The 144,179-nt window shown below is 40.6% G+C and overlaps 5 protein-coding genes across 13 annotated transcripts; 2 read left to right on the top strand and 3 right to left on the bottom strand.

Annotated features, from left to right (window-relative positions):
- The first annotated feature begins 16,133 nt into the window (after nt 1–16,133).
- Nucleotides 16,134–45,301, top strand: LOC139479879 (receptor-type tyrosine-protein phosphatase epsilon-like). 6 transcript variants are annotated; one of them, XM_071262794.1, is made up of 28 exons: nt 16,134–16,199; nt 22,776–22,913; nt 24,455–24,664; nt 25,262–25,471; nt 25,743–25,877; nt 26,348–26,494; nt 26,809–26,955; nt 28,955–29,101; nt 29,410–29,556; nt 30,288–30,425; nt 31,684–31,786; nt 32,072–32,169; nt 33,333–33,658; nt 33,980–34,067; nt 35,026–35,102; nt 36,111–36,147; nt 36,738–36,835; nt 37,889–38,014; nt 38,394–38,539; nt 39,973–40,108; nt 40,461–40,604; nt 40,865–40,898; nt 41,967–42,031; nt 42,529–42,654; nt 42,758–42,883; nt 43,152–43,294; nt 43,410–43,545; nt 44,047–45,301. In XM_071262794.1, exons 1-28 carry the CDS (start codon nt 16,136–16,138, stop codon nt 44,116–44,118), a joined length of 3,564 nt encoding a protein of 1,187 aa, XP_071118895.1. In that variant the 5' UTR covers nt 16,134–16,135; the 3' UTR covers nt 44,119–45,301. The 6 variants fall into 6 exon arrangements, with proteins under 6 accessions (XP_071118895.1, XP_071118897.1, XP_071118894.1 ...); XM_071262796.1 differs by having other exon boundaries at nt 25,256–25,471; nt 32,072–32,151; XM_071262793.1 differs by having other exon boundaries at nt 25,256–25,471.
- Nucleotides 45,302–53,756: 8,455 nt separating this feature from the next.
- On the bottom strand, nt 53,757–59,387 carry LOC139479514 (uncharacterized). Its single transcript, XM_071262359.1, has 5 exons — nt 59,327–59,387; nt 56,810–57,121; nt 54,827–54,925; nt 54,421–54,540; nt 53,757–53,974 (listed from the first exon to the last, which is right to left on the bottom strand). The coding sequence occupies exons 1-5, from the start codon at nt 59,385–59,387 to the stop codon at nt 53,757–53,759; spliced, it is 810 nt and encodes a 269-aa protein (XP_071118460.1).
- Nucleotides 59,388–69,979: 10,592 nt separating this feature from the next.
- LOC139478684 (receptor-type tyrosine-protein phosphatase epsilon-like) lies at nt 69,980–98,398 on the bottom strand. Of its 4 annotated transcripts, none has more exons than XM_071261257.1 (27): nt 98,320–98,398; nt 92,722–92,856; nt 91,767–91,973; nt 90,604–90,831; nt 88,686–88,820; nt 88,386–88,532; nt 88,042–88,182; nt 87,610–87,759; nt 87,021–87,155; nt 86,278–86,380; nt 85,733–85,797; nt 84,048–84,289; nt 81,127–81,214; nt 79,254–79,330; nt 79,108–79,144; nt 77,093–77,190; nt 76,693–76,818; nt 76,355–76,500; nt 76,028–76,163; nt 75,496–75,639; nt 75,348–75,381; nt 75,153–75,217; nt 74,214–74,339; nt 74,004–74,129; nt 73,219–73,358; nt 72,722–72,857; nt 69,980–71,752 (listed from the first exon to the last, which is right to left on the bottom strand). In XM_071261257.1, exons 1-27 carry the CDS (start codon nt 98,375–98,377, stop codon nt 71,681–71,683), a joined length of 3,297 nt encoding a protein of 1,098 aa, XP_071117358.1. In that variant the 5' UTR covers nt 98,378–98,398; the 3' UTR covers nt 69,980–71,680. The 4 variants fall into 4 exon arrangements, with proteins under 4 accessions (XP_071117358.1, XP_071117360.1, XP_071117359.1 ...); XM_071261259.1 differs by having other exon boundaries at nt 72,722–72,845; XM_071261258.1 differs by having other exon boundaries at nt 85,733–85,794.
- Nucleotides 98,399–113,329: 14,931 nt separating this feature from the next.
- On the bottom strand, nt 113,330–126,264 carry LOC139479513 (protein draper-like). The gene is made up of 13 exons (XM_071262358.1): nt 126,258–126,264; nt 125,832–125,966; nt 124,864–125,064; nt 119,391–119,618; nt 118,529–118,663; nt 118,229–118,375; nt 117,882–118,022; nt 117,460–117,609; nt 117,052–117,198; nt 116,697–116,837; nt 114,468–114,605; nt 114,179–114,266; nt 113,330–114,053 (listed from the first exon to the last, which is right to left on the bottom strand). The coding sequence occupies exons 1-13, from the start codon at nt 126,262–126,264 to the stop codon at nt 113,867–113,869; spliced, it is 1,845 nt and encodes a 614-aa protein (XP_071118459.1). The 3' UTR covers nt 113,330–113,866.
- Nucleotides 126,265–127,018: 754 nt separating this feature from the next.
- Nucleotides 127,019–127,963, top strand: LOC139478691 (uncharacterized). Its single transcript, XM_071261271.1, has one exon. It carries the CDS (start codon nt 127,019–127,021, stop codon nt 127,961–127,963), a length of 945 nt encoding a protein of 314 aa, XP_071117372.1.
- The last annotated feature ends 16,216 nt before the right edge of the window (nt 127,964–144,179 follow it).

The raw sequence follows: 144,179 nt of genomic DNA, 5'->3' as shown, positions 1-144,179 counted from the left end.
GTGATCTGAAGGCCGCGTGATACCGGGATTTTGCAAAGTGTTTGCAGTTTAATGCCGGACTCACCGATTCCAGCTATATGACGGCGGTCTGTAAATAATCGAGTCTCGACCAGACAATCCAGTGATTGACATCATGCGCATCGATCAACCTAACTGAGATACGATGACATGCATCAACCTGACCTGAAAACCCGAATCCCATTAGTCGCCTCTTACGACAAGCAGAGTCGCCTTCCACGGAAAGCATTGTTTGCAGAAGATCTATTCTACCCCGGTAAATATTAAAGAGTCCATCTGTATGTAGATGTAGGTATTTAATTCAGGTAAATATTAAAGGGTGACTACGCCCCTCTGCCTGCTTCACGTTGCGGGTAGTTCTGGGTAATTAATTGGGTAAATATTAAAGAGTCCATCTGCCTTCTACATTTGTATGTAGATATTATACGCCGCACTCACCAATTCCAGCTAAAATGAGGCGGTCTGTAAATAATCGAGTCTGGACCAGACAACCGCGTGATTGGCATCATGAGCATCGATCCTGCAGTTGGGAGCGAAGACATGTATCAACCAAGTCAGCGAGCCTGACAACCCGACCCCATTAGTCGCCTCTTACGACAAGCAGAGTCGCCTTTCAGGGCAAGCATGGGTTGCTGAAGACCTTACTACCAAGGATCTTTACGGGGCGAAAATACTTATAGGTTCCATAATAAATGTCATCGTGGAATAGATACTCTGGGTAATCGTTGACGACTCGTGTAAGGCCTGGTGGTTAAGACAGTCAACTACTACGTTTATAACAAACACGCTTACAACGAACTGGCGAATAAAACGAACAACATGTACATTTCATTGCATCCTTAGTTTTCTGATTAAAGATACGTTTGATGATGATGTAGATGTATGGCATATATACTCTACCTCCCTCACGACCACCAGTGTCTGTCTGCACATTCTGCATGCTAGAAGTCATCTGAAGTCTTCAACAACCGATGCGTGCCGTAAAAGGCGAATATGCTTGTCGTAAGAGGCGACTAACAGGATCGGATGGTCAGCTCGCTGACTTAGTTGATGCATGTCATTGTATCCCAATTACGTGGATCGATGCTCATGATGTCAATCACTGGATTGTCTGGTCCAGAGTGCAGCGTTAAACAACAAATTAGGAACGAACATATGTATTTTCAAAAAGACGTAGCGCTTTTGAGATGCTTTTTTTTGTAATTTAGCTTCTGTGAAGCTCTCAATATATTGTAGCAGTTTAGGGGTTTTAGATGGACAGAAAGGCAGTCAGTGGCCTGTTTATCAATTGGGTATATTGATCTCTCATCTACACCACAATAACCAATTAACTTTCCACGATTAAATAATTGATAAATGACAACAATTATTTACAATCAATCAACATTCATTATTACTTAAAATGATATGAACATCCTTGAACCTGTATTCTACGTGTTCTATATACACTCAAGAAGTACAATGCACAGATTAAGTTCCCCAATTGAAGATTTTATGGGCGCTTCAATCTCGACTTCACTATTTCTTTAACAGTTTATTAACGAATAATATTAATACTTAAATCTAAAATTATTCTCGGATTTCCCGAGAGAATGCACCCGGAAGCTAGTTAGTTTATATGTACACATTGTAAGATAAAAACTTACATTAGTTGCGAACCGGCAAATTCTCAGTTTCTGCAATATATACAATGTGCACTTTGTGATAAAAGCATGAAAGGTGGCACAGTTGTAGGTAATAGAGTGAGTGAGTGTGAGTGAGTTGGGTTTAACACCGCTTTTAACAATATTCCAGTTATATCACGGCGTGTCAGCTTAATGTGGGAGGAATGCAGGTCTCAGACGTTTACCACTTCGGTGAAACCCATGAGCATGGGTATGTTGCTGACAAACCTAGGAACATAATCGGGGCGGACCGGGACTCGAACCCACAAAATAAGGTTTCTTGGGTGCCCAAAGGACGCAACTCTGCACAGCAAATTGCGTCGCCTTAGACGACTGGGCCACCCTTGCCTCCGGTTGCTAATAACATTCCAAATAAACCAACAACTAAACATCCTAACCATCCCTAAAAAAACCCGCAATACCTCACGCAAACAGAAGGCTTGGCAGTTTGCAAACAATTTCGTGGTCCTCTGACCAAAACTCTCATCAGACTTTCAGCGAAATGGTAAAAGGACATATTCCATCACTTCACCACCAAATATTAATTTATTCACATTTAATTTACCACATATCACCACAACACACATTGCCGGCCGGCAACAGTCATTCTCATCATACATTCCTACCCTTGATTTGTGTTATTTTACACAGTGCATAGTGTCCGCAACTGGGACAAGGTTACTCAAAACACTACTGAAGTTACATGAATGAAACTTTGCAAACTTATCTAAGAGATACTATCAAGACTGAGTTCAAGAGTTGGTGCCATAACTATTTCTCCCCCCCCCCCCCCCCTCCCAATTTGTGTGAATTAATTTTAAATTTAATCATTTTTTTCTGATGACATAAAGCAACCCTAGTGCCAATCTCTCTTCTTTGTACTTCTCTTATTCTAGTGTAAACATCACAGATATTCACTTCCATATGAACAAACAAAATTCTAATGTGCCATCCGTGATAAAACCCACGAGCACGGGTATCGTACTGACGAACCTTGAAATATAATCAGGCCGAACCGGGATTCGAACCCACCACCATAGGTTTCCGGGGTGGTCCAGGGACGCAACTATTCGCAGCGAATTACCACGCCTTAAACTGGGTCACCCCTGCCCCCTCCTGCTCGTGTATAATCCAGGAATTGAAACACAAGATATCATCCAGTATATTGGTTTCACCTTTTGTCCTTGCCCAAAGTCCAGTTTTGAACTTTGTAAAAAGAACATGTACAATCTTCAAAAAAAGAAACGCACAGGTAGATTTTTAGAAAAATGATTGATCCTAATAAAGACGATATATTTAATCTTATATCATAGATACAGATGTGACATTTTGGAGCTCGATAGTCACATGTTGTCGTTGTACAAAGGCTTTGAAAACTGTTCATTGTCATGTCACATAAGGCCACAAGGTTGCGCTGAACTCAGTATCTCGTGTGACCGCCCCGGGCAGCAATCACGGCTCTGTATCTCCTCGGCACTGACTGGATAAGTATACGAATTCTGCCCTGCGGAATTCTGCTTGTAACGCGTTGTCCAGTTGTGGGGGTGTCTGCAGCGTGTTCTGGCGTTTGACGTACACGTCGATCGAGTTCATCCCAGAGGTGTTCGATTTGGTTGAGATCTGGAGGTCTACGGTGACACGAGCTTTGTCCTGTTGAAACAGCTCCCTCTGGCGATCAATGTTTGAAAGAAGGTGAGGGTGAAGAATTTGATTCATGTAGCGATGTGCTGTCAAATTTCCCTGAAGCACAACAACGTCAGAACTCGAAGTGTAGCAAATGGCCCCCCTTACAATGACACTACCGCCACCGAAATTGTCGAATTCACGTCCACAATGTGGGGCAAAACGCTCATTTCAACGACGATAAACACGTTGTCTTCCATCTCGCCGGTGAAGAAGAAATCGTGATTCATCGCTAAACAACGCTCGTCTCAAGTTTCACAAATTCCGAGGCTGTAAGGTATTGCACCAACGCAAGCGTCTCTGTCGATGGATATTTTGCAAAACAGGGTTGGTTCCTGACAGTCCGGTCCGATATCCTCCTCAAACCAGGGATGCGTCCTGCAGTATCCGTAGCTGTGGCATTGCGATGATTAGGTGGAACAGTCAAATGCAGCGATCCTGTGCCGGGGTGGTAACTCTTGGTCGGCCGGTTCTCGGACGGTCTGCAGTGTAATTGAACTGTGTGTATCGGTCACAAAGGCGGCAAATGGTGCTGTGGTGGACGTTGAAGTAGCATGCAACAGAAGACTGCGATTCCCCTCTTTGGATACGTCCTATGACGATGTTCCGATCGGCAGCGCTGAGTCTCGGGATTTTCGAACTTGAAAAATGTTGACAATTGAATGACAAATTATTGGCTTATGCTTGCCTTTTTATAGCCACTACCACGAGTTACGAATGCCATATCTTGCACGTGCATTTTGCTTTACTGTTTTCCTCCAGGACATTTTCGAACAAGTGTGAAAACAATGCCGTTGAAGACATTGCAAATCCACAATGGCTGCGTTTTGACGCACCGTTTGTCGAATATCAGGCCACCAACATTTTCCAATAACATATCTCCAATTTATATACCGGATTTTTTGTGTAGTCAGGTTCAGTGAACTACGTACTACCTGTGCGTTTCTCTTTTTGAAGAGTGTATATATGATATCTGCGTGGATCGATGACTGGATTGTCTCGTCTAGAGTCGATTATTAACAGACCCCCGTTATATAGCTGGAATATGGGTGTGTGCAGCGTTAAACAACAAAATCATATACCAAAATGCAGCAGAATATCTGCAATTCAAAATTGAATATCATTATTAGTTTCAACAAAATGTGCAACTGTAAGGGCGATATCGTCTCTGGATGTTTTGGTCCATCACTCGATTGTCTGGTTTGTTTACAAGCCGCCGGAGCATGCAAGGAGGACTGTTGTGCGGCGCCAGGCAACAACACACACATACTTTTTTAAACAAATTAGGAGAGTGTTGGTTGCTACAGGTAGTGCAGGACAGACCCGTAAAGATCCGGGGTAGAACCCCATGCTTGCCGTAAAAGTCGACTATGCTTGTCGTAAGAGGAAACAAACGGGATCGGGTGGTCAGGCTCGCTGACTTGGTTGATGCATGTCATCGTATCCCAATCCCGTGGATAGATGCACATGATGTCAATCACTGGATTGTCTGGTCCAGACTCGATTTTTTTTTTTTACAGACCGCCGTAATATAGCTGGAATATTGCTGAGTGCGGCGTGAAATAAACAAAACAAACAAAAAAAACATCACTCGATACCTCTTTTTATTTCACTAATCATATGCTATTTTCGAATATCCCCTGGTTTTGTTTGGAGAGTATGCACCAGTTATATTATGAAATACTGTTCAAAGCGGCGTTAAACCCGAAACATTCACTTTTTCCAAATGAAGTCAGTGAAGGAATATGCTTAAAACACAATTTACTGATTGTAACTTGAAGAGTACTATTTTCCAATTTTGAGAACTTCTACTGTGGAGTGGCTCTTATGATGACGCCTTTAAGGTAGAATATGACCTTTTTTCTTTAAAACACCCTGTTTGTTGAAAGACCCCATGTTCCATGACCGAGTTATCGCTGTGCTACTTCATATTGTGCAGCGAGGAACACCAGGAAAACTACATTTTTCCTTGTGAAAGTTGAATAAAAAATGAATAATCTTATTTGCCCCCCCCCCCCCCCCCCCCCCCCCCGTCCATAAAAGTTAACTACGGCCTTGTGAGGCGAGGTGAAATGGGGTTGAACGTCGCGTTCAAAGTTACAGCACTTATATCGCGAAGTGTGTGTGTGTGTGTGTGTGTGTGTGTGTGTGTGTGTCTGCTTGTGTTAGTCCGGACTCATGCCGATTTTATAGTGCTAGCCCACTGAGATACCATGCCGCAGTTAATCATCATACCATCTTTTAACGCCTTCAGGTATGACGCGGCCGGGGATCGAACATCCGCCCTACTATCCGGGCAGACGCTCCATCCACTAGACCACGGAGGCGGTCTCATATATAGGAATATACCATTTAATACAATAACCACTGTCTTACATACGCGTCTTGATGGCTTATTTTCATCAAAGGAAAGCACACTGTATAGCACAGAATAAACAATGTGATGTCTACTGGTAGTCTCTTGCAGCCGTAAGTACATAAGGTGAAAACGTCCATCAAATTCTAAGTAATTCCAACCTGCTATCCATTACCATACCGATCCTGTGTTATATGTCATTGTGTTCCACCTTCTTGATCCACTTGGGGCTCCGTCCAGTCATCCCTCGCTTTCATGTTGTCGCCGACATGTAGCTCATATAATTTTGTGTGTGCGTGTGAGTTGTAAAACGTAACGCCACACTCTAAGATAGCGGCCTGGACATATTCGAGTCTGGACCAGACAATCAAGTGATGGACATTGCGAGCAACGATCCACGCCATCGGGTTATGAAGACAAGCAATCAACTATTGTTGTTGTTGTTGTTGTTTTGCTGTTTACACAGCAATATTCTAGCTATGTGACGGGGGTCTGTAAGTAATCGTGTCTGGACCAGACAATCCAGTGAGTCATATCATGAGCATCGATCCACGCAATTGGGATCGATGACATGCATCAACCAAGTCAGCGAGCCTGACCATCTGATCCCGTTGGTCGCCTCATACGACAAGCTTAGTCGCCTTTTACTAGGTCACCGAACCTGACCACCCGATCCTTGTGGTGGCCTGTTACGACCAGCATAGGTTGCTGCAGACCTATTCTAACCCCAAGGGGCGTGTCGTTACGTGTGGGCCTTCGAATACAAAACACTATCTAAGGGTCAGGTTCATAAAGGAATAACGACAATTATGTTTTGTCCTTTACCTTGAATTACCAAAGTGCTATACATGTTTATGTTGGTTTAACTTTTCACTTTATTGATAATACAGTTTCAACCTTTTCTTGGAATGCCTGCTACCATCTTCATAAGATGATTTTTTTTTACTTTCAACATAATAACATAATATAAATTTATTTCTCGCCTTTCCATTGACATCTTCCTCTGGGTGATAAGTCCTCAAGAGGATACCTGTTCCAGGAAGTACATCACATATATCTATATTCCCCTTATATTCCGTAGCAGGGAATGATGGCATTATTACCACTGCAGATGTTCAGGATAATATTCACACTAAAGTAAACACTGTTGGGAACATTATTAAAGTTAAAAAAATATTTTCCTCATCGAAAGTAATGTGTTATATATATGCACTCATTGGTAGCCATCAGTAAACAGAGTAGGCTGCACACAGTGACACACGGAAGAAGGAAACATCTGACTATCCTTGTTTCCCTACAGGGTGTGCGTCCAACGAAGTGGACGAATTGAGTTGGCCTCTGCTTTGTGAGCTCACTTTATGATGAACGTTATTCACGTCATAGACGTTTTCTTCTTTTGTAAAACCTACTTTGTGATGAGGGGTTGCATGATCGGTGCTGGTAAAGCCAGAATCAAGGCGACTCTGAGAATCGAAACCGTGATTCTGGTTCCATGGAACCCGGGCCACCCGTGTCCCTTCAGCAAAGTATTGTCAAACAAATTGGAAATTTTTGACAGAACGAACGTGCTCTTGTGTGTAAATAGTTCATTTTGTGCTTGTTTTTGAAAATGATATATAAATATAGTGTAAGGAAGAGACAGAGTCAAGACTCTGAGGTTCGAACCTGTGACTCTGGTTTAGCCACGGACCTGGGCCACACTTGCCCCTTCAGCAATAATAAATTGGTAGTTTTTGAAAGAACGAACGTGCTTTTGTGTGTAAATAGTTCATTTTGTTCTAGTTTTTGAAAATGATATATAGATACAGTGTAAAGAAGAAAATGTATGGATATCAACTTCTTTAGTGTGAGGAACAAAACGTTTCGGGGTAGCCCGTGAAGATCCGGGTTAAAATTGGTCTCCAGTGACCCATGCTTGTCGTAAGAGGTGACTAACGGGTTCTGGTGGTCAGGCTCGCTGACTTGGTTGATGCATGCGCATGTCATCGTATCCCAATTGCGTGGAACGATGCTCATGATGTAACTATTTTCGGGCGTCAAATGGGACCCTACTACAGTTACCTCTTCGCTTGGTCAGTTTAACCATGACTTTGCAGCTCTCCTTGTCAGCATCGGCTTATCTCAGTCAAAGAGTGATTGGTCTAACGGCGCTGACTCCGGATTGTCTCCGTCAGCATTTATACTCGCATAATAAAGAAACGCAACACCAGCTTTCTACTCACATTGATTTTACTTACTCTCAGTCCATCTATCAATACAGGACAGCATCAGACCGGCCAGGCTCGTCACTAAATGGGGAGAACCTAAAACGATCGTGGTTCGACTCGATCGACTGCAAACCGCGCTCTCCTTTTTTTATAATTGACAGATTCATTTTTACGTGTTCGGGCCTGGCGTGTCTGTCACATGTCCTCATAGATCATTTTAATTGGTAAAGAACAATATCAGACCATGAACTCGTGTTTGTGGCGTGATCAGCAAACTACCGGAACCTACTAACCGATTGAAGATGTCTATTGATTTATTGGTGACAACACCACCGAAGCTATCCCGAAATATCCTGTCACTATCATCGTCCTATTGATATCCTGCTTGTTTGCGCCAACACTTTGGCTTTCTGTCTCCATCGTTTTTGAAGCTAACCATCAATTAAAGTTTGACTTTGTTATACTTTTCTAAGGTTTTGGGGGTGCATTTATAACAATACTTGCCGTAAAAGGCGACTGTGCTTGTCGTAAAAGGCGACTAACGGGATCGGGTGGTCTGGCTCGCAGACTTGGTTGATGCATGTCATCGTATCTCAGTTGCTTGGATCGATGCGCATGATGTCAATGACTGGATTGCCTGGTACAGACTCGATTATTTACAGATCACCGTCATATAGCTTGATTACTAATGGGTGCGGCGTTAAACAACAAACAAACAACCCAACCTTATAACAGTACAAATCACTGGATTGCCTGGTCCAGACTCGATTATTTACAGCCCGCCGCCATAAAGGTGGAATGTTGCTGAGTGTTAAACAACAAATAAACAGATATTTCGGAGTCAATACTTACTCCTTAAACAGGTGAAGGAGTGAGCATATACTCCAAAACGTAGTGTTCCTCATAATAAAGAAGTTGACATCCATAAATTCTCTTCCTTATATGTATCACTTCAAAAAATGGACCCGTGAAGATTCGGGATAGAATTGGTCTTCAGCAACCCATGCTTGCCGTTAAAGGTAAAGACTAAGGGGATCGGGTTGTCTGGCTCGCACACTTTGTTGATGCATGTCATCGATCCCAATTGCGTGGATCGATGCTCATGATATTAATCACTGGATTGTCTGGTCCAGACTCGATTATTTACAGACCGCCGACATATAGCTGGAATATTGCTGAGTGCGGCGTTAAACAACAAACCACCCAACAATTACCCACCCTATCTTCTTAGACCCGAGTGTGTCAGGCATGTACTCTTCTTGTTGTGGGAGACCCGAGTGTGTCAGGCATGTACTCTTCTTGTTGTGGGAGACCCGAGTGTTTTAGGCATGTACTCTTCTTGTTGTGGGAGACCCGAGCGTGTCAGGCATGTACACTTCTTGTTGTGGGAGACCCGAGTGTGTCAGGCATGTACTCTTCTTGTTGTGGGAGACCCGAGTGTTTTAGGCATGTACTCTTCTTGTTGTGGGAGACCCGAGTGTGTCAGGAATGTACACTTCTGGTTGTGGGAGACCCGAGTGTGTCAGGAATGTACACTTCTGGTTGTGGGAGACCCAAGTGTGTCAGGCATGTACTCTTCTTGTTGTGGGAGACCCGAGTGTGTCAGGCATGTACTCTTCTTGGTGTGGGAGACCCGAGTGTGTCAGGCATGTACTCTTCTTGTTGTGGGAGACCCGAGTGTGTCAGGCATGTACTCGTCTTGTTGTGGGAGACCCGAGTGTGTCAGGAATGTACTCGTCCTGTTGTGGCAGACCCGAGTGTGTCAGGCATGTACTCTTCTTGTTGCGGGAAACCCGAGTGTGTCAGGCATATACACTTCTTGTTGTGAGAGACCCGAGTGTGACAGGCATGTACTCTTCTTGTTGTGGGAGACCCGAGTGTGTCAGGCATGTACTCCTCTTGTTGTGGGAGACCCGAGTGTGCCAGGCATGTACTCTTCTTGTTGTGGGAGACCCGAGTCTGTCAGCCATGTACTCTTCTTGTTGTGGGAGACCCGAGTGTGTCAGGCATGTACTCTTCTTGTTGTGGGAGACCCGAGTGTGTCAGGCATGTACTCTTCTTGTTGTGGGAGACCCGAGTGTGTCAGGCATGTACTCTTCTTGTTGTGAGAGACCCGAGTGTGACAGGCATGTACTCTTCTTGTTGTGGGAGACCCGAGTGTGTCAGGCATGTACTCCTCTTGTTGTGGGAGACCCGAGTGTGCCAGGCATGTACTCTTCTTGTTGTGGGAGACCCGAGTCTGTCAGCCATGTACTCTTCTTGTTGTGGGAGACCCGAGTGTGTCAGGCATGTACTCTTCTTGTTGTGGGAGACCCGAGTGTGTCAGGCATGTACTCTTCTTGTTGTGGGAGACCCGAGTGTGTCAGGCATGTACTCTTCTTGTTGTGGGAGACCCGAGTGTGTCAGGCATGTACACTTCTGGTTGTGGGAGACCCGAGTGTGTCAGGCATGTACTCTTCTTGTTGTGGGAGACCCGAGTGTGTCAGGCATGTACTCTTCTTGTTGTGGGAGACCCGAGTGTGTCAGGCATGTACTCTTCTTGTTGTGGGAGACCCGAGTGTGTCAGGCATGTACTCTTCGTGTTGTGGGAGACCCGAGTGTGTCAGGAATGTACACTTCTGGTTGTGGGAGACCCGAGTGTGTCAGACATGTACTCTTCTTGTTTTGGGAGACCCGAGTGTGTCAGGCATGTACTCTTCTTGTTGTGGGAGACCCGAGTGTGTCAGGCATGTACTCTTCTTGTTGTGGGAGACCCGAGTGTGTCAGGCATGTACTCTGCTTGTTGTGGGAGACCCGAGTGTGCCAGGCATGTACTCTTCTTGTTGTGGGAGACCCGAGTCTGTCAGCCATGTACTCTTCTTGTTGTGGGAGACCCGAGTGTGTCAGGCATGTACTCTTCTTGTTGTGGGAGACCCGAGTGTGTCAGGCATGTACTCTTCTTGTTGTGGGAGACCCGAGTGTGTCAGGCATGTACTCTTCTTGTTGTGGGAGACCCGAGTGTGTCAGGAATGTACACTTCTGGTTGTGGGAGACCCGAGTGTGTCAGGCATGTACTCTTCTTGTTGTGGGAGACCCGAGTGTGTCAGGCATGTACTCTTCTTGTTGTGGGAGACCCGAGTCTGTCAGCCATGTACTCTTCTTGTTGTGGGAGACCCGAGTGTGTCAGGCATGTACTCTTCTTGTTGTGGGAGACCCGAGTGTGTCAGGCATGTACTCTTCTTGTTGTGGGAGACCCGAGTGTGTCAGGCATGTACTCTTCTTGTTGTGGGAGACCCGAGTGTGTCAGGCATGTACTCTTCGTGTTGTGGGAGACCCGAGTGTGTCAGGAATGTACACTTCTGGTTGTGGGAGACCCGAGTGTGTCAGACATGTACTCTTCTTGTTTTGGGAGACCCGAGTGTGTCAGGCATGTACTCTTCTTCTTGTGGGAGACCCGAGTGTGTCAGGCATGTACTCTGCTTGTTGTGGGAGACCCGAGTGTGTCAGGCATGTACTCTTCTTGTTGTGGGAGACCCGAGTGTGTCAGGCATGTGCTCTTCTTGTTGTGAGAGACTCGAGTGTGTCAGGCATGTACTCGTCTTGTTGTGGGAGACCCGAGTGTGTCAGGCATGTACTCTTCTTGTTGCGGGAAACCCGAGTGTGTCAGGCATATACACTTCTTGTTGTGAGAGACCCGAGTGTGTCAGGCATGTACTCTGCTTGTTGTGGGAGACTCGAGGGTGTCAGGCATGTACTCTTCTTGTTGTGGGAGACCCGAGTGTGTCAGGCATGTACTCTTCTTGTTGTGGGAGACCCGAGTGTGTCAGGCATGTACTCTTCTTGTTGTGGGAGACCCGAGTGTGTCAGGCATGTACTCTTCTTGTTGTGGGAGACCCAAGTGTGTCAGGCATGTACACTTCTTGTTGTGGGAGACCTGAGTGTGTCAGGCATGTACTCGTCTTGTTGTGGGAGACCCGAGTGTGTCAGGCATGTACTCTTCTTGTTGTGGGAGACCCGAGTGTGTCAGGCATGTACTCTTCTTGTTGTTGGAGACCCGAGTGTGTCAGGCATGTACTCTTCTTGTTGTGGGAGACCCGAGTGTGTCAGGCATGTACTCTTCTTGTTGTGGGAGACCCGAGTGTGTCAGGCATGTACTCTTCTTGTTGTGGGAGACCCAAGTGTGTCAGGCATGTACACTTCTTGTTGTGGGAGACCTGAGTGTGTCAGGCATGTACTCGTCTTGTTGTGGGAGACCCGAGTGTGTCAGGCATGTACTCTTCTTGTTGTGGGAGACCCGAGTGTGTCAGGCATGTACTCTTCTTGTTGTTGGAGACCTGAGTGTGTCAGGCATGTACTCGTCTTGTTGTGGGAGACCCGAGTGTGTCAGACATGTACTCTTCTTGTTGTGGGAGACCCGAGTGTGTCAGGCATGTACTCTTCTTGTTGTGGGAGACCCGAGTGTGTCAGGCATGTACTCTTCTTGTTGTTGGAGACCTGAGTGTGTCAGGCATGTACTCGTCTTGTTGTGGGAGACCCGAGTGTGTCAGACATGTACTCTTCTTGTTGTGGGAGACCCGAGTGTGTCAGGCATGTGCTCTTCTTGTTGTGGGAGACCCGAGTGTGTCAGACATGTACTCTTCTTGTTGTGGGAGACCCGAGTGTGTCAGGCATGTACTCTTCTTGTTGTGGGAGACCCGAGTGTGTCAGGCATGTACTCTTCTTGTTGTGGGAGACCTGAGTGTATTAGGCATGTACTCTTCTTGTTGTGGGGGACCCGAGTGTGTCAGGCATGTACTTCAATGATTAATTACAAATCAGCATATCTGTTGTGTCAGTGTGAATCTGTGACGTAAAACTTTTTAATGGACATTGAACGTGACGAGGAAGCGCTATATATAGTGTATGCCTTTGGTTTATCACATGAAACAGGGAACTATTACGCTGGGGTGTTTTTTTGTGCGGACTCAACAACACTTACACCCTGATTTAATGAATCCTCCGTCGACTGTGTCCCTCTGTTTGTTTGTTTGTTGTTTAACGCCGCTCTCACAGTATTCCAGCTATATTACCTCAGTCTGTACATAATCGAGTCTGGACCAGGCAATCATGTGATTGGCATCATAAGCATCGATTCACGTTAGCCGCCTCTTACGACAAGCATATTCGCCTTTTACTGCAAGAATGGGCTGCTGAAAACCTACCCCGGACCTTCAAGGGATATATTGTGTCACTGAACGTTTTTATCACAGATGATGGCCAGATGGCAAATTGCAAACTGTTTAACTATCTAAGTTTGTTTGTTTGTTGTTTAACGCCGCACTCAGCAATATTCCAGCTATATGACGGCGGTCTGTAAATTATCGAGTCTGGACCAGACAACCCAGTGATTGACATCATGAGCATTGATCTACGCAATTGGGATCGATGACACGCATCAACCAAGTCAGCGAGCATGACCACCCGATCCCGTTAGTCGCCTCTTACGACAAGCAAAGTCGCTCGTGTCTTCACATGTCGTTTAACTATTTAAATACCTCGGTGTAACTCGGTGTAACTATATAAATACCTCGGTGTAACTCGGTGTAACTATATACATACCTCGGTGTAACTCGGTGTAACTATATAAATACCTCGGTGTAACTATATAAATACCTCGGTGTAACTCGGTGTAACTATATAAATACCTCGGTGTAATGTTCTTAGTGGTTTTACAGGTATGTCAATCAATATCTGCAACACGACATAGATGTGACCAGTACATCATTTACACGTCGGCCCGTGAAGATCCGGGAAAGAATAGGTCTTCAGCAACCCATGCTTGCCGTAAAAGGCGACTAGGCTTGTCGTAGGAGGCGACTAACGGGATCGGGTGGTCAGGCTCGCTGACTTGGTTGATGCACGTCATCGTATCCAAATTGCGTGGACCGATGCGCATGATATCAGTCACTGGCTTGTCTGGTCCAGACTCGATTATTTAAAGACCGCCGTAATATAGCTGGAATATCGCTGAGTGCGGCGTTAAACAACAAACGAAAAAGGCATTTAAAAGCTCACTGTATGCTGGAGCGTTTGGGGCTTGGTGGAGTTCGTGACACACTCCAATCAAAGCACACAAGACAATGCACTTATGATTATCAGTCGTGCTTTAGCGTATGGTTACCCTGACCTATTTGATTGCATTGTTTGCACCTGATGCAGACAGGTAACGCCTATGTGCACAAGCAGATCAGCCGATAGCATGGCTGTACGAACTTGGCTACAACCGCTTTCGCCTCATCTCAATCTGTGCCAGCGGCCCCTCTGTGGTATATACAACCATGTATACATTTATAAGCAGCTTCAGACCCGTGAAGATCCGGGGTAGAATAGGTCTTCAGCAACCCATGCTTGCCGTAAAAGGCGACTATGCTTGTCGTAAAAGGCGACTAACGGGACCGGGTGGTCACACTCGCTGACTTGGTTGATGCATGTCATCGATCGATGTTCATGATGTAAATCACTGGATTGTCTGGTCCAGACTCGATTATTTTACAGACCGCCGTCATATAGCTTGAATATTGCTGAGTGCGGCCTAAAACAACACACCAAACCAATCCAAAACTATAAGCAACTTCAATGTATTTCCACATTTGTCTTCAATAAAAGCTTGGAGTGGTGTGTTAAAATGGTTTAATACCAAGGGTCATGATCTTCATAGTCATCAATGTATGCTCAACAATTTTAGGGCGGTGGGGTAGCCTAGTGATTAAAGCGTTCGCTCTTTACGCCGAAGGCCGGGTTCGATTCCTCACATGGTACAATGTGTGAAGCCCATGTCTGGGGAATGGAATATTGCTAATAGCGGCGTAGAACTACTGACTAAATACAAGCCTTCCAGATCTCTCCGTTCTCAGAATAACCACCTGTTACAAGTCCCGGAAACCTGTCTCAAAACCTTTGGTCAGAGAACTTTCCAGTTCGGCGCTTCCTCGTTATGGAACAAACTACCATCTGATCTTAAGCTGTCCTTTAAGGCCCATCTGAAAACATACCTTTTCAGACAACACTATACAATCTAGCTCTACTCACCTTTCATCAACATTATTTGCTAAAACTATGTAGCGCCATCGGCATTAACTTGTGAATGGATTTGGCTGGTTTGGTTTGTTGTTTAACACCGCACCCAGCAATATTCCAGCTATATATGACAGCGGTTTGTAAATAATCGAGTCTGGACCAGACAATCCAGTCATTGACATCATGAGCCTCTGTCCACGCAAGTGGGATCGATTAACATGCGAGCCTGGCCTCCCGATCCCGTTAGTCGCCTCTTACGACAAGCATAGTCGCCTTTTGGTGAAAGGAACCTTGCGTAGCATAAATGAACTTATTATTAGAACCATACTCACTCACTCAACAATCTGTGTGTATCTCAAATAAGGAAGTGTCACTATACACGCCTTCTTGTTCTGGGTGAGTGAGCGCCTGTGGCCTGTATCCGTCTATCGTTAAGGCTGAGTCAAGGATGTGTTTATGAATACAGTTGAAACTGTCAAAGGAAAGTTTACTTTTCTCGCAATAGCACCCACGTTACATTGGTGAACGTGTGAAACATACATTCAAGGGGCTTTCAAATACTACTTCGGGTAGATCTGTATATGCTTCTTTGAAACAGGTAGACACATAGGGGACCGACCATTTGATATTCATGGGGGTGGGGTGGGGTGGGGTGGGGTGGGGTGGCATGGGGTGGCATGGGGTGGTGTTTATGCTTCAAACTATTAACTGTTAAATACAGTTTCAAAGACTTGTAGCTTATAATTTTATTTTATATATTATCAACACTTCACACACACCGCCCACCCATCCACCCCTCAGAATTTCAAATGATCCGTCCCTAGAGCAAAGTGGTAGTCAACATTTTCGTCTCAATTATGTATTTGATAAGCGTGAAATTTCCCCGTCACAGCAGGCAATGAATCAACACCTACTATATTTACTAACCCAGGCATGAAGCATGTGTTCACATCGACATACGGGTGGAAGTTTTATCAACCAGGCAGATATGCTATGTTATAAAGGGTAGCATGCATTGCTGCTTGTTGGTAGGAGGCCCTGAGTTGAATATAATGTATAGGGCGTGGTTGTAACTTTACTCAGTCCGTGCTGTTTCTTGCTGAGTTTTTGTTCTACATCCGAGAAGGATATTACTTCCTGGTTGGCAGGCAGCCTCGGTACAGTAATGCAGTATGGCGAACGTACGAGGAGGTGTTCTCGTCGCTCTGTCGCTGTTTGTTGTAGCTGCTGCGGCAGGTATGTCACTTTTGTTTTCATTAATATCGATCGATCGATCGATCGAGAGAGAGAGAGAGAGAGAGAGAGAGAGAGAGAGATTCTTTATTTCCTCTAGATGTCATTCCGAAGATTACATTGAAAATATATTCAATTACGCGCAGTTAACACAATACAAAAAGGCATAACATATTTACATTTACACACAGTTTATCAAATTCAGATACCTAAATGAAGACAGATATTCACTAGACGATATATATTAAAAGATGCCTTAGTTTGTACAGATACATGGCGAATTGTAGTATAATAGTTTTCCAGGTGTGTTGATCCAGATTGTGAGTAAATGTTGTTTTAGCCCCAAATAAGACTGATAACATATCTGTTTCGTCTTGCGTTTCAAAATCAACATATTTTTGAACGTCAAGTACGTCAATGAGAGAAGAGAAAAACGCATTTCTTTCTGATATTAGCGCTTCACAATGTAAAATAATGTAGCTGTCATAGTCGAAAGCATGCCTATTACAGAGCATGCACTCTTTCGAAAGTTTACTGCGTGATGAGACTTTCACACTGACTTGTAAAGTTAGTCGATATTCCGGGTACAGAAAAGCTAAATGTCAAAGTACATGGTATGTTAATTTCGTATGAATTCTCTTATAACGGGACATGCTTGCGTTATTTGATACATTTGTGAGCCATGATTGTTCTTCGTATTTGCATATAGTTTCATTAACAAGATTTCCCATTGCAATTTTGGAGGGAAAGTACCGTACTGAGTATATGTACGACGGTAGGGTCCCAGATTGTATTTATCAAGTGTTGATTTAAGTTCTCCACATATTGTCTATGAATTGACATGGCTTGCAATGGACGCGCAAAAAATATCTTTTCCAAAGTTATTACATTTAAGATTGCCTAAACGACAAGAAATAAAAGTTTGCATTTATCAATATATGCAGTAATTGTCCAAAGTCCAAGGTTCGAAATAGTAGATTCTGAAGGAAATCTTTTATCAAGACCCTGTACAATGCGTGCAAAATATATTTGTGTGCCTTCCAACAGAGCGGCATGTTGACCCTTGATGTCATAGAGTAATTCACATCCATAAAGGCTGGTTTTGAGTATCATTCTGAGCCATATTTTCACGCTTGAAATTGGATGAAGATCATAACTATTTAATCCTAAAGATCTAAGGGAGTTAATATTTTGTCTTGCTTTCTAACAGTAATTTTCAATTCTTGTTTTACAGGACAGATTGTATGTTAGAAGTGTTCCACCATACACCGTAGAATCAGTTGTAGTAATGTGTGCATTACCAAGTTTACAATGACAGTTATACCACTTGCGTTTTGCTTTGGTGAACACAATTATTCTGCTTTTTGATGGATTATATGTTAGGCGCCACCTTGAGGCATATATGCATGTACAATATTCAGGGATGTTTGTAAGCCTCTCGGTAATGCGCTAATAAATGTAGTATCGTCGGCAAGCAAGACTGCAGGAATATCCATACCATATGAACGAATGCCACATTGTGCTTGTGTAATTGTCTGATTGTTCACCTTGGTAGGAAATATAAGCTTAACTATGTGTATAACAATGATGTAGTAATTTCCATGTATTACCTGTAATGCCCAGTTTATGTAGTTTGTAAAATAATCCATCGTGCCATATCCTATCGAATGCTTTTTCATTATCTAAGAAATCTGCAGAGTCCCTTTGTATGTAATACTGAATGCCTTCGATCAAAGTAAATCCTGACATAATAGCTCCATGTTCTTTTCTAAAACCAAACTGTAGCATATCAGGAGTCTGGGATAAGCCTACATAGTTTGTCTTCTATTCGTTTGAGAAGTATTTTTTCAAAGAGCTTACACCGACATAATGTGAGAGTAATACCTCTATAATTTCGAGGATCAGATTTTTCATTCTTCCCCTTATATATTGGTATGACCATACCAAGTCTATAATCATAGGGTACATAGTGTAGTTTCATCATATGATTAAAAAGTATACGTGAGGAATAAATAAGATGTTCTCCTGCATAGATAATATGTTCATATGTAATCTTATCCGGACCTTATCTTATGACGGCCTCTCCTATCTCTTAACATGTACATTCTTTTTCCAATTCCTCGTCAGGCTTCTCTCGTACATGTTTAAATATCTGTACCTTACTAGTTATATCTTCTTTAAAAACATCATCAAATCCTTCGGAATGGTAGGGTTTGGCTAAATCTGAAAAATATTTACCCCATAATCTGCAAATAGCTGAGGGTGTAGAACCACATTCATCCTTATAGTTAAGTATAGGTATCTCGGCCACCCGCCCTCGTTGTTTTCTAACAGTTTTATAAAAAGAGTTTATATCAAGTTCAGCTGACCTCTCAATTTGCCTTAGGGTATTCTTTTTGTTGGACCTTTTCGATTTTCGATAGAGGCGCCTGGAGTGTCTCTTTTCAGTTTTATAAGAGATGCGCGAATCGTGAGTTTTCGTCCCTGGGTCTACCTGTTGTTCTTTTTAAAACAGTTTGTATTTTCCACGTTCGGCATTCTCAAATTGATCTCTGCCAAATAGATCATCTCATGTGATAACTAGTGTTGATTCCCGTACCACCAGCTTACAGATCGGCTGACCAGTGGTAAAATATATTGCCTGTATCGTATATTAGGGAGCATATATCCCTGACAAAGCGAGGCGGTGAGGTAGCTTAGTGGTTAAAGCGTTCACTCGTCATGCCGAAAACCCGGGTTCGATTCCCCACATGGGTACAATATGTGAATTTCTGGTGTGCCTCGCCGTGATATTGCTGAAATATTGCTAACGGCGGCGTAAAACCATACTCACTCACTCACTCCTGACAAAGCCAGTTAGTGTGGTCTTATGTCACGTTATGCAATAGTCCAGTCATATATGGGCTGTGAGTGTCCATCAGCTTCAAACAGTGTTCCCTGGAAGAAAAAGAGTGTAGCAAGTTTAGATACTGTTAAGGACTTCTTTTTGAGAGAAGCAGGCTTATACTATTGAAGTCACTGATATTTATTATAAAGTCAGTGAGAAGTGTTTATAGATCTTGCGACTTGAAATAGATTCACGAAATATTGCGATGATTAATTTATGAAGATAGCTGCATGTCTGCTAATGCTCAAAACGCCTTTAGGGAATATATCTTCCAACACTGACAACATAGACACAATTTTTTTATGGATAACAACTTCTTTAATACTGTAAATTAAAGTATTAAAGAAGTTGTTATCCATAAAAAAATTGTGTCTATCTTGTCATCCGTCAACTTCTAAGTAATGCCTATCAAACAATTTAACAATGACAACCATTACAAAGTGTGCTTATTTATACAAATATAGTTTTTTTAGCGATAAACATCATCATTGCAATTAAGTTTTGATCACGTGGTTTCAATCAGGGTAAGAATCGACAGCCAGATGACCACGAGAGATTATATTTAACAAAGACCCTGGTCAATTGCGCCTTAACACATCATCTGCACGTTTTCTTTCAGTGTCTGCTGGTAATGCACGCAGGCTGCAGACACTGCTAAATTAAGCCTAAATGGAGTCACCTAACTGCTAAAGATTACCCGGATTGTAACCAAACTCAATGATATTTATCGCTAGAGAAATGGATATTTCTAGAAAACCACACCTTTGCATTTTTTTTCATTACTGTATGTAATATTCCTTATGTGCGCAATGGCTTGTTTTCTCTTTATAATATTAGCACACATGCAGCTATCTTCGTTTATTAATGCTCACGATATTTCGTGATTCTATTTCAAGTGACGACGACTATTTTACCGTCCTGAACAGTATATCAGTTCTACAATGGATGTGGTGTGTGGTGCTTTATGTGCTGCTTTATGTGAGAGGAAATTCTGTGATTCGGGTGTTTGACGTCCCTTTGTGTTTAACGTTAACCATCTGAAGCCCCATGGATGTGGGGGGCACGCCCAATGTCCCTAACTCCGCAAAGCGGAGCCTATGACGACATTTAACTACGTTGCTAGTTTACAAACCCGGTAGTTCAGATGGATAAATGACTGGGTGTTGACACCGCATTCAGTGTTCTTATCTAAAGCCATGCAAAAATATGAAAATGATGCACAAAGCTGTATGACAAGAGGGATGATTGCGATTTTTTCATAGTGACTTTCCTCTTCATGTCGAGCAGTAGACCATCAGACTCAGCGTCAAGCTTTCACCATCAAATGTTAAGTCGTTCCAGACATTCACATACATTTACTTAAAATGACACGTAGCGTTTCACTTTGATGAGGGATATTATCCAATACTATGACCTTTACTGGGAGTTTTCATGCGTCCTTTCTCACTGGCACTTACTGAAGTGGATTTGGCAGTCAGACTTTGTGACGATGTCGATATTGCTCATGATACCTATCACTGGATTGTCTGGTCATTGTTTACAGGAAGCCTACGTATGGCAGGCGCATTTGTTGGTGCTGGGTTTAGCAACAAACACTGTCTTGTAATGGGTCCTTCCGGTAGAGGGCATGCTTTCCCTTTTCGTGAACATCTTGTGTCATCACTGTTTTTCAGTGGTCCATTCAGATAAAGGTTTCAAGCCTATTTTGCCTTTTACACCTCATGGAGTCTGTTTCAGCAGGTAATCGAAACACTAAGACGATATTTCTCTGGCCTTGACATTTTGAATAGACTATACTTTTGACGTCCGCAAATCATATAGTAGCTGTCAGCATATCAACATACGCATAGTAGCTGTCAGCACGTCAACATACACATAGTAGCTGTTAAAATGCCAACATACACATAGTAGCTGTCAGCATGTCAACATACACACAGTAGCTTTCAGCATGTCAACATACACACAATAAAGCTCTCAGCAGGTCAACATACACATCGTAGCTCTCAGAATGCCAACATACACATAGTAGCTGTCAGCATGTCAACATACACACAGTAGCTTGTTAGCATATCAACATACACATAAAAGCTGTCAGCATATCAACATACACACAGCAGCTATCAACATATGAACATACGCATAGTAGCTGTCAGCATATCAACATACACATAGTAGCTGTCAGCACGTCAACATATACATAATAACTGTCAGCATATCAACATACATACAGAAGCTGTCAGCATATCAACATACACATAGTAGCTGTCAGCATGTCAACATACACATAGTAGCTGTTAAAATGCCAACATACACATAGTAGCTGTCAGCATATCAACATACACATAAAAGCTGTCAGCATATCAACATACACATAGCAGCTATCAACATATGAACATACACATAGTAGCTGTCAGCATATCAACATACACATAGTAGCTGTCAGCATGTCAACATACACATAGTAGCTGGCAGCATGTCAACATACACATTGTAGCTGTCAGCATATCAACATCGACATGATAGCTGTCAGTATGTCAGCATACACAGAGTAGCTGTCAGCATGTCAAGATACACACAATAGCTGTCAGCATGTCAACATACACATAGTAGCTGTCAGCATGTCAACATACACATATTAGCTGTCAGCATGTCAACATACACGTACTAGCTGTCAGCGTGTCAACATGCACATACTAGCTTTCAGCATGTCAACATACACATAATAGCTGTCAGCATGTCAACATACTCAGAGTAGCTGTCAGCATGTCAACATACACATAGTAGCTGTCAGCATGTCAACATACACATAGTAGGTGTCAGCATGTCAACATGCACATTGTAGCTGACATCATGTAAACATACACGCAGTAGCTGTCAGCATATCAACATACATATAGTAGCTGTCAGCATGTTTACATACACATAGTAGCTGTCATTATATCAACATCCACATACTAGCTGTCAGTATATCAACATACACATAGTAGCTGTCAGCATGTCAACATACACATAGTAGGTGTCAGCATGTCAACATGCACATAGTAGCTGTCAGCGTGTCAACATATACATAGTAGCTGTCAGCGTGTCAACATATACATAGTAGCTGTCAGCATGTCAACATGCACATAGTAGCTGTCAGCATGTCAACATGCACATTGTAGCTGTCAGCATGTCAACATACACATAGTAGCTGTCAGCATGTCAACATACACATAGTAGCTGTCAGCATGTCAACATGCACACTGTAGCTGTCAGCATGTCAACATGCACATTGTAGCTGTCAGCGTGTCAACATGCACATAGTAGTTGTCAGCATGTCAACATGCACATTGTAGCTGTCAGGGTGTCAACGTACAGACAGTAGTTGTGGAAGATCCGGTCAGTGACCCTAAAAGCAGCTCTCGTCAAGCCATTCAATAAATGTAAGGGGTACTTTGAAGAAAAGGACGTGATATGTAATACTGCTGTATGGCATGCTTTTCCGATGACCTGCAGAGTATATAGGCACTATGCTCCATGCTTTACTTATGATAGGCGATATGACAAACACGCATATATGAGTTTTGCATGAACCTGGAACCAGCATACTTTGGGAATTTCTTTTACAGACATTAGCGATGTCGATCAGACCATTGCAGTTTTTTTCTGATAATCCTTCGTTGAATATATCTAATATAATATTTTCTATATAGCAGCCACGTGTTCATGGGCCACCTACGGCTTCCGGTGTGCATACCATTGCAACTGTCCTCCAGCTGAGTGTCATGATGTCAATGGATGTAATAGTACGGATTGTTACCCGGGATGGTCAGGGCCAACCTGCCAGAAAAGTAAGTCCTATTTTCTGGTGCTGGTGCTGGTGCTGGAGCTGGTGCTGGTGCTGGAGCTGGTGCTGGTGCTGGTGCTGGTGCTGGTGCTGGTGCTGGTGCCGGTGCCGGTGCCGGTGCCGGAGCTGGAGCTGGTGCTGGAGCTGGAGCTGGAGCTGGTGCATGTGCTGGTGCATGTGCTGGTGCATGTGCTGGTGCCGGTGCTGGTGCTGGTGCTGGTGCTGGTGCCGGTGCTGGTGCTGGTTCTGCCGCAGGTGCTGGCGCAGGGGTGATGGCGCTGGTGCTGGTGCTGGTGCTGGTGCTGGTGCTGGAGGGGCAGGCTCGATTGTGTCTCAAAAGTTGTGAAATCACGACACCAAGGGCTGGAGCTGTTGAGCGCGTTTTGTCACTCTGAATCTTTATGTAAGATCTAAACATGAAACAGATCAAGCGGTCGCACTGACCTCCTTTATTTCTAGTTCAGGTGGGTCAGTTGGGTAGATTAGTGGAAGGAATGGGCTGTTTGATGGTTATTGAACGATATGAGAACAGTTGCACAGTTGACATGGCTAACACGAGCGTGGCTTTGCATCCTTCAGCACCCACCTTAATATAATGATCTGGCTTGGTGAGACTTTCTGGGCGGTCGGGTAGCCTAGTGGTTAAAGCGTTTGCTCCTCGCGCCGAAGACCCGGATTCGATTCCCGACATGGGTACAATGTGTGAAGCCCATTTCTGATGTCCCTAGCTGTGATATTGCTGGAATATTGCTAAAAGTGGCGTACAATCAAACTCACTCACTCGTGTGACTTCTATCTGTTTCCAAACATGAAAAAAGTTCTGTCAAGAAACCATTTTGACTCGAACGATGACGTCATAGCAGCTGTGGACAACGTTTGGTCACCCAAGAGAAAGACTACTACGAAACTGGGATACAATGCCTCCAACGTCGAAGGGGATCATGTTGAAACACATTTCAATTTAATGTAGTTTGGTCAATTCTTTCTATGCAAGTCCCAGAACATATCAGTCACCACCGCAGAACGAATAGCAGTATTTGAAAAAATAAGTTAACCACATTTTAAATTTTGAAACTAAATGATAACTGTATTGATAACAATGCAACATATGCATGTACCTGTTTTTCTTAAACCTATATTAAATTTTACCCAGCACTAAATCAGGCGGTTGCATTTAGTATGACCCGTGAAAATCTAGGTTAGAATAGGTCTTCAGCAACCCATGCTTGCAGTAAAAGGCGATTATGCTCGTGGTAAGAGGTGACTAACGGGATCGGGTGGTCAGGGTCGCTGACATAGTTGATGCATGTCATCGTAAACCAATGGCGTAGATCGATGCTCATGATGTCAATCACTTGATTGTCTGGTCCAGACTTGATTATTTACAGACCGTCGTTATATAGCTTGAATATTGCTGAGTGCGGCGTTAAACAACAAAGAAACAAACACGTATTCAGTGGATTGATCAGGGATCAGGGAATGCTTATAATATCCGATATGTTGTCATAATGGTTGGACAGTATCTACAAGATATGGCTTTCACAGGTAACCTTCTCCTGAATCTCACCAGCGATGCGTTCAAATCAAGTGAAACAGGCACGGACGTAGAGAAGGCTACAGATGGGAACACCTCAACTGATGCATCTTCTGTGTGCCTCGAAACGAGGAACACCGATGGCAATTTTACATGGTGGCGAGCCGACCTTGGTAACGACACATTAGTGAACGAAGTCACCATCTACTTCAGAACTGACTGTAAGTTGAAGTCACAGGATATTGCGTTTGGGGAACCAACGATCTATCAGACGTCAAGGAAGGTCGCTTGGCCGTAGCAATATTCAAATTACTAGAGTCATTTCGAAATTCAAAGATTATATTCTACTTTATCGAACTTTGATTTATCAATGCTATGAACATAATTTTATGTACTGCACATATTTATACGGTAGAAGAAGTTTAAAACAGATGCGCCAATACATATTGAAACGTTAATTTTAACAACAACACATGTGTTTCACGCCGCAGTAATATCAAACAGCTACATTGGGGTTGCTGGCTGGCTGACTGTACAATCGTACCCATCGACCTAGATCGTCACGACTATTATTGTCGTAAGAGGCTACCAACGGGATCGGGTGGTCAGGCTCGCTGACTTGGTTGAAGCATGTCATCGATCCCAATTGCTTGGATCGATGCTCATGATGTCAATTAATGGATTTTCTGTTCCAGACTCGATTATTTACAGACCGCCGCCATATAGCTGGAATCGCTACAAACCACATTAAGTCGACCCACTTACCCTTTGGGATATGTTCCGTTATTTAACTGAGATTAATTTTCTTCAAGATACAGTTGGCCGATCTGAAATCCAGGTTTATCTGACAAATAGCTCAGACATTATACCAAGTGGTCACACCTGCAACAACGTCAATGGCAATGCTAATGGAACAGTGACAAGTGTTACATGTGCCACACACGGGCGCTTCCTCCTCTTGTACTCCTCTTTTCAAGGCACAAACTCGACAACACCAAGGATGGTCTTGTGTGAAGTGGAAGTTAACGGTAAATATCAAATGGTTACTAGTGAATAATAGAATTAATACAAGTAATAATAACTTATGGCCTTATTATTTCAAATACATTATCGGTCAAAACAGCTAGAGTAAAATATGTCTGTTTAGGATTTCAATAAGGCCGAAAGTTTAGTCCCGTTTATTGCGATTATAGCAGTATAGAAATAAACAGGAAACGGGACTGTAAATGTGGTCCTGTATTTAAGGAATCCAGATAAATCAGGGTCCGGTTTTGACAGATTCCACTGTTCGTGTTTCAGTATGTGGGCCCGGCACCTATGGTAACGAGTGCAGTGAGTACTGCCACTGTGATAGTGAGGCGTGCAACTACATCGAGGGGGTCTGTCCTTCAAGTGTCTGCCAGCCAGGGTGGCATGGAATGCATTGCAATCAAAGTAACGTGTCCATGCGTATACTCTTAGGACTATTATTGTTATGGCTTCGTCGAGTATATCTTCCTCTGTATTGGTGTATTTGTATATTGCTACCTCGAGGAGTATCAGTGATGGACCACGAAGCCAGGACGCCGTTGGACAAAACAACCTTAGCGCTACGACTGTCGTAAACCTATGTTAAGGTATAGGAGATACGATCACCTTATCGCTAAGATCGCTTTGTACAACGGCACCCAGGTCTCCAGAAAAGATGATGAGTGATTTAATTAATATCAATGAACGGATGTGATGATGCTACGGAGAATGATGAGCTTTTATTTTGGTGCAATGCCTTGTGAGAATATATATTCCATTTTCTTTTCTGACATGTAAATATCAGATACCAGTTATATATATATATGTCTGATTTTAGGTAGCAATTCTGATTTTTGCCACTGTAATTAACTGAACATGCGTTTATGACGTTTCAGTTTGCGATAATGGAACGTACGGATTTAACTGCTCCGGACAATGTGGAGAACGAAACTGCTCATATGGCAACTCTTCTTGTGACCACGAAACAGGGGAGTGTGATGGGGGCTGCAACGCAGGGTGGGGTGGAACAGACTGTACACAGGGTATGGTCATGTATCATTCATGATTCAAGAAGCATGTATGCATTTACAGTTCTGTTACGATTCTGTACACCGAGCGTTGTAAAATATGTTTTTCTGGTAAAAATATATATAGTGTGCACGTAGCTGAAAGATTTAATATTTGGCTACATGCAACCCGTGAAGATCCGGGTTAGAATAAGTCTTCAGCAACCCGTGATTGCTGTGAAAGGCGACTGAAGGAATAGGGTGATCAGGCTCGCTGACGAAGTTGGTGCAAATGGTTGTGTACGTGACAATTGTCCGTACAAGGTGTGACTTATTCTTGGTGTTCGCAGGTTGTGATGCAGGCCAAGAATATGGTGCAGGTTGCAGCAGAAATTGCAGTGACCGGATGTGCGAGAAAGACAGCAACTGTTCCGTGTTGACGGGGCAGTGTGAGGGCGGATGTCAGGAAGGGTGGATGGGAGAGGACTGCTATGAACGTGAGTAGGATTAGTACATGCAGGTGTGGACCTGTTTGATGGGACTCGTCTTTGCGAGGCAAGGGCGTTAAATGACTATAAATGTCTAGTTTCCGGCCTTTCGAACTTGTCTGAAACTCTTGAGTTACATTTTGGCTGGACTAATGAGTCTATGCATAGTCCAATCACAATTGTGTAACGAACAAGACATCCGGTTCTTAGACAACATGGATTTCAACATGCACATTTCGGTCGTCCGCAGGATTTGCAAAGCATGTGTGCCATCGACATATATTTTGTAAATTGTTTCATGTTTTTAATCAAGGTGCTCAAGTGATATGATGCACTTCACGATGTAAGACCTGTTTTATTACAATATAGATCTTGATTATTGATCAGATCGCCTTGACCGGGCGCCGCCATTTTGTTTGAAGCATATGTCGGAACGGTGTAGTCTCCCTATACATATGGTGGAACGGTGTAGTCTCCTTATACATATGGCGGAACGGTGTTGTCTCCTTATACATATGGTGGAACGGTGTAGTCTCCCTATACATATGGTGGAACGGTGTTCTCGCCCCTATACATATGGGGGAACGGTGTTCTCGCCCCTATACATATGGTGGAACAGTGTTGTCTCCCTATACATATGGTGGAACGGTGTAGTCTCCCTATACATATGGTGGAACGGTGTTCTCGCCCCTATACATATGGTGGAACGGTGTTCTCGCCCCTATACATGCGGTGGAACGATGTAGTCTCCCTATACATATGGTGGAACGGTGTATTCTCCCTATACATATGATGGTACGGTGTAGTCTCCCTATACATATGATGGAACGATGTAGTCTCCCTATACATATGGTGGAACGGTGTAGTCTCCCTATACATATGGTGGAACGGTGTAGTCTCCCTATACATATGGTGGAACGGTGTTCTCGCCCCTATACATATGGTGGAACGGTGTAGTCTCCCTATACATATGGTGGAACGGTGTAGTCTCCCTATACATATGGTGGAACGGTGAACTCGCCCCTGTACACTACCGCCACCGAAATTGTCGAATTCACGTACACAATGCGGGGCAAAACGCTCATTTCGACGACGATACACACGTTGTCTTCGATCTCGCCGGTGAAGAAGAAAGTGTGATTCATCGCTAAACCAAATTCGTCTCCAGTGTCTCAAATTCCAAGGCTGTAATGTATGGCACAAACGCAAGCGTCGCTGTCGATGGAACTGTTGCAAAAACAGTGACGATGACTTGTCTTCTGGGTAGGATTCCAACCTCGCGAAGATGGTTCCTGACTGTCTGGTCCGATATCCTCCTCAAACCAGGGATGCGTATTGCAGGCTCCGTTGCTGTGGCATTGCGATGACGTAGGTGGAATAGTTGAATATAGCGATCCTGTGCAGGGGTGATAAGTCTAAGTCGGCCGGTTCTCTGACGGTCTGCAGTGGAATTGAATTGTGTGTATCGGTCTCAAAAGCGACAAATGGTGCTGTGGTTGACGTTGAAGTGGCGTGCACCAGAAGACTTCGATTCCCTTATTTGGATACGTCCTATGGCAATATTCCGATCAGTAGCGCAGAGGCTCTGAATTTTCGAACTTGAAAAATGCTGACAATTGAATGACAAATTATTGGCTTATGCTTGCCTTTTTTAGCCACTACCACGAGTTACGAAAGCCATAACTTGCACGTTTATTTTGCTTAACTTGTTTCCTCCATGACATTTTACAACAAGTGTGAAAACAATGCCGTTTACGACATTGCAAAACGACAAATGCTGCATTTTGACGCACCGTTTATCGAATATCAGACCACCACCATTTCAAATAACATATCTCCAATTTATATACCTGATATTTTGTTTTTGTGTAGTCAGGTTCAATGAACTGCATACTACCTGTGCGTTTCTTTTTTTGAAGAATGTATATATATATATCTGATTTTAGGTGGCAATTCTGAATTTTTGCCACTGTAATTGGCTGATAATCATGTGTTTATGACGTTTCAGATTGCGATAATGGAACGTACGGAATCAACTGCTCCGGACAATGTGGGGAACGAAACTGCTCAAATGACAACTTCACTTGTGACCACGAAACAGGGGAGTGTGTTGGGGGCTGCAACGCAGGGTGGGGCGGAACAGACTGTACACAGGGTATGTTTCATTCAGGATTCAAGACGCATGTATGCATTTATAGTTCTGTTACAATTACGGCACCGAGCGTAATAAAAGTGATATTTTTCTTTTCGAAAATATATACATATATACATGGAGCTGAAAGATTTAATATTTGGCTACATGCAACCCGTGAGGCCGGGTTGGAATAGGTCTTCAGCAACCATGTTTGCTGTGAAAGGCGACTGAAGGAATAGGGTGATCAGGCTCGCTGACGTGGTTGATGCAAATGGTTGTGTACGTGACAATTGTCCGTACAAGGTGTGACTTATTCTTGGTGTTCGCAGGTTGTGATGCAGGCCAAGAATATGGTGCAGGTTGCAGCAGAAATTGCAGTGACCGGATGTGCGAGAAAGACAGCAACTGTTCCGTGTTGACGGGGCAGTGTGAGGGCGGATGTCAGCAAGGGTGGATGGGAGAGGACTGCTATGAACGTGAGTAGGATTAGTACATACAGGTGTGGACCTGTTTGATGGGACTCGTCTTTGCGAGGCAAGGGCGTTAAATGACTATAAAAGTCTAGTTTCCATCCTTGCCGAACTGGGCTGGAGCTCTGGAGTTACATTTTGGTTGGACTAATGAGCCTATGCATAATCCAATCACAATCGTGTAACGAACTAGACATCCGGTTCTTAGACAACATGGATTTCAACATGCAGATTTCGGTCGTCTGCAGGATTTGCAAAGCATGTGTACCGTCGACAGATATTTTGTAAATTGTTTCATGTTTTTAATCAATGTGCTCAAGTGATATGGGAATCTAATTGATCAAAAGTACCTATATAGAAAGGATATAACTCTTAATAGCCACTGGTGGCGCTACGAACGATTCCAGAAATTCCAGCGTAGGAAGGTAAGGGTGGAAACTGTAATTTCCCTCGGGAAGATGGAAGGGAAAGTGCTATACTTCCAATTACTGCAATATACTTCCCAGTGACTGCAATAACGGGTCTTTGATAATTTCTGTTGTCATGTCCATGCATGTCGTAAAAGGCGACTGACGGGATCGGGTTGTCAGGCTCGCTGACTTGGTTGATGCATGTCATCGATACCAATTGCGGAGATCGATGCTCATGGTGTCAATCACTGGATTGTCTGGTCTTTGATAAATCTAACTTCTTTTGAACGCATGTCATGACTTCACAAGTCTTGGATCTGATTCCAGGATGTGGGTTCAAGACGTATGGTGTAAACTGTTCAGGAAGTTGTGGAGAATGTCGCGATAAAACCACGTGTGATCACATCAATGGGACATGCAGGGCAGGGTGTGGTGTTGGATGGACCGGGAAGCTCTGTGATGAAAGTGAGTACCGTGTCCTCAATCTATGTTTATGATATAGTCGGATTCGTACAATGGCCTCTGCCTTTAGAAGATATATCTTATGATTATATATATACTCTTAAAAACCTAGGGGTACTCAGCAATAACTTAAAAAATCCATAATTGTAAGATATGTTAGTTTTAAGTAATAATTGGATGATAATAATGATCAAAGTGGGAATACAACCCCTTGTGAAGCATGACAGTAGATGTTAGGACCGCCAACACTCTTAAAGACGATAGGGGTAAGATGGGAAAGTTCCAAGGTGACGTTTTCGGATTGTGCGTAATACCGCCACGAGTTGGGAAACATTCATTCACCCGAAGAGGCATACTCCGTACTGCGCTTTGAGGGAGTCTGTCCCACGCGTCTTGCAGCACCTGGCCAAGTTCAACCAATGTGGGCGGTGGACTATGACGTTGGCGTAACACGTCTCCCTAACATGTCCCTGAGAAAGGTCTAAGCTCGCTGTTAGCCATGAAATGTAGTGCTGCTGGAGGTGTTGCCGGTGAGCAATGGCGATTTGTCAAGGGTCTTTAAAGTGCTTTTTGGACGTTGCTGATTTTTAACGACTAATACAATTATATCTTGTTTGATAGGCATTACTTAGAGGTTGACGGATAACAAGATAGACACAATTTTTATGGATAACAACTTCTTTAATCCTGTGAAAAGCGACGTTTCGGTATAGATCTTTATATCGTTGTCAAGCAAGACTGATTGAGGGACATAGTGCAGAATATATATAGTAGGTGGAGGATTAATAGTAGAGGATTAACAGTAACAACAAAAGCATACATGAGTGGGATAACATAGGTAGGTGTGACAACAAAGGGATGATGCTGTCACAACACGATGGACAGAAAACACATAGCTAGAAGCCAATGGGGGCATGAAGCCAATAAACAGGTGATTATTAATTGATGAGTTCATAGTAGGCGGGTGGGATGAAATAGCCTTGATCTCTGTTGATTGATGGCTTGTGGCGGCGAATGTGGACTGCTTCTGTTAGTTTTCTTTTCGTGAAATCATGGAGGTTGTCGGCGAGGATTTGGACGTTGTCCCAGTTGATGATGTGATTGGGGCAGTTGATGATATGGTCCGAGATGGCTGATTTGCTGTCGGATTTGATGGTGGAGGTTTTATGCTCTTTGATTCTGGTGTTGATTGGGCGGGATGTTTCACCTACGTAAGACGCCTGTATGTAAGTGTACTACCTTACAATGGTTTCTGCTGCAGATTCATCACAGACCATGCCAACCACCACCATCATCGCCGCAGCAGCAGGGGGAGGATGCGGCGTTGTCGTGATTGTATTGATTACAATTGTACTGTGCATAAGGTTGGTGATTGTATTGATTACAATAGTACTGTGCATAAGGCGGGTGATTGTATTGGTTACAATAGTACTGTGCACAAGGCGGGTGTTTGTATTGGTTACAATAGTAGCATGCAAAAGATGGGTGATTGTATTGATTACACTAGTACTGTGCAAAAGGCGATTCTATTCATTACAATAAAAGTATGCATAATATCGTTGGAACAGGGAGTTGGAAAGATACAAAGATCAATTTAGGTACACAACAAGACACAAGTCTCTATAACGTCAGATATGTTTGTATTTCAGAAGGCGCAGAAACAGGAAAACTTCTCAACTAGCTGCAAATGGATATTCTACAGTTTCCTCACAAGAGAAAGCGCTCCAGGGTACTACACGTGTCTTGGGTTTGTTGCTTGCCCTGGAATGATATTTGTATCCAACGACACTTATTGTTAACACTTAAATTTGTCACAACATAGGCACAAAGTAGACACAATTTACGGATAACTTCTTTAAGTTACTGTAAAGGAGATGTCAAACAATACAACATAGGGACGTTATAAAACTGTGTGAACCTACCTAAAACGTTATCACGACATAGCAGTGACGTTATGAATCTATGTGAGTCTTCCGGCAACGTTGTTACAATATGATAGGGACGTTATGAATCTGTGTGTCTTCCGGCAACATTGTTACTATATAATAGGGACGTTATGAATATGTGTGAGCCTTCCGACAACGTTGTTACAATATAACAGGGACGTTATGAATCTGTGTGAGTCTTCCGGCAACATTGTTACAATATAATAGGGACGTTATGAATATGTGTGAGCCTTCCGGCAACATTGTTACAATATAATAGGGACGTTATGAATATGTATGAGTCTTCCGGCAACATTGTTACAATATAATAGGGACGTTATGAATCTGTGTGAGTCTTCTGGCAACGTTGTAACAATATAACAGGGCCGTTATGAATCTATAGGAGCCTTCCGGCAACATTGTCACGACATAGCAGGTACGTTATGAATCTGTGAAAGCCTTCCGGCAACATTGTTCCAATATAATAGGGACGTTATGAGCCTATGTGAGTCTTCCGGCAACGTTGTACAATCAAGCAGTGACGTTATAAGTCTATGTCAGCTAACGTGCTCGTAATGCACGCATTGAAATACACACGTTATGATAAAAACGGTTGGACACAGGAATGTGGGAAGTAACTTCTTATCAGGGGAAGTGGATTAGCCTAGTGGTTAAAGCGTCCGCGCGTCACTCCGAATACCCGGGTTCGAATCCCCACATGGGTACCATCTGTGAAGCCCATTTCTGGTGTCCCCCGTCGTGATTTTGCTGAAACATTTCTAAAAGCGGCATAAAACCGTACCCACTCACTCACTTCCCCTTTACAGTGCCAACTGGTTAATCAGGATGTCATTTTTCACATTAAAACATGTGATTTAACAAATGTCTAGAATAAGCAAGCATGGGTATGCTTCAGGTTCAGATAAATACGGATATTCCGGACTAACGAGGTTGAACTGTATATAATTCAATTCTCATTCTGTAGATGCACCTCCAGTTGTGTACAGCAATGTGACATTCACGGGCGAAGGGGTGGATTTAGATGACAATGTCAAGGAGGAGGAGCAAGGCGATGCTGCTGATAAGCGAGTTGATGAGGTTGACGAAGTTGTTGAGGTGGATGAAGTAGAAGCTGAGGTAGAGGGTGTTGATGGGGACGTGGACCACCAAGAGATGGAAGAGCCAGGTGGGGACAGCACCTACTACAACCTGGAGAGTCCCCCTCTCAACACTGAGGTGGGGGTGGACAAGCTTGGGGACAGGATCAAGGAGATGCAGGCCACTAAGTATGGATTCCAGAAGGAATTCCGGGTGTGTATATATGTGCCTTAAGCTCCACAAGAGAGAAACTAATGCAATACTAACAGAAGCGTCTGTTGGGCGATAAATTAGCACAGCTATGATTATTTGTAAAGTCAAAAGTCCTGCGTGTTCGTCTTCCTTTTATGTTTCCCTACAATTAATACACACGTCAGTATATTAGCTCCATCATATAAAACTGCAATCCAACGAAATCAAAATTCACTGATCTCTGAATGTTTGACTGAACATCGTTCCACACGAAAATGGCGTTAATTCCATGTTCATGACAAAGTTGTTGAGGACCTGTTACTTTCTGGTTCTTCTTGGTAGGTGTTGTTCGTCGGCTTCACGAGGCCATACGGAGTTTCACAGCAAGATGGACACCAAGGGAAGAACAGGTTCCAAGGGTACTACCCATGTAAGTGATAAATATCTTTAGTGATTCACTCATTACATTTCCTTCACTATGTTACGTTTTATCTGTTAGAATCTGTTTCAGCGGATATTTCAGGATGGCTCTTCTCTGGTGTTGACGTTTTGAACCTATAATCAACAACAAAAGTTCCTGTGACACCAATATTTTAGTGTATTTTTCAATATTGTAGTAAATGTATGGAATCAAGTCACAAAAACGCAACTGCTACAGTAAAGTATGCATTCTTTGCAAAAGTTGACTTTTATGCAAGCCCCATGCATTTCACTACCCAGAATGGGTATGAAAAAATGTGCGTTGTTTAGCATCGTGCTGGCAACAACCACTCAGAAAAATAACAAAATGACGCAATTATTCAACATTACGAAATGCCACGCCTGTCCGAAAATGACGGTGTTCACATGCTATGGAAGTACCTGTTGTATTTCATGTGGCTATATCCCGGTCCACACATGGCGGTGTTCACATGCTATGGTAGTACCTGCTGTATTTTATGTGGTTATATCCAGGTCCACACATGGCGGTGTTCAGATGCCATGGAAGTACCTGTTGTATTTCATGTGGTTATAGCCAGGTCCACACAAGACGGTGTTCACATGCTATGGAAGTACCTGTTGTATTTCACGTGGTTATATCCAGGTCCACACAAGACGGTGTTCACATGCTATGGAAGTACCTGTTGTATTTCATGTGGTTATAGCCAGGTCCACACAAGACGGTGTTCACATGCTATGGAAGTACCTGTTGTATTTCATGTGGTTATATCCAGGTCCACACAAGACGGTGTTCACATGCTATGGAAGTACCTGTTGTATTTCATGTGGTTATATCCAGGTCCACACATGGCGGTGTTCACATGCTATTTGTTGCAACCTGTTGTATTTCATGTGGTTATATCCAGGTCCATAGATGTAGGTGTATTGAAGTACCCTCTGTATTTCAGATGATTATAACCGAGTCCTGCTGTCCAAGTCTTCGGATGATCCGCACTCTCACTACATCAATGCCAGCTATATCGATGTAAGCAGTATTAATCCACTCTGGCGCTCACCGCAGTTGTCTATAATAGTATGTCACATACATGTAAACCAATAACATGTGTTGTGTGTGTGAGAAGAGAAGCAGTATTCAATGAATAATGTTATAAGGGTAACGCTATTTTTTCATGGCATTATCATTTGCCGAAGCCCGAGGTCTTGCATTAACAGCCCGACGAAGGAGGGCAGTTGAAAAGACCGGGGGCTTCTGCAATGATAATGCCCTAAAAAATAGCGTCACCGTTATTATAGCTAAAATGGATGGAATGTTTTATGAAAGAAAAAGAAACAACAATATCGGGTTTGAAACATTTACTACAATCAACACGAATGTCACTGACCCACTTTTGATCGTGACGTCACTTATCCTATCCTAACATATGGGCGTGATAATGGCCCGTCGTCAAGCAATATGAGGGCATTATCAAGTGCCCGCTCATTTCTGATAACATGCGGGTGGTTTAACGATAATTCTATCCAATTTAGCTATAATATATAATAAACAACAAAAAGAGAAGATTAGATGGTCATGCTCGGGGACTGACAGTGATATAACCTAGTCGATTGTATGTCATCTTGTCCCAATATCATTCACTGATGTTCGACCCCTGAAGATCCGGAGTAGAATAGGTCATCAACAACCCATGTTTGCCGTAAGAGGTGACAATGCTTGGCGTAAGAAGTGACTAACGGGATCGGGTGGTCAGGCTCACTGACTTGGCTGTAGCATGTCATCGTATCTCAATTGCATGGATCGATGCTCGTGATATCAATCACTGGATTATCTGGTCCAGGCTAGATTATATACAGACCGCCGTCATATAGGTGGAATATTGCTGTTCGCGCTTTTGATCAGGCGAGTACTTACTATATCTGAAATATTTCTAACTGTTACGACATTCACTCACTGTTAATGATATAAGTTCCATTGTATAAGGATGAATGAACTTACCGCATTGTGTACTGTGTATTGACAACTGTTTCTCCGCAGGGATTCACGCAGAAGAAGGCGTATATTGCAGCACAAGGTGAGCAACTGTAAATTATATATTGGAAATGTATGTGGATACTGTATAGGCATTTACAAGTCCGATGCCACGCTGGGATAGTTATTATGGATAACAATTTCTTTATTATACATACACCTATCCATAACATGTTAGTCACGTGTACTAAGTGTAACTGAGTGTTTAACGTAAATTACAGAAAACTACAGTAAACTACGTTTATAACGAACACGCTTATTACGAACTGACCGATCTAACAAATTTATTTTATAGTTCCGGCCGTCTGTTGTATATATGCTGTACATATGCTTATAACGAACTACGGTTATAACGGACTAAGAATTTAACTGTGCGTTTATAACAAATATGCTTATAACTAACTGGCCGATAAAACAAACTCTTGTTGGCCCCGTGCGTTTGCTGTATATATGCTTATAACGAACTACGTTTATAAAGAACTAAAATTAGCGGTCCCTTTGAGTTCTTTATAACCGTAGTTTACTGTACTTTGTTTCTTGAATACGAGACACGTTATAGTTTTCCTTTTCGTAACTTAGTGATAAGGGATTCAGTATATTCAGTATATCATAAATTTGTTGTCGTGTTCGCAGCCCCAAACACGCTGACTGTTTGTGATTTCTGGAGGATGATCTGGGAGATTAACTGCTCAAGGATTGTGATGCTGACAAATCTGGTTGAAACCTGCAAAGTAATTATTTGCAGCACAATAAGTATGATTGTTCACAATAATTCTTGTATGAATCCGGAGAGACGGACAGGAGTCCCTTCGGTGATAGTATCCATTCAGAATGTTTCATTACACCATCTAAAATTCGAGAACCCAATGTGACTATCAGCAATGAGTGAGTATGGTTTATGACGCTCTTAGCGCGGCACACCAGAAATTGGCTTCACACATTGTACCCATGTGGGAAATCGAACCCGAGTGTTCGGCGGAACCAGCGAACGCTTTAACCACTCGGCTACCGCACCGCCCCTATCAACAACTAACGAACGTCTCTGAGGTGGCCACAGACTATATGAACTTGCAGATACACATTGTTGTTGTTTAACGCTTCACTCGGCAATATTCCGGCTATATGACGGCAGTCTGTAACTAATCGAGTCTGGACACTTCATTGACTGACATCATGAACATCGGTCTACCCAACTGGGATGCGATGACGTGTTTCAACCGAGTCTGACCAGCCAATCCCGTTAGTCGCCTCATTCGACAAGCAATGGTTGCTGAAGATCAATTTTAACCCGGATCTTCACGGTGCAGATACAGATAGCCATGCTAGATATGTTAAATCATGTACCTTCAATGTTACATTTGTCATTACAGGAAGGAAGTATATTATTCATGACATGTCGTGTGTTTCATGTAAAGGCGTGATGGGAGTGGCTATGTGGTTGAAAGCTTCCGCTCGTTATGCCAAAGGTCCGATTCCGTTTCCCCCCATGTATAATATGGGAAGCCTATTTTTGTCCCCAGCTGTGATATTTTAGGAATACTGCGTTCGGCACTGCTCACTGACTGTTAAATGAATACCGTTATATTTGTTAAACGAGTCCCTTTGACAAAGGCAAAACTGTAGGTCATTCATAAAATATAAATATTCCATAATGAACCATATGATGTATAATTGAATCATCCAACATAACAGGTGTGTTACATAATCTATTCATTTTAACAATGCTTAATACTGGCATGAAGCTCCATCACCTATTGTGATATCCATGTCTTGGCATATTTCAGGTGAAATGCGAACCCTACTGGTTGGACAAGGGTGACCTTGATGTAGGCCTCTTCACCATATCTGTCACGAAGATCTGTCACAGATCACACTGGATCATCAGGGACCTCGAAGCAAAATCTAAAGAGGTGATTTGTAAATTTAATTGTTTCATTTGATAAATAACCTACAATTTGGTTCCTAATTTGAGCCAAATGGATGTGTTTTGTGTCTCTTGTTAATTGCCAGTTGGAGGTATGTTTCTGTAAATGAAACAAAATCAGTGTATTCACTGGCAATAACATATGTAAGTCAACTCGAACATTGGCTTTCTTGAGGAGAATATGTCTCTAGAACCTAATGCGTTTCGTTATTGCATGTCATCGTACCTCGACGGCGTTGAAAGTTGGACATTACCATCTGGTCTGCCCGATCCATACTTGAACATTTACAGGTCTTCATGATATAGCTTGAATATTGCTGTCAGCCTCATATGAAAATTAATTTACTCACTTACCTAAATTCCAGACAGGAAACAGTCGTCACTTCCAACAGTTTCACTTCATTACCTGGCCGGACCATGGCACACCCGACAGTACGGCTCTCATGGAATTCCTGTGGCGGATCAGGGCAACACCTAATCCACAAGGCAGTCCTCTTCTTGTTCACTGCAGGTAGGACACCAATCTCATTAAAATCAGACCTCTGTTCTCGCTACCGCTAAACAAAGATCTGAGGACATCCCATTAGGGGTCACGTCAGAACGACCTTTCATCCGACCAATCAGAGCATCGCTTACCAGATTATGATAGTGACAGTCGGAATGTGATTTCTAATCATGCAACCTCGAAAACTTTAACTCCGAACGATAGTTACGAGTTTAACGACTGAATCCATACAATCTAGATCATATTAGCCATGCAAGAACGTTCTTTTGTTCAGGTTTCAAATTTGTAATCGAGAATTTGTCAAAATATGTTTCGAAGCGTAAACGCCAATTTAAAATTAGAGCCGTAAAGCACGAGAAAGCTGCCTTCTGATTGGTCATTCCATTGGTCGGTCAAAGTTCGCACAAGGTCGGTCTGACGTGACCCGTAATTGGATGTCCTCAGATCTTTGTTTAGCTGAAGCGAGAACTCAGATCTGATTTTAATGAGATTTGGTAGGACACCCAATCCACACGACAGTCCTCTGCTAGGGTAGCCTAATGGTTAAAGCGTTCGATCGTCAAGCCGAAGACCCGGGTTCTATTCCCCAAATGGGTACAATGTATGAAGCACATTTCTGGTGTCCATCGCCGTGATATTGCTGGAATATTTCTAAAAGCGGCGTAAAACCATACTCACTCACCCGCTTGCTCACAGCAGGTTTGACAGTCAATCCACAAGACAGTCCTCTTCATGAAGGGCAAAAGTCTATCTACCCGTGCACTGCAGATCAATAACAGGACTGATGTACCATCAGTCACAATGCATATATTTTTAGTTTAACAGATTATATTTTACTTCTGATAATGTACACCAATTAACTCCATCCATTTCACATAAAAAAATGGTATTTTGATATATTTTCTAAATTCCAAAAGGAGTATAATTTTTGGATATTCGTGCTTTACCATGTACTCCCGGAGCTACTCTTGAAGCAAGGTCGATTATACATTCAGTAGCCAGTATGTTCAATAGTGTGATGCATGCTTTTGATACAGTGGTACGACATGTCCTTTAAGACCCATGAAGATCCGAAGTAGAACAGTTCTTCAGCAATCCATGCTTGCAATAACAGGCTACTATGCTTGTCGTAAGAGGTGACTAACGGGAGCGGCAGGTCAGGCTCGTTGACTTGGTTGATGCATGTTATCGTATCCCAACAGTGTGGATCGATGCGCATGATGTCAATCAGTGGATGTTATGTCCAGACTCGATTATTTACTGACCCCCGTAATATAGCTGGGATATCGCCGAGTGCGGCGTTAAACAACAAACAAACAAACAATCCAAACTAATGCCTAAAACCAAACAAAGCTACAATAATTGTAAAGCTATAATAATTGTATTCAGTGACGGTAGTCGTGATGGATATGTTTTACTGTGTGTATATTGCTGTCTAGTGCTGGTATCGGGCGGACAGGGACGTACATCGCTGTGGACTACCTGCTGGACCAGGCTCTGGCTGACCGGAAGCTGGATGTGTTCGGGTTTGTGACACAGATGAGAGATCAAAGAAAGGGGATGGTGCAGACAAAGGTAGGCGGCAGGTCATCTTCCCTGTTCGTGTTTCGGGTCAGACCAGGTCCCCAGGTCCTCATTCCATTGTAGGAGTCAAGCTGTAAGGATCTTGTGGACGTCTCTGTCGCTTTGCTGTCTGTGTGACACAGTGTCATCATACTATCAACCACTGATTTGTTTGGCCCAGACTCGATAATTTACAGACCGTCATTAAATAACAGCAGTATATCTGATTGCAACGTTAAATGAAAACAAACAACATGGTGTGTTGCGAACAATTCTCAAAGATTGTGTTGATATTCATAAATTCATATATGCATATTTTAAACTCTCATTTCCTAAATACTATACTATTGTTGGTGTTCATCAGGAGCAGTATGCATTTATATACACAACGCTTCATCAAGCTCTGACATTCGGTAACACGGCCATGGACGTGTCTGAATTCAGCCACAAGAGGTCCACGAACAAGACATTTCCTATGGGATCCATGGATATCAGAGTCTTCTTGGAGGTACTAATGTTACATTGTCCATAAGGACAATGCACCCTTTTCGAAAGCTTAAAAAATATGTTATTAACTTTCTTTTCTGTAATAATTACTGAACGGAAGTAAAAGGAAAATTACCTTGGCATGAACAACAAAATAAGGTTGCTTTCACCTGCTAATGTATCCATTTTGGATGAAGGTTGGTTTCATTTAATAAGTTTTTAAGCATTGATACAACTCGTGTTTTAATGCATTTACTCAAAGAACGTGTTGTGTACTTTCAGCGAGCAAACCAGGAAATCAAGATCGCATCATCGGGTAAATAAATATCCATCTTATTACGATAAGAGTCCACCAGTGTGGTATTACTCTGCTTTTAACATTATCCCAGCAATGTCGCGGCGAGGGTGATCAGCAATGGAACTCACACATACCCATGTGGGGAATGGAACCCCAGACTACGGTATGACGTGCTTACGCCACGACCGGCCCGAATATGTTTGGTTTTTTGATGGCGATGACGAGGACACCTGTTGTCGACACTGGTATTCCATTCTTATAATTTCTATCGCCATTTTGTCCTTTAAGGCGAGTTGAATCTGATTCGGCAGATAATTCAGACTGAAAATTCTATGGCGTTAACGCTTTGAATAGCGAATGACGGGTGTTACCGTTGGGGAATGTCATGTTTACCCTTTTCGCGAACACATGGTGTCATCACACACACACGCACACACACACACACGCACACGCACACGCACACGCGCACACACACACTCACACATACAGACACCTCCCTTCAATCTGAGCGTGGTTGTGGTATACACATCTGCACACAAACTTGCTCTGAAGAAATGGACGTGAAAACTGGCAGGGACATCATCCTGTCTTGGATTTGTGTTAGGTGAGGTGTATTTGTCAGGGCGAGTTGAGGTGTATTTGTCGGGGCGGGTTATGGTGTATTTGTCAGGGCGAGTTGAGGTGTATTTGTCAGGGCGAGTGGAGGTGTATTTGTCAGGGCGAGTGGAGGTGTATTTGTCAGGGCGAGTGGAAGTGTATTTGTCAGGGCGAGTTGAGGTGTATTTGTCAGGACGAGTGGAGGTGTATTTGTCAGGGCGAGTGGAGGTGTATTTGTCAGGACGAGTGGAGGTGTATTTGTCAGGACGAGTGCAGGTGTATTTGTCAGGGCGAGTGGAGGTGTATTTGTCAGGACGAGTGGAGGTGTATTTGTCAGGGCGAGTGGAGGTGTATTTGTCAGTGCGAGTGGAGGTGTATTTGTCAGGACGAGTGGAGGTGTATTTGTCAGGGCGAATGGAGGTGTATTTGTCAGGGTGGTATATTAACCAATATTGTTTAACGAAACTAATCTCTGTCGTTTGCATCCAGCCCAGGAGACTAAAGGCAGGATATTGTTAGATGGGAAGAAGGACATCTGGGCCGTCTCGTCACCGGTTAGTACAGTTGTTGCAGCAGACATATGCTACGGTGTGTTTCAATGAACGTTCTAGATACGATTTTACAGCTTGAAAATCTGAGTGTATTACTGACATACATATTCAATACAACTCATGTTTACATGTGTCACCTCATGTGCTGGTAACACACAGGGTCTATAAATATATAATGTGATTGTCAATCAATAATTGTATCAGCGTATCACATAGTTCTTCAGCAACCCATGCTTATTGTAAAAAGTGACTATGCTTGTCGTAAAAGGCCACTAACGGGATCGGGTGGTCAGGGTCGCTGATTTGGTTGATGCATGTTATCGATGCTCATAATATCAATCACTGGATTATCTGATCCAGACTCGATTATTTACAGACCGCCGTCATATAGCTGGAATATTGCTGAGTGCGGCGTTAAACAAGAAAAACCAACCCCAAATAAATGTTAATAAACAGAGTAAAGTCTTGTGTATAAGTAGCTAATGTTTATATTCCTGTAGTCACGGCTGTGTGTGAGAGGCTATGTCATCACGGAGGTTCCATCGACAATAACGTCTCCTCAATTCTGGAGGCTCACGGAGGACAAGGGGTCGACAAATGTCATAACAATGCTACTGAATTTCAAGGTAATAGTGGACACAAAATGTCAATGAATAAAAAAATGTAAAATAATGTCAACTTTGGATATGAACTATTTGCATAACAAACTCATATTGGTATATGTTACAGAATGTGGAACATTTTCTTCCTAACCCTGGGAACAACCTTGACCTCAGCTCAGTCAATGTCAACTGCATAGGAGAGACCAACGTCAATCCTGACATCACCCTGAGGAACTTCAAGATTCAGACTAGGGTGAGGGGTAGTCGGGTATCCTAGTTGTTAAAGCCTTCGCTCGTCACGCCGAAGACCCGGGTTCGATTCCCGACATGGGTACAATGTGTGAAGCCAATTTCTGGTGTCCCACGCCGTGATATTGCTGGAATATTGCTAAAAGCGGCGTAAAACCATACTCACTCACTCAGACTGAGAAGTAGTTCGGGACTTGTTTGTAGACAATAATAAACTTGAATGACAAATGTATCAACATGAAGGATTGTATATTGAATATTCTCTCATACAGGGTTCTTCAACACCGACGTCAGTGGACGTGTACCTCATACACCAATTGTCTGCAGTCTCCCATTCCTCTCTTCTTGAACTCATTGAAGCTATTGACCTTTCTGCAACGGGAGATAATTTACTTCCGGTCACGGTTGTCTTCAGGTGCGCGGTGACTTAAAATTTAGCAAACCCGAGGAAATGTACATAATAAAATTATCGCATTATATGACCATTCAAAAGATCTTTTTAACCACCTTAAAGTGTGTCTGTATTGTAGCGAGGCAACACGGCGGCAAGCTATTCTTTTCTGCATCCTCAACAACATCATTCAAGGGGTGAAGCATGACAGCACTGTAGAGATCTACAACAACATCAGATACATGACTCACCTCCTCCAAGACAACGTCACAGTGGTATGTAGATACTTATATTACTGACCCGTATGCGGCATACCCACCTGGAGAAACACTGCTTTGGCAGCATCAGGGAAGAGGGCACTATCGTGACTATTGATCATGAGGTAGTGAGTTGGGTTTTGCAGCAATATCATGGCGATGAAATACCATAACGGGCTTCACATGTTGTACCCATGTGAACAATCAAACCCGGGCCTGAGGCGAGACGAGCGAACACTTTAGCCACAAGGCTACCCTACAAGCCTCTTCTTTATCATTGAAGAGGCACATTTCCTTTAAGATTGTATGTCATAAACTAAGACGCTAAGGGGCAGTGCAACGAAAACAGTGTGTTCATGATCGTGATGTTAAATTGCACTGTCACCGTATTGAACGGTGATTTTATCATGAATACCCACCAATGGTAAACAAGGCATGATGTCCTTTGTTAAGCATCAATTACCTTGTGTCGTGTTTAAACTCTGTTGGCGTTGTTCATTACTGTATCGTCCCTTTCAGGAAGACGTATCGCTATGTTTTGATGTTGCCTCGGCCTACCTGGACCCGGAGAGTGTCTATGCTAACTTGTAAAGCTTCCCATGCGCACATACCTCGAGAGAGTCAACGTTAACTTGTACAACTACACACACATGTACATATTCACAGAGAGTCTACGCTAACTTGTACAGCTGCATATATGTACATATTCACAGAGTGTCTACGCTAACTTGTAAAGCTCCCCACGTGTACATACTCAGAGAAAGTCCATACTAACTGTACAACTTCAAACATATGTATATACTCAGAGAAAGTCTATACTAACTGTACAACTACAAACATATGTATATACTCAGAGAGTGTCTATGCTAACTTGTACAGCTACCCACGTGTACACATTCAGAGAGAGGCTAACTTTTAAAACTACACACATGCACATATTCAGAGATGACCTATGCTAACTTGTAAGGGTGCCTAGATTTACACACAGAGAGTCTATGTCAACTTGTATGTCAAACTATTCATATGTACATGCTCAGAACGTCTGTGCCAACTGGTAAAGCTGTAGTGTACACGTGCACAGAGAGATTATGTCAACTTGTTAAGGCTTGCTTCACACGCAGAGCTTATGCTAAGGTGTACACCTACCCACATGTATAAACACAGTCTATGTCAGCTTGTTAAGGTTGCCTTCACACGCAGAGGTTATGCTAAGGTGTACACCTACCCACATGTATAAACACAGTCTATGTCAACTTGTTAAAGCTGCCTTCACAAGCAGAAGTTATGCTAAGGTGTACACCTACCCACATGTATAAACACAGTCTATGTCAGCTTGTTAAGGTTGCCTTCACACGCAGAGGTTATGCTAAGGTGTCAAACCACCCAAATGTATAAACACAGTCTATGTCAACTTGTACAGCTGTGTTCATACAGAGTTTATGTCAACTAGTACAGCTGCCTTCATGTACATAGTATGTGCTAACTTGTAATTCTGTCCCCACACACAACGTTTATGGCAACAATGAAGAGGAAAACCCGAACGAGCCATTTTCCGTGAAAGTTTTTTTTATAAACAAGAGACATATGTCTTGGGAGAATAGTCTTCATCAAATGTAAGATGTCATGAAAATACGAGTTCCGTTTTGAACTATCGCAGGGAGTGAACTTCGTATTGTGATAAATTTAATCAAAATGCATTGTTGCTTAAATTTGTATGGAGTGTGCCTGACAACTCTTTAAATTGAATGTTTCTGCACAGAAATATTATTTGTGAATAATAAAAAAAGTTTCAACTCCTTGACTGGTGTGGCCACATTTCTCTTACCCTTTATAAAAAATTTGGAGCTATGGAATTACGTTAAAGAATTAGCTTTCAATTTCAATCCTTTGTTCATGATTTACACGATAAGTACATGTATATCATCACATTATCAGACGGTAATCGGTATGCTACACATAGTGTTGTACAGTTCAGTGACAGAGACGTATATATTACAGGGTGGGGTTCCTTCCTATACAATGATAATCCGGAAATGAGAGACCTGACCTCAACTGAGAACGATCTCATGTGCCTAAATGCCGAAAACGTAGGGTAGATGTAGATTGGAGAATAAAGCAGTGATGATATCGTGTGTCAAGGGCGTATAATGTGTCACAACACACGGCTCACACGAGTTTTGACATCCTTGATGTATCTGGGCGTACAATCAACTTACACACACTTGTTGATTTATCCTTTATGTATGTAGGGTTTGTAATGCATCTTTACACATGGCTCACGCATGTTGGTATATCCTTGGTGTATCTTCGGCGTACAATGCATCATAACACACTGAGCCGTGTGTTATGATGCATTACACACACTTGTTGATATATCCTTGTAGGGTTTGTAATTCATCTTAACACATGGCTCACGCGTTTTGGTTCATCCTTGATGTATCTGGGGCGTACAATGCACCTTAACACATGGCTCTCGCGTGTTGGTACATCCTCGATATATAGTGTGTATCCTCGATGCATATAGGGTGTATAATGCATCATAAGACACGGCCCACACGTCTTCGTACATCCTTGATGTATCTGGGGCTTACAATGCATCATAACACACGGCTCACACGTCTTGGTACATCCTTGATGTATCTGGGGCGTACAATGCATCATAACACACGGCTCACACGTCTTCGTACATCCTTGATGTATCTGGGGCGTACAATGCATCATAACACACGGCTCACACGTCTTAGTACATCCTTGATGTATCTGGGGCGTACAATGCACCTTAACACACGGCTCACACGTCTTGGTACATCCTTGATGTATCTGGGGCGTACAATGCACCTTAACACACGGCTCACACGTCTTGGTACATCCTTGATGTATCTGGGGCGTACAATGCATCATAACACACGGCTCACACGTCTTCGTACATCCTTGATGTATCTGGGGCGTACAATGCATCATAACACACGGCTCACACGTCTTCGTACATCCTTGATGTATCTGGGGCGTACAATGCACCTTAACACACGGCTCACACGTCTTGGTACATCCTTGATGTATGTGGGGCGTACAATGCACCTTAACACACGGCTCACACGTCTTCGTACATCCTTGATGTATCTGGGGCGTACAATGCATCATAACACACGGCTCACACGTCTTAGTACATCCTTGATGTATCTGGGGCGTACAATGCACCTTAACACACGGCTCACACGTCTTGGTACATCCTTGATGTATCTGGGGCGTACAATGTACCTTAACACACGGCTCACACGTCTTGGTACTTCCTTGATGTATCTGGGGCGTACAATGCATCATAAGACACGGCTCACGCGTTTGGTAATCCTTGATGTACTGGGGCGTACAATGCACCTTAACACATGGCTCGCGCGTGTTGGTACATCCTGGATATAAAGGGTGTATCCTCGATTTATATAGGGTGTATAATGCATCATAAGACACGGCTCGCGCGTGTTGGTATATCCTTGATGTATCTGGGGCGTACAATGAATCATAACACGGCTCACGCCTGTTGGTATATCCTTGATATATAGGGTGTATCCTTGATGTAAATAGGATGTATAATGCATCATAACACACAGATCACACGTGTCAGTATATCCTTGGTGTATCTATGGCGCATAATGCATCATAAGACACATCACACGTGTTTGGTACATCTGTGATGCATCTAGCACGTATAATGCATCATAGGACACAGCACACGTGTTGGTACATCTGTGATGTATCTAGGACGTATAATGCATCATAAGACACAACACACGTGTTTGTACATCTGTGATGTATCTAGCACGTATAATGCATAATAAGACACAGCACACGTGTTGGTACATATGTGATGTATCTAGGACGTGTAATGCATCATAAGGCACAGCACACGTGTTGGTACATCTGTGATGTATCTAGCACGTATAATGCATCATAAGACACAGCACACGTGTTGGTACATCTGTGTTGCATCTAGGACACATAATGCATCATAAGACACAGCACACGTGTTGGTACATCTGTGATGTATCTATGACGTATAGTGCAACATAAGACACAGCATACGTGTGTGTACATCTGTGATGTATCTATGACGTAAAGTGCATCATAAGACACATCACACGTGTTTGTACATCTGTGATGTATCTATGGCGTATAATGCATCATGAGACACAGAACACGTGTTGGTACATCTGTGATGTATCTATGACGTAACGTGCATCATAAGACACAGCATACGTGTTGGTACATCTGTGATGTATCTAAGACGTATAATGCATCACCTGGTATCATCACTATATATTTGACAGTGATTCATAAACATCTACTCATGTTGTAGTCAGAACTGTACAATCGACTCTTTTTATGCGACTATGGGAAGGGTTTATGTGTCGCTTTTATGTTGTTTACTAACTCTATAATATATATCACTGTATAATATTTCTGATCAGTCAGGTAATAATCTATAAGCGTGATCAGACGGCTTATTTTGGGGACAGGATGTTTTCATTTTCCCAGAAGGAAAATATTGCTATACTTTGCATTTATTATGTACGCATTTCTGTTCAGTTCAATAAACATCATTATTGGTGTCTTCCGTTTACAAAACTTTATCAAATCCCAACCCGGATAAGATTGACGTTTTGAATGATGAAGTAATACAACGTCCATGACTAATGCACGTGTCAATAAATTCGTTCCACGGTCAGTAAGCAGGGTATAAAGGCTACCTGACGTTGTAACAACTACCTAACCACAGAGGACATTTTCCTTTCCAAAGACATTAATTGCGCAGTGTGGCATAAATACATTACCTCCTACATTACATGAGAGATATGCAACTTCCCGATAGTGGAATAGAAATGTCTGTACACTGAATGAATACAATATGTAAAAACGGAAATAGAATACACAACAACTATCCTCTTGGGCATTCATTTATGTATCATACATTTATCAATACGTCCCTATCCCTGAACGGCGAATGAGGGGATTTAGGCCACGCGGGTCTCCTGCTATTGCCAATACACTGCAGGGCAAAAGAAAGTTTACACCTATGTTCGATGGTCGCTGAACGTGAAACGAACAAGTTAGGGTATTGCGATGGTGATGGGTTTTTTTCAAAGTTGTATTTTGAACCTTACGTTTGCCGTGCTTCAGCGAAGGCGTTCAAGCTAGTAACGTTTTGATCACGTTTGTAAATCTCATTGTTTGGTCAAATCCAGTTTTCAAGTGTATACTTTCTTCTGTCCGGCAGTTTACATTGGGTAAGAGAACTCATGCTGTTTAACACACTCGGGAATATCCTTGTCAGTAGTGGCTTATGTACATGGATATATGTGAGTCAGTTATTTCCAGTTAATGTTGCGTTGATTGTGTTAAATATTCAGCAATATTCCAGCCATGTCATGGAAGCATGTTAAACAATCGACTGACAACGAGTCAGCCATTATGGTTCGGTGCACTCAGTCTACAATTGTTATAAAACCGAATGTGTTCCAGATATGACAAAAACCCCTCAATTTCATGTTTACAAAAGAAGATCAGATAACCATCATCATGAAATTGTGTAAAGAACAGATTTGATAAAAATACCCACCTGTCCTGATGTTTTAAGTCATATGTCTAGAAAAAAGAGACATACAAATATTCTGTCATCACGGTCCAATCTCTTCCCGGTGGTCGGATCATTGCAGCTTGTGTACATGACAACGACCACACATGATGTTCCTATAAGACAAAAGCTAAATAGACGTTCATCTGGTATTTATTATATTAATGTAACAGAGGTTACAGAAACAATAGCATTACTGAAAAGAAATGATTCCTATCAATTTACTGCTGTACATGTGATCTTCTAATTGCAGGCAATGATGCTACAAACCATACGAAATCGAAGGCAAAGGAAACTTTGATAATGTATTTATAAATATTAATAAAATTACGATGAGAGTGGCCATATGACGTATTGATCAATCGCCTGTATAAACCAGTTGTCAAACCAGATCAGGGTAGCATGTGTGTTGGGCTGAAAACTTTTAGTCGCATGTCAAATTATCTGTCCCTGTCAAGCTGATGTACAGCCCGATTTGGGAATAAAATAGTTCAAAATTGGAAATTTGCGTACAGCATTATTGCAATTTATTCCAAATGTTTACAGAATCCTCATTAAGCCCTAGTACACTTAAATGTTTGACAAGAGCAGTTTTGAGTCATAGGCTTCCCGAAGATCACAATATGTAAATAGTTGACACAAGCTACGTTTGACTTTGAGTAATAAATGTACAAGAAGCATAAAACTGCACTTCGTCTGCAAAATTCAATAGATATCTCTGCCCTCCAGATTCTAGGTGAGTAATGGTATCCGAGTAAAATCCTTTGTTGTATATATTTAGTTAGGAAGTGTTCGTAAAAGGAAACTGTAGTGCATTGAAGTCTCCATCTGATATACCATAGTTTATATTTGTGGGGCATGAAAATATCAACTTAGTTCCTGAATTCATTCATAAAACTGATACAGCCCTAAGTGAACAAACTGACAACATCTCTTGTGAAAATACGAATGCATTCACATAAATAATGAATATAGAATAGAGTGAAGGCACAATAACAATTCACAGCATATTCTCATGCAACCAAAAGAGTGGGAAAATTCAAATTTCCTTCGACTTAGGCAACGTGAGTGTGAGCCAGTAATTTATTAAATGAAGGTTGTGAAGGTTGGTTCATTTATGAAACCGTGTGACACACACACACTGTATGGTAGATACAGCGAAATGTTTACCAACCTTCTTAGTAAGCACACACACACACACACACACACACACACACACACACACACACACACACACACACACATTACATACATACATTATGATAACGAGAGCAGGTACAATAGATTCACCTGTAAATTAGTCCTACTCTTTAATTAGGTACAACATCTTTTAGGGGAGTGACATAGTGTATTGAGGAGTAAACTGACCTACCTATAGGAAGATATTTTATTGAAGGTATTAGTCAATCCACATAAATAGGGACACAGTTACAGTGAAGTGCGATAACTAACATCATTTACAAATTAAAGAACAGTTAACAAAATAAAACAAACTGTATACAATATCGACTCTTAAGAATCTCACTAAATGAGCGTGTTCTATAAGTTCTAATAGCAGCAGGGCATATACGGATTATCCCAATATAAATAGGGGGGGGGGGGGGGAGGGGGGGTTGCGAGTGTTAGATTTGTCACTAGAGTGCAATAACTACATGTGAGTCTTGTAAGCACAACATAAAAATACCAAAGGTCAGAACAATCAGACCTGGTTATATAATTATGATAAATTAACAATATTTACACACACATATAACTTTAATCAGTATACAGTTATTTTCGCTTGAGAGTTGTACACATTATACATGTACATTGTGTTGTTTTTGCCACACTGAAGTGATCATTCTAATCATACTCCGCTGTTTAATATACAGAGAAAAACACAAAGATTATTTATCTGACACAACTTGTATACAACTCAACAGACAATATATGAAATATTTCATCTGATATAAGCGACTGAGTTTAATAACCTGAACCTGGTATAATACCTCACAGGGCAAAATATCGAAAATATTGAAATATGTATTTGCATATCCAAAACATATATCGTTTGTTGACGTGACCAAATACACAATGAAGAGGAGATGTCAAGTAATAGAAAACTACTTGGATGCACTGACAATTGATGACCATACCCCATTAATTACAAACTAATACAAGTTAATAACTGTCTTACTGACCGTCTGTCTGATTGTAATAACCTGTACAGTACGTGTAAAACGTGTTTGAAAGTACACGGTTTACTGTTACATCACAAGGACACTTAGCACTGGCACACGGAAAGAACCATAATTAATAAATGGTTTTAATTAAAATAACATGGGAATTGAAGTATATGTGTCTCATGCAAATGCATATATAAAAATCAGTTTTGTAGGAGTACATGCAATGCATATTTTTATGAACGATCACTGTGTGGCCACACTGATCAGGGCGTCCCTCCATTCATGTACATTGTAGGTGTTTTTAAACCAAGTAGATGTACATGTACACACATTAATTGGAACGAAACCAGTGTCAAATACAATATTTATTTCCCTTTCCTGTTTGGTCGTAGAATTTATTGAAACGCTCTGAAAATATCTAAATGCTCTCATGTAAACATGTTTCATCGCCATCGGCACTTTCAGTTAGTCACCTGTGACCTGTGTCAAATCCATGGGTGTAATGAAACAAACCTAGAATAGAGAGTTGAACATTTTGCAGAGATAGTGAACAAATATTGACTTAAAATGCCCTCACCTCAGGTCAAAGGAATAACTTTAAGAACAAAAAAAACCCCAATAGCATAAATAATATACAATGTATTTTTAAAATGAAATTGATCTTGGAAATATAGTTAACATCTTTCATTGATTCTGTGCGTGTTTGTATTAGTGACAGTGTAGTGAGGAAAAGAATCAGTAAAAAGGAAAAAAAACAAAGGTTTTTGTCGTGTCCTGAAGTAAAATAGCGAAATTTCTGCGGAGAAGCTGCGAATGATCCGAAAATATTCCGTATCAATGAATTTCTGCGAAATCTAAATCATGTTTTATAGCCCAAATTAGGATTTTTAGGAATATTACGCCGCCCACGCATGGGGGCGCAATTGTAATACGAATTCATTAAATAAGTCTAAATTCTAAATAAATTCTACTAGAATGTAAATGGTTTGCATTTAAGGTTTGTAAATTATTCCTGCCATAATATATAATATTGTCCGTAAATATTCTTTTTGGCATGATTATTTGCCTCATGATCAATTTGCATTGATTTCTTTCTTGTGGGACTGGGCGCTAGCCTAGTGGTACAAGCGTCCGCTTGTCACGAATAAGACCCGGGTTCGATTCCCCTCATGGGTACAATGTGTGAAGTCCATTTCCGGTGTCCCCCGCTGTGATATTGCTGTAATGTTGCTAAAAGCGTCGTTTGACCATACTCACTCACTCACTCTTGTCTTGTACAAATCTATGTGTATATACATGTATACTCGCATGTAGTAGGTCTTTGAGGTCTTTTAAAGGCATTTAGAAGTGATACACATAAGGAAGAGAATATATGGATGTAAACTTCTTTATTATGAGGAACACAACGTTTCGGAGTATATGCTTACTCCTTTCACCTGATGAAGGAGTAAGCATGTACTCCGAAACGTTGTGTTCCTCATGATAAAGAAGTTGACATCCATATATTCTCTTCCTTACGCATATAGTAGTTTCGTTCCTACCACTGTGTCACTGGTGTTATCACAGTTCATGTCTGTACTAGGTTGAACCACACATAGTGAGAGACATCCTTATCAGGAAGACCGCCCAGGTAATGTTGGTAACAACATGAAGGGCATTCCCCCACCATGCTGATTATACGCATGTGGATCAGACGCATATACTTCAGTTTCAGTGTTATTTATAATATAACCAAATAGCATCTTTTCTGTGTGTATCATATGCCAAGTGCCATGGGGATATAGCAAAATAAACTTGTACACTCAACCAGGTATTACACGTACTGTACAATATATTACAATCAGAAAGCTTAACTGGCGTGCATTAGTTTGTAATTACAACGTTATGTACATCAATGGTCCCCAGCGCATCCAATAAGTTTCTTTATCTGTTTGGTCACATGTGTCAACGACATTTATTTCTTATACCTGTATGATCATATGTTTTGCGATGCATGGAAATACATATTTCAAAATTTCACTTATTTAGCTGTTTGCGGTATCACGAAGGGGTTAACCTAAATTCTACAGAATTTGAAATCAGAGTTAAACAAGAAAAAGTAAACTGTGTGTGTCATCGGGACATGAGGGTCATATCGTGGCATATGAACATTTTTTTGTTTGTTTGTTAGTTTGTTGTTTAACCTGGCACTCACCAATATTCCATCTACATGACTGCGGTCTGGATCGAGTCTGGATCAGACAATCGAGTGATTGACATCAATAACATCGATCCACGCAATTGGGGTACGATGTCATGCATCAACCAAGTCAGCGAGCCTGACCACCCGATCCCGTTAGTCGCCTATTTCGACAAGCATAGTCGCCATTTATGGCAAGCATGGATTGCTGACGACCTATTCTACCCCGGGTCTTCACGGGTCTCATATGAACAATGCTTCAGATGCGAATATGGTTCCTTTCAGCATCAGTGATCCCCACAAAACTGTAATACTGTTCATCTCCAGTATCCGCTGCAACTGGCACATCGTTGACGGCGTTGGAAACTGGAGTATTGGCGTAGTTTGGTGCCTCAACCCCACCCTGCACTGGAGAATACAGGTGCTCCATGTCTTCACGTGCAGATATAGAATCGTAGGTGTTAGCTGTGTTGACACCTGCAACATAATCGATTTGTCTACTTACACCAAATTTTGAAATATTGTTTGTAATATTATGCTCATTCCCTGGTACAGCAGGAACCTAAGGGACATGATAAAAATAATATCCTATTGTAGTCCAGCTGTGGTACACTTTGCAACCATTATTTGGTTTGATTTAAATACTTAGTTCATTCTATAATTAGCTGGCTACTTACACTACATCTCATAAGTAACTTCCTCTATTTTCCCGAAGTTTTCGCGATATTTTCACGCCACTCTTGTGACATTAAGGCGTAATTATCGCGCCACTTGGGAGACATTAACGCGAAACGATTGCACCCATTTCGAGACTCTTTCGCGCCGCTGTCGCAAGATCATTTTACACGATCGCGGCACTTTTGCGACACTTTCACGGCAACAAGATGGAACACAAGTTCACGAGTAATAGCTTCAACCCTCACCTCTTGTCCTGCAATGTTTAAAGCATGTGATGAGGATGACGACAGTCAAGACGCTACCTGCCACAGTGCCCCCAACACTTGCAGCCACGAGGTATATGATCTCGCGTGAGGTATCACGTGCTGTGAAGAACAGATGTCAGTGTAAGAAATATTGTGTTATATTATCTTAATTTCGTAATATACGTTCGTTCTCGCATTGTACATAGTGCTTTATGATAGAGCTCTGCTACACTCTGAGACATTTGCAAACATTTTGTGAAATTTGAAACATTTGTAAAATGACTGGTTGCATTTATGCCACGTGAGTGAGTTAATGCTTTACGTCACATCGGCAATATTTCAGCCATATCGTGACGAGTATGCCATGTAAAAATATTGTTAATCAAATGACGCTTAAACTACGTACGTGGACATTTTGTGGTCGTGCTTATGGTGTCAGGAGTTGTAAATGACGACACATCTGTTGCCCTTGTCGTTGTAGCACCCAATGGCTTCCCCTCAATGTCTAGTAGGACATACATATTTTCATAATATAAAATTGGCAGGTAATGGTTAAGAAAGTAGAAATTTTCTAGACGTTTATCTGACACTTATATTAATTATCTGGGAAATAGCAGTGGAGGCATGAATATAAAACGTTTCTTTTACTGAAATATCATTCTTTTTTTTCATTTGTCCAATGTTAGGATTCTTGAAGCTTACATAACGTCATTTCCACAAACGGTATTCTCCTGTTTTAATTATGTCGTTATTATACATGTACAATGTTATCTTGAAGTAAATGTCAGCCTTCAATATGTCTGGCAATTCAATGGAATGAATAGCCTATCCATTTTACAACAAGTAACCACATATTCATTGTGGATATTGAGAGTAACATACACATTACACATTTCAGGTTGTTTCTTTTCGGGTTGTAACACGATGCAGGTCGCAGATGTAAACCACTTATAACACAGGTAAGGTGCTGGCCAACTGAGAAACATAATCAGGGGTGATTCAAATATAAAACGTCAACGCAATAGAATAACCAATACAAAAAACCCATATTCTTTACTGTCACACCTCCAATTAACAGAATATTTAGCGGGGCTACTGATGTCACCAAATATACGAGGGATCATTGAGATGTTGTGAGCCTCAGATAGAAAGATTAAACTTGAAGACATTGAAATAATTTAATTGTTTAACATAATCCCTTATCCCTTATAAGATCCCAGCTTCGTCGTCCTTTTCTTTGCCGTTCTCCACAATTGCTATGACGTGATCGTTCGAGTCGAAATGGATTCGAGCTATAGCTTCATTCGTGTTTGGGAATAGATGGAAATCTGACGGAGCCATATCCGGAAAATAGTGGGTGCTGAAGTAGTCTAAAGCCACAATCGTAATTTGTCGCATTGACAATGCTTTATTTATGAATGGCGCATTGTCCTGTTGGACAAGCACACCTTCTCTCAGCTTCACATGTCTCGTTGTCTAAATTTCAACCCGTACCTCTAGCATAATATGCTACGTTTATTCATGGTCGCCAAACGCTGCAAGAACCTTTCTGGGTTAGCTTTTTAAAGAGACAGATTATCGAGTGCATGGTTCGTTGTTTTATCAGATGTCAAAAGTATTGAAACCCAACGATCTGATACTTTCCACTATCGCGAAGGTATCTGTGACAATGGAATGTACTCTCTCTTGGAAATGCCTAGTAATGAACCAGCAATATGGATTGTCTGGTTGAAGTATGGTGTTGCTGAAGTGACAGGGGGGCGTCTTGACCTGCTAAGCTGCTGACCAGTTCTTTTATGGTTTGTTGGTTTGTTGTGTTACGCCGCACTTAGCAATATTCCAGCTATATGAAGTGGGGTGTGTAAATAATCGAGTCTGGACCAGATAATCCAGTGATTGATATCATGAGCATCGATTCTCGCAATTGGGACCGGTGACGTATATCAACCGAGTCAGCGAGCCTGACCACCCGAACACGTTAGTCGCCTGTTGCGACAAGCATAGTCGCCTTTCACAGCAAGCATGGATTGCTGAAGAGCTATTCTACCCCGGATCTTCACGGGTCGTTCATGGTTGGAAAGGATGGGACATCCTCCCTTAGTGTTATGCCCTTTTCTTCATGGGTTGCTTTCAGTATTAAGTCATTTTTCTTCAAATACTTCATCACTGCACATTCCTCAAATTTCTCTATTTACAAAGAGTTACATTCCACCTAGTTTTACTGACATGTCACAACGAAACAGATGGTTCACTTTTTATGGCTATTCCTCATGACATCATGAAGTATCCACAACTTAAGATTTCACTTTTACGCAATTCTTTCTATATCAAGCATGGGAAGAACAATTCTAACCTGGGTCTTCAATATTTCCATCCTTCTTGTACTCACATATCATCAGTTTGTTGCTCGTTGTTAGGCCCTTGCACCACCAAGTAGTACCGTTATCTATGGACGAGTTGATCCTGATGGTCACATTGTGTTGGAGGGCATGACAGTAAACATTGATACGCCCTGACCGGAAGCTGTTTTTGACACTAGAGTCAATGTTATAGATAGTGGATGACCCTTGTGTTACAAAGACCCTGGTGCCATCGCGAAACCAGGATACATCTCTGAGGTCCATTGGGAATTTTCTGCAGATCAAGGTGTAGAGCTCGCCATCAAATGCTGTTGGTGTGGAAGTGGTCAGGACGGTGTGACCTTAAAGAAATTTGAGTATGTTTTATGGAAACATTATTAAGAAAAGGTAATTCATAATATATATGGTACAACAATCCCATGTTTTGGGAAATGATGGCTCACGAGAGAACATACAGAGTAAAGGTTGCTTTCCTTATTATTTATTTAAAAAAAACCCAACTAATTTTCAGTTTATAATACTGGTGCTGTTAGTCAGCCGCAAACAAATAACAGTTGGTGATAAACAAATGCAGCAGAGGGTTTGGGTGATACTGGCTGGTTAGGATCACAAGCTCAGGGTCCTTTTCCGCTCTACACGCAACCCAGACAGCCTTCTGTTTCACCTTTCAGACAAGTCGGCTTAATTCAAGCAAATACTCTACAGGGTTGCTGAACCTCTCAACACACTCTACATATGTTCGTTGCAGTGTTCGTTCACATAGCCTCTCCTTGAAAACATCTGGGCAGATTTGATATGGCACTTTGCATGGTTGACAGTGATTTCTGTACCGTCCAGCAGTACAGGACCATCAACAAAATCAACACTGACATTGAGATTATGTCCCATAACCTTGGCTCGTTTAAGAAAACCCTGTTTTCATCATGAGTCATGACATGCTTCACAAGTGGATCATTAGACTAAAAAGTGTGTGAAAAGTGCACAAAACAATTGTATTATAAAGAGCGTCCACGTTAATCAAACCACGCCTTCCCATTATGACTGGTAAATATAAGCGATTGGGGGAAGAGCGAGGGTAATAATAATAATAATAATAATAATAATGATAATAATAATAATAATAATAATAATAATAATAATACATAAATGTTATATATTTGTAAGTTATAACTTTTACAATACATTCATACCAAACTCAACGATTTATCATAATTGTGATTTTTTAATTTAATTACGACCTGCAAACTATTGCTTATACAGTTGAAAAAGAATGAAACCATTAGATTTTCGGGAAAACCAGGTCACTATCCGGATAATACATCACGACTCCCAAAGCTGACCGATGACACTGCATCCTGACTCTGTCATGCATGCTTATTGATGTACATGTGCTCGTGACCGTCCTTGTATTACTCATCCCGTGACAGAACATCACAATGATGCTGCAACATGACTAGGTTATGTTCCCTTACGATGACAACGTCTAGCATTACAGTAGATAGTCTAATACTTTTGATATATAGAGAATCAACGAGTGTTGATATATTTGATATCAAAAGACACGAGGGTGAGATTTATCGTCCAACATCATCCTTCCAACTTTTTCAGTTTTAGACAGTAATAAACAGTGTCTTAAGTGTAAAAAGTACTCTTAACAGCTTCAGTAGCAGAGCCATTGATTGTGTCGTCATGGTAACAATGACGTCACAATGGTCTGCAAAGCATTGTGATGCAAATTTCATTGCAGCGATATCTACAAGCGAGTGGGAGCCAGTTTTGGATGATAAATGAACATGTAGGTTCTCTTTGTATCTGCTTTAATATAACATAATACCGGTTTTATATCAAATTTAACTTACTTCGCCTCAATTCCAGCCCCATGTTAGGATTTCGGGCCCAATGACATGTGTTATTTGTAGAACTCACACATTATTCTTATTTATGTCACTGGTTATCTTCGAAATTTAACGTGTGTCCGTATCTGAGTGAGTGAGTGAGTTGGGTTTTACGCCGCCTTTAACAGTATTCCTGTTATATCACAGCGTGTCAGCTTAATGTGGGAGGAAAGCCCGAAGTGATGCAGGTCTCAGAAGTTTACCACTTCGGTGAAACCCACGAGTACGGGTATGGTGCTGACAAACCTAGAAACATAATCGGGGCGAACCGGGATTCGAACACACAATCATAGGCTTCTGGCCTGCACAAGGGACGCAACTCTGCACAGCGAATCGCAGTGCCTTAGACGACTTGGCCACCGGTGCCTCCGTGCCCATATCTGAACATGTTCAATTAAGAAATATAAATAAGCGTGTGGTATTAACTTTATGAGTGAGAATGTATATGGGGAATAAGCGTGCATTGTGAGATCTTATCGGAACATGTTTATGTCAAGGAAGTTTGCCTTATTAGATCTATGCATGATCATGCATATAAGAAAAAAACCCGTGACTTCTTGATCTAACATGAACATGTTTATGTCAAATAAACATGATATGTAAAGTATAGGTCAAGCTCAAAGCGTCAATACAAGCAATTTTTACACTTACCTTTCACTTTGTAAATTCTCCACAAGACACACAACATCAACAGGGTCATTTGAATTCGCATTATGAAGAAGAAACGAAAGCTTTGAAGTTTCTTGTCAAAATATTTTAAACTGAGGACCTTATCCCTTCTGCAAGAGCTCGGTCACAACATTGATTCACAAGACTATGCTACAGCTGCGAGAGGACTCATTTACACTTAAGCACATGCCAGCAACATTACATTAATTTCCTGCTCTTCATAGCCCGGACATGATAACTCGGAAATATTATCACGTGGACGTGAATAGTCATGAGCTGAATGTTGCTTATACACTATTTCTTCTTCGATACACTATAATGGGATAATATCAATTTAACAATGGAAAGGTTCTTGTTTTTAAGCTACGTTTTGGGTGTATGTGGGTGTGTACACACATAATCTATTATAATATGTAATCGTTTTTTTACCCTTTGTCCTTGCTATTATTACCTTACGATCCATGGAAATACTCCTTTGTCTAATATTACAACACACACCAAAAATCTGAAGTTCATTGTACCCATTACCGTTAAAATGTATTGTCATGTGCTATATTCTAAACTGCCAGTACCAACAGCCATAATGTCCTTTGAGTGAGTTGGGTTTAACGCCGCTTTTAACAGTAATCCAGGGTCAGCTTAATGTTGGAGGAAAACCCGAAGTAGTGCAGGTCTCGGACGTTTACCCACGAGCACGGGTATAGTGCTGACAAACCTAGAAACATAATCGAGGCGAATCGGAATTCGAACCCACAATCATAGGTTTCTGGCCTGCCCAAGGGACGCAACTCTGCACAGCGAATTGCGGCGCCTTAGACGACTGGGTCACCCGTGCCTCCCTAATGTCCTCCCTAATGTCCATGTAATAGCTACATCATTTTAAGTTTCATTCCCGGCTGGTCTTCATGGCTACAATGAAATCTGGGGCGGTGGGGTATATGATGAGGTAGGATAAAAGTCATGAATGGCAAAATGAATACGTATAGATAAACTGAGTGAAGAGAGACGTTCGTTAAATCGGAAAATCTAAATAGGAGCAAGTCTGTCATCCAAATTTTTTTAACTTAAAGAATGTGGAGTTATTATTCACATCTTTTGTAAGATCAGCTTCGGTAACAGATTTGTTCATGTTAAAATAGGAGAAAAACACTTTCTAAACCGCTAAAATCAGTCCTTTGCATTGACGCACTTCAGTCTTACCAGGGACCAAGCAGGAGAGGGGTGGATTGTGGACGAATAATGAATTATAACATGGATTTACTGGGTTCCAGATCGACGCGGTCAGGTCTAACCAAGTGTCATTGTAGTTTTGCATCGATGTACCATGTTCCAAATTACCTTACGAAGACAAGAATCGGGTGGTTTAAATGTATGAACTGTCTGATTTGTGTTCGAGTAAAACGTCATGTTTGTGTTCTTATACTTTTCAACCGGATTAGAATAACACTGTAGTGAGTGAATAGATTGGGTTTAAAACTGCTTTCTGTTTTTTTCGTTGTTATATTAAAGTAGCACGTAAATTGTACAAAACAAGTGTTCAATCACTGGATTGTCTGGTCCAGATTCGATTATTTACAGACTGCCGTCATACAACTAGAATATTGCCGAGTGCAGCGTTAAACAACCAACCAACCAACCAACCAACGAAACAAGAGCTTTACCTTTGACTGCTCAATTCATCTTCACACTCCATTTGTACAGTGAACTCTTCAGCATATATGAGGTAATTGGGTGCATACTTTTGAGTTTCTTGCTGCATCATTTGACAATTGCAGTTCGCGTAGATAACTGCGTTATTCTTAACATGTTTGTTCTGATTAAATTTGTAGCTATGAGTTTCCTTAGTATAAATAATATAGAAAACACCAGGGTGTAATGCAGGGTAGTGCATTATTTGATATAATTTGTTTGGAAATTTGTAACCTCTGAGTCAAAACTACCACAGCTGGGAGAGATACGATATATGCATGTTCTTTGTGTTCATTGTCTTTACAGTGTGATGTGTGTATTTGAAAACAGCAATATTTCCTCCAGCACAAATACCCCAAATGAAAACTGAAACATTTCGTGAGGTGTGCATCTTATTACAAGTTTGTCCACAACAGCGATGTGTTTGTTTGTTTGTTGTTTAACGCCGAACTAAGCAATATTCCTGCTATATGACGGCGGTCTGTAAATAATCGAGTCTTGGCCAGACAGTCAAGTGACTGACATCACGAGCAGCGATGCAGGCAAGTGGGATACGATAACATACATCAACCAAGTCGGCGGGCCTGACCACCCGATCCCGTTAGTCGCCTCTTACGACAAGCATAGTCGCCTTTTACAGCAAGCATGGGTTGCTGAAGACCTATTCTACCCCGGATCTTCACGGGTCCATCAGCAATGGTATCGCAATGAAGTATCATAAATATGTGTATTAACGTATTCGTACATTCGCCTTGACGATTCCAAAACAAATTCCAGACAGCCAAAGTTGAAACTGGCTTTCAAGTATTTTACGGCCGCTTCAAAAATGTGAAACTCACTCTGTTTTTATCTTCAACTTGTGACGAAATACATTCGAATTGGTTCTCTTAAAAACAGTTGTTGATCAAAACATATTATTTATCAAAAATTCGATTGATTGATGTCGCATGTTCTGTTTTAAGATATCAAGTTCATTATATCGAACAGATTGAATTGGGAAATCACTAATCATTTTATATTTACAATCAATTTTGAGATATCAATAAATAATTGTATCATGTATCATTCTGCATAACATACTACACTCTATGTATGTCATTATGTATGAAATCAAAAGTTATTTGTTTTATTTTGATAAAACAGAAGGTTAAATGTAGCACGTCGAGCACTCTCACCCATAGGTAATCCATTTATCTAAACCTTTACACAAAGGTGCAGAAACGAAACGTACATTAATGTCTTGCATTTGTGACGGACCCGACAAGGGCTCCACCAAGCGATCGTTAATGCATGTATATTTGTATCTCAGTTTGCATCCTCATATTTGAGTGTGGCTGTATCTTGGTATCTGAGTAAGTTTATGTTTCTCTTTAATGAGCACACAATGAATGTTTAGCTATAAAAATACACGTTTGTTTAACCGTGTATAACGCTTATGCAATGCCTCGGTTTGCTGAAAAGCAACGCCGTGGGTATGCTGCAAACAGGCATGGCCCAAAAAGAAGTTGCCAGACATTTTAATGTTCATCGAAACACAATATCATCTCTTTGGAGACAAGAGGGCAACACATGATTTGCTACGGGTCGGTCGTCCGCATGTGACGTCACGTAGACAGACATATTCGGTTGGTTCATCATACAAATGATATCAAATTGTTACATTAACAGATTGGCCAATTCCTTGGTTGGTACCAATTTGTGACAGAACCGTCCCGACGTCCAGCGATACGCCCACTCGTGATTCCACGTCACCGCCAGGCACGATTAGCATGGTGTAGACAGCATCTGAGGTTCAGTAGACAAGACTTGGACAGATCTAGATGAGTTAAGATTTCATCTAGACAGCTCTGATGGTCGTGCAAGGGTCTACAGGGGTTCAGGAAAATGTTTAAGCGACGCTTGCGTCACTCAAAATCGTTACTTTTGGGGTTGAAGTATAATTGTATGGGGTGACATCACAACTCAAGCGAGAACACAACTTGTTGATGCCAGTTTGAATGGCGTACGCCTCCTTGACGACGTCGTTCGAGATGATGTTCCTTCCTTTGTGGAAAGGTGGGACATAATGCCAGGCAGCAGCAGGATACTGTCCGCTCACACGTTGCACATGTTGGACTTTTGGAGGCAGTATTAGCATGCAGTAGCATGATGTACTGCCATGGCCGGTGGTTTTTTCTCTCCACTACAGAACATGTCTAGGATGCGACAGAAGGACGCCTACAACAGGACCAGAACCAGCCGTTAACGTTAGCTCAGTTGGACCAATCCTTACAGGTCATTTGGAACACCTTTCAGGAAGCTGTTTTCAATCATCTGATGTTTTCAATGCACCGCCGCTGCATCGCCAATATACCACTTTATTTGAAGCACAGCTACTTTTTAGCAAGTATTTATAATATATAATGATGTTCCTATATATAATAAGTTATATCATATGACTGTTGTACTCATTTACCATGTGACACCGACATCAACTTTATCAGAGACAATTGTTGTACAGACGGGATCGCATTGGGCGTGTGTATCTGTCATTTGAAGAACGTAACCATGGCAACTTACCGGACGTAAAGTATATATAGCCTCCATAAGAAGAGTGAGTGAGTGAAATACTGCCGCTTTGAACAGTATTCCAGTAATATGGTGGCGTGTCAGCTTCTTGTGAGAGGAAAACCCGAAGTGATGCAGGTCTCAAACGTTTACCACTTTGGTGAAAGCATGGGTAGGGGTATGGTGCTTTGATTGACATAAATTAACTAATCGGAATCAATTATTAGTAAAATTAAATAGTATTTACTAAAATCATGGTAGAATGAGCGCTAACCGCTTCTGATTTTAAGGCTGCTTCACATCGGGTAGGAATAATTTGCAAACATTCCTGGTTCCCTGCTATTTTGTCAAAACATAAACTCTCAATGCACATTTCAGCATCAACAAAACATAACTGATTTTAAAGCAATAATTACATCACAGGTTGCAGTAACATACACACTCTCAATAAAGGAGACTTACATACGCATGCACTGGTATAATGTGTGAAACCCACACTTTGAGTCCTTCACATGTTGAAAACGACGAAATCTAGTAAAACTGATTTTTATCGCCTCTTCCAAGAGGATGATTTCGCGATATTGTTGTTTGATAACCAACCTCAATTTTGAAGAGACAGTGTGGAAATACCTCCTTCTTTTTGAGAGTTGTCGACTCAGTTTGGTTGTGGACTTGTCGTGTCTTATTTGTGTGTTGTTACTTCCGTGTATAGGGAGGGACTGGTGACTGTCGATTTGTCTTCACAATACATCAATCAGTTAGTGAAAATACTAACAATTATGCACTGCACACACCTACTGTCCAACGTATCAATGGTGGCCCTATCTAGATATAATTTGCTGCAGGGAAGTGATTCAGTTTTTTACATATCTGTTTATATCAGTGCGACGCATACCTTTAATTGTAACCAGTTCATTTTCACTGCTGAAGCATGGGCGAGTACTGAAAGTCTCCTTCTTCGGGAAACATGTACTTTACTACATTACAGTCCTTTAACAACAAACGCTTGACGGCAATATCCAAACAGTCTCTGTGAAACCGTGAAATCTGCGTCGAATGTGAATGGTGTGTGTGTTCTGCAGTGTGTAGGTCGTGGAACTAGAGTTTTTGCCTTTACTGTAAGGCGGATTCGGAAATTGTGTCAAAACTTCTCCTCGCCCTTTGTTTTTGCGACAGTATGTTTATATCCCAATATTTAATGATTAATTACTGGTTATAATATTTCCAAAGGTTTAAAATGTGATATTTTCCTTGGGCAGGCAAACATTTCAAATTTTGTAAATTTTCAAGTATTTACATGCTTTAGTAAGTTATGACTCATTTCAGATGTTAATGGCAAGTACATGTATGAGAACAGTTTTATAGGCTCATATTACTGTGGTACTTAAACAAGATCATAATTATAAATTTTCCACTATGTGAAATATTAGTCTAAAACAAATTGCTTTATTTGGACATATGCTAAAACAATTACCATCAATAATCCTCGATAAACTAGTGTTAAGTGTCTGGCTGAGCAACGCACAATTAAATAAGGCATCACACATACAAATACACCGTGTGTCATAGTCGTTATTATAAGAGTTATATGTTTTGTTGATGTTCCATTTTCAACGTGCTGTATCGACCTCGCATACGTCCCTACCCACCCAGTCATACATGTGTATATCAATTTTCTGAAAACGGAAGTTTGGATTGTAGGACATTGAGCACTTTAAAATAAACAGAAATAGTACATTGAAATCTAACCCCGGACCATAGTCTAGGGACATTGCGAACAAGGATGTACTATACCTGCATTTCTCTTTCATCCGTATAAGTTCCTCTTCCTCCTAACGGGGTATTTATGGTCGTTACAAACCAGCTCAAAAGACAACCAGGAATTAGTATTTTTGTGATATATTCGCAATGTGGATAATGTCAGCACAACAACTATTAAAAGAACTAAACTACAACAATGCACGCAGGTATCAATGTTTCGTATTTTGTAAAACATACTGAATGGTTTTATGGTTATTTTATTCATATGCTTACTGGTTACATAAAGTTTAGACACTCGCGAACCAGCATGATATTATTTTGTAACTGAATGCACTAAGTAGCTATCATGTATAACAATGAAAAACAACCCACACTTGACATAACGCAAAGAATGGCAATTTAGTACAAATTACGATAGTATTGATATTTACTACATACCTAATTTTCAGAGGTCGTTTTCAGTAATTGAAATATGAATTTAATACGTGTTGATCAGGGGTGAAGAGGAGGAGAATATATATGAATGAAGTGCAGCTTGTATTTGATATTGAGGTGGACGATGATCAATGTCACAAGGAAGTCAGATGAACCAGGTTTCTCAAGTCGTGTAAATAAGGATTTAAGTAAATCAAACAATCCGTGCACAAACCGGAATTTAATTTTACCTGTCATTTTCAGGTAGAGCATATGATATGAGTCATGCTCATATTACAATGAGGCGAGTATGCGTTCTCTCCAAATGTGAACAGTGTTCATATTGTACGTTCAGTCGTTTTGTTTTGCCGTGCGTATACAGCGAGACAAACACGTCTCAACACTGTCGATACATATACACACTGTTTATTCTCAAAACCTAAATACACTACAGGTGCAGACATATATACACAACACATATAAACCGTACACTGTCACGCCCTATATACACATTAGAATGAAAACACGTGTGTACACTGTAGATTGTTATACAATACAGATTATCAAACACACACATACACACACACACACGCACACACGCACGCACGCACTCACGCACGCACGCACGCACGCACGCCCACACACACACACATATATATATATATAGTCACTAACAATCAAAGAGTTTGAGGTCTTTGAAAATTTCTGTTCTGTAGCAGCCGCCATATAGCTGTAATATTGCTGAGTGCGGCGTTAAACAACACACAAACAAAAAATAATGTGTAGCATAGTACTGATGGATGGGTTTTGGCAGATGTATTGTTCAGTTAAACTCCTGCCCTTAAAATGTGCTGTAAATGAACTTGGATGGAAATTGTTGAATAGTTTCGTATTTTTTGCAGAAATGTAGGTGAACTATTTCATTATTGTACTGTCACATAATGAAGTATTTTAAAACCTAAATATCCTGAACCGCAAAAGAAACGCGAGATTGTAAAATATAAATTATATATGGTAAAATCCGGAAAATATATGTCAAGACTGTAGGTGTTAAAATTCTGTGACGTCCTGATGTGTTTGTGAGACAAACATTCCATCGAACGGTACAACGAGGCCTGAAATTAGTCGCCACAACGCAGCCTTGTCCAAGGCCGTGGGTGACAGTTACCATGCTTTGCCGTGGACACCAACATGCACGTGTAACTCATGGGGGCTATTGGCATAAAAATCAACTTTAACTGCCTGTCTGGCACTCGTAATTTTGATGCGGCAGGTATGCCTCGATTATCCACACAACAGAGAGAACAAGCGATCGGTCGATTACAAGTTGGACAACGGTCCCAAGGTTGTGGCGAACACTTTCAATGTTCACGTCAGCACCATCCACCGTCTGCAGCAGCGCTACAACATCACAAACAGTACTGCAGACCGCGCCCGACGTGGACGCTCCCGAGTGACCACGCCCAGGCAGGATCGGTTCATCCACCGCCAACACCTACGGGATCACTTCAGACCAGCCAGTGTGACAGCTCGAAACACCATTGGCACTAGAGGGCGACCGATCAGTGACCATACGGTACGACGTCGGCTGACTTCCAACAACCTGTATTGCCGTCGGCCCGCTCGAGTGCCCATCCTCACCGCCCGCCACCGCCAGGCACGGCTGCAATGGGCTACACAACACCGACATTGGCGGCATCAACAATGGAGGACAATTGTCTTCTCTGACGAGAGCCGGTATTGTGGATCCACGTCTGATGGGAGAGTGAGGGTGTGGCGAAGGAGGGGTAAACGCTATACGGACCATTGTGTTGTGGAAAGAGACCCGTGGGGTGGTCAGAGCATCATGGTTTGGGGTGCTATAGGCCTGAACCAGAGAATTGGCCCTCATGTGTTTCACAATATTGGCGCTGGCAGGGGGAATGGCATCACAGCGCAACGCTACATTGACCAGATCCTGAGACCTTACATCGTTCCCTACTTCGCACGTCACAACACGGCCAGGCTCACCAGGAACTTCGTGCACCAGCACAACATCCAAACCATGCCATGGCCGGCTATGAGCCCGGATTTAAACCCGATCGAGCCCCCTGTGTGATGATATACAGAGACGGCTGAACCAGGTGGTACCAACACCAAGAACTCGTGCTGGTGTGGAGGCAGCTTTCGTCAGGGTGTGGGCACAGGTGCCTATGGCCTTCGTGAACCGCCTGCTACACTCCATGTACCGTAGGTGTATGGCTGTGTTGTGTACACCCAGGTAGGGCATACGAGGTACTGACATTTCCCACCCCACCATTTCCATGTGTGTGATCGGCCAAAAGCAAGAACTTGCAAGAACGTTCCATGGACAGTGGTCAATGTGCATGCAAAACATGAACTGTCTCAGACTTATCATAATTGACCTCTCTGTCGCTTTGTGAATAAACCATATTTCACAGTCACACAGTACTCGCGTTTCTTTTGCGGTTCAGTATATATTTGCCTTTAAGTTTCATTAGAGCAAGTGGATTTGCGACAAAAACGATGCGTTTTACTTCATCACACTCAAGAAGCCAAAGGAAGTTTTCCGATGCGGTGGAAAACTGGAATAAGGGATCGTTTAACAAGCCACGGCCATGGACAGCCTCGACTTTAGGAAATTTGGATTCCTGTAATTGAGCGTCATCTTACACAAAAATCTTAAATTTACTTTCACGAAGCAAAAGTTATTGGAACAAGCTCCTAAAGCAATTTATTATATTCTACGCCAAGGGCGGAAATAACTTTATTCAATCGAATGTCAACTGCGCCTTTTTGACGCTATGGTTTTAACAATTCTTCTTTATGGTAGCGACGTATGCCGATCTGCAAACCTTTCTGTAATAGAAACTATTTACCTTCGTTTTCGTAAACACCCGAAGTCATTAAAAACTAGTACTCCTAAATTTATGATACATGGGAACTATGAAGATCTCATCTCTCAAACGTAGTCAAAACTGAAATGATATTCTTTTGGGCTAGAATGCTGACTGGGAAAGCATAAATTACCTTTCTTTATGTATAAATTACTTTTTAATGATAATTTAAAAGGAACATGGAAACACCAATAGTTGAGATGCATGACACGAATGTTTGACGAACTCGGCCTTAGTTATATAGGGATATCAGAAACATTTCATTGTCAAGATTGTTTTAAAACATTAAAGATGAACTACATGATATCCAGCTGCAATCCTGGATATCTGCAATTATCTCCGAAAGGATCCACGTATAGAATTGACAACTATGCTTAAAATGTGAAAACAATTTAATTAATACAGATGGAAACGTTTGTAGAACTTTACTTAAGTTCAGAACATCCAATCACAATTTCCCATTTGCAACGGGCAGATGGCGGAAAATAGTTTTATTAAATACAGGAAATGGCCAGCTGCCAATTGTATGACGAATGTGACGAATTTCACTATTTCTTTGTGTGTCCTTCTTTTGAAAAATAGAGGAAACAGCTCATTCATAAATATTATTACATCAAACCTAATGAACTTACTTTTCAATAGCTGAAGACAAGGAACATTGAGATAACTATCCAAACAAAAGTGACACGACCCTTTCCATATTAAAAAGGTATCTCTGCCAGACAGAGTCGACTGTTAGATTCCAACTATATCATAGCATGAGCATGTGTTTATGGATCACTATCAAATAGTGATGATACCAGTTCGCTGAAAGGTGAACCTATCCTGACCGACCAGTGGCAACCGTCACATGCATAAACTCATACAAAATAGATGATGTAAAATGATCCTGATAAAGTTAATACCAGTTTGAAGGTTTGGATCGGTACATTCTTGAGAATAAATCAAATACCTTGACATAAGGTGTGATTCCGATTGGAAAGTTGGCGTTAGTTCCTGCACATTCTGCAGTATCATCAATCACCTACCTCTCACCACCATCCTTCCCATGCAAAAACGGCCATTAATACCTTCTTTATCCGGACAAATAATCATAAACTGTTTGCAATTTTGTCACCTTACTCAATAGTCTCACATTGCATACGTGTCTTTTGTTTAAATATAAGTCCAACACTATATAAGTCGTCGTGGGCTGATGAACAATAGGTAACAAACGATCTTAAGAAATAAATTTATTCAGCATTACGACAAGAATTAAAAAAAATGATTATTGAAAAACAAGAAGCAATTTAATAGTTAACAGCTTCATTGAGAAGGTAATCACTATATGAACAACTAAAACATACTTCTTTATTATTTTGACAATTTGAATTATTTGATGAATTTAACTTTTGTAACATACGTTACTCACATCGTTGTATGCTATTCTAAAGAATAGGAAGAAAAATTATTGATGTCAGCTTCTTTATTATGCGGAACACAACGTTTCGGAGTATATGCCCCCGTTTGCCCATTGTCCATTGCCAATTACCAATCAGTGATAATTTAGTCCTGGCGCTAATTATTGTTAAGTGTTGGCTTCCATTGTCCATTGCTAATCACCTATCAGCACCAATTATGTATTGGCTTCCCTGGTTAAGTTTCCACCTTTTGTTACCTTATTGCTTTTGTTGTTCTTCCGTGCACATACATATGCTCTCTGTGTCAAAGCATGCATTCCCCTGATGAAGGAGTTAGCATATATACTTCGAAACATTGTGTTCCTCACTATAAAGAGGTTGACATCCATAAATTCTCTTCCTTACGTGTATCACTTCTAAATGCCTTTCAAAGATTTAATGTTTGGCATGTTCGTTCATGCAAGTCGAAATGTGAGCCATTGGTACAGTGCACAAACATAACACTACCTAAATGTCGTAAAACATATATTCAGAGAATTCAACCAACATAGGAAAGCGTAAGTCGTACTTGCATTTCTTGAATTTCTACAGTTACATTATCATGTTGTGATAACTATTTGACTCTGTACCTAATCAACCTGCAAACTTGTCAAATGTTGCAGAGTGAGAAAAACCCATTTGGGAAATCGAAGTTGGGTAATGTGAGTGAAGAGTGATGTGTAAATAGAATGGATACGAGTATATGTGACATTATTCAATACTACCTTTGGTGTAGTTATGTTTGGTTGTGCAAATAATGTTTTCAACATAAACTTGTTTCAAACTTCAATAAAAAAATAATAAGAAAATGGAAATTAGCGATCTGAGCGTGTGTGAGTATCCCTGTTGCATACATATTTATAAAAGTAAAAGTAAGTTAAAGATGAGCAGCGATGCACTGTATGTATTAAAAAATAACAAAACAAAACAAAAACAAAAGCAGTGAACGGTGTCTCTCTGGTGACCGATGTCTTAGTTGCAGCAATTTGACACTATTTGACATTTATAAGACATTTCTAGGATGCTCCAGGTATTCACAGAGTTTTAGCCAGCAATTATAATAGTTGCTCGGACCTTGAACACGTATGTCACCAGTAGAGCATTCTTCTTCACAAAAGAACCAAACGCGTCTACTTACATATGATGCAAGTTCAAACATAAAGAGGGGCGGTCGGGTAGCCTAGTGGTTAAAGCGTTTGCTCGTCACGCCGAAGACTCGGGTTCGATTCCCGACATGGGTACACTGTGTGAAGCCCATTTCTAGTGTCCCCCATCGTGTTATTGCTAGAATATTGCTAAAAGCGGCGTTAAACCAAACTAACTCACTCACTCACTCAAACATAAAGAATCAATACCTACATTTTACAATTCACTCTAATGTCAAATAGAGAATCCGCGAGTCAGAAGCAAACTTTAATCTAATTATATGACAATTATTATTAAAAATATTACAGAATTGCTTAAGGAGGAAATACATGTGAAGCCCACAAATATATATTCCTTACGAAAGCAGTTGTTGGTGCAATCAAGTCAGATCTGTAAGGTGGAGACTGGAGTTTTGTCTGTTCATGCATCAGTATTGATGCATGTTAGAGGTTTTCGTAGATGCTCTGCGACTCCATGCACGCTGAAGCGACATCGTAACACAGAGCAACGTCTGCCTGTGGAAAGAAAATGTTTCTAGAGACATCACATGTTTTTAATATTGTTAAACGTGAACATTATTATTCTGTTTGCCATTATGTCTATTCGTTTGTTCTTTTGGTAGTTTTACGGTTTTCGCTTGGAAGTTGACACACCTTTGACTGGTAATGAGTATTGATGCCATGATACATGCACATAAGAAATTTAAAAGCTTAGGTTTACTATAAATGCTGATAATATGGGTAGTATCAACAGTTTTGGTGGTGAGTACATAACAGTTAAAGGCAGAAAGCAAGAAGAGATCACCGAGACTTACTGATGTTACATTATACTACAGGTAACTGTCACCAATGAACCTATCATATGCACGTTCAATGTGTAAATAAAAATGACAATCGCAAATGAAATTTTCAAGATACTTCGATAATCTGTACTTTAGATTAGATTATATGTCATCCAACTATTCAGTTCCTCGTGTAAGACATTGTGAGGTTGCTCTGCGCTTAATAGAGTATTGAAAGCACAAGGGAGATAGATTTGGACATAAAACCGGCCAAAGGAACGTAATGTCAAATTGAGCGTCCTGAACTGATTCAGGTACATGTCTGTCACACCAATGACCGTTAATGAAATATACCTTTAAAAATCAAATTCGCCTTTAACTTTCATCCTAAAATTCATTACGTTTAGGTCCCAACCCGTGCCAGATTATCACCAATAACTTGCATTTATTTAACATTCCTAACTATTTTTGTCTAATTATAAAACAACTGCTTAATTTCGAAAGGTTCCTTAGAGGTTTTGAGTCGACATCAGATATCCCTAAATTGGAGACACAGTAAGTTTATCTTGATTTTGTAAAGGAATATAACCCAGTACTTCAAGAAGCCTGAAAAGTATAATTATTTCTGAATTGAGTCAAATTTCAATAATATTCTAGGGAGGTCATACCAAATACTAGCACTGCCACAACATGGTGAATATACCTGTGTGATATCCTGATCCATGCAGTGGGCCATAGCTCTCAAGTTGTTGTAGATCTCAATTCTTTTGTCATGCTTCAGGCCTTGAACAATATTGCTCAAGATGCACAGCAAGGCACCTCTCATTCTACCAGAATCACTTCAACAAAACATTTTATATATATATTAATTCATGTAATTTTAAATTAGTTATTAATAGTTTCTGAATTATGTCGGATTCATCACACCCCAAGTTCATCACCAGACTTTCCTTGTGAAGAAAGCTACTATGGACAACTATGTATGATATGATCCCAACAGCCCCTTAGCTATCCAATCACCAATGATAGAATGGAACAATTGCGTGGGGTCACTGACATCCCATTACAAGCCATATCTGGCGTAAAAAATGAGCTCACTGTGGCTAATGACTTCCATGGACGACAAAAAGGTAGATGAGAGGTTTTAGATGAAACGGACTGATAAGAAATCTCATCAGCTCATAAAGACCTTACGTATACCTGTAGATGATAGTAACCGGTTGGGAGTCAGCCCCACTCGTGTGAAGATCTACGTGTTCCAGGAGTTCTAACAGCGTGGAGTGGGAGTCTGCTGGAAACCTTTTCATGATGTACACACCTACTGCAGCTGGTGGAAGGTTCTGGTCAACAGTTAGTTTAGAAAGTTACATACTGTTGTATACATCAATTTTACTGAAATCTATATAACATATAATACTAGTAATGGTACATATTTATCAAAACTACGATTCTCAGTGTCGATAGCTGAAAAAAACATAAACAGATGTTTACTAAGGATTATTGATACCGGCTACTATTGTTTGAAGATCCATCCATTGCAAATCAGGGTTTCTAAAGTTCACGGTCACCATACGTAAAGACAAGCCATGATTTTGACAGAAAAATAATAGATAAACTTCAATTGATGTCGTGGTATTTGATTTTGATTCGTGGCTAACCAAGCAGCTATTTCAACGTTTATGTTTCCACAAACCGGAAGAAAACCCAGAAAACTGTTTCTTGATTGGTTGATAATAGTATGGGAGGACGGGGCTTGTTTTGCATTATTGCTCTGAACCGTGTCACTGATTTCGTATATATGTTTGGTGCGTGTGATTAATGATTAAATAGCAGTCTCGACAGTTATCATTGTCGACGTATTATATTAGAAATGACTCAATTATGTTTGACGTGGATTTACACGATTTGGTTTTTATTTTAATACGTTTGACGTACAAAAATAATGAAATCAATTCTTAGCATATGAACAGCAAGTAAAGGCATACGTCAGTCTGTCTGAGGATGTTCCGGAGGACGAGGTCAGGGTTGATGGTTTTCTCTGTTGAACATCTCACGCTGATTGGACTCAGATCCAGGCTGTCTCCTGGGGATGGCACAAAGCTGGACAGCCTCTGAAAGTAACGTTATTGGTCGAATTTAAACCATGCTCATAACGGTGTTGTAACTGGAGTGAAATAGTGAAGACAAATGCTCACCTGGTGCGAGTCTGGTAGGACAATGATAGTAGAGGACTCCTGTTGTTCTGTGAGTTGCCAGAACAGAGACGCCGTGGTGACGGAGGGAGCTTCAGTCAACAGATAGCCTTTCATTGACAGGTGGGACTGAAGGAGGAATACTTTAAATAGACAATCGTAATCTAACACTTTCAACATTCCTCCACAGACCCGCAGGGAATCCGGGTAAGAATATGGGTTCCAAGAAGCTACATGTATGTGTGTCGTAAGAGGCGACTAAATGGATCCGATGATTAGACTTGATGACATGTTGATTTGTGCGAAACCATATTTATAATGTCAATCCACTGGATATTTGGCCCAGAACCGATTCATTACAGAATGCCGTCATGTAACTGGAATGTTTATGTGTGCGGCATGAAACAGGCAAATATATGCGATCCATTTAGGTAAAGTTTGACTATCATATTATTGGATCTATTGTACTATTCAAAGGTCAACATTCATTTAAATAATTTCTATCACAAGAGAGTCGCGAGTGCAACTGTACGTGCTAAATATGTGCTTATGAATCACTAGTAATACCAGCTGCAATAAACGTTTGTGAAGTTCTTAAGCAAATTCAAATGACCTTTGAATGATGTTTTGCATTGATGATTTTTCACTAACAGCTCTGCAGTCAGGGGCCATGGTTGTCAAAGGACCTCCTTACACCTTTTCATGATATTGTTGGCGAGCAAATGCACTTTTTACAAATGCAAAACAATCCTGTGAGTTCCGGTGTACAGGTATCTCATCCAGGGAGAACTGGCATAGCCCCAGTGTTTGTTGAGGTCGTGGCAGACAAAAGTTAAAATCAGTGTGGTTGTGATATACCTTGGTGAAAACAAATATCGTTGAACAGCGAACCTAATGTGTCTGAGTTCCAATTTAAGGGTTCTACACAAATAAAATGCTTACCTGTGACTGTTGAGCCAAGATGTCTGAGCGCCCATTAACGTACACACGACCCTTGACCATGGCCTCTGAAACAATAGTTTTATTTACCAAAATATCAATTTCTCATGATCAAGATATATGGTATAGATGGTATTTGATAGAATAGCAAACATGTTTTACAATGTAGTATGCAATTACAATACGACATTCACTTACCTTGTTTTGAAATCTCTCTTTTGATATTCAGGATCTAAAACATTTGAGAAAATCATCAGTATGTATCACATGGAACAAGAAATATATCAATATCATAGCATATCAGGAATTTACCAATAGTTTGTTATCTCAGTGTTTTTGCCTTTACCTTTATTAACTGTGTCAGTTCCATGCGTCCCATCTTGAACGTCCTCTTCCCATTTCGATTCTGATCGAACTCCTGTACTTCCATGCCTGTGTTTCCAAACTCCAGAGCCTCTTGCAATGTCATGTAAACACATGTGTACTGTTCCTGTGGTAATGTTGAAATGACCGTTGACATTCATGAGTTAACGGAAGAGTGAGTGAGTGAGTTAGTTGGGTTTTACGCAGCATTTAATATATTTCAGTTATATCGTGGCGTGTCAGCTTAACGTGGGAAGAGAGCCCGAATTACCACTTCGGCGAAAACCTACGAGCACGGGTATGGTGCTGGCAAAAGTAAAAACATCATTGGGGCGAATCGGGATTCGAACCCACCATCATAGATTTCTGGCGTGCCCAAGGGACGCATCTCTGCACAGCGAATCGCGGCGCCTTAGACGAATGGGCCAGTTAACGGAAGAGAGAAGTCTAAGACATAATGGCGAATTTGTGATTATACACGTTTTAAGACAGAACATTGAGATGAAACGTCTCACCAGGGTCTGTATCATGCCCTTCCTCTGGTTTCTCATCTTTGTGACACAACCAAACACATCCACATTCTGATCAGCCAGAGCCTGGTCCAGCAGGTAGTCCACAGCGATGTAGGTTCCTGTTCGGCCGACCCCAGCACTGGGGTTATAATTGTTCTTTTTGTTAATGACATCAATTGTACACAGTTCAAGAGAAACATGTTTGATTATGATAGCAAATATGATGATTATTACCAATCAAGAAAATACAAATAAAAGGTGTGTAAATAGATAATACCACCTTATAATTGTGCACTCGGAAATGACAAATTGGAGTGCTAATTTACCTACCTGCAGTGCACCAGCAGAGGGTCATCCTGAGTGTTAGGTGTGGTCCTGACCAGCCACAGAAATTCAGTCAAGGCCGTCTCCTCGGGTGTTCCATGATCAGGCCATGTTGTGAAGTGGAATTGATGGAAGTTGCGACAAGTGCGTGTCTAAAAGCACATAACATAATGTTGATATCATTAGAGATCCAGTTATTTAGATAGAGAAATAGTGAAAATGGAATTTCCTACTAACCGTTAATTATCATTGTCAGTACTGTAAATATTCCTGAACACAATATGTTGGTCGTGTAGCCTGTAGCCTTTATAAATATATGTGAAAAAAAGTGGGTACATATTTGCCTTTTTCTCTGTCACTTGTAGTTCTCTTACAACCCAATGTGCTCGCTCACTTGAACTGGTCACAACAATGTTGAAGTCCCCCACGGTCAAATCTGTTTCGTCCGACCAGTACGTTTCACACTTCACCTGATATTAGTTTTCACATGTTGTTACAATATGCAGTGTTCGTTAATTATAATTACCAGATGACACCTATTCCGGTGAACCTAAGGTATGTACGAATACCACAAAACTCAAGCTTAGGATTCATTCACGAATTTAGTTTAAAAAGTAGGAGAGTAAAGTCCTGTTTTATTGTTGAACACTGTTAACTGTTATGACCTAACTTAAATCTACCAATGGCACGAAGGATATGTTTACACTAACAATGAGATCGTCAATGAAACTGTTTAATACTGACCCTCCCCATCTCCATGAGATTAGTCAGCATGATGATTCTGGTACAGTTCTTTTCCCAGAGCAGCCTCCAGAAGTCAGTCAGGGTTTTCTTATGAGGACCTGCACGGTGAATGCACATTTGGTATGACAAAATATTTCTTCAAATTTAATCTAAGGTATCTCTTGAATTAACCATTTATATATATGCCACTACTTAGCCAGTGATTGAATATCAGAAGAATTATCAAGTACTACCAAATACACACATATGTGGACGACATCTGCGTTATATTGCTGTTCTATTTGAAATAACTAACAAACATCACATTTGAATAGTATGACCATTTCTTAATTTCATTCATTTCCATTATCGTTCTTATCACCGACCTATCTTGTATATATACTCAAAAACAAAAGTTCCTGTGACACCAATGATTTAGTGTATTTTTAGTAAAGTAAAGTAAAGTTTGGTTTTCAATATTGTAGTACATGTATGGAATCAAGTAACAAAAACGCATCTGCTGCAGGAAAAAACATGCAAATTCCACGCAAAAGTTGACTTTTATGCAAGCCCCATGCAGTTCACTACCCAAAAATACACGTGCGTTAACGGGATTTCATATGCATTGTTTAGCATCGTGCTGACAACAACCACTCAGAAAAACAATAAAATTACGCAGTTATTCAACATTAAGAAATGCCACCTCTGTCCGAAAATGAGCGTCTGCGAGCCATTGGTATGCTTGGAGCAGGATCGAGTCAACGTGATGTTGCAAGACAATTTAACGTCCACAGAAACACCATTTGGTGTTTATGGCAACGTTGGCAACAGACGAATGCAGTCAGAGACCATCCTCGGACTGGATGGCCACGCGTAACCAATAATCGACAAGACAACTGGATTCGAACAACACACCTACGAAATTGACTCCAGCCAGCAACAGTGACTGCAAGAAACATCCCTGGCCTCCGACGAATATTTTCAAAAACCGTACGTCGTCGCCTCAGATGTGCAGGGATTATCGCCAGAAGACCTGCCAGACGCCCCAGTTTGACAGGAAACCACCGTCAAGCACGTCTAGAGTGGTGCAGACAGCGTCTACGCTGGACGGCCATGCAGTGGGGACAAGTTCTATTCACTGACGAGTCTCGTCTCAGCCACAGCGATGGACGGATTCGAGTGTAACGACGTCGAAGTGAACGTTACGTCAATCATTGTGTCATGAAAGAATATCAGTTCGGGGCGGCAGAGTTATGGTATGGGGTGGATTACAGCAAGACAGAGGAACCGTTTGATAGTGGTAGAGGGAAATCTCAATGGACAGCGCTACCGCGACGAGATCATCGGTCCTGTTGTTCTACCGTTTTTGCGTCATAATGGCCCAGGCATTACCTTTCAACATGACAACGCCCGGCCTCATATTGCTCGACTTGTTCAGGAGTCTCTTCAACAAAACAACGTGAATGTCATCCCCTGGCCGGCTCGCTCCCCTGATCTCTCACCAATCGAGCACATGTGGGATGAAATGGACCGGCGCCTTCGACATCAAGCACGTGTTCCACACACACTCCAGGAACTTCGAAATATCCTCCAGCAGATATGGACAGATATCTCACACTACTTTGTGCAACGCCTGGTCCATTCCATGAGACGAAGATGTGTTGCTTGCATCGCAACCAGAAGTGGACACACACGCTAATGATTTGTAAATTGACATTTTGGCATGTTCATGTTTTTTTTTATGGAATCAAGCATTTTCTGAAGTCAGTATGGCAAATCAAACCATTTGAACACTTACAGGAATCTTTTATCTATTGCAAATCGAAATTGTTTCAGATTTGGTAAAAAACATAACTTTGAATTAAATCTTATTCAATGTCACAAGAACTTTTGTTGTTCAGTATATATATGTGATAACATGGCATTATCGAACATTAGTAAACTCATTTTCTGTCTACAGATGAAATATTTTTATTTATAAATTCAGTGAGATTTTATTTCTGGAAACAGACGAGTCATAAAAGAAGAAGACATACCTTGTGCTGCTATGTAGGCTTTAGATTGCGCGTAACCCTGAAACAACATCAGATCTAGAATAGTTTCACGTAGCACTTAACGGGGACCAATATCACCAATAGTAATACAAAAAAATCATCCTTAAGTAAATCCTTATCCTACTAACATCGATGTAGCTGGCATTTATGTAATTTGAACCAGGCTGGTCTGGCAGCTCCTGCAGCACGACCCGGGTGTCATCATCTGTAATGCAGAAGCCATGGCCATGAACAAAGACATCTAGTTGTGTGAAGGAGCACAACAGCAAGAATGTTACACAAGTGAAGTAGTATTAATGTACGTTGCCACCCACATAATTAAAAACGATATACCAAGATCAATATTAGACAATAGATAAATGACACTTGTACAGCCAGTGCTACTATTTAAGTCACCACTGCATTTGTCAATACGTGAAATGCATTTTAATAATCACTGAACAACAATTGTTTACTAGTTGAGGCCAAACTTAAAACACGGTTTAATACATGAGGACTGTGGCCTTGATGGATGCCCTTTTAATTGAAGGTGTCAACGTGTACCCTTTAGAAATGATGTGAAAACTCTTCTTTTGTAAATTTACAAAGGAGGTCTATTTGGTTAAACATACGTCTTTCCAAGGTCCTTGCATGAATAACTATGAATGCAAGTCTGAGAGTGAGTTGCACTTATATTGGGTTAGAAAGGGGAAAACATATCAGACACTTTCCAGCCTGGTTTATCGGGGGTGTTGCTATTTGATCCAATGTTAATCATTGACTTCGCCGTTGAAGTACGGTATTTCTTAACACTAAAATGGACAAAAAATAATATAGAACAGTCAGCAAGTGTTTTATTCTAGTGAAAGATTGATAAACGATGGCATGCGGTGGCTGCCCCATCATATGCCACAATAGAACGTTAAGGGGAGGCATTTAACCCTTGGTTAGTTTGGAAGATCCCCTATCCGGTCAATCTGTCACCAGCACCCAAAACAGTAAACACTGATGTCGTCTACAACCTGGAACTGGACGATTACATGCCACGAGTTAGAGAAGATCACCCTTTTCTCGTGTGAACCAATAGACAACGCTTTATTCACATCCACATTTGTCAAAGGTTTTTGACCGCTGGGTTTATAGAATGCTGGATGAAATGAAGAGTTTCATTTTAAGTTGGTGACAGGCGACGAGACCTCGACATATTATTATGCTCATGGGGGAAAACAAGAATCCATGGAGTGGAAACACTTTGGGTCTCGTATAACAATCAAGTTTAAAACAAACAGTTCCACAAAGAAAGTCAGGACGACCATTTGGTACATTATAGGCATAATTCACATCGATAGTCTACCACAGGGAGCAACTATGAACGACGAATATAATGCCAAAATGTTGCAGTGGGTACTGTGGGGGATGGTTGACAGACCACTGTTTAACCTTCCTCAAAGCTGCATAACTGGAGAAAGAGATGGAACAAGTGTGGTGAAAAAAGAAAGCTCACAACAATATTTCAGTTTTACTAGACACAAAACGTCCTGCAATAAGAGATGAGATGCATACGAGGACCGTGCGAATGTTTAGCTAATTGATTCTGATAGAAATATATGAGTCCGTTATGACGTCAAGTCAAGAGTTTTCCCCTCTCTTAACTATTGGTACGAGTCTACATCCATGAACATGACAGTCGGGAGTGTCTTCGGCTACACATAGGGCAAAGTGGGATTTGTCCAGAGCTAATAAACTAAGACAACATTCCCATGGGTAAGTAGGAACCACAGTTGTAATGTCGCTGCGGTGATAGTGATGGAATGTTGCTAAAAGTGACGTACATGTAAACCAGCTCTCTTACACTCTCGTTTACGCTATCTTTTACACCCTCTTTTACTCTCTCTCTCTCTCTCTCTCTCTCTCTCTCTCTCTCTCTCTCTCTCTCTCTCTCTCTTTCACTCCCCTCTTTCACTCTCACGCCATTAACACAATGTCTTTTATTAGGTTTTTGAAATATAGAGTAAGACTTACATGGGTAATAATTAACAAATCTGTTTTTCCCTTTGTTTTCCGCTAGCTGAGCGTCGTTGTAAGAACGGGTGAAGGTAGTAGATAGTTTCTGTAACAAATCGTATCAAGTACAGGATGAAGGGACAATAAGTGAAGTATAAAGTTGGGAAGTAGAATGAGACAAAAGTTCATTGAAACCACCAACTGGTATACTGATCTCGAACAGGCACAATGTAATTTAAAGATATTAGTGTCGGAGTCGCAACAATTGATTCAATACAGTCTCCAGACTTCACATGCACTAAAGCATAATGCATTTATTTGTAACCTACACGTAAAAGGATAATAAGGGCTAAAACTCAGAATACCAGATGCCTTCCATTATTTTGGCAAGGAATGCGCAAGAGCTCCATACCAAATTTGTGATGGGTTTTAGGTTGACATAACAGGTGCTTTGGGGGCTTGATCCCGACTCGAACACTCAGTGAAACAAGACCATTGTACTCATGTGTCAAAGTTAATGAAAACTACAAGGTTTTTGCTAAAATGTGGCCCTGCTGGATGCCACTTATAAGGTTGCAAGAAAGCCATTAAAGGAACTTCTATTTTCTGGTGATATTACTGTGGGTTGATGCCCATTTCTCTAAAGCCACCCTGACACTTGCACGATTTTCGTTTCCGCAATGGCTCGCACTTCGGCGTGCCAATGATAAAATTCTTCGGGAGCGTGAAGAGTGTGTGAAGGGTGCGGGGGTGCGTGTTCAAAAATTCGGCAAGCATCAATTGTCGTGCCATGTGCGTGCCACTTGCATGAACCATGCGTGAACACTGCACGAAGTCGGCGCGAACACTGCCGACGGTGCGTGTCAATGCGTGCCATGGGAATCCACTACATGCTCTGACACGCCATGCCACACATTGGTCACGAACTGTCCACGTTGTGGGCGCGCCTGTTCGCGCCGCGTTCACGCATCCGAACGTGTCGCGGAGTGATCGTGCTGTCGTTATGGTGTTGTCACGAGTTGTTCACGTAATCATGGATCGACCAGCTCACGCAAAGGTCGTGCACGTCACGAACCATTCGCTCAGTGCATGACACGAACTGCTCAGAAAGTGTTTACGCATTGTTCGCGCGTAGTTCCCGACCAATGAGCGACGACGGCGCTCGCGTTAATGCGTATGTAAACGGGTCCTGGCCATTCTGCAACTTGCTAGCAAACGGACAACATGCCTTACAAGGAGAAAGTCCATAGAAGACGGGTAAGACCAGTACAGAGAAAGAGACAGAGATTGCAGACAGGACGAGGGATCTTTCTCCTCCTTCCTCCTGCTCGAGTGTGGATGTTGTTCCACGGACACATTTTGAAGTTATTACATAGACTCAAATAGAACCGTCAAGTGAAGAAGAGCCCACAGTAAAACAGAAGAAGTGTGACCAAGAAAGAAATTCCTGAGTATAAGTTGACAGATGAGGGTACCATGAAATTAGCAGAATACGTAAAAGACTACCGACAGCTGCATGACAGAAGGACTGGCTCAATGGGGCACCACCCTCTGCCCCAACATCAACATACAAGAACTTATACCCAGCATCTGCAACTGCCATGAGTACAATGCTGTGGAAGCCCTCGTAATTATAACAGAGGGAGCCTGCTTTGGGTGGCTTCTTCATAGCAACGTGCTTGCCGTCCATGGCCAGGGCCCCCAGACAGTTGTGGTAGTTCCATCTGGAGCTGAACATCTCAGCAACCTCTTCTTCAGTTTTGGGGCAGCTGAGCACTTCGTCCCTGAAGACCTCATTGATGGCGTTGCACACCTCTGGTAAGAACTTGCAGATTGTACTTGCTTCAACTCTGAAGCTGTACTGTAGACTTGATTAGGAATTTCCAGTGGCTAGGAAGCGGAGGGTCTCAGCCAGCTTGAGTCCAACTTCAAGCGGTTCTCTCATGAATGTGATCTGTTTCATAAGGTGAGGGGTTAACTTCTCCACCATCTCTTGGAACAGGTCGGGTGTCATTCTCAGGTACTTCCCGTAGATTCTGGGATCTTCGTTGTGGACTTCTATCAATAGTTGATCATAATGTTCGAACTCATGTCTTCTGGCCAGCTATTGTCAGTCTCACACTGTCCTTGCTTTCCTAGTTCTAGTTGGGGTTGTCTGTTCCTCTTTCTCATGCTCTTCCTCTTGCTCTTGCTGCCTTTTCTCCTGCTCTTCAAAAAGTAATAGTCCTGCAGCTGCCAGATATAGACACCTTCTCTGTTCTGCAATAACAGTGTCTCTGGTATCGAGTATCGAGTCGAGGAATGAAGCGTCTCTTCACTTTGGAGTTTATATACATACGCCAACAGCGGGATTTGAAGCGTGCCGTCAAGCGGGACAAAGCGGGACCAAAAATTGCCACGACGGCTTCACGCATGCGCGAAGTCGTCGGGGCAATGCGTGGAGATGCGCGAAAACAGCCGGAACTATGCGTGTCGTGTGAGACACTGCGGGACATTGCGGTACGGTAGACGTGAACAATGCGCGAACAATACTTAACCTATGTGTAAACAATTCGTGCCATTGCGTGTCAATGCGTGCCAATGCGGCACATTTTTGGCCATGCATTGCTTAGACATTGCTTAGACATTGCGTAGACATTGCGTAGACATTGCTTAAGTTATGCGTGTACAGCGCGCGAACAGGGCGCAAATGCGGCTTCACGCTCCGCTGCGTACCACCGAAATGGCACGCCTTGCCACGACGCATTGCGCGGCATTGCAGGGACAAAAATCGTAAAAGTGTCAGGGTGGCTTAAGTCTGTGAACTGCTTTGATGATCAATATGGAGGAATACTCTTATTAAACATCATGCAAACAACCATGGTGGATAGGTATCCGGTATTCTCTCGGTGTACAATATGATGAAATGAAACGCCATTATCTGATATTGGCTTTCATACCTGATATTCTGCCTGGAATCCACCAACGGGCACCTGCAGCTCCTTGATCCGGTCCCCCAGCTGATCTACAGACACCTCCGTCACTGCAAGGGCACTTGCTATGTTGTAGTACGTGTCATTGTCGCCCTCTACATCGTTCTCATCCACCTGCATAGCACTTGCACACACAGGGTCGTGGTTCGCGTCCGCCTCCACAACACTTGGACACACATTGTTGTCCACTTCCGTGTCCCTTGTGTCCTCTGTTGCGCAAATAAGAAGAGGCAAAATTAGACTGACATAACGAAAATCAGTGCAGACAGTTATGCAAATATATGATATTACTCGGGATAAAGGAAGTCGAATCACCAAGAGGCATCTTTTGTTAGTTGGTTAACGGATTTTTTCAAATAATAGTCGAGTGTCGAAAAAACACAAACAAAAACACTTTCAAATTTGCTTTTGTCGTTAATGTACACATATAGTTGGAAGGTGCTGAAAAAATATTTTGTATCAAACCCCTTCAGAATAGACACTGGAATTACCAAACTGGCCACACACAATATCAGATATGATTTATCTTCTTCAAACATGGGAAGAAGAACATATCCTATTGTCTGCTCGTGATCTGATTTTGAAAATATTTAATGTATATCTTGACATATAAATGTTTGTGTTCTACTATTTTATTAGTTTAATTCAAAATGTCATTCATTATTGGTAATTTATCGGAAATCGCGTGTGAACTGACCGGCAGATTGCCGATAGTTACAGATTACCAATATTGCTGGCTTGAAATGATTTTGTTGTCATATTTGTCATATTTGTTGTAGTTTGACTATTATATGTCAACATATAGTTTCCGCAAACGAAATAGCAAACCGCGTGAACCCTCCAACGGTGACTCGCCAAAATATCCCGCCAAAATATCCCATACGTAAAGACTATCCGGCACTACAACAAGTGCTACACTGATGTTATTATCATTTTAAATATATTTTTAAAAGCAATGACTAAAATAACATAACATTGAAATTTATTATTTCTGGTCAAATAATAGTTTCAGATACAATTTCTTCTGATCAGTGCATCAAACTTCTTTCAAGGTATGTTTGGGGGTATTGCCTGACTGAATCACCGGTACATGGGAATGGTCTGGGAGATAATGTGTGTACAGCTGATAGCTACTTCCGGCTTAGTTTATTAAAACATACCGACGACAATCCTTATCTCTGCATATAAAACAATGCCTAGCAGAACATGAATACAATTTAAATGGTAAATCAGCATATCTAGTGACGAAATTTTCATTTTAAACCAGGGTGGTCGGGTAGCCCAGTGGTTAAAGCATTCGCTCGTCACGCCAAAGACCCGGGTTCGATTCCCGAAATGGGTACAATGTGTGAAGCCCATTTCTGGTGTCCCCCGCCGTGATATTGCTGGAATATTGCTAAAAGCGGCGTAAAACCATACTCACTCACTCATTTTATACCAAGTTCGTCAGCAAATTCGGCTTTATAAAACAAATAAACTTAATATTGAGAATTATGTCATTTTCTACTTTCTTGATTTTAACGATCGGCAGATCCGTAAACCAATAGAATAAGCCCATCATAAAATCATTGCATTGCCTGTTGATGATACAGGTTAACTTTCCTCTGTACTATGACAGTTCACTGTTGTGTCTGGTCATTCCGTATACGAACCTGTGAGTTCTCGGAACATGTCTGCATGCTTATCTGTTTTCTTTGAATGTTGAATTTTCCGTCTTCTTGGGATAAGAATGGTTTTCATTAGTATAATGTGTCGGGCGTAAAGTCCCATAGTTGTTACTGTTCAATCACAGAAGGTGTTCATCAAAGTATTGGCCTCAATATGAAACCAGAAAACTTACAAGTCCCCACATCCAGCACTACGATTTTGATATGATTTTTGATATGGGTTACATTGCTTAATATTCACCGTGAATAGATGCAGCTTTAAGCAATAAAATCACTAACTCATTTGTTGAGATCATAATGTACATGTATAATAAGTATAAACTAATAGTTAATTAATACAACATAACAAGTGTGATTCAAAATATCTGAATACAGTTTCGAGTATGTGCACCTTTCCCTTTGTAACGTGTCACATTTTACAGAAGAGTGTCAGATGGCCACAGGTTTCAAATCCACTAAGGCGTTATCCCCACTGCCTCAATGGCAAACATGGTTGTTTCGAACAAATAACCATTATACTACTTCTTTACCTGAGTAAGACAACGACGACAGCAACGATGACTGCTACAAAGATGACGGCAACTACAAAGCCCGCTATGACACCTACATCAGACTCTGAGGCTTCAACTTGCTCTAGAACAGAAGGGAAAGTATACTGAAATAGTAACATTTGTCTTCAGTATAATCTGTCATGTGATTACGCTGCCATATGTAAACTGTTTTTATGAAGAAAGTCACTTGAATGAAACACTAGATAATAAAAAGTTGACTATATTCAGTTGGCAATACATGAACACAACAATTATAAGATGAACATGTTGCGAGTTTGTAAAGTAATCTGGAATTGACGGTGTTGAAAGTAAAACTTCCCATGCACCCACAAAGCTGAAAACAAAGCTGAATTACACATAGATAATCCTTCTCCCTCGTCTGACAGGAACAGCTTTATCCGCTGGAATGTAATGACAAACTGTCAATTAACAGAATGTGGAAGTAGTGAATGAGGACAAATGATAAAAATAATTCCCACTAAACAATCCAAATGCCATCAAGGTTTCAAAACCCGTTTTACAGACACTCGCAAACCTGAATACAAAAGGCCCAGCTGAATCTGGACCGCAAGGTACCACATGAAGGTAGTAAGTCCTACATTTCTCTTGTTGTTTACATGATGGAATAAATATCCAGGTGATCAACTTACAGTCATAACATTATATGTGATTGTTACAAAACAGTCACAAAGTCGATAGCATAATAATAGTGAAGAACTTACTTTGAGTACATGTGAGGTTAGTCCACCCATCATTGCATCCAGTAAGGCAGGTTCCGTTGACATGGTGACACTTGTCGTCACGACAACGCCCACATTTCCCAGTACAGTTAACACCGAATGAACCAGGACTACAAACTGAAATATTTGTAAATTGTCATGTGCACATTAGGCATGTAACTGGTCGATGAAACTCAACAGAACGCGTGAATAGATAGCCAAATATAAGCCATGTATGTAATTAGCATCACTTGTAATTTGTTGTGTACGCTTTGCGGCAGGGATATTTGTTTGCAAAGGAAGCCATTGGATATTGTTTCAGGCTCAAGTCAAGAATATTGTAGCTGTAAATCGACAACTTGTAAAATTATAGGGACTTAATCAGTGGTGAAGAAAGTCAAAAACGTGCCACGTCCTCATGATATGATGACCACCATAGGAATCCACCAAGCCACATAGCCCGACCACCTGATTCATTTAAATCGCTCCGTTAGTTAAATTTAGGTCCGTTAGTAACACAAAACATGGCAACTTATTCATTAATTTTATTCTAAATGTATAGCATTTGTGACAATAACTCGCTATATCTTACCCTCTGCGCAATCTTCTCCCTGCCACCCTGATAGACAAACTGAATCACACTGGCCTGTGTCATTGGGACATGAGCCTGACCCTCCATCACACATCCGGGCACTGCAGTTACCAGCACAGCCAGATCCGTATTCTATGTCCTGGATGCATTCTGCAAATAGAATATACCTTACTCTGCCTGGATTCACATACGACTGCATACACACAATATAATTTCCTTGCCTGGAAAAGTGTATACCAAACCCTGCTGTTCGTTCAGCACTCTTTAGGCAGTGTATTGCAATTGATGGGCATGGATTGATACAAGATTAAAGAATACATTAACGCCATGTCTGTTCAGTGCCTGGATATGGGGTTTGCCAAAAAGTAGAAACTAACTCAGACTGTTAAACACTATGGACTTGGTGTTCCGAAACTAAAATTGGTATCTTACCTATTGTACAGTCAGTTTCCTTCCATCCGGGTTTGCAGCCGCCTTCACACTTCCCGGTCACGTGGTCACATGTCGAATTCTCACGGCATTGTCTGTCAGAGCACAGGTAAGCACAGTCATCTCCGTAGGTAAGTAGGCATTCTGGAACGTGTTTATGAATACATTAGTACCAGACATCAAATTCGTAGGAACTATGAGCTAGTGAAAGATAGTTATACCCTTATTAGTGCATTGAGAAAGTCAAGCGTTTGGTTAGGTGCATCAATTTGTTGTTGAGATACCTGAAGACATTTCCAGCATGCCAGCCCGGGTATATATTTGTTGTAAGTACATAATGGTCTTACTCTGTGTACAGTCTGTTCCATTCCACCCTGTCATACAACCACCAAGACACTCCCCTGCCACGTGGTCACAGCTAGAGTTGTCGGTCTTGCAGTTCCGATTAGAGCATTTCTGACTACACTTTGGTCCATAATCGCCTGGGGTACACTCTGAAAACATGAAGGTTTTTAATATAATTACAAATAATCTGTAGGCCGTCGATTGTGTTTTTTTGTTAGGTTGGGGTATCTATAACACAGATTAATATACGATGCTGGAGGTTGATTCTTGATGAAATATATCAGCACAGAATAAATAGGAACCTGTGTCACACTTGTCTTGCTGCCAGCCAGGGAGACAGTCTCCACTCGGACAGATGCCGCTCACGTAGTCGCATACCTCACCGTCACAGTGGCAGTAGTTGCCACAGTCAGAGCCGAAAGTACCATGACTGCAAACTATTGATGAGGGAACAGGAAGGTTATATGCATTTTACCTACTATAAAAACATCCATGCATATACATGTACTCGCATCTACACGGATTAAAGCTTACAACACAAATATGTTAAATGAAATTTGTGTAATGATGGTTTGTAATTAGTTCCTTTCCAATCTTCTTTGTTCCCCCTTCTCGCTCCCCTGTATTATAGAATGCATCACAACTTAATAAACTTCATATAATCGCTTATGTGAACAGATTTCAGAAATATATAGTTAAAATTAGTAAAACCAGTATCCATGAAGTAATAGTAGTGTGCAACAAGAATTGTGCTAAACGTACATTAATGTTCAAATATTGTACTTGTACTTTACTCTGAAGGAAAGGTATACCAGTGTCGACTGTAAATATGCGTATTTTGCCATTCTTTTCCCTGGTTGTTATTACTCGTCTCATTGATAACAAAGTAAAGTGAATTATTCGAATTAAATTTATGTAGGGGAAATTCTACAGTTACGATGGTAATATGCGTTTCTGAGGCTGAAAACATGGTTTGGGGCAAATATGGTGGGTGAAATGCGGCAGTTTAGACTACGTGTCGTCCGATGCCCCTGTGTTTAAAGTGGAATTTAGGATTAACAGTAGTATCTATTGTGTCATTTGTTTTTGTTAAAGATTCCCTATTTTTTATGAAAATGTAGTGACACTGTTGCAACTGCAGCTATGAATATGAATATACATGTATGGAGATTCGAAGCCTTTGTTGTTAAACTACCACCTTACAATTTATTAACTGACCATTTCTGATTACAAAAGCCGATTTAACGGCCGCATCGTTTATAAAAATAATCTTATTACTATTTTCTGAATGATTGTCTGTAGACATTTTGAAAAAAATAATATGCATATTTCAAAGTATTGCAATACATTTTCACTAACCACGATATAAATCGACAAAGTGATTATAATTCAACTGTTGGGGACAACATAGAGATTGAAATGTGGCGTGTGCAATTTGGATAAAGGAACTTTTGTGATGAGCACTGTGACTTCGTAAAAAATTATAGCTGGGGGCGGTCTGGTAGCCTAGTGGTTAAAGACCTGGGTTCGATTTCAGACATGGGTATAATGTGTGAAGCCCATTTCTGGTGTCCCCTGCCGTGATATTATTGGAATATTGCTAAAAGCGGCGTAAAACCATACTCACTCACTCAACTTACTCACTGAGCCTTGCAAAACTTGTTTCATTAGGATTTTCTTTTGGGATGACCAGTTTATGCTTAAACCTTTATACAGAAGCCTAGAATACACTTTCTCGCCTCTCATGTGTGTAAGTAAATAGTATTTATGTAAAAACAATGCATGAGAATGCACAGCGACATACTTTGCTCAAATCAACCCTTGTCACCTCATCCATTATATTCTTTATATTTTAAGCTTTTTAACATATTAATCCTCACGCTACGCGCTAGGTTCCTCAAATTCGATTTAACAGCGTTAGATTTACGTGTAACATCCTTGCTGTACAATTAAAACACGTGACATGTTTACCACCTCAATAAATACATGATAAACATAATTCCTACAGTTACCCGTACTTCACAGAAATCCAAGATGGGTATTGATAACGTTGATACTTTCGTTGATTTCAGTAATGGTGTACAGGGCCAAGTAGATCCCTTCCCAGGAACATGTTTAAAACAGCAGAAAATAAAGAGCATATTGATATTTAAATGAACATATGAAAAATCAAAATTTGGAGATCGATGAGTTATATATGATATCAAACATGATTCCTACCGTAAACCTGCACTTCGCAGAAATCCAAAATAGGTACTTTGTCACCGCTGTTTTTTACAGTTGTGTACAGCACAAGATAGCGCCCTTTACCAGAACACGTGACGTTCAAAACATCAGGTATGTCTGTCCCGTCCTCCTTCCCTGTCACGTTGTAGCAATTGTCTCCGGCAGGTGGGGAGGCGTCAGTTTCAGCTATGTAGATCTGGATACCATTCCGACGAACTTTATCTGTTAAATGTCAAAATACAAGTGTCTTAATTAGGAAATGTATATTCATGAAAATAGGATCACTCATATGTGTTTTATAGCTTAAACATGTATATATAACCAACATCTTTGTCCATCATAAAATAGACCCGTGAAGATCCGGGGTAGGATAGGTCTTCAGCAACCCAAGCTGGCCGTAAAAGGCGACTAACGGGATCGGGTGGTCAGGCTCGGTGACTATGGTTAATTCTGTGGATCGATGCTCATAATGTCAATCACTGGATTGTCTGGTCCAGACTGGTCCAGACTCCAGATTATTTACACACCGCCGTCATATAGCTGGAATATTGCTGAGTGTGGTGTTAAACAACAAACAAACAAACAAACAAACAAACAAACAGACAACATCCTAAAATATGCCTATCGGACATGAGGCTGAGGATGGTGTTGGAAGGGGGTTCTAAAAGTTGGGGATGCGGCATTCCGCTTGATTGTCAACATAAAGGTCAGTCGATTGCGTTTTTACTCCACGCATTGCTGTAGTCCACCTAACACACTGGACAGCTATGAATGGGCTATCGGTAGGAGGGGCTTGCGTGTGTACCCTTATAATACCTGCAAATTCCAACCGTTGCACAATTACTCCTACCTACATATTTTGCACAATAACAAATATGACAGATGTTCACAATTCAAAATCTTTGGATACCATTACGAAGTAAGTTTCATGTATGCCTGTGTACAATACTGAATCATGAACAAATGTAGACTAGTTTCAGAACTGAGCAAACGCCACCTTTCTAGATTTGACAACCCCAAGACAAGGTCTAAGTTTCAAGTCGTTTGAAACAGGTTGACGTTGTTTTTGCATAAACTTCACAGTGGTGGTTATTGGCTTTATGGGACGTCATGGGGAGAAATAAACTAGTCTTGACAGTAGGAACTAGCCAACTCACAGTCTGTCCTGAAGTATATGGTGACGTCATGAATTTGTGTCATCTCACTCAGATCCACTGTCCACCATGCAACTGTCATACTAAGGATATTGAAGGCTGAATGAAAGCAGTAGCCCTCGTGGTTCGCTCTGGTGTCACCATCTACTGCATTACGTGATGGCATGTAGATGCTACTGGCGTTTGTTGGTTTACCGAGTCCTTTGTTATCTGTCATAATGTAAAGACAACCATAGGTCCATGTGCAACTTAATTTCACTACAGAAAATGTGTAAAACTGTTCATGTTCAGATACAGAGGATCACACCTTCAGATGACGGACCAAGGTGCTGTAACACATGTTATATGCTGATCTGCACTTTCCTTGTTTTGTTTTTTAAATTGTGCACAGATAGCGCAGACGTGTAAGACGCTGTAAATACAACTGTGTAGAAGGATGTCCTCGAGGCCTACAAGTATACGGTGATCGTGGGTTTGACTCCCAGATTCGCCCTGACGATTTATGGCTAAAAAGAACTATACCTGTGCACCAAAGCATCACTTCGGGCATTCTTCTCACATGAAACTGATACACCGTTATATGACGGACGTAGTGTTGCAAACGGCGTACAGTTCAGTCACTGTCATTATAAAAGTCCTTGCACTGACGTTTATCCGATATGAAAGGTAAACTCGTTACCGTTAAAGCCTCAAAGCGAGATAGCTTCAAATAATAAAGGAACGGATTTTGATACGATCAGAATACTGTTTATGTATTAAAAAATATAACTAAGGAGAGAATGTATTTAAATGACGATATGAACATCCGAAGAACGTAACGATTCTTTATTTCATTATCGAATTCATGTGTATGTAAGACTTTTGACAATTTGCAGATAAGAATTAGCCTTACCACTCTGATAGTCTTACGCTGATTTAGAGACACACGTTCACTGAAATACAAAAATTGTTATTTTACATTTCTGGCATGTCGGTCCTGACCACCCTCTGCTGCAGGTCCGAGGTCTGCATCGATCTCTAGAATCACACGTGTCGTTGGGACAGTTGCAGTTGTAACTACACTGGTAGCCGTATGTACCACCAGGGCACTTGCCTGTAATATATGCATTATATCATATAGATAGACAGTGACACTGACAGAAGCATGTATCATCAAGGCAGCTGCTTGTAATATATAGACATTATACCATAGATTAACAGTGACGTGGGTATCCATATGTACCACCAGGACAGTTGTAAGAACAGTAGAATAGCAAGGGCAGTGACACTGGCAGCCGTATGTACTGTCAGGACAGTTTCTTAGGAATATACAGTGACTCTTGTGGCCATATGCAATGTAAGGACAGCTGCCTGTAACAGAAGCTCGTCACGCCGAAGACCCGGGTTCGATTCCCGACATGGGTACAATGTGTGAAGCCCATTTCAGGTGTCCCCCGCCGTGATATTGCTGGAATATTGCTAAAAGCGGCGTAAAACCATACTCACTCACTCACTCACTGTAACAGAAGCATTATGTCAGAAATAAACACTGACACTGGTAGGCAAGTTTACTGTCAAGACAGCCGCCTGTTACAGAATCATTTTGTCAGGAAATGACAGTGATACTGGTAACTATATGTAACATCAGGGCAGTTTTAGCAAAAGTATTATATCGTAAAAAGACACTGATACTGATATCTGCATATACCACCGGGACAACGGCCTGTTACAGAAGTATTGTATCAGAGATCGTCACTGTGTTGCCGTATTAATATAATGGCAATTGAAACAGAAGTATATATCACATTTCGTCAGTCAGTGCCACTGGTAGCTTTTAAGTAAAATCAGGGAAGTTGTAACAGAAGTATTATATCCTAAAATGACACTGACACCGGTATCTGCATGTGACATGGGGACATGTACAACTACCTGTCAGACTTTTATAACAGAGGCAGTCAGTGTATTCGTGTGTACCTCTACGACAGCTGGCTTAATTAAACAGTACATTGTATTATACAAGACATAGACAGCGACATGGGTAGACAAGTGTAATATCAGGACAGACGCCTGTCTCAGACGTATATATCGGCTAACAATAGAAACACTAGCAGCCGTACATGCATGTACCATAAGGACAGCATCTTGTAACTTAACAGAGGCATTATATCAGACATAGATTTCTTGATTTGTATCAAGGATACACCAAATAGTCCATGCCTTCAAAATAATGTACAAGTCGTGTAGAACGATTAACATCGGTAATTTTGCGGATTTAACCATGACACTTTCAGCGATCGCATTGTAGAGACAGACGAGGTCAGGTGTTCTTTATCAATTGTGTACACTTCAACACTGCTAACAATATACATTGTGAATACTAAACCTGTCTCACTTATCACATCCGCTTTCTGACAGTTGACTATTTATTGCCCGTTCGTTTCCTCAATATTGTCACACAGGAAGTGCATTATACAGATGACACAGGCATCACTCGCAATGTTGGCAGGCCGCACACAGCCTTTTATACACAAACTACACATCAGAACAAAATCCCCGTCACCACAATTTGCTGCTGCAGAGTTCAGTCTCCTAGTTCATGCCAGGATCCGATATCGATCGTCGTGGGTGTTCATCCCCGATTCGCTAATTTTATGTTGTTTGGTTTGTCAGCTTCATGTCCGTACACGTGGGTTTAAATAAGGTGGAACACATGAACGATCTGCATCCCTCGGGTTTTACTGACATATTAAATTTCGTTGATTCGTTGGTCATTTATACATAAATGAATCTGACAATTTCTGTATTGTTAATCACGCTTTTGTTTTCCATTGTAACATAGAGACCGTGTAGGAAATGCAATTAAATCATGGTGCCGTTATGCACGATTTCGAGTTTGCATTGTAGAGTATTTATTTGTAATTCACAATTGAAGAGTTGGGGTGAAGGTGAGGACACATATGTACCTGTGGCATCCAGAGGGCTAACACTCCAAAACAATAACGGTCAACACAGACGTAGGTGAACATTTTACTTGAGCATCAGTAACTTATCAATGATTTACGATCAGGAAAGTAGTCCGTCATTATCTTACCTTAGGTCATCACAATGGAGCAGCTAATCACGGGCCTGCATTTCGATCTTACTTATACTCTCTTCAAAATAAGAAACGCACAGGTAGATTTACAGTAAATTTATTGTACTTGATAAAGTCGATATATTTAATTTAGTTTCATATGTACAAATATAACATTTTGGAGCTCGATAGTCACATGTTGTCGTTGTACATATGCATTGAAAACTGTTCATTGTCATGTCACATAAGGCCACAAGGTTGCGCTGAACTCAGTATCACCACGGACTTGTATAATTGTTATATAGGTCCGTGGTATCACGTGTGACTGCCCCGGGAAGCATCAACTCGGCACTGAATGGATATGTGTACGAATTCTGTCCTGCGGAATTCTGCGCCATTCTGCATGTAACGCGTTGGCCAGTTGTGGGTGTGTCTGCGGCGTGTTCTGACGTTGACGTACATGTCGATCGAGTTCATCCCACAGGTGTTCGATTGGGTTGAGATCTGGAAATCTCGACAGCCAGGGCAAGGTGTTGATGTTTGCATTATGAAGGTAGTCTACCGTGACACGAGTTGTGTGCGGCGGAGCGTTGTCCTGTTGAAACAGTTCCCTCTGGTGGTCAATGATTGGAAGAAGGTGAGGTTAAAGAATTTGATTCATGTAGCGATTGCTGTCAGATTACCCTGAATCACTACCAAGTCAGATCTCTTTGTGTAGGATATGGCCCCCCACACCATGACGCTACCGCCACCGAAATTGTCGAATTCACGTACACAATGTGGGCAAAACGCTCATTTCGATGACGATAAATACGTTGTCTTCCATCTCGCTGGTGAAGAAGAAATCGTGATTCATCGCTTAACCACACTCGTCTCCAGTTTCTCAAATTCCAAGGCTGTAAGGTATGGCACCAACGCAAGCGTCGCTGTCGATTGATCTGTAGCAAAACAGGAACGATGGTCTTCTGGGTCGGCGTCGACTCGAGTGACCAAACTGTCCTGACACAAATATCGACATTGAGACCACTCGTTCAGAATGAATCACAATTCATATTAATGATGAAATGATAGCCATAATAATTTGTCCCAAATAACGGGGGAAGTATATGCCCTTCCGTAATCCAGGGATTTATCCGACTCAGTCATTGACATTCGCCAAGTCAGGCACACATGATGAATTTATCCTTGTTACTAGTAGACTAGATGACCTTCCTATTGAGCTGGTTACAAAAGCCCAATGTCATCAATGTGACATATTGAACAAACAGACAAGGAAGTCAAATGTCTAGGGTTTCAAATCTAGATAATAAGGATTTAATTACACCAAGCAGTCTGTACACAGGATTGTATTTCCCATGTCATATTCAAATGGATCATATGACCATCAAAATAAGGAAAGGACATACATATTATATGTGTTTCGATGTTTCCCGCTAGATGATGGCACGGTTTACAGAACATGTGCCCAGTGTTATTCACCAGCTAACTGGAAATGAGGTTAATCATCTTTATGATCTTTACGCAATTGTATGAAATAAGATAAATCTAAATACATCCATGAATATTATTAAACATTGCGCTTTTTAATTCAATAAAAACGAGTGTTATGTGCACCAAAAATATAATCTCACTCAATTTATAAGTAAAATTATTTCATCTGTAGATAGAAAATGAGTTTACTAATGTTATCACATGTATATTTTTATGCCAGTATACCACTTGTAAAATTCACTTTGAACAAATCCGTGGGTGGTTAATACAGACTGACAATAGACCACATAATCTGCGCGAGCCGATATACATTTCCACACAACTTACGGCGTCTTGACGTAGAGAATACTCTATTGGTAACACCCATATCCGGGGACAACTGTGTTTGGTAACAATGCAATGTATACTACAGAATATATGCACTATCACTTCTTTTCAACCAATTCTAATATATCCATGTCTCGTTTGAAAGTGAGTAGACTGTTGCAATCTTTCTCGCTGCTGCTACGAGTGTATATACACCATACACAATCTGTTTTAGATTCTAAAATCCAATCTGGAAATGTCTCCATCTTCGTCAATCAACTGTATTATACCTGCAATATCTAGCGTCGTATCTTCTTCAGTCCAGTTATCTGGTTTTTGAGTCATAAGGTCATGTGGTATTATCCTAAGGCATCACATCCTGGGATGGGGTGGGGTGGGGTCGTGATTTGAAAGGACACCGTAGGAACTGTACGTAAACCATGCCAGAAAAGGTTTGAAGAGTATATTTGGGGGAGATAATTTTGCGTGTGATCACATTGCGAATGCAGAGTTTTTAAAACCTTAAATATACATGTCAACCCTGTGATGATGTTACACGTCAGACCAAATAGTCTAGCTATCACAAAAAAATGTACAAGTCCTGCCCTGTCTGGTTGTTATAATACTAATACATCTATTCAAATGTTTGGTGTTACCTTCATCGTAAACCACAAAATGCGATGGTTCTATATAATGTTTAATAAAAGAGAACGTGCCCTTGTGTACTGACCAGAGAGGACGTCATGACCATTGCATGCGGACGAGAGAATATGCTTGTTTGTTGACTAGAGAGGACGTCCTTGTGTACTGACTTGTGGGAACGTGCTTGTGTGCTTACTAGAGAGGACGTCCATGTGTACTGACTAGAAAGGACGTGCTTGTGTGCTGACTAAAGAGGACGTGCTTGTGTACTGACTAGAGAGGACGTGCTTGTGTCTTGACTAGAAAGAACTGCCTTGTGTGCATGTACTGACTGTAGAGGAAGTGTTTGAGTACTGAGAAGAGAGAACTGCCTTGCGTATTGACTAGAGAGGACGTGCTTGTGTACTCACTAGAGAGGACGTGTTTGTGTACTTACTAGAGAGGACGTGCTTCTGTCTTGATTAGAAAGGACTGCCATGTGTGCTGACAAGAGAGGACGTGCTTGTGTACTTACTACCACACCGGAATTTGGTATCAACGCATTTCTGACCACGGGTGGTCAACTGATCCAGGCCTGTCCTAGTTCATGTCATGACCCGTTATCGATGCTCGTGCGTTGTCATCCAACATTCTCATATGCTTGGTTTGTGCTCATCAGATCCGTGGTATATTAAACTTGTGCGAGCAACGTTCACCTTTGAGCACCAAAACAATATGCAGACTGTTTCCAGAATAAAATCCCCCAACAAAGTTAGCCACTTAGTACCGTGCAGTGTTAACTGTACTGTTTGATGAAACATGTATATTTCACAGCTTTATGTCAACTTGGAACGACAAACGAGTAATGTCCAGTATCATATATGATAATGTAATCATATATTAATTGTATATTATGAGAGAGAGCGAGAGAGAGAGAGAGACAGAGAGCGAGAGAGAGAGAGATAGAGAGAAAGAGCGAGTGGAAACTGCATCAATGTTCGCATGTCATCAGGGTAATTCAAATCCATTTTTATTATATAATTTATAGGAAAGATGTTTCTTCTTAGTTATAAGATAGACACCTACCTGATGTAATGTGCAGCACATAGACACAGAGCAGGACAGCGAGTCTCACCCCCTTCATGTCGACCAGGATCTTAATGCGGTTTCCGTTGTCGGCTGACTAGCCATGTCATACAAAGATTTGAAAGGCCCTATCTGAATGTGACTATTGTGGCTGTTTCACTGTGTATTGGGCGTGTCTGTGTTATTCACCTGGCATGACAAAGCGTTTTAATGTTTTCAAAGTCCAAATACGTTCCCACATCCAAGTACATGTATTTATACGCAGGCATAATCGGTATATCTGACTGTAAACATTTGAGTGGGTTCTGCACCTTTTCTTTCCCCGATTTAGCCACTCAATCTATATCCTTGACATTATGGACCTTCTAGTAATCATAAGACCTCTTGACTTCAGTCAAGTTGGTTTGTTTATTGTACACTGCAACTGTTATTAGCCCAACCGCCAGCATATCTGTATATAGCGTGCAGCCAATGCTCATGGTCCTCCATCAAGAGTGTGCGCTGTGCTTGAGCTTAACTCAATGAGAACAAGCCAGGCCGACTTCGAAAATGTATCAAATGGTTTGCTGATATAATTAATATTCAGACTATTAACTGTTCATGTACTCATGTGAGATAAATGTGATGCTAATAACTATAGTATTCAGACCATAAACTGTATCATCCTCTACAGGACAACATGTTGGTATATGACCTGCAAAGATACATAACAAAGAGAATATAATAGACGTTTATTTCGTTCCATGAAAAATTATTATCAAATCATGTAAATGTAGTGTTACATACCCTTATCTTTGCTTTATGTCGGCATTGGCGCCAGTTAAGACAACTTAATTAGAAATAAGGTAGATGATAAGAAAGGGAAAAGGTGATTGTGAAGGTAAAAAGGCAGCAATAAATAGTTTACCGGGAATTTAAACATGGCATCGTGTAAGTCTTCTTTTTCCGCCAATAGGTTTTGCTGCTCTTTATTATATAGAAGTTGAAATTGCCAGTACGTTTATGCAGTGTTGTGAACAGGCACAGGTTGACAAACCAGATAGTTCTTCCTCTTGTTTGTCATCACGTAACTGAACTTACGAACCTATACAACGAGACAGTTACTGCTGTAGATAATGATAAGGAAGTAAGTGCGGTATTGTGTGATGTAGGTATGGCACAAGCGATTACAGTACACAAATTGGATACAGTACGAGTTGGCATCAATGGAAATTTATCCAAAAGATTACAGTGAGTAGTAATAATGGTCAGGCATTAAACACAAAACACTTATCACTGGTGTACCTCAGGGACATGTTCTGCATCGTCTGCTTTATGTTCTCAATGTAAACGACATTGTTGATGATATGCAGTTTAATATTGACGATGTTACTTTACTGTATATAAGAGTTGAAGGATCCCTTTACTTCAAACAAATGCTAAATGATATTCTCCAATGCAATTATGATTAATGACAATTTTTTTTCACACAAGCGTCCACCTAGTCATGAACAACCTTTGTCCCTGAAAGGAAAGCTTGGGGAATTATAAATTCACTCGACCCTGAACACGCTAGAAATAATGTGTTTAATATTTTGTCTGTACAACACCAAAATATGGGATAGTTGTACGCCCCCCCAAAAAGAGAGAAGAACTTCCTTCTTCTTGGTGTGTTGAGATCAATATATTGTTCAATGCATATGAGCAATATCGAATGTAGAAGGAAATATGTCTACTGCACAGCAAAAAGAGTGTAGATTTTCGTTTTCCAGAAACATTCAGGTAACTTTCAGGATACCTTTCTACTTTGAATCTGGCATGGATACCTCAAGGAAACCTTCGGAAACCTTTCATCCAAAGACCAAATCACTCCCCATAGGATTGGAACACTCCCCCGTTGTAGGATGAATACTCTCCTTAGGATACAAACATTCCCCTTATACTTCCTGCATACTGTATTCCCCTTATACTTTCTGCATTCTGTATTGGCGATAAGCCGATCCCTACCCTATTTAGATACTAATCCAAACCTATAAATTGGATATACATACATACAGTTTACATAATTATCCAAACTAGTTCATTCCTTTTTTTTGTCACTTGGTTAGTATGGCCTGTTCTGAGTAATATACTCTCTGAATCAGAGCGATCTATTTCCTCTGTGTCTATTATAATTCATTTCCAATTTCCTCAAAGAAGTATTTTATATTGTTATATTGTTATTGTTCAAAACACGACCAGACTAAAGTGGTGAAACAACAACAATAATACCAATGTCATTTAAGTAATTGTTCCAACTCACATAAACATTCAAACAAACTGAAATGTTTGGGTGTGGGGTATTATTCCTCTAGATGTCGGGTATTGTCTTGTGGGGTACTGGCATGTGGGATATTTTACCCATGTGGGATTATGTCCGGATCTTCTACGGGGTGTAATATATTCGACTTCTTGAAGTCCTGCAATGGTATGATTTGTGAGAGGTTTGGCATACACGAGTAATAAAAACCTGTCAACAAAGGACAGTATAACAACCAAAATAGTATCACAGAATTATTTTTACAACTTGTTTTTTTTTTTTTGCGAACACCTATACTGAAAGTGTAGAATTACTATGATAACGGCTCTCTAAAAATATGAACATAAAAACACTGATTCGTCAATATGTGAATACCACTCAGACCTACACCACACACCGTACCTCTGTTGATAATTACTGAACAATTTTCTACTCCGTTTGAGTTATATTGATTCCAAATACATTCGCCTAAAATGTATACAAAAGATCTGGCAGGTTGTTTTTGCTGTTCATTAAAATACTCTTGGTTATATTTTAAATGTGGGTCGATGGACCTATTCATAGCTGGTAAGAGCATTTGGACAACCCAACACGTGGGTACAATGTGTGATTTTAATTTCTGGTGCCGACCGTCGTAATATAGTTCGCTGTTTGAAAAAACACGATACGAAAATTAAACTAAGTATATTTGAAACTCCATTTATTGTTATAGTACTATGTAATTTCTTTCTAATCTTTCACACACCAACGATAATACAATGATGTCAAATATTTTCACTTCTACAAAAAGCAAGTGCAGCTTAAAGAAAAAACAGTATGTAGACAGTATCATCACCATCCATGGGAAACATACCCGATGATCCAGCCAGCACAACCATCCGGAGTAACCTGACACCTGCCATGTTGAACTGATAAGAGTCGAAGTACCACGAAGTAACAACGACAGTAGGCAAAACTAGTGTCAACATTTTCCTGTTGCACACAAATGTAACTTTGTATGTTTTTGTGGTATCAATCCCTTTGTATGTTTGCTATCTTGCAATCGGTTTCCGGGTAAAACTCTAAAGTACGGATTATTGGTAAATAATCAGCCTAATGTTTAGGTGTCCAAATGAAAATATGTCCGTTGCATGTTTACTTATGGAATTTCTCTTACATAAGAGCGTTTTTATTGCTGACCTTAGTGCTGAGGTCGTAAGTTCTATCTCTCTCACAACATACACACCTAAGTACACAAACGAACATGCCCGTGAAGATTTGGGTTAGTATAGGTCTCCAGCAACCCAAGGCGACAATGCTTGTCGTAAGAGCCGACTAACAGGATCGGGTGGTCAAGCTTGCTGACTTTATACATGTCACCGTATCCCAATTGCGTAGATCGATGATCATGATGTCAACCACTTGATGGTCTGGTCCAGACTTGATTATTTGCGGACCGCCGTCATATGGCTGGAATATTGCTGAGTGCGGCGTAAAAACAACAAACAATTAAACACACACGAACAACATACTTTTAGTTTCAACGCACATTAAACTTTGTATATAGCTTTTCTACACTATTTCAACTGCCTTGCCTTGTTCTTTATGAACATCCCGATTATGTCTCCTACACCATGTCTGACTCCCATTGCGTTTTTATAACCGCGTTCAGATATATTGCAGTAGCAGTTTGCCGAAACTTCTAATGAATTGATATAACTAATCCGATATAGTTTTCATTGACCTAAACCCTTTTGTAAACGGTGAAACGACCATTCTACCTACACTTAATCATGTACCAAGGGGTGGTCGGGTAGCCTAGTGGTTAAAGCGTTCGCTCGTCACGCCGAAGACCTGGGTTCGATTCCCCACATGGGAACAATGTGTGAATGTTTTAATTGTGTGTGAACGCTCATATTCAACTTGCAAGTGTGGTTGAGTTGAGTTGGACGCGACTTTTGAGGCTTGCATAATTGTAAAAGACTTACATATTGCAACTTATATTACAAATATATATGGGCTCTGCTGTAAAAAAAAGTATGCAAGTGAGCATTAATATTTAAATTTAACTTAAAAATATCCCCGGATGCAAGTGAAGTGAACACGTTTAGCACTCTCAGTATAAAGTATAGAGCAGCTAACTTTATGATGTCTATTGTCCTTCACTAGCCAGAATGACAGTTTCAGCTGTCAATATATAAACTGTATCCAATCATAAACTTGTATGGCATTATTCAACACTTCATGTTCAATGACGTTTGGTAAACCAACGACGAACAGAGGTCCTTAGTATCCTCAGAAGAGAGATTGCATTTAGGAGATAAACCTACTGTGTTTTGAAATTTGATGTAGTTCCACTGTAGAATAGATACCTCTTTATTATAACTTTGAACCGAGCGCTTTAAAGAGGTATTTATTCTACAGTGGGACTACATCAAATTTCAAAACAATGTAGGTTTATCTCCATTCTACCATGACGGCAACAACGCTTTGAAAACGGTGCTCTCTTGCAATGTGTAATAACACAGGTGCACAGGTCGTCAATCTTAGAACATTCCGAAAAGTTGTCACAGGTAGTTATATTTGTAACAATTATTACTAAAGTTCAAGATTAAAAACACCATAGTCGTAAGTAGTTCATAATAAGTGTTCAGAACACATAGTTTTTCAAAAGAAGTTGACAAATAGCACTCCAAGCTTAGTCCAAAGAGAGATGTTTTAATTTCTACCAAACTGCTGTACACTGTTGTACACTGTGGACTGACTGTCATTTCTCGGACTTTTGTGAGAGAGGTCATTTCTTGGAAATCGAACATGCCATCATTGTTCTATTGTAGGGGTGACGGGTAATAGAAAAAAGGTTTAAAAATGCTAAACGAATATATTTCTACAGCAAACTTTATGAATTAACATTCTATTATACATTTAACATGTGTAAGTGTTATTAGTTAGTTAGCAATTACCCCCAGTAAACAATAATAAAATCAAAATAAATGCCTCTCCATCCCGCATCCCAACTTGGAAGTGGCAGAACTTGACCTACATCACGGTTACTCACACCTCACAGCTGTCAATGGCTGACAATCTGTTTACATTCTCCGTAACGAGTTATAGAATGAAGCAAGATGACAACCCCGATCTATGATGTGGTTCAACATTAACACTTAGATTATCTGGGATTGACAGGTAGATCTGCTGGTACATCCATATGATTACCATTGTGACTGAGTTTGACTGAAAAGCCGCTTTTTAGGCTGCGGACGAGCCGGATATTTTGAAACAAGGAATCTGCACGATGTGACCTATTAATTTCAAAATTTCATGGATCCAAAGACAAATAGGAACAGAACTCAGACATTTGTGTCCCAGAAATAGTGGATAGTGTATGATTTTCTTAATTGTGCGTGTCACTTCAGTTCGGACATTGTTTTCGTGGACTTTCGAAGGGGAATGTTTTCTGATTGACTTTCAAATCCCCTCCTACCAAATTCTAACGGTGGTGGTTGACGGAGATGGCAACGAATATCGATCAGAAAAAGGTTTGTAAACAACATAAAGTTTTTTTCAAATAATTTTTATAATGTTATATTTTACTTTGATTGTCGATTGTTTCAATGAGGAAATAGTTTAAATTGTTCCGATTCCGGTCACCATAGAACATTTCTCTAACAGTTTCATAAACATTTCATTTGTATGCAAAAGATATGCCTTCGTTAAATCTTTTAATGTCATTATCGAAACAGTCAAGTGTGTGATGTACAATATACTAGCTGTTTCCAAACCTACATATTGTATTATAATATACTGTTGATAATTACTGGTTTAAATATCACATGGTTTATGTGAGACATACCAACCAGGCCGCGATTGTTTTTGTTATTGCGACAATTATTCTAGACGCTTGCGGGTAGCCATTTCTAAAAGGTTGGCTACATAAGTGCAAGCCAAGGGTGATTCGAGGTCTTTCTTCCCCTAATTGCTTCTGGTGAGATAACTGTCCGAAAACACCGACTTTTCCTCCTGTCAGGATACAAGACATTCGGATGTGACAAAGACAAGACATTCGAGATTGTACTGATTTTTGTAATAGGGCTGCTTTTCTTTTCTAAATTGAGTTCACTCTATTTATAAAACAATATGAATTTCATTTCAAACTATTTCAATAACTTTTTCTTAATATACTTGAGTTCTCATACAAAAGGGGGTATTTATGTGTTCTACAGGAGTGGAGGCAATAACGAAACCGCATCACTGATCACATGTCAGTATTGTCATTCAAATCCATTTTATTATACAATGTAAAAAATGTTCCTTCTAAGTTATAAGATAGACACTTACCGGATGTTATGTACAGCCCATAGAGACAGGGCAGGACGACGAGACTGACCCCTTCCATGGCGGCGAGTGTGTGGACCGCGTGTCTACCCATTTTATGCAGAGTGGAAAGACCCCATCTGAATGACTATTGTGGCTACCATTCACTGTGCATTGGGCGTGTTTGTGTTAGTCGCCTGACATGGGCCAGCCACTGAAGGGATGGTGTAAATCCTGCTGGGGTCCATGCAAGGAGCAAAGGTACTATAAGACACCACGGTGATCTACCATCAGTTGCTGGCGATCTATAGCATTTTGTATATTGTTTTGTTACATATATAGAGGTTATCACGCGAGTGTGTATGGGGATGGTAAATATCCTGCATTAGGAATAAACATTGTATTTAGCGAGCCTTGGCGAGCTAAATACAAAGTGTTTATTCCTAATACTGGAAATTTACCATCCCCAAACACTCTAGCGTGATAACCTCTTTTTATCATATAATGTCATTCTTTAATTCTGTGATTGGGAATCGCTTTCTCTCTCTCACAAACATTACGGATACATTGCGAGTTTTCCTTGAATGCGCGCATTAATATTTATTACGTCACAGGCTAAGTGATGTGTCTGTCGGACACTGACATTGGCCAATATAGTTCCATCTGAAATCTATTTCTTATACCATGGCGAAGCAACATATACGCAAAACAACAATTGTTTTTACTTCCCTTTCGCGGCAATCCCTCGGTCGGTACGATAGAGTAACTTCCCTTTATCAGAGGGAAGCTACTCTAACCCTAGTCTGTGAGACGTCACGGCCACGTTGAGACGTTGTTGACAGTCGGCCTTTCCTGTCATAACGTTAAGAAGTGCAGTCAGATGTACACACAACAACAAAACGAAACAAGGTGATAATTCAAACATATTTCGGCCAATTCCAACTATTTTAATTTCTGGAAAAGGTGTCAAGCCGCAGAGGTCTACAAGCACATATGGCTACTGATCCGCTTGGCTAGGCCAAGTGCCCTCGCTAAATTGAAATATATATCTCTAAAATTGAAAAATTTGTAAAACGCCTTAGCTACGTCACAGTTAGACACTGATTTTCAGTATATTAGACTGTTCTGTAGATAATGATAGCAATTATCTCTGTCGTTTATCCAGATTCCCGGTGGTTAATTCTGACTCGATCGCCGAATGACAAGGGCGACGCCATGTTTGTTTATAAAAACTGAAAGTAGCCCCTACTTGATCTTTGATATTTGCATCTCTATCCGCATATGACCCCAACACATTATCCTGCTGAGAAACCTACCCATTATATGAGTGAGTGAGTTAAGATTTAACGTCACATCGGCAGTATTTCAGCCATATCGTGACGACCATTATATGATAAAGTGATATCTTTGTTGTGGTTGTATGCTAGTTTTAAATATTAATATGTGATCTTCTAGTTTTCTAGTTTCATGTACTAATGTGAGATTAATGTGATGCTAATAGCTATAGTATGCAGACTACATGTATTAACTGTTGCATCATCTTTCGGACAACATGCTGGTATTCGACCTGCAAAGATAAAAGTAAGAAAATAAATAGTCATGAAAAAATAGCGTTTATTTCGTTCCATGAAAATCTATTATCGAATTATGTAAATATAGCGTTATGTACTATTATATTTGCTGTATGTATCCTAAGCATGCACGTGTAAATGATCGGATTTACCAAAACGTGTAACGTTAGATTAAATTTTGTGCAACCAAATTGTCTCCACAAAGAAATCGACGGTTAAATCGGTGATAATCGGTTGACAAACCAGATAGTCCGTCCCTCCTCTTTGACAGAATATGCTTAACGACATGTGCTGTGTGATCATAGTCTTCTCTCAGGAAAATGTGTGTGATATCTTCTTGTCAAATGCTTTTCATAAAGTACTTGGACCCGATGGCATTGTAAACAGATTTATGAAAATGATCGCTTGTAAGATCTTATCTCCATATGTTACTGAATTATTTAATTTGTCTTCCTGACAAGTGGAAATAAGTTAAGAGAACCACGCAATCAAGTGATTGGCTTCAGTGACACGATACTGCACTTGTTGAAAATAAGAATGATATGTTAATTTTGAACTAAATCTGTTGTGTACAAATGCAGAAATCCTGCTACTCAAAAGTAAAGAAAAAGATTTTATTAGAACTATGTTCATTTCGCAGTGTCATTTTCAATTCCTTTTATAGCTGACTATAAATACTCATGAGTGTATGATGGATCCCTCCAGTCAACCAGCAGAAACATCGACTCACTGGGGGCTAAGTCTGGGCTGTACAGTTAAACCACCCACCCTACAGCTCAGACTTAGCCCCCAATGACTATTTCCTGTTCCGGTAAACTCAATCTGCCCTACGTGGAAGATAACGAGGATAACGAGGTCATAAAGGGTGCCACAGAGGCGTGGTTAGAGGGCCAATCTGCGGATTTCTATAAAAGTGGCATTTAAAGCTTGAAGGACAAATGGAATAGGTGAGGTGAAATTGGTTTTAACGTCGCGTCCAAGGGTATTGCACTTATAAAGCGACGTGCATGCACGTGTGTGCGTGTGTGTGGCTGCTTGTACTAGTCCAGACTGATGCCGATTTATAGTGCTAGCCCACTGAGATGTAATGCCGCAGTTTAACATGAATACCCCACTCAGACACAGTATACCGAGTCCTTGTTTTAGCCCCTTTATGCCGAGCGCCAGTCAGGGCAACAACAAATATCATCTTTTAACGTCTTTTAGTATGACGCGGCCGGGGATCGAACCCCGAACCTTCTGCTCTCTGGGCGGACGCTCTACCTCTAGACCACGGAGGACAAATGGAATAAGTGGATTGAGGTGAATGGAGATTATGTTGAAAAATGAAAGTGCAAAAGATCTCTGCGACTTGGTCTTATATTGAAATTGCAAAACTTATTGAACGCCCTTCGTATGTTCAGCCTGGGGTCGTTCACGTTTCTTATAGAGGGTCCGTGTGATGAGTCCGTGGCATGTTGTATGTACTGTACCTTTGACTCTAAAACAGGGTTTACTTGTCGTTGAACGTGCAACTGATGTGACTGTTTAGCATATTTTCACAATAACGTTGACAATTAAAGTCGAAGTACCACGCCCGTACTTTCACAACGACTGAAAAAAACACACTTTCCTTGTATGACGACACTTTACTTTGAAGTCAATACATGGGGAATGTACTGGAATGTATTTGTTGATAACGTAGGAATAACGTAAATGTTGATAATGTGAACAAAAAAGTTGAACAACGGACAGTAGCCAAAGCTAGTGTTAACAGTTTCCTGTTCCACACAAATGTACCTTTGTATTTTTTTGTGGTATCAATCGCTGTGTATGTTTGCTATCTGGCAATCTGTTTCCAGATAAAACCCAAATAAATATTTGTTAACAATTAGCCTTATATTTAGGCTGTATATATGTCGGTTGCATGTTTTGCTTATGGAATTTCTCTTACATAGACGCGTTTTTAGTGCAGGCCTTAGTGTTAAAGGTCGTAAGTTATATCTATCTCTCAACATACACACCTAAATACACAAACGAACAACATACTTCCAGTTTCAACGCACATTCAACATTATATATTGCTTTTCTACCATAATTATGTGGTTACTCTTGTAAAAGACTTTGAAGTACTTTTAATATTTAAGATGTTTGTGTACTGAGACAATACTGTTGTTCAACTTCACGACATATACGTCACGGTTACATTATGGTACATATGGTAAATGTAATGGTCTTTCAAACTGAGTTAAGTGTCTACCAACAGGCACATGATGCCTGTTATGGTTCTTCATGTACATCCCTTTTATATCTCGTACACCATGTCGTACTCCCATTGCGTAACACGTTTAGGCATATTTTAATAGCAGGTTGTCGAAACTTCTAATGAGGGTATTTTTCAACAAAATTCGATATATGTTGCATTAACCTAAACCCTTTTGTAAACGTAGAAATGACCATTCTATTTCACTTACATTTAATCATGTACCATGGGGTGGTCGGGTAGCCTAGTGGTTAAAGCGTTCGCTTGTCACGTCGAAGACCCAGTTTCGATTCCCGACATGGGTACATTTCTGCCCATTTCTGCCCATTTCTGCCCATTTCTGATGTACCCCGTCGTAGTATCGGTGGAATATTGCTAAAAGCGGCGTAAAACCTCCCTCCCTCACTTATCATGTACCATGGTTTGTGTGATTGCTTAAGGGGCGGTCGGGCAGCCTCGTGGTTAAAGCGTTCGCACGTCACGCCAAAGACCTGGGTTCAAATCCCATATTGAGTACAATGTGTGAAGCCCATTTCTGGTGTTCCCTGCCGTGATATTGCAGGAAAACCATACTCACTCACTCACTCACTCACCCACTGTAAGATTGTTTTAATTGTGTGTGAACACTCATAATCAACTTGAACTATATTTAACTTGCAAGCGTGCCTGAGTTGAGTTTAAAGCGACTTTTGAGGCTCGCATAATTGTACAAGACTTACAAATTGCAACTTATATTACAAATATATATGGGCACTGTCCTAAAAAAAAGTTTGCAAATGAGCATTAATATCTGAATGTTAACTTTAACATGTCCCCAGATGCAAGTGAAGTTAACACTTTTAGCACTCTCAGTATAAAGAATAAAGCAGCTAACTAGCCAGAATGACAGTTTCAACAGTCAATATATAAACTGTATCCAATCATAAAATTGTATTGCATTATTCAACACTTCATGTTCAATGACGTTTGGTAAGCCAACGACGAATAGAGGTCCTCAGTATCTTCAGAATAGAGATTGCATTACAATAGAACCCTAATTTTTCTTCATAATCTGTATAGAAAAGATCCCACACAGGCATACATTATGGATACCTTTTATTGATTCATAACACAAGGTAATATACATGTAGATATGAAACTCAAATATGAAAACAAATATTGTTGTTATAGTTTACTGTTTCCATTTTTTTATGTATTATGTAATATTATGTCTTTTACACAGCCTCTACTTAACGTATTGTATATGTATATTGTATTATGATATACTGTTGATAATTACTTGTTTAAATAAAACATAGTTCATGTGAGACATATCTTCTAGAGCACGACTGTCTTTGTTATTGCCTTTTATGATTGTAAACCTGATCATGTGTTCACTGTTCTGTGATCTCTTGAGCTTAATTACTACTAGCACAGCGCCAACAGAAGTTTAATAAAACATTATTTACAACGCCATGTGTAGCAAAAGCAAAATGACAGAAAACGAGTCAACTTGACATGTATGAACCCACAATTGCTTGATGATTTTTTCAAGTACTAATTAAGATTGTGCATGGTGAACATGAATAGGATAACTTTTGATTTAAACTGACAAAAACAAACGTAACGTTACCAAACTAAAAGTTGGACACTGTGAGATCTCACGCCGAATAGTGGTTGACAGTCAATCGCCCAAACTTTACCAATTTCTGAGTAGCGCGCGTGCTATCGTAACCAGATCAGTGAAACCTATATGCACCAACAGTATGTCAACGTACAAAGACATGGGTATAACAGGAACGATGTACTGTGCACTCACAACCAAACGATTGGACAGTGACAAATAGCATGATAAGATAAATGACGTTGCCGTTGAATAAGCCGTTGCTATGATACATCAAGGAGCAACGCGTTACCATGCTGCAGGGAGTTTTTGCTGTGGCAAGTCACCAGGTTGATGGTGTCATTAGCCATGTCAATGTGGCATCATTAGCCATGTTAAAGCGACATCATTAACCAGGTCAAAACAGATCTAAAGAGTTTGGAAGGAAACTGGACAGTGCTACTTTGGTTAATCTCTCTACCCTGCTGTGCTACCGTTCTTGCAACAGAATCCCCGGAATGACTGTTATAGCAAGATAACACAAGGCCCTGTCAGACTTATCACCTTCGTGTGGGATCACCTTGACCGAGAAAAAAGAGCAAGACCACGTCCCCCTTCTGTCAATGATCTGTTAGTTGACAGTCCTCCAAGATTAATGCAACGAATCCCATTTCTTGTGATCAGACGTCTCACATCTTCTGCCTGTCGTCGAATCGAGGGCGTGCATTGACCCCATGGTGGTTGGTAACGAGATATTGGCTGAAAAGTGTGACATTCTGAAGGATTACATGGGGTTCCATGTGGTAATGTTTAAGTCTTGATGGTTGATCAATTACTGAGCAACTCCCCCCCCCCCCCCTCCCCCCACCCTTCTCCAAACTTGACGCAATACCTTCGTGTTTGTTGTCATTCGTGGCATAACTCGTAATGATGTTGATAATTCATGCATTTTGACAATACAATTGCAAGTATCTTCCTTGACACTGTCCCTGGTTTTAACATGTTTAACATTGCAAGTCACTGTGTGTATCTATTTCAGTGGGCTCAGCATATTTCCTGCGTTGAGTTTACATTGTCTATTCACTCAATAGACCGGGGACGGTCGGGTAGACTAGTGGTTAAAGCGTTCGCTCGTCACGCCGAAGACACGGGTTCGATTCCCGACATGGGTACATTGAGAGAAGCCCATTTCTGGTGTTTCCCGCCATGATATTGCTGGAATACTGATTAAAACGGCCTAAAACCATACTCACTCACTCACTAAAAATAGACCGAGTTGTCGTTTCTTGTTAATATTAGCTAACACATACCACGGAGAGTCAAACCTCTTACACTATAGCTATCGGTCATGCTTTTGTATGTAATATTGTGGATAATGATAGACACCTAGACACATCACATCGAGTATGTGGTATCAGTGTGTTTAAAATTCCGCAAATAACAACAAAACTCGCTTTCGACATTTATTGTTTATTACAAAATTCTTTATTTGAAACATTATTGCATTCTTCTATGTAAATATACCAGAATATAGCAATGCTACAAGCCATTCGAAAAACTGGGAAATGTGAGTGAAAGAATGAGAAAATAGAATGAGAAAGTGATACAAAAGCATGCTAACTTCCTTACCTACGGAACAAGGTGATAAGTGACACACTGATAAAGTAAACACGAGAAACAATGGTCAGTAGACGGTATATTTACAAGAACAAGTGTTGTTTCTTCTTTTAAAGTAAATACTGGTCTGGCCATGATATCAGTGATTGATATTATAAGCAACAATCGACGCCGTCGGGATGTGATGACACGCCACCGATCCATTAAGTCGGACCTTACGACAAAGAAGCGTTTGAAGGGACCACTTTAAATCCAGAATCCCAGAATCCCAACAGGCATGTATTACGAACTACAACACATACACGTATACAGTTGCAATAAAATATATGTTTAGTGTAATCTTAAGAACCCTAACGTTCTTTATTATTTTCGAACGAAAACAAAACAAGGCAATTCAATCTATCCGAATGATCAAACAAATATTGTTAAGGAATGTCGCGAGAGTGGTGACTGACAAGGATTTCAAGGTACATATTTTCAGTTACATTACAGATACTAATCATTACAATGACACACCTGAGGGAAAATAGATAAAAAAACAACATAATCTATCGCGAGTCTCAAGGTAAATGACAAAAGGAACACGTAGCATTGCAAAAAGTACATAATCGGCCAATTTCATACTTCATATACTAAGGATCATTACTGCCAAAAAACATAACTTCGACCCAGTTAAGGTCTCTTCCCATAACGTCTCAGAATGTAATCTTACTGTTTACGTTATAAGTATTATACTTTACGTCATTGTCACATAGCATTACAGCGTTGGATAAAAACGACAAAAAAGGACATGTATAAACAACGAACAATACAAATTCATCAAATCAAAAGACAATGTATGACCAGAATGACCATTAGTATGACGAGTATGACCATAAGACATAGAACATAATATGGTAACAAAATGTAACTTCATGTATAGCAATCAGTGGGGCAAGGTTAAATAACGACTGTGACATTATGTGAACAAGAATTGCTTCCCTTCAAACATTTTGCATCGCACGTCGGCCCGGGCATTTGGGGCCCATGTTGAACGCTAGTACCATGCAATCAAATACCACACTATTCCGTGTACTCTGATCCTTGCTTTACTTTACTCACGATAACTGCCAAACCACTTATTAAAAGCACAACAGTGAAGACGCAATCAGAATACATTACGCTTTGCTACTCTGACATGTGATAATGCAATCAATAACAGGAAGTTATTATTGTTATTTTTCAGGATTCGTTGGCATGGAACACATGGAAGCCAAAAAACGTTCTGAACGTTCTGATAAACGTCCGTTTATCACATTGATCTTGGAATGGACATACAATGCGAAATATGTAATCTGACACTGATAATTTTCCATTTTGACAACTTTACAAGCAAAATACCAAGCGACATCAATAAGGTACATGATTGTGAATCTTTTTTTCCTGGTTTCAAGAAAAGTTGTTGGGAAATTATTCAGCAAACACAATTAAACAACAAGGTATCTATTGCCTCATTTCGGTGTTCTTTGCACGTCCAATCAATACGACGTGGTGTAAAAATAATGTTCAAAGCACTGTTAAAACCACCTTACTCACTTCTAAGAAAACCATGCTTGAAACCGGATCAATATATTTTGTGGAAGAAGTAGTGACAGAACCATATAATTTCATTTCATGATGCATTTTACATTTTGTTTTTTAAGTGAAAATTACCCAGACTCAAGTTTGTCATAAAGGCATTGACAATTCTGCTGACTTATTTATGTATATTTGCAGTGAGTCAACACTACAACCATATGCTTGTGCTCTCGACTGCGGTCCAATGGAAATTTAGCTTGAGATATTTGCCAAACTTTGATTTCTAGTTTATACTTTAGTTTTCTACAAGAGAATAGCGTATTCATTTATGCAATTATAGAACGATACGTGTCATATTTTGTGATTGCACAGACAAGTGATTCTTAGATTAGATTATTTGCATATTCTTAGTTTTGAATGACATCATAAGTTGACATCTTATCTCCCTCTCTTGTGAGGTCATTCAGTTCAACATAGTCTTGACCATCAACATCCGACACATGCGCGTGTGCAGGAATCTCCCCAGTGTCTCCTGTAACAGTCTTATTTCTCCCGTCTTTAGGATCTGCGCAAGCTGATGATCGCCACGTCAGTCTGAAACAGGAAAGTATAGTGGACAATCCCATAATAACTCAAATGCTTGAATTATTCAGAAATGAATGATTTTAATACCAGCACTCGTATCGAACATATAACGTTTATAAAATGCGTGTAGTTACCTTCCAGTTCCAAGCAGTCCACCAATAAGCAACAACATCACAGCCATTCCTACTGCTCCCCCGATGACACCACTTGTTACAGGTGACACTGGATTAAATGCCATGACACACATTAATCGAGACATTATGTCGTGCTGCACATAAGATATTCTGCGTCATCCATACGTCAGCTTTACGTATATATATTGCGCCATGAAAACTGTGTTAGTGCTTATATGTTTAACATCAAACTTTGATTAACTTAATAAGGGGCCGCATAAGCACAAAAAAGGTTTAATGGTATTCGAACCTCTGACATCCACATCACATCGGTCACCGGTAAAGCCGTCCAGACATTTTCCTGGACAGTGCCCATCGCCAACATTACACGTGACGTCACAGTAGCCGCAACGAGAACAGTCAGGCCCAAAGGTTCCGGGTTTGCATTCTGAAGGTTAGCCATTCAGGTCTTAAGTGTGAACTAAAGAATGATCTAGTTACGACAAGGTGACTATTTGATACAGAGTGATTTGTTATCCACAGAAACCTGAACGCCCTTTCCCAAAGTGTTGTGCATTCATAATCCTGCACTTGCACTGCTACAGCTTTAAACCTTGTTATACAACTATTATCAAACACTCAGTTAGTGCAATATGCCGCTAGTATCCTCTGGTACAGGTTCCGAACATGTGATCACAGGCAACAGATGAATTGTCACCCTGAGGAGAATCACATGCCTTAGGACAAAACTTCCCGCTCGTACAAGTTAGACAAAAAACCGGCGAAAATTGATTAAATCTTACTAACCATGCAGTCAGTATCAAGCCATTTTCCTACTTTTTATGCAGGAACCAGATGATGATGTTTTACAGTGACTCAGCCTACTGAACAATGAGCATTTATTTCTCCTCTTTTTCCCCATTGGTAATTTGTAGCCATTCCCTAGTTCAATAATACTTATATGTTTTGGATGTGGAAAATTACTATGATGTGAGGTGAAGAACAATGCATGGCATCATCATCATCAATTATTACATCACATCGTGTAAAGACTCTTTCCAAAGGCTTGACTCAATGGATTTCTCTATGTAAACAAAAGTGACAACAAACTTTCCATATCCATGATAAATAGTTGCCCAAAGCAGAGTCGATTGTACAATTCCGACCATATCATGAGCATGTGTTTATATATCACTATCAAATAGTGATGATACGAGGTGTTCACCGAAAGCGTGAGCGTATCCAGCCCATCGGTGGCACCCGTCACCAACACATCCAAAGGCAAGTCAATTGTTCGCCTGAAAAACACGGGAACATATTACAAGGACATCCCTTTTTGACATTGTAAAAAAACATGGTCTCATACAAGCACAATAATCGCTTGTCGTCACAATCCAGGGAGTTGCATCTGACATTACTTTTGTTACCTGTGCATCAAATTTGGAAATGTCCTCCACATGTCTACCACAATGCTGCAAGGTCCACTAAGGCCTTAAATGGTGTAGCATTGATCAAACAACTTCTGAACAAGAGACCGTCGTATGACACTCTTGGAAGTCTTGGTAGAAAGAGCATGCTCTATTGCAGCTCCAAAGTTAAAATGTCAAACTGTAAACACTAAAGGCTGGAGCTGCGGGGATATCACTCGATACAAAAGTTATCCAATTATCGTGACACTAACTGACAATAACACCGATAAAGTGCCTGCGTTCAAAATAAAAACAAATAATGCCTATTTAAAATAACTCAATGTTTTATTTACCTTTAAAAGATAAACCTTCTGTGTTTTGAGTATTAACTAGATGTTTTCAAAAGTACATTCAAGACTTATCGTGTGGTAGTCATGTTCAAGCTTATACCAGCATAGCTAACAAAACACCCAATGACATATATTGTCCTTCCGTGTGCAGCCATAGTGTGTCCAAATTGTCTTCACCCCTAACTTCCTTGCTCACTGACATAATATCATTCCATGCACAAACCCTGATTCACACTAACTGTCAACTCCACTACACTTACACTCATCTCTAGTGAAAAAAAACATCATTCCATGTACAATTATAAGTTTGGCATACAGTTATTATCACAATATTATTACGTTTACAGTATCACAGTCACTAGAAAATATCCGTATGGAGTTATTCAAAGAGTCACCTTTAAAAACAATGTAACATATAAATATATTCACACTTTTGTACACGCTAATGATACTTCACAGATTTAACACTGTTCATTACCAGTACAGCCAGATTCACAACACGAGTCACATGATCCGGCCTCAAAATCACAAAGCACGTTTCCTGCACACGGAACGTCTGTATCGTATTTCCGTTGCAACATTTGCAACATTGGACCTCACACGGACCTGCACCGCTACGAGGCTTCGGGGATGATGGCGAGAGAGTTCCTGAAGGTAACCGCCATACAGCAAAGCTACCAGAAGAAGGCTACCATGTGAACTTTGCTACCGTTTTTAAACTCTATGGCCAGAGGGGCACACAAGAAGGTGTTGAACCAAAATATAAAATATGTGTGTCACCTGTTGTACAGTCAGTGTCTTTCCATCCGGGATTGCAGCCGTTTTCACACTTGCCGGTTACGTGATCACATGTTGATGTCTCACTGCAGTGTCTGGCAGAGCACAAGTAAGCACAGCCGTCTCCGTAGGTATGCAAGCATTCTAAAGCAAGTTTATGAATACATAAGTACCAGGCATCCCATTGAACAACTATAAACTAATAGAAGACATGTATAACCCCTCTGGTTTGATGCATGATTTTGTGGTTGATCCATGTATACCTGGAGGTTTTTCAAGCATGCTTGGCCAGGCATTATTTTTTTTGTAAGTACATAATATATATATTATCTTACATTATAAATATATATGGTCTTACTCTGTGTACAGTCTGTCCCATTCCACCCTGTCATGCAACCCCCAACACATTCCCCTGTCACGTGGTCACAGCTAGAGTTGTCGTCCTCACAGTTCCTATTGTAGCATTTCTGATTACAGTTTGGTCCATACTTGCCAAGGGTACACTCTGAAAACATGAAGTTAAACATATTTAAAAGAATGAACTATATGATTAACTACCATACCCTTGTTGCTTTTATTGTTATTCGGAGGTGTTCAAAACACAGATTACATTTTGAAGTAAAAACATAGGTCCCTTGGGGATAATTAAACTATAGACACACACGCACGCACGCACACACACGCACGCACACACACACACACACTCATTCGTTGAATTAATTCAAAACGTATAGCACGTGTGACAATAACAGTTGCTGTATCTTACTCTGTGCACAGTCTTCTCCCTGCCACCCTGACAGACAGACTGAACCACATTGGCCTGTTTTCCTGGGACAGGAGCCTGTCCCTCCATCACACATCCGGGCACTGCAGTTACCAACACAGCTAGATCCGTACTCTTTGTCCTGGATGCATTCTGCAAGTAAAATGAACCTTAATCTGCCTGGATTTACATACGACTGCATTCACACAATGTCATTCCTTGACTGGAAAAGTGTGAACCCAAACCTATTGTTCGTTCAGCACACTTTCGGCAGTGTATTGCAAATGATTGGCATGGATTGATACTGGAATATAATGTATTAAAGCTATGTCTGTTCAATGCCTGGACATGCCAAGAAGTAAAAACTAACTCAGTCTGTTAAACACTATGGACTTGGTTTTCCCAAACTAAAATTGGTATCTTACCTATTGAACAGTCAGTTTCCTTCCATCCGGGTTTGCAGCCGCTTTCACACTTCCCGGTCACGTGATCGCATGTCGATGTCTCTCTGCATTGTCTGTCAGAGCACAGGTTGGCACAGTCGTCTCCGTAGGTAAGTAGGCATTCTGGAACGTGTTTATGAATACATTAGTACCAGGCATGAAATACGTAGGAACTATGAGCTTGTCAAAGATAGTTATACCCTTATTAGTGCATTGAGAAAGTCAACCTTCACCTACGGTTAGGTGCATCAATGTGTGTCAGAAATACCTAGAGACATCCAGCATGCGAGGCCAAGTATTAATTTGTTGTAAGTACATAATGGTCTTACTCTGTGTACAGTCTTTTCCATTCCACCCTGTCATACAACCTTCAGCACACTCCCCTGTCACGTGGTCACAGCTAGAGTTGTCGTTCTTGCAATTCCTTTCAGAGCATTTCTGACTACACTTTGGTCCAAAATCGCCTGGGATACACTCTGAAAACATGAAGGCTTTTAACATAGTCGCAAATAAGCTATAGGCCCTCGATTGTTATTTTTTGTTAGGTTGGGGTATCTATTACACAGATTAATATACGATGCTGAAGGTTGATTCTTGATGAAATATATCAGCACAAAATAAATAGGAACCTGTGTCACACTTGTCTTGCTGCCAGCCCGGGAGACAGTCTCCACTCGGACAGATGCCGCTCACGTAGTCGCACACATCACCGTCACAGTGGCAGTAGTTGGCACAGTCAGAGCCGAAAGTACCAGGACCACAAACTATTGATGAGGGAACAGGAATGTTATATGAATTTAACCTGCTATGAAAACATTCACGTTACACATGTAATCGCATCTACTCAGATTAAAGTATACAACACAAAGAGAATGTAATTCAACTGTAGAGATGGGAATGTGGTGTGTATAATTTGGAGAAAGAGCTTTAGTCATGAGCACTGTCGCTTCATAAAATAACATAGCTGAGCCTTGCAAAACTTGTTTCATGAGGTTTTTCTTTTGGGATGGCCATTTTATGCTCAAACACTTTTACAGAAGCATAAAGAAGTAAATATTATTTACGTAAAAACAATGCTTGAGAATGCACAGCGACATACTTTGTTCACATTCAACCCTTGCCACCTCATCCATTATATTCCTGATATTTTAATCCTTTTAACATATTCAGGCTCACGCCGCGCGCTCGGTTCCCTAAATTGATTTAACACCGTGTATCGTACTTGCTGTTCAATCAAAACACGAGACCTCAATATACATGATAAATATAATTCTTACAGTTACCCGAACTTCACACAAATCTAGTATGGGTATTGTTAACATGGAAAATTTTGTTGATTTCAGTAATGGTGTACAGGGCCAGGTAGACCCCTTCCCCTCAACACATGTAAAACAGCAGACAATATAGAGCATTTTGATATTTATTTGAACATGTGAAAAATTATAACTTGGAGATGGATGAGTTATATATGATATCAAACATGATTCCTACCATAAACCTGCACTTCGCAGAAATCCATAATAGGTACTTTGTCTTTGTTGTTTTTTACAGTTCTGTACAGCACTAGATAGCGCCCTGCACCAGAACACGTGACGTTCAAAATATCAAGTATGTCTGTCCCGTCCTCCTTCCCTGTCACGTTGTAGCAGAGGTCTCCGGCAGGTGGGGAGGCGTCAGTTTCAGCTATGTAGATCTGGATACCATTCCGACGAATTGTATCTGTTAAATGTAAAAACTAATAAAAGTGTCCTTATTCGTACATAAGGCTGAGGGTGGGATGGGATTCTGGAACTTGGCCATGCGGCATTCAGCTGGTTTGTAACATAATTAGATGCTTTTATTCAGGTAATGAGGCCACCGGCCCATTATACACGTGCAGAGCATGATGGCATACAAATATGACAAAGCGCTGAATTATAAGATTTACAATGCAGTATTCAAACCGTTAATATTGGAGTTAATTATATGACACAGGTATTCCCTTGAGAATAGAATTACGTTTCTTACCAGCAAGAAATACATATTTTGCTAAATTGTTGCAAATACTTTGATTAGTCGAGCTGAATAATAAGAACATTTTCTCACAACTTGGAAACATGTGATAATAATTGGGTATGAGATTAGACCGCAGATCAAGATAGAACGGACACACCATACAAAAGTGGAACTCATCTTCGATAGCACTTACAACACAGAGGGGACAGAAACGTTCATGTCTTTGTATATTATGATATCTGCCTGTTTCAACCATAAGACGATGATTGGATCCGATAAAATTCAAGATATTAATTCGAAATAATGTTACATCAATTAATCGAATCCAGTTATTATATGAAAATTTATCCCTTACTGCAGAGAATAATTCAAGCTTAGAACAAGATTCACAATTATTGTGCAACACTTGATTTTCAATGTCTACGCTCCTTTGCCTAAACTGATGTAAGAATAAGTCAGATCTACCAACACCCTATTGTAGCCATACCTCTGCAAATCCATAAGAAAACAGCAATGATTTAACCTTGAGTGCCCAGCAAGCGTTGCCATTCTCTGCCCTTTTATATTGAAAACTATATGTTTTTTTCAAAATCAAATTATTATCTTGTATCAGTAGTCGAAGCCAAAATTTTATAATTTTTAAATAATGTGACACTTTGACGGAGTTTCTCATCAAGACAGATTTTACAAAGCTATTTGGTGTGTTTCTACTCAAACCCAAAGTCAATTTACAGAATTTACTGTGCACATTTTCAACGTCAGGTGATGCATGGAATCCCCAAACTTCCGATGCATATGTCAAAATTGGTAACACTTTTACATCAAAAATTTTGAAACAGACATCTGGTGGCAGATATGAGAATTTACCTAGTCTAGACTGGAGGATTTGAATCATCTTCCAAGCTTGCTGGGCTAATGTCTTCTGAGTTAAACTCCACGAGCCAGAAGAGGATAACTGGACACCGAGATACTTATAATTCGATACTGTGGTGACATCATCATTTCCTATCCTAAATTTTTCCTGATTTCTAAGTTTTCCGCCATTTCTAAAAATGACAACTTTACTTTTATCAGTATTAATAGTAAGTTTCCATTTATCACAATATAAAGATAGTTTATCAAGTCGCTTTTGAAGACCAACAACTGACACGTCCATTAAAATAATGTCATCGGCGAACAACAAGATGAACAGTTCTAGAGTATGTAAGGTAACACCATGAGCATCACACTCCAACTCCTCGACAATGTCATTAATAAAAAATGAGAATAAAAATGGAGATAGCTGACATCCCTGTCTAACACCTGACATACAATCAAAGAAATCTGTAAGACCACAGTCCAATGAAACACAAGATTTGACAGAATTATACATATTTTTAAGAACTCTAAATACTCGTCCCTTGATACCACCCTTCCATAGTTTGAAAAATAAACCATTTCTATACACAGAATCAAATGCCCCTTTTAGATCGATGAAAGCACAGTATAGTCGACCTTTTTTGTAGGAAAGATATTTACTGATCAATGTCTCAACAACAAAGATGTTATCCGTGGTCTGAAAGCCCTTTCTGAAGCCAGATTGTTCTCCAACGATACAACTTTCCTGAAACGCCCAGTTATTCAACCTGTTACAGAGAATTTTTGCAAAAATCTTACCAGCTACGTCAAGGAGTGTTATAGGCCTATAGTTTTGGGGGTCACGTGAACTACCTTTCTTAAAGATTGGAAGAATAATACCAAAGGACCACTGATCGGGGAATATACAAGTAGACATAACTAGATTAAATAGATCCAAAAGCATGTTCAGACAAACCGGTGGAGCGTTCTGAAAGAACTCGACTGATATACCTGAGAGACCTGGTGCTTTACCTGGTTTCATACTGCCTAGTGCTGATAACAACTCGTTTATACTGATAACTTCATCTAGCTCACTTTCTATATCAACAGTTCCATCAATCACTTCAGCTGAAATATAGTTCACAAAATCATCAACAGATTTATAAAATTCAATAAAATCTTTACATTCACGGTTTCCATGAAATACAAATTCAAAATAACTCATCCATTCATAGGAAGTAATGTCTTTTGAAATCACAAACGATTTATTTTGCAAAGTACGCCAAAATCTCTTATTGTCATTATTATTCAAATAATTTACCAAATTGTTGGCAAAATTATTCTGGTAACAACGAGCTTTGTATGAGCACAAGTCTTTATACTCTCGCCAAGCCGATGTATATTGCAGTCTGTCAGCTTGGCTACCGGAGACATGAAATGCACGAAGCCATCGCCGCGCACTAGCACGTGCACTTTCACAGTCAAGATCAAACCAGTTACGTCTCTCGTTTGATTGACAGTTGATTGATGTGGACGGATTAGTTTCACAATGGCTGGCACATTTTGATAACATGTTTGTAAACAAATCAGTTGCACTGTTTACCTTGTTACAGGCTACTGCATCGTCGAATGCTGAATGTATCTCTGTCGATTGGTTATTCCAGTTCTCAACATACGTCGATTGATTTTCATCTCTCCATTTGTATATGGTCCTTGTTGATAAAAGACAACGGGAATTGGCACTTGATGAAGTTTTTACTTTGAGAGAAAATGCAATTGGTAGGTGAGTGGAATCAACTTGATCTCCGGTTTGAAAAGATGATATCATCGGGAACGAGGTTTCAAATGTCAGTACATAGTCAATAACACTTTGACCATTGTTAGCAAAGCAAGTATGATTGCCCACCCCAGCATCCCCACCAACACGACCATTACAGATTCTGAGACCTGTAGTTTTACAGAGATCAAGTAGGTGTTGTCCTCTTTTATTTAAGACGTTATCTTGAGAGTGTCGTGGTATGAAATTACTATCCTCCACATAGTGTACATCTTCATCTATGGGCAAATGGGTAGTGTCATCGTTTTCAATATAATCATGTGCACAACCTGTCCGGGCATTGAAGTCTCCCATAATATAGATATGACAATTTGGGGAATCAGTTTTTAAATTGCTGATATCATTATCAAGGGTGTCAAAGATATTTTCAAGAGAGTAAACACTAGAGTTGGGTGGAGAGTAATATATGAGTGCAAGGAATAAAGTTTCACAACATGTTTCGAATTTAAGCTATAGGATATTTTCGGAATCAGTTTGGAATACAGAGCAAAATTCACTTATGTCATCACTCACCAGATACAGAAGCCCTCCAGAATTCCTGATAGCATTACGATGTTTACGTCTCAATTTCCGGAATTGAGAGAAGGCATTAAACACAAATACATCTGTCTCATCAGCCCAAGTTTCCACGAGGCCAACAATATGAAATTTGGCAATGTATTGTTTGAATGATGGCACATTTAGTTTTGATTTCAGACCCTCTATATTCCAGCACATGAATCTAATGTCCGTCTCTTTGTCGGAAGGGCCTTGGCCAGTCTGCTATTGTTCAGAAAGTGAGTCTTCATCTCCACAATAAGCAGAGCTGGGCAGAGGAGGGCGACGTTTGATGTGTTTCACGAGTTGAAGTTTAGACGAGTCTGTATCGTCCAGCTTGAAGAGGTCGTCGTCAATTTGGAGTTTGGTGTATCTCAGCATAGAGAATTTATTGTTCTGTCGAGCCTCATTCATAAAAGGTTTCAGTTTATTTCTGACCTTGCGTTCTTCCTCCGTAAAGTCATGGGAGATATGTATCTTACTACCTTTCAAATTTCGGGAAGAACCCATCACCTGAGATTTGTGTTTTGGGTGTGTGAACGTCACGAGGACTGGTCTGGGTCCCGGGGTTTTAGTCGTCAGTCTTCTTGCTGAAAGCACTCCTACATTTTCATCAGAAGGTTTCAATTTGTTTATAATAATTTCATTTATTTTTTCTTCAGTTTGGTCATAAGTTTCTCTCGTAGTTTCTTCCACATTATAAAACATAATGTTATTTCTTTTACTTTGGCTCTCCATGTTATTTATTTTACGTGTCAATTATGAAACTTGTTCTTTTAGGGCAGAATTCTCATTACCCATCGCTTGGAAATCCTGTTCAATGCAATTTATCCGGTTAGACAGTGTTAAGAAATTGTCACTCATATCCTTTCTCATACCTCGAATTTCTTTCAGAAGTTCACTGTTACTGGGTTCGGAGTTTGGAGGTTTGGTGGTTTGTCTCGTCACTCTACTTGCACCTGTATCTTCTGGGCCGGGGCCTGGGTTTAGGTTGACATCATTACCCAGCTGGATTATAAGCATAACACTCACGACGACGGCTGCTCTCACAAGCCTACCTGTACCTGCCGGCACGTGCATCATGGCGACACGCATGGCTTGAGCCAATTTCGCTCGGCGACCCATAAATGCGATAAAAGTTGAAGCAAAACTGCCAACACTTCCTCTATACGTTGCTAGATCACACCCCATACTTGTTTGTCATTAGGTTTCAATACATAAAGGGGTTATTGAAGTAGTATTGACGACTTCTACTGCATTTTCATCAGTGCGTGCTCTCACCTCGCCGCCAGGTAAGTCGATTACGTTTTTCTCCATGAATTGCTGTAGTACACCTGACACAGTGGACAGTTATGAATAGGCTATCGGTAGGAGGAGCTTACGTGTGTACCCTTACAAAAAATGCAGCTTGCAAACGTGGCACAATTACTCCGACCTACATTTTTTGTAAAATGACAAATGAGACAAATGTTCACAATTTCTAAGCTTAGGAAATTATGCTTGTGTACAATGCTGAATCCGTCAACAATGTAGACGGTGTTTAGTAAGATAACCAAAGATCATTGGTTAATTGTCTCAGAACTGAGCAAACGCCACCTTTCTAGATTTGACTACACTGAGGCAAGGTCTACGTTTTAAGTCGTTTGAACCAGGTTGACGTAGTTTTGCCATGAACCATGCACGGTGGTGGTCATTGGCTTTATGTGACTTCATAAGAAGACATGAACTAGTCTTTACAGTAGGATGTAAACGACTCACAGTCTGCCCTGAAGTATATGGTAACATCATGGATTTGTGTCATCTCCCTCAGATCCACTCTCCACCAAGCAGATTTTACACCAGAGGCGGCTGAATGAAAGCATTTCCTATAGTTCCTCGCACTGGTTTCTCCGTCTACAGCGTTACGTGATGGCATCAAGACCGTACTGGCGTTTGTTGGTTTATCGAGTGCTTTGTTATCTGTTATAATATATAATGGAAAGAACAACCATTTGTCCATGTGCAACTCAATTTCACAAGAGAAAATATGTAAAACTGTTCATGTACGGAAACAGAGGATCACACCTACAGATGACAGTCAAAGGTGCTGTGACACATGTTAAATGCTGATCTACACTTTGCTTGTTTTTTTCCAGGAAATTGTGCGCAGGTAGCGCAGATTTGTAAAGCGCTGTAAGGACGATTCACTGTGAAGGAGGATGTCTCCGAGGCCTGCAAGTATCCGGTGATCGTGGGTTTGACTCCCAGATTCGCTTTGACGATTTATGGCTCAACCATACCATACCGGTGCACCAAAGCATCACTTGGGGCATTCTTTTCACATGAAACTGATAAACCGTGATATCACGGACTTTGTGTTGAAAGCGGCGCACAGTTCAGTCACTCTCTTTATGAAAGCCCTTGTACTGACTTTTATCCGATATGAACGGTAAACTCGTTACCGTTAAAGCCTCAAAGCGAGATAGCTTCAAATAATAAAGGCATGGATTTTGATACGATCAGAACACTATTTAGGGATTAAAAAATATTTCTCAGGAGAGAATATATTTAAATGACGATATGAACATCCGAAGAACGTAACGATTCTTTATTTTGTTATCGAGTTCATGTATATGTAAGACTTTTGACAATTTGCAGATAAGAACTAGCTTTACCACTCTAGATCTGATAGTCTTACGCTGATTTAAAGACATTCGTTCACTGAAATACAAAATTTATTACTTTACATTTCTGGCATGTCGGTCCTGACCATCCTTTGTTGCAGGGCTGACTTCTGCACCCATCTCTAGAATCACACGTGTCGTTGGGACAGTTGCAGTGGTAACTACACTGGTAGCCGTATGTACCACCAGGGCACTTGCCTGTAATATATGCATTATATAATATAGTTAGACAGTGACACTGACAGAAGGATGTATCATCAAGACAGCCGCTTGTAATATATAGACATTATTCCATAGGAAAACAATGACGTGGGTGTCCATATGTACCATCAGGACAGTTGTAACAACATTAGAATATCAAAGATAGACAGTGACACTGACAGAAGCATGTGTCATCAAGGTAGCTGCTTGTAATATATGCAAAATTTTTCAAAAAAATTGTTTTATGGGAAAAAACCCAGTTGCGCTTCATGCGCGCTGCCCGGTTACACCTCATGGCGAGAATCAATACGTCACTTAAAAGATATGACGTAAACGGTGACGTCATCCACGTTAGCGTCATCCACGTTAGCTTTCTGATTAACGCGCATCTCCGCTTGGATAGCCGCCCGCTCCAGACGTGTTTTGCCCTGTCTCATTTTAGCAACCTAGGGAATTCTTCGCAGATGACAAGCTTGATGATGTTATATTTTGATTTTATCTCTTGAAAAAAATCCTCAAACTCCCTAGCGAGTCTTAGAGGGTCAACGTCCGAACGACACAAATCATTGCCACCAAGTTGAATTACAAGAATTTCTGGGTTGTAGTGATACAATCTCTCCTCGAAATCACGCAAATAAATGGTTTTCAGACGATTCAGTGTCAATCCCCCGATCCCAAACCAATACACACTACTTAGGGTATGGAATTGTTTTTAGAAGCAAATGGGCGTATAGAGTTTGGCCAGGCTGTTGGAAGTTGTTTAACATAGCTGTCTTAGAGTTTTTTCCCATTGTGTTGGCAGTTAGATTATGGGCTGAAGAGCTAAGAGGAAAATGTATTCTGTTTCATACAGACAACATAGCTTTAGTGTCCGTTATCAACAAGCAAACGTCTAAAGAAGTCAAGTTGATGTCCTTGGTGAGGGACCTTGTTCTTTCGTGTTTGAAACGGGATATAATTTTCAGAGCAGAACACATACCGGGAAGACATAATAAGTCGGCAGACCTACTTTCTCGTTTACAGATATCAAAATTTCTCAGTCAGGCACCATGGGCAGACAAGCAGGGAACGCCGTTTCCTCCGCCCCTACAACCCGAGAATTATCTATTCACTTAGATACTTTATTAGGGGCAGCTCTATGTAAGAATAGTCAGGCTACTTATACCAGAGCGTGGGAATTGTACAATGAATTCTCCCGGGATTGTCTAGGTATTTCGCCGGCGCTACCGATAGCAACACCTAACTGGGCACTATTTTTGGCGTATATGTTCCATTTAAAGTTAGCACCTTCAACAATGAGGACCTACATTTCAGCGTTAGGTTACATTCATAAAATTCGCGGTTTAGAGGACAAATCAAATTCTTTTCAAGTTCAGAAATTGGTACATGGGGCTAAGTGTCTAAACTCTTCAGTAGACCAGCGTCTACCAATCACAGAGGACATACTGGGCAGGATGATTGACTTATTACCTGTGGTGTTTTCCAACCCTTCAATCAGACTACTTTATGAGACAATGTTTTTAGTTGCCTTTCACGGATTTTTTCGGATTGGTGAACTGACAGTGCGTAGTTCGGATGAGGAAGCGGCCTTGCAGGTGCAGGACGTTTCACTTTCCAGCTCCGCGGCCTATCTTAACATATCGATGTATAAACACAACAGCGGTAATGCTAGCAAGATCGTCACACTAGACAAGTTAGACAGTACCCTATGTCCAGTTGCTGCGCTCAAACGTTACCTACGACAAAGGTCTCTCTTCCCAGGTCTTCTGTTTTGTGACAGATGCTTTAAACCGGTAGCAAGATCCTCCTTTAACGAGGCACTCAGAGTTGTATTTAACTTCTTAAGGTTAGATTCTACTAGATACAAAGGACACAGTTTCCGTATAGGTGCAGCATGCTCGGCAGCAAAGAAAGGCTGGTCTGACGCAAAAATTCGGCAAAGGGGCCGGTGGAATTCAGATGCATTTAAAGCATACATTCGTGTTCAGCTGTAGAGAATAAGGGTTGTTGTCGGTAGCGTAGCTCAGCGGAAAAAGTGCCTATCCGCTGAATAGGACCAATTAGCAAGTTTGACAATCTAGAGTTTTATTTATCACTTAAATGTAGGGAAAATGCGATTGTTATTGATCTACTCATACAGAGTAGAGTCTGTTGCTCAATGTATCACTTACTATGTTATAATGTGTGTTAACTTGTTATGGTTCATTATGCCAAGACAGGGAGTGTGGTGTTTCGCATGGGCAGACACTATGTTTCATGGTCAGGCGAGTTTGTTCAATTAAAGTCTGTCATTAACTATTACATTTTATTTTTTTTCTTAAATTTTTTTTTAGTAGCTACATGTTAATATTTACACGTCCCAACTAGGGGCCTTTATGAATTACATAGTAGAGTTGAGTGTTGTATGGTTGCATTTTATACCTTACCCTTATAATAATGAGCATGAGCAGACACTATGCCTCAGGGTCAGGCAATTTGCTCAATGAGTTTCATTATTTAATTCTAATAATTATCAATGTTAATAATGTCATGTTCCATCAAGGAATCTTTTACGATTTCCATTTCGTGCGGGCTATCTCAAGTATTGGTCCGCACCAATAATTAACTACAGCTGTTTTAGATTACATTGTTTACGAAATGTAGGCCTATATAGTACGTCATGATACAAAATATTTTATGATAAGCTAGATAAGAAATTCTGCCACCAGGATTTACGTTCGCAGGCAACAGACGTTACCGAAGACGAAGGTGGAAGTGAAGAGACTCGGGCGAACTGGTCAATACATAACACTTCCTATGGACCTGGAACGCTTTGCTATGTTTGTGTGTTTGTATCAAAGATACTCAATCAATGCAGATTGCATATATCATATTTCGTGCATAGAATTAGGGAGGAGGAAGCTGCTTTAAATTTTTTTGATACGTTTCTAAAACTCGTCCCGAGACCGTCGTCGGGTGGGGGCATAGTGTTCCACTACTGTGGCGTTGATTCCCCCACCTTTGTGGCTTATTTCATACAATTTCGGATTGGCGAATTGTACGCTTAGGCGTATATACCTTGTAATAAATTTGTCCGCCTTTTGTGCGGGCCTAAACAACAATTTTCAGTGTCTGTTATTTTTGCCACAAATGAACTGGACGTTCTCGGGTCTAAGGGTTTTTGAGTATAAATAGACATTATACCATAGGTTGACAGTGACGTGGGTATCCAAATGTACCACTAGGACAGTTGTAACAACGGTAGAGTAGCATAGACAGAGAGACTGTCAGGACAGTTGTAACAGAATCAGTTTATAAGGAATAGACAGTGACTCTTGAGAAATAAACAGTGGCAGCCAAATTTACTGTCGAGACAGCCGCCTGTTGCAGAAGCATCCTGTCAGGAAAAGACAGTGATACTGGTAACTATATGTAACATCAGGGCAGTTTAGCAAAAGTATTATATCGCAAAAAGACACTGATACTGGTTTCTGCATATACCACCGGGAAAACTGCCTGTCACAGAAGTATTATATCAGAGATAGACACTGTGTTGCCGTATGTAATATAATGGCAATTGAAACAGAAGTATATATCACATTTCGCCAGTGCCACTGGTAGCTTTAATGTAAAATCAGGGTACTTGTAACAGAAGTATTATATCCTAAAATGACACTGACACGGGTATCTGCATGTAACACGGTGACATGTACAACTACCTGTCAGACTATTATAACAGAGACAGTCAGTGTAGTCGTGTGTACCTCTACGAAAGTTGACTTAAACAGTACATTGTATTATACAAGACATAGACAGCGACATGGGGAGACACGTGTAATATCAGGACAGACGCCTGTCTCAGACGTATATATCGGCTAACAACAGTAACACTAGCAGCAGTACATGCATGTACCATGAGGACAACATCTTGTAACTTAACAGAGGCAATATATCAGAGATAGATTTCTTGATTTGTATCAAGGATACACCAAATAGTCCATGCCATCAAAATAATATACATGTCGTGTAAAACGATTACCGTCAGTAATTTTGCGGATTTAACCATGACGCTTTCAGCGATCGCTATGTTGTGATAGACGTGGTCGGGTGTTCGTTATCAAATGTGTACACTTCAACACTGCTTACAATATGCATAGTGAATACTAAACCTGTCTCACTTATCACTGCCGCTTTCTCACAGTAACTGTTGTTTATTTATTGCCCGTTCGTTTCCTCACTGTTGTCACACAGGAAGTGAATTATATAGAAGACACAGGCATCACTCGCAATGTTGGCAGGCCGCACACTGACTTTTAAACACAATCAGTGCATGAGATCAGATATCCCCGTCACCACAATTTTGCTGCTTCAGAGTTCAGTCTCCTAGTTCATGCCAGGAACCAATATCGATCGTTGTGGGTGTTACTCCCAGATTCGCCCATCTTATGAGAATTAGAACAACAGTTAAATGAAACAAAATGTTTGCCTAATTCAGATAACCGAACATATTACCTGTAATCAAAGTCATAATTTGGATAGTTTAATGACGTAATAAAAATGTTACAGCCAATTTTGTCAAATTATGCATTTTTCCTTCAATTTATGCAATTTTGACCCCCCGAACATTCCTGCACACACTTGCAAGCTTACTACCCAATGAAAATTGTGTACAGATACCTCCTTTTATGCAATAGAAAAGGTTTAAGGTATACAGGAAAATGTGGGAACGAAAATCTTGTTTTTCATCCCTGGCCAACTGACTTTATGTCCGTACACGTGGGTTTAAATAAGGTGGAATACGTGAACGATCTGCATCCCTCGGGTTTCACTGCCATATTATATTTCGTTGATTCGTTGGTTTATACATAAATGAATCTGACAATTTCTGTATTGTTAATCATGCTTTTGTTTTCCATTGTAACATAGAGACAGCGTAGGAAATGCAAATAAATCCTGTTGCCGTTATGTGCGAGTTTGGGTTTGCATTGTAGAGTATTTATTTGTAATTCACGATTGAAGAGTTGGGTTAAAGGTGAGGTCACATATGTTCCTGTGGCAATTAGGGCGCTAACACTCAAAAACCATAACGGTCAACAAAGACGTAGGTGAACATTTGACTCAAGCACCAGTAACTTATCAATGATTTACGCTCAGGAAAGTAGACCGTCATAATCTTACCTTAGGTCATCACCATGGAGCAGTCAATCACGGTCCTGAAATTCGATCGTACTTATACACTCTTTAGAAAAAGAAACGCTCAGGTAGATTTTTCGTAAATTTATTGTACCTAATAAAGTCGATGTATTTAATTTAGTATCATATATGCAAAAATAAAATTTTGGAGCTCGATAGTCACATGTTGTCGTTGTACATATGCATTGAAAACTGTTCATTGTCATGTCACATGGTTAAGCTGAACTCAGTATCGTGTGTGACCGCCCCGGGAAGCAATCAAGGCTCTGCATCTCCCCTCCACTGACTGGATAAGTGTACTAATTCTGTCCTGCGGAATTTTGCGCCATTCTGCTTTTAACGCTTGGCCAGTTGTGGGAGTGACTGCAGCGTGTTCTGACGTTGACGTACACGTCGATCGAGTTCATCCCAGAGGTCTTCGATTGGGTTGAGATTTGGAGATCTGGACAGCCAGGGCAAGGCGCTGATGTTTGCTATATGTAGGTAGTCTACCGTGACACGAGCCGTGTGCGGCGGAGCGTTGTCCTGTTGAAACAGCTCCCTCTGTCGGTCAATGATTGGAAGAAGGTGACGTTGAAGAACTTGATTCATGTAGTGGTTGCTGTCAGATTTCCCTGAACCACAACCAAGTCAGTTCTCGTGGTGTAGGATATGGCTCACCACACCATGACACTACCGCCACCAAAATTGTCGAATTCACGTACACAATGTTGGGCAAAACGCTCATTTCGATGACGATAGACACGTTGTCTTCCATCTCGCCGGTGAAATAGAAATCGTGATTCATCGCTAAACCAAAATCGTCTCCAGTTTCTTAAATTCCAAGGCTGTAAGGTATGGCACCAACGCAAGCGTCTCTGTCGATGGATCAGGTGCAAAACAGGAACGATAACTGGTCTTCGGGGTCGGATTCCAGCCTCGCGAAGATGGTTCCTGACAGTCTGGTAGGAAATCCTCCTTAAACCAGTGATGCGTCCTGCAGTCTCCGTAGCTGTTCCATTGTGATGACGTAGGTGGGGCAGTCGAATGTAGTGATCCTGTGCAGGGGTGGTAACTACTGGTCGTCCGGTTCTCGGACGGTCTGCAGTGGAATTGAACTGTGTGTATCGGTCCCAAAGGCGGATACGTCCTATGGCGATGTTCCGATCGACAGTGCTGAGTGTCGGCATTTTCGAACTTGAACAACTTTGACATTTGAATGGCAAATTATTGGTTTATACTTGCTTTTTTATAGCCATTACCACAAGTTACGAATGCCATAATTTGCACGTGCATTTTGCTTGGCTGTTTTCCTCCATGACATTTTTGAACATGTGTCAAAACAATGCCGTTTAAGACATTGCAAATCGAAAATGGCTGCATTTTGACGCACTGTTTGTCGAATATCAGGCCACTAACATTTTCCAAAAGGTATATCCAATTTATATTCCGAATGTTTGTGTAGTCAGGTTCAATGAACTATATACTATCTGTGCGTTTCATTTTGTGAAGAGTGAACATGTATGTTTGATACCAGTTATCTCAAACGGGTGTCTCTCCCACAGGTGTGTAAGAAAATATATATATATATATATATATATATATCTACATAGTAAACACAAAATAGACCGTCTAAGAGGTATACACTCAAAAACAAATAGGAGACATGTTGGTGACACTATATGTTTGTATTATTTTGTTCTCGAGGAACCAAGCTGTCCTCACACAAACATCAACATTGAGACCACGCGTCTAGAATGAATCACAATTCATAATTAATGATGAAATGATAGCCCTTATAATAACGGGGGAAGTATATGCCCTTCCGTAATCCAGGGATTTATCCGACTTAGTCATTGACATTCACCAAGTCAGGCACATATAACGCACATGATGAATTTTATCCTTGTTACTGATGGACTGTATGACCTTCATATTGAGCTGGTTACAAAAGCCCAATGTTATCAATGTTACATATTGCTCCAGGCTTTCAAGTCGAGATAATAATAATACACCAAACAGTCATCAAAGGACATACATATTATGTGTGTTTCAATGTTTCCCGCTAGATGATGGCACGGTTTACCCGAGAGTTCAGAACATGTGCCCAGTGTTATTCACCAGCTAACTGGAGATGAGTTTAATCATCTTTATGATATTTACGCAATGGTATAAAATAAGATAAATCTAAATATATCCATGGATATTATTTAACATTGCGCTTTTTAATTAAATTTAATTAAATATAAACGATTGTTATGGGTTTACTGATGTTCGATAGTGCCATGTTACCACACATATATTTTTTATGCCAGTATACCACTAGTAAAATTCACTTTGAACAATTCCGCGGGTGGTTAATACAGACTGACAATAGACCACATGATCTGCGCGAGTCGATATACATTTCCACACAACTTACGGCGTCTTGACGTGGAGAACACTCTATTGGTAACACCCATATCCGGGGACAACTGTGTTTGGTGACAATGCAATGTATACTGCAGAATATATGTACTATCACTTCTTTTTAACCAATTCAAATGTATTCATGTCTCGTTTGAAAAGTGAGCGGACTGTTGCAATCTTTCTCGCTGCTGCTACGAGTGTATATACACCATGTACTAGTTTGTGCACGGACTAGAGAGGACTGCCTTGTGTATTGATAAGAGGGGACGAATTTGTGTACTGACTAGAGAGGACGAGTTTGTAACTTTTCTTGGTTAACAATAATTAGACTTAAATCACATGGACTTCAACCGCACAATGAGCAGTGGCATGGCAATAAAATCGTAAACAACATAGCCTGTGATCACCATGTGTTCGAGTAATGTAATCAAGTAGTGATCACAGATTTATTTTGATAACTATATCCCATTTATATTATATATACAATCATGGGTCACCAATGAGGCTGAGTGTTTATCAGCTTCATATCTGGTTAGTATACAATGTACAAATGACCCTTGCCCCGAGTCTACTCGTTCAACCGTAACACATCCTCTTTCCCATAGCTGATCATTTTGTGGTTACATTCCCGCTCAATATATAGAGCTCAATATATGTATTACATTCGCAATGTTGGACAATGGCAGCACATTGCCTATTTAAAGAATCAAAATACCACACCGGAATTTGGTATCAACGTATTTCTAACCACATGACCCGTTATCGATGCGCGTGCGTTGTCATCCAAAATTCTCCGATGCTTGGTTTGGGCTCATCAGACCCATGGTATATGATAATATGATAATAGTCTATAATCTGCGTGGTGCAGGTTAATCGGTCACATTAAACTTATGCGAGCAACGTTCACCTTTCAGCACCAAAACAATATGCAGACTATTTCCCGAATAAAATCCCCCAACAAAGTTAGCCACTTAGTACCGTGCAGTGTTAACTGTACTGTTTGATGAAACATGTATATTTTACAGCTTTATGTCAACTTTGAACGACAAAAGAGTAATGTCCAGTATCATATATGATCTACATAGTGAAACAATTGAATTATTGCATACATTTGAAAAACTGTTGTCGTTTCTTAAAAGCAAGAAATAATATATTTAGCTAATTTATTAATAACATATCCATTCTGGCAAGACATATGAGTGCAAAATTTATACAATGAAGGTTATGAATGGTAATACTAAGGTAGAAGACTACTTCTTAGATCTGAGTAAAACTGACATTAAATGCAGAAATGATACTCAGTTTCAGTTACACGGACTACACAAAATGGACATAAGCGCCCATCTCTAGAAAGACCAACTTTTCTAACTTCTTCAACATTAGGTTATGGCTAGAACAACCGAAAGAACTAAGAGCAAATTGATGTACTCTAACAGGTATTGATGACAAATATATTTCAAATACAATGCATGGTTTAATTTGTGAATACGTTGTATGTTTGGAAAATGTTTTTAATTTACTTAATCAAGTTTGCAAACAATGAACTTATTTACATTTGGAACATCTTGATTACACCAGACAGAACCAAAACCATATGATGATAATAACTGTTTTACATGAGAAGCCCAAAATTCAATACCTTCAACAGCCAAAGACACTTGATAGTCATAAGCAAATTTAAAAAAAAAGGATTTTCAGTTTGAAATATCAATCTAGACCAATATTTAATAATTTTCATCTATTGGTTTACTTTGAGTGAATAACGGCCTCCCATCCCTTGCAACAATATTAGGGGTACTCCGTCTTAAATGTAAAAACTGTTTACAGTAGTTATCATGGAATGTATTACGATGAAACCCCCAGACTTCACTGCCATACAACAAGATCGGTAAAAGCTTGACATCAAATAAATGAGTCAAATCTTGTAAAGGCAACTTAAGAAAATCAATGATGTTTGTTTTTAGTGACTGCAAAACTTTATTGGCGTGACGTGTTAATGTTTTCTGTGTATTAAACCATGAACCAGTGCTTGAAAAATGTACACCTAAGTACTTATACACTGAAACAATTTCAAGTGGACATGTATTTAGAGAATTCTTTTTCATATTTCTTTAATTGACCACCTTTGCCAAAGACATTATTTATTTTCAGTTGTCATTTATCACAATATTTGGAAAGCTTATTTAATCTCTTTTGATGACCAATAACCGTACTATCTATTACTACAATGTCATCTGCAAAAGGCAGCATAAATAACTGTAGAGTACCTTGCTTATCTTGTTGCAAACAATCTACAATGTCATTAATAAAGAATGAAAAAAATCCAGAATACAGAGATACGCATGATTTCACATTTTCATACATATTTCAAAGTAATCCAAAAACAAAACCTTTAATATTACCAGTCCAAAGTTTGAACATCAGATCATTATGTGACACAGAGTCAAAAGCTCAATAAAATCAATAAAGGCACAGTATAGTCTACCTTTATATAATCTTAGATATTTATCAATAATAGTTTGAAGTATAAATATATTATCCATAAAGTTTGAAACCCCTTTCTAAAACCTGCTTGTTCAGGGATATCATTTCCATCAGTCACCCAATCGGTGAGTCTAGTACATACAAATTTTAGAAAAGATTTTACCAGATATTTCTAAAAGAGTAATACATGTAGGTCTGTCATTGCTAGGGTCATTTACATTACCCCTCTTATGCAAAGAAAGGATGACACATGAATTCCACTCCTCTGGATAAATACCATTCAATAAGATTTTATTAAACAAGGATAACAGCATTTCAAAAATCATGGGAGGGTCACATTTTAAAAATTCAATGGGAACACCACTAAACCCTGAAGCTTTTCTATTTGGCATATCATTAACAGCCTTAAATATTTGATCTAATGTTATTCTACTATCTAAACTATTGTCATCTACAGTAGAGTTAATCAAATCTTCACTGATAGATTCTACAAAATGTTGAACATCTGTATAAAACTCTTTCTCACATTCAGCAAAATTAGTGCCTTGGACAAATGATTGAAATGCAATGACCAAGAATCCGGTGAAATTGAATTACTTTTAAATGGCCTTCTTTTGACAAAAGACCAGATGTTGCGAGGATCGACTTCTGTTCACATAGGCTTCTGTACGACCTCCGCGAGTACCGTTGTCGGTTGTTGTCACTGCAAGAATCATGATATGCACGGAGAAGACGGCGAGCGGTTGCACGTGTGTCCCAACATTCTTGATCAAACTAGTTATGTCCTAACCTTATGCGTTTTCGAATTTCTCTAGGTGTTTTTTTTACCAAAGTCTGCACACCATTCAATCAAATTTTGAAATGTTGAAAAGGCATTTTGATCGTTATCGTTTGATATACACGAATTGATAGAACTTACAAGGTTTTCTGGTAAACAATCCCAGTTTTGACGGTAACGGTTAACTTGTGATTCATCCCAAACGTATCTGGGTTGAGGTGATATTTCTGCCTGTGAAATGTCATCGTGACCCCGAGTCAATTTCAAGGAGTAGGCCAATGGCATGTGCGAACTTTCAACTTGACTGTAAATTACTTCAAAATTAGCGATGAGGGTAAAGGTGTTTTCAAGGCACAAAACGTAGTCCACAACACTATTGCCTTTTTTACAAAACATGTGAAACGACCGATACTAGACCTGTTAGTTTACATATGTCTTGAGAAACTCGTGGAAGTTTGATTTACTCAATATATCCCTCATCGTACTTCTTAGTTATTAGATAAACACCTACCTACCTGATGTGCAGGTAATGTGCAGCACATAGGCACAGAGCAGGACAGCGAGTCTGACCCCCTCCATAGCGACCAGGAATCTTACTGCGTTTTCCGTTGTCGGCTGACTAGCCATGTCATACAAAGAGTTGAAAGGCGCTATCTGAATATGACTATTGTGACTGTTTCACTGTGTATTGAGCGTGTCTGCGTTATTCGCCTGGCATGACAAAGCGTTTTAATGTTTTCAAAGTCCGAATACTTTCCCACATCCAAGTACACGTATTGATAGGCAGACATAATCGGTATTTCTGACCGTAAACATTTGAGTGGGTTTTGCACTTTTTCTTTCCCCGTTTTAGCCACTCAATCCATATCCTTGACATGAGACATTATGGACCTACTAGTAATCATAAGAAAACCCAGTTAACCCCTTGACCTCAGTCAAGCTGGTTTGTATATTACACTGCAAGCTGTTATTAGCCCAACCGCCAGCATATCTGTATAAAGCGTGCAGCCTATGCTCGTCCTCCTACATCAAAAGAGTGTACCCTGTGCTTGAGTTTAACGTAGCTCTGCACTAATGAGAACAAAGTGAGGCGCTTTAGCCACGCACGTTGAATGATCAGATTTACCAAAACTTTTCACGAAAGATAATATGTTGTGCGACCAAGTTTGTCTACATACGTGTACCAAGGCAAAAGGTGATTATGAAGGTGAAAAAGCCAACAATAAATAGTTTACGGGGAATTTATACGTGGTATCTTGTAAGTCTTCTTTTCCGCCAATAGGTTTTGCTACTGTTTATTATATATATGTTGAAATAGCCAGTACTTTTGTGCATTGTTGTGAACAGGCACAGGTTGACAAACCAGATAGTCTCTCCTCTTTAACAGAATATGCTTAACGACATGCGCTGTGTGATTATCGTTTTCTCTCAGGAAAATGTGTGTGACGTCTTGTTGTTAGTAGCTTTTACTACCTTATGGTATTGGAAACAGATTTATGAAAATGACATCTTATCTCCGTATGCTACTGATTTATTAAATTTGCCTTTTCGAATTGCTGCATTTCCTGACATGTGGAACTGACACCTTTTCAGAAAAAGTGAAATTAATATTTGTATACTGTACAGACGTGTTTTTTTAATTAAATATTCGGAGACATTCGAAGAGTTTGTCGTCACGTAACTGAACTCACGAACCTATCCAACGGGACAGTTACTGATGTAGATAATGATAAGGAAGTAAGTGCGGTATTGCGTGATGTAGGTATGGCACAAGCGATTATAGTATCCAAATTGGATACAGCACTAGTGGGCATCAATGGAAATTTATCCAAAAGATTACAGAGAGTAGTAATTTATTGTCAGACACTAAACACAAAACACTTATTAGCTGGTGTACCTCAGGGATATGTTCTGCACCCTCTGTTTTATGTTTTCAATGTAAACGACATTGTTGATAATATGCAGTCTAAAATTGCCGATGGTACTTTACTGTAAGATCCCTTTACTGCAAACAGAATGCTAAATGATAATCTCAGAAGCAATGATGATAAGTGACAAGTTTTTTCACACAACCTTTGTCTATGAGAGAAAAGTTTGGGGAATTATAAATACACTTGACCCTGAACACGATAGAACTATTGTATTTAATATTTTGTCTGTACTCTATTACAACCCCCCAAAAAGAGGAGAACTTCCTTCTTCTCGGTGCGTTGAGATCAATATATGGTGCATCGCGTATGAGTAATATCGATATGTAGAAGGAAATATGTCTACTGGGCAGCAAATAGAGTGTAGATTTTCGTTTTTCCAGAAACATTCAGGTAACTTTCAGGATACCTTTCTATTTTGAATCTGGCATGGATACCTCAAGGAAACCTTCGGAAACCTTTCATCCAAGGACCAAATCACTCCCCGTCAGATGGGCACATTCCCCATTTGCAGGATGAATACACTCCCTAGGATACAAATATTCCCCTTATATTTCCTGCATACTGTATTCCCCTTATATTTACTGCATTCTGTATTGGCGATAAGCCGACCCCTACCCTATTTAAATACTAATCCAAGCCTATAAATTGGATATACATATACAGTTTACATAATTATCCAAACTAATTCATTCCTATCTTTTGTCACTTGGTTAGTATGGCCTGCTCTGAGTAATATGTTCTCTAAATCAGAGCGATCTATTTCCCCTGTGTCTATTATAATTCATTTCTAATTTCCTCAAAGAAGTATTTCATATTGTTAGAAAAAACATTCTTCATCACACGACAATACTAAAATGGTAAAACAACAATATGCCATTGAAGTAATTGTTCCCACTCAGGTAAACAATCAAACAAACTAAAATGTTTGGGGTTGTGTTTTATTCCTCTAGGTGTCGGGTATTGTCTGGTATGGTACTGCCATGGCAGGATTTGTGAGAGGTTTATTGCGCATCTAAAATTTTGTGCATACATCTAGCATACACGAGTAATAAAACACCTGTCAACAAAGGACAGTTTAACAACCAAAATAGTATCACAGAATTATTTTTACAACTAGTTTTTTCGTGAACACCTATACTGAAAGTGTTGAGTTACCATGATAACGGCTCTCTGAAAATATGAACATAAAAACAATGATTCATCAATATGTGAATACCACTCAAACCTTTACCACATACACAAACCATATAATAGGAACACCCCTGTGGATAATTACTGAATCATTTTGTACCCTTTTTGAGTTATATTAATTCGAAATACATTCGCCTAAAATGTATACAAAAGATCCGGTAAGCGGTTTTTGCTGGGTAAAATGTATGATTTCAATTTAGCCATCTTAATATAAATCACTGTCTGAAAATATTTAGAACACTGTTTGAAAACAAACGATACGAAAATGAAACTAAGTATATTTGAAACTCCATTTATTGTTATAGTACTGTATAATTTCTTTCTAATCTTTCACACACCAGCGATAATACAAATATTTTCACTTCTACAAAGAGCAAGTGCAGCTTAAAGATTAAACAGTATGTAGATAGTATCATCACCATCCATGGGAAACATACCCGAGGGCCAGCCAGCACCACCATCCGGAGTAACCTGACACCTGCCATGTTGAACTGATAAGAGTCGAAGTACTACGAAGTAACAACGGACAGTAGGCAAAACTAGTGTTAACATTTTCCTGTTGCACACAAATGTACCTTTCTATGTTTTTGTGGTATCAATCCCTATGTATGTTTGTTATCTTGCAATCGGTTTCCAGGTAAAACCCAAATATGTACGGATTATTTGAAAATAATCAGCCTTATTTTTACGTGTCCCAATGAAAATATATCCGTTGCATGTTTGACTTATGGAATTTCTCTTACATACGAGCGTTTTTATTGCTGACCTTAGTGCTGAGGTCATAAGTTCTATCTATCACACAACATACACACCTAAATACACAAACGAACAGACCCGTGAAGATCTGGGTTAGAATAGGTCTTCAGCAACCCAAGGCGATCATGCTTGTCGTAAGAGGCGACTAACAGAATCGGGTGGTCAGGCTCGCTGACTTGGTTTATACGTGTCATCGTATCCCAAATGCGTAGATCGATGCTCATGATGTCAACCACTTGATAGTCTGGTCCAGACTCGATTATTTGCGGAATATTGCTGAGTGCGGCGTAAAACAACAAACAAGTAAACACACGCGAATAACATACTTTTAGTTTCAACGCACATTCAACATTGGATATTGCCTTTCTAAAATAAAGATGTGGTTACTCTTGTAAAGGCCTTTGAAGTACTTTTAATATTTAAGATGTGTAATGAGACAATACTGTTGTTAAACTTCATGACATATACGTCACGGTTACATTAGTAAAACCTCGCTCACTCACTTATCATGTGCCATGATTTGTATGATTGCTTAAGGGGCGGTCGGGTAGCCTTGTGGTTAAACCGTTCGCTTGTCACGCCGAAGACCTGGGTTCCAATCCCGACATGAGTACAATGTGTGAAGCCCATTTCTGGTGTTCCCTGCCGTGATATTGCAGGAATACTGCTAAAAGCGGCGTAAAACCATACTCACTCACTCACTATCTGTAAGATTGTTTTAATTGTGTGTGAACACTCATTATCAACTTGAACTTTATTTAACTTGCAAGTGTGGCTGAGTTGAGTTGGACGCTACTTTTGAGGCTCGCATAATTGTAAAAGACTTACATATTGCAATTTATATTACAATTATGGGCACTGCTGTAAAAAAAAGTTTGCAAATGAGCATAAATTTCCCCGGATGCAAGTGAAGTGTACACTTTTAGCACTCTCAGTATAAAATATAAAACAGCTAACTTTTCCTTTTGTCCTTTACTGGCCAGAATGACAGTTTCGACAGTCGATATATAAACTGCATTCAATCATAAACTTGTATGGCATTATTCAACACTTCATGTTCAATGACGTTTGGTAAGCCAACGACGAACAGAGGTCCGCAGTATCATCAGAACAGAGAATGCATTACAATATAATCTTAAACCTTCCTCATAACTTGTATAGAAATGATCCCACACAAGCGTACATTCTGGATACCTTTATATAAATTTCTAACAAACGGTAATATAGATATTAAACTCTGCATATTTGAGACTACATTTGTTATCTTTACTGTTTCCAAAATATTATGTATTATGTAGTATTATGTCTTTTACATATCCTCTACTTAACGTTGATTTCAGGTATTTTAATGCAGTTATATTCTATTAGCCAACATGCAATCATGTGACACGTCCTCAGTGATAACGTCTTTATGTTTGTTTGCTTTTTGTTTAACGCCACACTTGGCAATATACCAGCTATATCACAGCGATATGTAAATAATCGAGTAATTGACATCAGGCATCGATCCACGCAATTGGTGTTCGATGACATGCATCAACCAATTCAGCGAGTTTGACCTGAAGTTCCCGTTAGTCGCCTCTTACGACAAGCATATAGTCGCCTTTTACGTCCGGCATGGGTTGCTGAAGATCTAATTTAACTTGGATCTTCACGGGTAAAAGGACACCACTGTGAATGTTGGAATAGGACTTATACATGTAGGCAGGAGATAGGCATACCCATTGGGACCGAATGGGTGCATTGTTGTTATGATCAGTTGACAAGGTAGACACAATTTTATGGATAACAACTTATACTTAATACTGTGAAAAGCGACGTTTCGGTATAGATCCTTATACCGTTGTCAAGCAAGACCGAATGAGGGTACATAGTACAGATTATATTCCTGCTTAATGAGTTCATAGTAGGCCATCTCGGACCACATCAGCAACTGTCCTAATCACAACATCAACTGGGACAACGTCCAAATCCTCTCCAGCTACGTCCATGATTTCCCTAAAAAAACACTCACGGAAGCAGTCCACATTCGCCGCCACAAGCAATCAATCAACAGAAATCAAGGCTATTTCATCCTATCCGCCTTCTATGAACTCATCAAGCAATAATCACTTATCCTGTTTAATTGGCTTCATGTCCCATTGGCTTCCACCTATGTGTTCTCTGTTCATCGTGTTGTCACAGTATTATCCCTTTGTTGTCAACACCTACCTATGTTATCCCACTCATGTATGCAAGTGTTGTTACTGTTAATCCTCTACTGTTAATCCTCCACCTATTATATATATTCTGTACTATGTCCCTGAGGGCACGGGTGGCCCAGTCGTCTAAGCCGCCGCGATTCGCTGTGCAGAGTTGCGTCCCATGGGCACGCCAGAAACCTATGATTGGATTCGAATCCCAGTTATGTTTCTAGGTTTGTCAGCACCATACCCGTGCTCGCGGGTTTCACCGAAGTGGTAAACGTCTGAGACCTGCATCACTTCGGGCTTTCCTCCCACATTAAGCTGACACGCCGCGTTATAACTGGAATACTGTTAAAAGCGGCGTTAAACCCAACTCACTCACTCACTCACTCACTACTATGTCCCTCATTCAGTCTTGCTTGACAACAGTATAAGGCGACGCGTTTGGTTCAGCGATGAGTCACATTTTCTTCTAAAACGACGGGATGGAACACAACGTGTATACCGACGTCGACATGAACGTTTTGCGCCGAACTCCGTACGACAGGTGGATCGAGTGTCGTGGTGTAGGGAGCCATATCCTACACGGGTAGATCACAGTTAGTGGTTGTCTTACAGCAAACCGATACATTGACCAAATTCTGCGTCCTCACCTCCTCCCAACTTTGGACCGCCAGAGGGAGCTTTTCCAAGATGACAACGCTCGGCCCAACACAGCAAGTGCAACAGTTAATTTCCTGGTTAATGAGAACATCAATGTCCTTCCATTGCCGTCCAAATCGCCTGATCTCAACCCGATTGAACATTTGTGGGACGATCGACGCGTCCGTCAACGTCACCAGCGTCCCCACACACTGGCACAACTCGCCTTACAGGGGGAATGGCGAAGAATTCCCCACGAAAAAATCCGACGACTTGTGCAATCTGTGCCAAGGAGGTGTCGAGCAGTTACGGCTGCAAGAGGTGTTGTGACCAGGTACTGACCATGATGCCCCCTTGTAGCTACACATGTGCAATGACTGAACTGAATTAATGCTGACAATGACAAGAATGCTTTTGAAGATCACTGTGTCTAATGTTTGATTGTAGAATGTACAGTGTAGATTCTTTTACATCCGCTTGATAAATATCCTTATTTTTTAACTGTGCGTTTCTTTTTTTGAAGAGTGTATATGAGTAGTTGATGTCAATCTTGGAAGTGTATAAAATGGCATTTGCAAGTCATACTGCCATAACAAAATGGCTTATGCTCAAGTTAATGTTCGATTTGTTGCTAACTCCCAAGGTGGACAGAACTTAGTTTTCAACGGACACAGATTCCGAA

This window comes from Haliotis cracherodii, unplaced genomic scaffold, assembly GCF_022045235.1.
Source record: "Haliotis cracherodii isolate W230 unplaced genomic scaffold, xgHalCrac1.p SCAF_4, whole genome shotgun sequence".
NCBI classification, from domain to species: domain Eukaryota; kingdom Metazoa; phylum Mollusca; class Gastropoda; order Lepetellida; family Haliotidae; genus Haliotis; species Haliotis cracherodii.
This window is presented reverse-complemented; position numbering and strand designations above follow the sequence as displayed.

Excerpts from the sequence above, each read along its gene's own strand:
- LOC139479879 (XM_071262793.1), top strand. The coding sequence starts at position 16,136 with ATGGCGAACGTACGAGGAGGTGTTCTCGTCGCTCTGTCGCTGTTTGTT. Across the intron at positions 16,200-22,775 it reads TGTTGTAGCTGCTGCGGCAG|CAGCCACGTGTTCATGGGCC; the intron begins GTATGTCACTTT and ends TTTTCTATATAG. Across the intron at positions 38,015-38,393 it reads TCGAAGCAAAATCTAAAGAG|ACAGGAAACAGTCGTCACTT; the intron begins GTGATTTGTAAA and ends CCTAAATTCCAG.
- LOC139479514 (XM_071262359.1), bottom strand. The coding sequence starts at position 59,387 with ATGCGAATTCAAATGACCCTGTTGATGTTGTGTGTCTTGTGGAGAATT. Across the intron at positions 54,926-56,809 it reads GAGCAACAAACTGATGATAT|ACATTGAGGGGAAGCCATTG; the intron begins GTGAGTACAAGA and ends ATGTCCTACTAG. Across the intron at positions 54,541-54,826 it reads CACGACCACAAAATGTCCAC|CACGTGATACCTCACGCGAG; the intron begins GTACGTAGTTTA and ends TGTTCTTCACAG.
- LOC139478684 (XM_071261257.1), bottom strand. The coding sequence starts at position 98,377 with ATGAAGGGGGTGAGACTCGCTGTCCTGCTCTGTGTCTATGTGCTGCAC. Across the intron at positions 91,974-92,721 it reads AGGACCGACATGCCAGAAAT|ATAACAAAGGACTCGGTAAA; the intron begins GTAAAATAACAA and ends ACATTATGACAG. Across the intron at positions 85,798-86,277 it reads GTCGTCGTTGTCTTACTCAG|AAGACGGAAAATTCAACATT; the intron begins GTAAAGAAGTAG and ends TCTTATCCCAAG.
- LOC139479513 (XM_071262358.1), bottom strand. Across the intron at positions 118,376-118,528 it reads GCAAGACAAGTGTGACACAG|AGTGTATCCCAGGCGATTTT; the intron begins GTTCCTATTTAT and ends TCATGTTTTCAG. Across the intron at positions 117,610-117,881 it reads GGAAACTGACTGTTCAATAG|AATGCATCCAGGACAAAGAG; the intron begins GTAAGATACCAA and ends TTTTACTTGCAG.
- LOC139478691 (XM_071261271.1), top strand. The coding sequence starts at position 127,019 with ATGGGCAGACAAGCAGGGAACGCCGTTTCCTCCGCCCCTACAACCCGA.